Raw genomic sequence first — 130,677 nt, forward strand, 5'->3', positions numbered from 1 at the left:
TTGAAATTGCACAATCATTAAACCAATTTGAAGATGTATTAATATCTGACTAGCTTTCCTCCACAGAACTGTAACATACCGAGAGTTGCATTTCATGATGTGCCTACTGAGCATGGTTATTATTTATTACTAGCAAAATACCCACCAGTGGCAGGGAGATATAGGAAAATGCAGCCATAAAGGTAGACCATTTAACCAAGTAGGTAGGTGATAGTTAGCCTTAGCCACTGTATTCCACCAACTGTCTCCTAGTCCAAGAAGGCTGTGCGGGCTTTCCTTTCTCGCAGCCCCTTGATTCTATCCCACTACCTGTCTGTGTTCCAACAACTATTGTGTTTTCCCCCACTGCAGTTCCTAAGGGAGAAGGCACACTTAGGGAAAAGGAGGCTGCCCCCCAAGTGAAAGGCCCCAGGTTTCCCAAATGCAATGTATTGGTTTCCCCTTTCTCTTGGCTTTCTGACATCTTCTTCCTCCAGTGTTAATGATGCACCATGAGACAAAGTAAACAGACTCCTTTGCAGGTATGGGGAACATTGCTATAGAGTGGGATCTGCAACAAAATGTTGAAATGTGCATGCACATGTACACACGCTTCTGGATGCTAGCCATGCCCTCCTCCGTTACTGGTTACGAAAAGGTCTTAATCCCTTCTTCCCTCAATCTGTTTTTCTTTTCCAATTGACAAAGTATTCCATGGCTCTAACAGGCCAATACCAACATACTTGTTGGCCTGTTTCAGTGGTGGGGGCTGTCCCCCTTGGGGTTTTAAAAAATGTTTTATACTTCTGCATATACTGGGATTCACCTGAATGTGCTGAAACCTACCTCTTGTTTCTCAGTGATCCTGTTGGCACTTGGCTACCCGAGTTTGCTATTAGCAGTGCATAGGCACTAGTAAAGTGGGATATAAATCTCTATATGAATAAAATAAACATATACATGATCATACTGGGGACAGTGCTGTAACATAGGATGTGTACTAAATGCAGGCAATAAAACCAAATGTCACATTCTACATTTAATGGGGTTTTTTTTGTTAATGATTGTAATGTTTGTAATTTGATTTTAGCTTATGCAGTTTTTAGATTGTGAAATTTGATTTTAGATTGTGATGTTTTTGTACTATATTGTATTTTATTGTATTTATGTTCACCGCCCAGAGAGCTATTGCTAGTCGGGCGGTATATAAGGTTTAAAAATAAAAAATAAAATAAATAAATAAATTATTTTTTTATCTTCTAAAGAACAGACACAGAAGTAGTCCCTCATTCTGACATCTTGGCTATAGGATGCCTTCATGCCCAGGCTATATCCAAAGCAGATGCATCATCCCAGGTACACACACAGAGAGAAATCAAAACTCTATCCCACCTCAAAACCAGTGCATACAAACAGTACAAATAATTTTCTTGTTCAGACTTGGAAAAGAAAGAACCCAATCCTGGAACAAGAAAATAATTTAACTTTGTAAAAGACAATGTTTAAGATGCCACTTTAAGCTTGTCTGGGGGTTGTTAACACACTCTCCTGCCTGTGGGGAAAATTGGTTTAAGTAAGGGAAAAACACAAAGAGGTAAATGTACTCTATGGACCTTGGTGAGATCAGCTTCTCAGAAAATGGTCTCCACTTAGCTTCTGATAGGGAGGTTTTCTGTTTGCTTTTAATAACGTGTTCTGTGAGAGTTGTATGTTTCCAGCACAGCAAGAAAAAAGTAACCCTGACCATGTGTTAAGCCAAGGGCAGGTGGCCAATTGCGGACATGCTGAGGCTGGCAGGAGGACAGCTGAAATCAGTGACTTTCACATTGGCTAAACCAGAGATGAATAAAGCTCCTTAAGAAGAAGGAAAAGGCTTTTAAAATAAAGGACAAGATTCCTATTAAACCAAACAGAACATTGTTCTGGTTCATACTGTAATGTCTTGAATAAGAGTCCCATATGCCAATAGTACAAGAATAGTCCTAGCACAAGGTGGATTTTGCCAGCCTGGTATAGTAGGCATCCATGAGGATCTCGGTATTATGCATAATTAGGACACATCTGCCCTCTCCAAGAGAGCATGTTGGGTGAATTACAGATGTTAGTCGATAATTAAGACAGCAGATGCCTGATTTGGTTGGTGGGGCCAAAAAACTCAGCAAGATTCTAAATGCACCTTAAAACCACACTTTAATGAAGAAGGCACAGAAAAAGTTCACCTGTGCGAAAACTGCTTTTGGACCAGATAACTCTGAAAAGCAGAAGGAAGTACCTAAAGGTTTATCATCAAACTATACAAGAGATCCAGCACAGTGAACTTCCTACAGGATTGTGCCCTAACTTTCAAAAAACAACTTGTTCATTCCCCAGCTCCCCCCAAAGAAAGCATCCTTCAAAAAATGTTTGTGTTTATTTTCATCAGTATCAAACTGCACATAACAAGGCTGTCTACAGGGAACAGCTAATGGGATAACACTCTTCACGCATCGTGGCGCACAGAGAAAAATCTCAGGATCCAAGTGAACAATGCCTTCCTTAATACAAGAATGTTTACGAAACATTCTTCAGCTCCTACTATGAGCCAACAAGTTTCCTCTGCAGGAAAAATGAAGCTGAATCTCTCTGTGCTCAGACACTGAAAACTTTTTTTCTTGGAGACCCTGAGATGCTGTGAAAGGATCAGGTCAATTTATGATGGAGTTCCAGTCACAGAGATAAATGCTGTAACAGGCAGATTCAATCTATTGTGTGGTAAGGTTCTGGCAAGGCAAAGCTTTCTTCCAGCACCGTGGAAAACTAAGAGCTGGTTCAGACATTATCATTTATATAGTGCCATCAATGTGGATTATGGCACTATATAAATGATACACAAACTAATGAAGACAGGTCCTTGGCCTGAAAAGCTTTCAATCTACAGCTGTAACGGGAGGCAACAAAGGCAGGAGAAGATGGGGAAGATCTGAATCGGGAAGAATATGGGCTCCTTTCTCTAGGTATTCCTGGCTGTGGAGGAGAGATAGATGGCTACTGAGGAAAGGGCCTTTTCAGTGGTGACACCTCTCCTTTGGAACAACCATGCTGATTTATAGGCACCAGTTAAAAACTCTTAACTGAAGACCAGGGGGTTGGACTCGATGGCCTACAAGGCCCCTTCCAACTCTATGATTCTATGATTCATCAGCTGGCTCTTGGTTTTCTGTTTTGTAATTTTAAGGATTTTAAGGTTTGATGCTTTCCAATGATTTTTTGCCATTATTTTGTTATACTGTTTGTTTTTATTATATTTTATGTATGTCACTTTTGATGCTTTGTTAGAAAGGTAACTAGTAAGTTCTTTCAATAAAAACAATTAGTTACAGATACTTAGATTTAATTATTTACCAGCTCATTTGAACAAAACAATTGAGCAGAGGTGTGTACTCCTGTGATACGCCATATATCTGTTGAATGAAATAACTACAACTGTCAAATCCCTCAAATACAATGGGGCAATTTAATACATCCCACTGCCAGTCATCAAGGGGTGTACATACACCCATGAGTCTGCCCGCATAGCTACAGACGTTACAGCAACTGGTTCTATAAGCTGGGATTTCTGTGTCCTTGGCACACCCCATTCACAGGAGCTTCTACTGTGACTTTCCAGGTATGCTTATCTGACATTCATGTGAGCAGGCCACTCACGCAAGCATTATTTGCAGAAAGGAAGTGGCAAGTGGGATGTCTGAACTGACTCTTTATTTCCCTGTGGTAGATCTGATGGTTTTGACCATGACTTCAAGTTTTGGAGACTACATTTTAGAGATAGACAGCAAGGGAGGCCAAACAAAGGAGAGAAGTTATTGCTGGTTTTGTAATGGCTGCACCGAGTCTGTGGCAATGGGGATATTCTCTTCCTTGCTGACAAGCACACACAGATATGCTTCTGACATATTCTCCTTCACCTAATGAGAAGCAACGTTTCTTTAGAAAGAAGGCAGCCTTTTTTATCCATAGCTTCCAGCTGTGAGCCATATTCTTTCGAACATTTACTTCATAGATACACAGCACACCACCCTTGCCTCCTCACAAGGCTTAACCTTATTGCATAAGCAACCTTGAGCATATTTATATTGAAGGACAGCACACAAATAAAAAAACACAATAAATTAAAAAGCAAACATTTTAGTCCCTGATGCACTGAGCCTGTACCTTGTCCCCTCATCCATCTTCTACAACAGCAACACATTCTCTCTTCCCTCACTGACAATTTCAAAATACATCCCAATATGGGTACTCAATATGCCCACCTACTTCAAAGGAGGAGGTGGGGGAAGATAGAGAACCTGCTGTCATTGATCTAGCAGTGTGAACACTTCACTGACTCTGGCTTTGGTAGCCTTTGCATCTTGCTGAAGGGGCACACCCATTCCCAGCTGCCTAAACATTTTCCAGGAGGCTAGAAACTATTCCCTTTGTCATGTTGGGGGGGGCACATCTGCAGACCTACAATTGCTCCCCAGCACACATTTGCTTTGGCTCCCTTTTGCAAATCCCTGAGTTATTACAAGGTGTTCTATGGTCTTATCCAGACAATCTGTCCAGGCAGTGTTCCTATTACATTTAAGCATTTTGCAGGTTATCCCTGCATGTCCCAAGCCCACGGGTAATGGATTTATGAGAAGGGAAAGTGCTTCCCTAGGCTAATAAAAAAACTAAAATCAAGTATGAGAGGAAACCTGCAAAGAGAAGACTTCCAGCATAGAGCAAAATGTGGAGAAGAAGCCTCCCACCCGTTCAGGTCTTAAGTGCATTTAGCTACAATTGCCAAGTAGAGCTCAGCAAACTGAAGACTGGCCACAGGGTGTGTGAATCTGTGTGTAACGGACAAGTAGCTCTTCTACAGCCAGTGTCAGCTTCCTCTTTGCAAGCTTATGTTCAAAAGATGGCTGCTGATCAGTGATGTCACAAGCCCCAGCCAACAGATAATCATAAGACATGTCCAACCACATTCCAGGCAGCACTCCAAACTTCTATAGCCCCACCAGCTGGGGAAAGAATAACTTTCCAGCAACTATATATTACTGAGTGATGGATAAAAGGCAGCATCACCAAAACATCCCCATGTGTAATACAACTGTTGTCCTGAGGTTCATTGGAAAAATGAAGCAAGCACTAGAAGTAGGCTGTCTAGCAGAGAGTGCCGTGGGAGACCCTCATTTACAACCCACTACGAACATACCACAACAGCCTGGAGCTCCTTGAGTTCTCTCTCTCTCTTTCCTTTTTCATTGGTCAAATCAACACAAGCAAGGCCCCACCTCACCGACCGAGTAAGGATTTAAAAACACCTTGCAAATGACAGTGGAACAGAAATTGTTAATGAAACAGTAATAATGGTACAAGGCAGTGTGGAGGGATTGGGTTAGGAGTGGTCTTGTGGCTGGGATTCAGAATCTTCCCCCATCACTGGCAGATCCAACAGCCTCATGTTGATTGTGGTATGCTGCCTGGAATGTGCCATGGCAGCCCTATTAAGGGTGAGCAGGGGCAAATGGTTATTCCAGGGTATTAAGCCTGGCTTTTGAAGCCTACTGTGGTGACTCAGTGATGGCTCTCACAGCAGGAGCTGCCTCTGGAACAGTTGGAGGAGAGCCATAGAAAGACGTTGTATGGTTTCTCTGCTGTTCTCGAAGGTAAGGAGGGATGGAGGAGCTTTTGATGTGCAAGATTCTGGTGTCCATCACTTCACAGTCTATCTGCATCATAACTTCATAGTCTTGGCCATTAATTATTTTCTCTGCAAAAGAGAAAAGAAAGAGTCATCATGGTGAAAACATTTCCAGAGAATGGGGGGGGGGGAATATATATTTTACACACACAAATACAACATGGCTGCTATGTAGAAAACTTGTCCCTACTCCATAGCAACATTTTGTATGAACTAAGTACTTTATAGAAAGCCATTTTATTTATTTAAAATAGTTGTAGTTTTCCCATAAACTCAAAGCAGATAATAAACACTTAGAACAAACAAGAGCAACTAAAGATAAACCAAGCTCTAAAAGGAAAGCCAAAGAACATCAAATAATAATAATAATAATATAATAAACTTTATTTCTACCCCGCCCTTTTTCCAATAGGACTCAGAACAGCTTACATTGTTGTAAAAACAACACCATTAAAACATACAGAAGTATACTTTTAAAAAAGAATTAAACTATGAGAAAAATTAAAACCATAAAACATACGTTAAAAACAGCGGACAATTTAAAATAATAAAATCATATAATGTAGTCACCAAACCTATGACACTTAATCCTGGTCGTTCTCTATCCCAAATGCCCATTGAAATAAAACAGTCTTTACTTGTCGCCGGAAAGACGGCAAGGAGGGAGCTGATCGCACCTCACTCGGAAGGGAGTTCCACAGTCTAGGGGTGGCCACCGAAAAGGCCCTATCTCGTGTCCGCGTCGTATGTGCTTGCGAAGGTGTGGGGAGCACAAGAAGGGCATCCAATGCATCAAAAGCATCCAAATGCCCATTGAAAAAATGTTTTACACCTGTTGTTAAACCCAAGCAACGACACGTATTTCCAAACATTTTCAGACAGAGTTTCAAAGCTTAAGAGCAACTCATCCTAAAGGCCCTGCTCCTGGCTGCCACAGGCCACACTTACTATGAGGATGGAATTGTGAGCAGTGCCTGCTGGCCTCATCTCAAATGGCAGATATGATTCTCCTAGAGGCCGTCCAGATGTTGCTGGACTACAACTGCCATCATCCCCTCTGTGAGCACTAAGGACACTAAGAGGTCCCCTGGATGGATGGCCTCCAAGATGGAGCAAAGCATTTCCGTCTTGAACTTTCTGGGCTGCATGAACTTGTTTAGGTACTGCCGGTCCAAAATGGTGCAAAAATCATTATTGTGTTTCATGACAATAAAAAAGATTGAGAAGATTTCAGAAGAACGCTGTATAGCTGGTACTGGTTCCACAGCCCCTATATCAATAAGGTGAGCGATGGTGTCCAGGAATTCCACTGGAGGGCATGATGGAGGAGCAAAGTGCCCCTTGCCCCTTGGAATGGAGTGAAATCTAAGAGCATAACCCAGCTGTTTGTGGTGGGGGCAGCCCATGTGCCTGTGAAGTGTTGAAGCCTGCCTTTCACCAGAAATTTCCTGGTGTCATGTCTGGGGTTGCTTGGAACTGCATTTTGGGAGCTGGGACTTCTTGCTGAAGTTGCTGCCCATGGGATTGGAACAGCTCTGCTGTGTGGAGTTCCAGGAGGATTGCCAGGGGCTGTGAAACTGACAGGTGGTTCTGTAGGTGGAAGGGATGAAAGGACCGAGATGTCATCTTGCACAACTTGCACTCCTCCTTGTTGGGTGTGGAAGCAAGCCTTTTTCTTTTTGGTTTCTACTAGCGGCTTGTCCAGGGACTTTCTGAAAAGAAGCGCACTTGAGAAAGGAGGTACATATAGACTGGCCTTAGGATTATGGTTTACCTCCCATTGTTTGAGCCACAGGTTACATCTAGCTACCACTGTATAACCCAGTGCTCAAGCCGAGTACTGAAGGGTGTCCACAGAGTAGTCAGCAAGTAGTTCTGCAGTTCTGGCTAGCTTGTTGAGCCCCTCCTTGGCATGCTTGGCTTTATGTGAGATTTCTGCAGTCAGTGCCCTAGCCCACTTAATTGTAGCTGTGGACATGAAGGAATTGGTTGCAGCCACCCTTAGAGCCAAGGCTGAGGATTCATGGACACAACAGTGTGCTGCATCACTGCCCCTATCTCCCTGATCTGTTAACATGCTACCCCTTCCCTGGGAATTACCGTTTTGTCTCCTAGGGCAGAAAAGGGCTCGTCTACGGAAGGAACTTGGAGGCTGTCCACAATTGAAGGAGGCAGAGAATAAAGCATCTTAGAAAGAGGAGCTTGTGGTTTAGCCAGATGTCCCCATCCTTCTTGACAACATTCTTGAAGAACTTGGGGAATGAAATGGTTACGTGCTGCAGCCCTGATCTGGGGAATACATCTGAAAGCCTCCTGTTCTTCTTTCCCCTGATGAACCGGTTGAGGGGTGAACTCTTTGGAGAGCACATGCTGTTGGAAACCAGGAGGGGAAAGGAGTCTGACCAGTAGAGGGGTTTCAGAGTGGGGATTGTCTCCAGAAAGCCCCCCCCAACTCTGATGACTCAGAAAGGGAAGCTAGGATCTGGGCTCAGAGACACATGACTGGAGGTACTAGGAGCTCTGGTTGCCAAGGGGAAAAGGTGGCACTTAACCTCTTTTTTGCTCCTTTTTATTGATCCTGTGTTTGAACCAGGGCATGAGTTCTGTGCACCTTCTCTTCTCCTTCTCTCTAGCTGGACTGTCCCTAGAAGAGGGAAGGGATGAGAATGAAGGGGAACAGGCTTTCCTGCATCTGGGATGTCTCTTTTTGTGAGTGTGGGACCAGTGCTTGGCTAGGGAAGCTGCCATCTCCTTAGTGAGCCATGAGAACATAGCTGCAGGCAGGGCTTCAGCTTGCTTCTTGCCTCTCCCTCTGGAAGTGGCTTATCCCCCTACTGAGTAGAAGGGAGTTGTGAAAGTGAAACTGCTCCTATCAGGGATTCCAGAATGGCAGTGGCTAAAAGAGTTCCCACATCTGAACTGGCTGACTCCTCTCCACTAAGGGATAAATCCCTCTTGCCAGAGGCCATGCCTCCTCGAGTGCTGGCTCCAGGAAGAAGGCACGTCTCCTCTGACACACACCAAAGAAGAAAGTGGTACCTGAGGAGTGGCACAGCTAAGCTGCTTAAGCAAAGGTGTCCTGCTGTTGTCAACTGTGGATATCAGGAGGCAAGGGACTCTATTTCCTATGAGCCCAAGTAGGGCTAGAAGGGGCCTGGGACTGACCTCTGCTGCTTTTGCCCTAACAAACATTGCTCGGCAGAGCAGCTTCTCCCCTCTCCTGCTAGTCTCAGCCGGTGAGAGAGTGAAAAGAAAAGGAAGAAAAGAGGTCTTTGTCTTCAAAGAAAACATTAGGCCCCTGTGCCCCCAGGGTGGAGATAAAGGAGCCAGGTGCAGACTCTGTTAACTCACTGGCATCAGAGTCAGAACTGAAGGTTGGTGGAAGGTTCTCCTCCCCGTTCTGGCTGGCCACTGAAAGTCCCCCCTCCAAGTGCCTTTTGACTCTGCTCCAGGAGAAGTTAACCCTTGTCTCTATGCTCCACTCCTTCATTGACCAAGAACTTGCTTACTGGCTGCATTCAAATGTAACGGTAAGTCAAACTGCGTGGTTTGTTTTAACTATTATGTGCATGCAGCTTGAGGACTGTTGAGCTTGAGTTAAGCAGGAAAACAAACCACAGAGTGGCTAGCTTAGCATTACGTCTGAACCAATGCTTGTGATTTGTTTGTTTTCAAACCAGCCATGATCTGAAGCCAAGGTTTATTTTTAGCTTTCTGATTATAGGTTGGTTTGAAGCTCTGGCTCCAATGATAAGGCTATGCCAGCCACTCCATGGTTATTTCCCCCCTCAACTAAGGGAGAAGCAAAGCAGGATTGGCTTAGCTGCTAGTGTAGCCATTCTAAATTTATTCTGGAACTTCTATTCAGGTAGGTAGATCAATATCATTTTTTTATATATAAGCTATACACTGAAGCTGCTAAGCGATTATAGACAAGCAATCAGCTTTTCCAGCACTGCTGCCCAAGATAATCTTACCCACTGTAAAGAGGTTTTGACCATGTTAATAGACAAAAAAACCTTGCGGTTTAAGAATGTACCTATAGCCAACAGATATTTCTATCAAACTTTAAAAAGCAGGGAAATTGGGCAGCTGCAGTGAATGCACCAGGGGAGCAGGAGACCTGAACTCCTCTCTGAGATATTGGACTGCCCTACAAATTTGTCAAAATGCAAACACAATTTGGGTTGGTCTTTCACAGTCCAATCCACTTCCTGTGTACCTTGGAAGAATTTGGTAACATGTGCCTCTGAGCATATGGTGAGTGGTGGCAACACCAGCCATCTCCAAAGATGGAGAATTACATTTTTTGTATGTTTGTTGGTGTTCTTCTTACTTTGCTTCTTTCCTGTGTTACTATTATTTCTATAGAGAAACTAACCTAAAAATGTTATTTCTCTCATTATTCATCCTAGAAATCTGTTCATCCTGTTTATTATTCATCTTAAAAATAAATTTATTTTCATTAATTTCAAAACCTTTTTACTAGTCAGTGTCATATGATGGTGAAGACAGACTTTTGTGTTTCAAATTGGAGGTTTTGCTCTATTTCTATTTTGGGTGCATTAATAGTTGAATCTCATGTCCACTGGAGACTATTGTGCAGAATAGTCAGTGCCATTATTCCACAATTGTTTTTGGAGTTTTTTTAGTGCAAATTATGCAAAATGTTGCTGTATTTCACATATTCACAGAAACAGAAGCAAAAGAAAATGATTTACTATAGGAAACCTCTGTTATTTGGGCTGAAATAATAGTAACACAGGAAAGAAGCAAAGTAAGAAGAACACCAATAGACATACAAAAATGTAATTCTCCATCTTTGGAGATGGCAGGTGTTGCCACCACTCACCATATGCTCAGAGGCACATGCTACCAAATTCTCCCAAGCTACACAGGAAGGGATTGGACTGACCAACCCAAATGTGTTTTTTTGTCTGTTAGTGAATTTCTCTGCTTTTTAATCTGGGAGGTAAGAAATGGGATCCTGTGCAAGTTTACTGAGAATGGATTGATCATTTGCATGCTTATTGAGTTCAACAGGATTTCCTCCACTGCAATCATGCTTAGGATAGGTGAAACTAACCATTGGGGAGGGGGAGGGGAGATGGCAGGAAAGCAGGGGGGATGGAACTTGGAGGGAGGGGGAGTGGAGAAGGAAGGTAGGTTTGATCATTTGCATGCTTATTGAGTTCAGTGGGATTTACTTTCCTGCAATCATGCTTAGGATAGGTGAAACTGACCACACAGGAGGGAGGGAGGGAGGGCTAGAGTGGGCAGGGGAGAAGGAAGAGGTGAGGAAGAGGGGTAAGGAAGGAGGGGAGGGGAAGGAGAGACAAGGAGGGGGAAAGCAGGTCTGATCATATGCATGTTTATTGAGTTCAGTGGGATTTACTCCCGTGCAATCATGATTAGTAAAACTGACCATGGGGGAGGGGTAAAAGGGGGAGGGGAGAGGAGAGGAAAAGAGGGGGAAGGGAAGGGGCAATGGTGGGAGAGGTGAAGGAAGGGGCAACAGGAAGGGGATAGGAGGGAGGAGGAGGGGAGGGCAGGTTTGATCATTTGCTTGCTTTTTGAGTTCAATGGGATTTACTCCTTTACAATCATGCTTAGAAAAGGTGAAACTGACCTGGGGGAGGGGCAGGGAGGGGGGAGGGGAGGGAAGAAGGAGAAGGGAGGAAGTTGGGTGGGGGGCACTGGGCGGAGGGAAAGCCCCTTTCCCTTCCAAAAGGAAAACCTTGTGAACAGTATTGTTGTTTTTCAGGGTTTCCCCACCTTTTTATTTGATAGCAGGCACATGAAGTCTCCCACCCAAATTTAAACCAAAGCTGTCCCTGGCCACATCCACACCAGACTTCCCCCCCCCACTTTAGACAGCCATGACTTCCCCCAAAGAATCCTGGGAAATGTAGCTTGTGAAGATTGACGACAGCTGCTAGGAAACTCACTATTCCCCTCACAGACCTGCAATCCCAGAAGATGGGCTTACTGTTACCACTCTGGCCACTGGAGCTCTGTCAGGCAAGTAGGAGTCTCCTGACAACTCTTAGAACCCTTCACAAACTGCACTTCCCAGGATTCTTTGGGGGAGCCATGACTATCTAAGGTGAAATAAAGGTCTGGTGTGGGTGTGGCCCCCTGATTAGCCAAGCCAAGCTGCTGAGAGTCTGGCTTTTAGAACACTGACAGTTGGTTCTTACTGAGTATGCCAGCACTTATCATTGACTTAAATGTTAAATATCTTAATTAAAAATCAGCCATGCATTTTTTAACTTTTAAACTGCAGAAGATGAAGGTCAGAGTATGGGGTAAGGTCAGTAAAAGGATTACAGGTACTCTGTGAACATGGCTGATTTTTAATTAATTTCAGCAGATTTTAAGACCACTGACAGAAAAAGTCCACCAGGGGTCTGGATTTTCTTTCCTCTTGTTTTACATTTTGAACTCTCTATTCTCTCTGACTATTTTGCATATCACCATGAAAATTTAGAGAGCTGTTAAGCAAGCGTTTCTGAGTTCAGGATTATAAGTTTGGTAAGATTTGCTTTTAAAATGAGCTTATGGGAAGCACCAGAATGGCATGGGTGGTATTTTCAATGTAACATTGCGGAATGCAAATAATCATTATAACACACACAGTCTCACCCCCACCCCCATCCACAATAGGGTTTCTTTTGTATTGGGCACGAAATTGCCCTGAAGCTTGCCCCATCTCAGCACCTCTCAGTGGGTGGTCAGTCAGTTTCCCACACTCATTAAAGGCCGAGAGGTGAGACCACCTTGCTCCTGAGATTTCCGTGTGTGGCTATTAACAGGGCTCTTTGGGCCTTGCTTCCTGCTCTTTGTCATGCAAAGTCCAGGTGGCTGAACCAGCTAAATGCCTGTTGTGGAACAGTTGCTTTGGAGTTCCTGCAGGCTTGGCTTTTTTATTTCATTTCTTGACAATTCAATACCACCTTAAGGAGTTTTTTTAAAAAAATAAACAAAATGGGAACACATCCCACTTCAACATCAGGGTTGGGGAAAGAGTAAACCATCCCAGATGGGACTGTGCCTGTTCCTAACTCTTATTCTACATGACCACCCAGTAAAGAATCATCCATAGCACAGAGCTGTGAGCACATGAGCTACCTCTTAATAACCAGACTACTATAGGTGGGCTGGTGTTCTCTGATTTGACCGAGGACACTCTCTCATAATGTGTGCAGTTTCTTTTCTTCCAGGCTCCCAAAGACAGGTAACCAACCTTATCAGAGTCAGGTAAACCCTCAAGAGAATGAGGACTTTTTTTTTTTTTGCATTGCCCAAATCTGCAGGATAATATCATAATAACTTGTATAATAAAAGATCACATATCAAATGTCTTCACACTATATTGGTGCATCTTAGCTACAGGAGGAGTGCAAATGCTCTCAGCATGGTGCCATCTGGGGGCCACCCCTACGTTGGTGGACAGGCAGCCCTTCCTCTCCACATGTGGGAGCAGACAGGCAGGCCTTCTGGAGAACTCCAGGGCAACAACACGTCTCTGATGAATGTGGGCCACCACTGTAGCCTGCAATGTCACAGAGTGATGTGACTTTGCTCCAGGGCACTGTGGGCAATTACCAGTGGTTGCTGTCCAGAACTGTTTAGAGTACCAGAAAGGGGTACCAAAGGAACAGCATCAGTAACTGCCCAAGGCTGCTGATGCTGGGTCCAGTTCCTCTATGGTGGAGTTATCAATGTATTAACATCATTTACTCAGCCAAATCCTGGTTCAGTGTTGTTCTCTGACTGGCCAGCTCTTTCTGTGGTCTTTCCTTGATCTGTTACCAGAGGTCCTTTTAAAATGGAAGGTGGGACCTTCTGCTTGCAAAACATGTGCTCAAACAGTGAACTGCAGCCCATCCCACATAAGTGCCTACATCGGTGGGACACGGGTTGAGCTTTTCCCTCTCATCCAACTTCTTTCCTCCCAACGATCAAGCCCCTAAAATAAATAGAAACATCTTTGCTTGGGACTGCATCCATTATTGCCTCTTGACATGTGTGAACTGCATGACTCCCCCTTGGTAGGCCCTCTGAGAAACTGAACTCTGAGGGTGAGGGGCCTCTCTAAAAGGAGCAAATAATCTACACACTGTGGCTGCAATCAAGGATCTTACCCTGTGCAATGAAATCTGGAATAAACAAACACAGTACTAGAGCATTATTATGTCCTATTGCTGTTTAAGAACCCTGAGGACTGCAGAGCTGCAAAACATTCAAAACAACTGACTGGCCAAAACAAGAAACTAAAGAGATGTTCACACATAGAATCATAGAATAGTAGAGTTGGAAGGGGCCTATAAGGCCATCGAGTCCAACCCCCTGCTCAATGCAGGAATCCAAATCAAAGCATTCCCGACAGATGGCTGTCCAGCTACCTCTTGAATGCCTCCAGTGTCGGACAGCCCACTATCTCTGTAGGTAATTGGTTCCATTGTCATATGGCTCTACAGTTAGGAAGTTTTTCCTGATGTTCAGTTGAAATTTGGCTTCCTGCAACTTGAGCCCATTATTCCATGTCCTGCACTCTGAGATGATTGAGAAGAAATCTCGGCCCTCCTCTATGTGATAACCTTTCATGTACTTGAAGAGTGCTATCATATCTCCCCTCAGTCTTGTCTTCTCCAGGCTAAACATGCCCAGTTCTTTCAGTCTCTCCTCATAGGGCTTTGTTTCCAGTCCCCTGATCATCCTTGTTGCCCTCCTCTGAACCCGTTCCAGTTTGTCTGCATCCTTCTTTGAAGTGTGGAGACCAGAACTGGATGCAGTATTCAAGATGAGGCCTAACCAGTGCTGAATAGAGGGGAACTAATATTTCATGCGATTTGGAAACTATACTTCTGTGAATGCAGCCTAATATAGCATTTGCCTTTTTTGCAGCCACATCACACTGTTGGCTCATATTCAGCTTGTGAACAACAACAATTCCAAGATCCTTCTCACATGTCGCACTGCTGAGCCAAGTATCCCCATCTTATAACTGTGCATTTGGTTTCTTTTTCCTAAGTGTAGAACTTTGCATTTATCCCTGTTGAATTTCATTCTGTTGTTTTCAGCCCAATGCTCCAGTCTATCAAGGTCCCTTTGAATTTTGTTTCTGTCTTCCACGGTATTAGCTATGCCTCCCAACGTTGTATCATCTGCAAATTTGATAATGATGCTTTGTACCTCCTCATCCAAGTAGTTAATAAAAATGTTGAAGAGCACTGGGCCCAGGACTGAGCCCTGTAGTACCCCACTCGTTACTTCTGCCCAGTTTGAGAAGGAACCATTGATAAGCACTCTTTGAGTACGATTCTGGATCCAACTGTGGATCCATCTGATAGTTGTTTCATCCAGCCCACATTTAGCTAGCTTGATAATCGGAATATCGTGGGGCACTTTGTCAAAAGCTTTGCTGAAGTCAAGATATATTATGTCCACAGCATTCCCACAGTCTACAAGGGAGGTTACCCGATCAAAAAATGAGATGAGATTAGTTTGGCAGGATGTGTTCTTCATAAATCCATGTTGGCTCCTAGTAATCACTGCATTGCTTTCAAGGTGCTTACAGATTGACTGCTTTATAATCTGCTCCAGAGTTTTTCCAGGGATTGATGTTAGGCTGACTGGTCTGTAGTTCCCCGGTTCCTCCTTCTTGCCCTTTTTGAAGACAGGGACAACATTAGCTCTCCTCCAGTTGTCCGGCACTTCACCAGTCCTCCATGTTCATTACTAGTTCATTACTACGTAATGCATGTTCATTACTAGTTAAACACAGACTTAAGTTCATGAGGCTTTAACTCGTATCACTCATATGACATATCACCCCTGAATAGTCCAAAGGCAGATGACCCAAGTCTTCTGCGAAGGCTAATCAGGCATGGGCCCATAAGCTGCTTGGATAAACGGCCACTTGAGAACTACAAGCAAGTCACTCTGAGTTCACTGAAAGACAGCAGGGTAGTAGAATGAATATGTGAATGAGCCACAGGTTTGAACATGTTGAACAGATTGGAACAGGTTCGGTCATTGGCTGTTCTAGTCCTACTGTTATCACTGCAGCTGCCAGGCAGAACCCTGCTAAACAATGTCCTTCTAACCGAAGATGTCAGGGTTCAAAGCTGGGACCTGCATGTGCTCTGTAACTCGTCCACAACATTGCCCCTAAATTATACGATCTTATCATTGATCTTATCATTGAACTATCACCCTTTGCTTCATCTCAAGTACCATACACAAGAATGGAGACACTTCATGCATTCAGCTGGAAGTCATAAAATCAATTTAGGAACAAGCCTATAATTTCATTTGTTCTGTATCTGGTCTCTCTAGATTTTTAAAATTATTTAAATATACCACTTAATATTGCAAAAATGTCTTACGTGGTTATCCATAACAATGATACCCCACATTTAAACGACATCCAAGATGCCTGCCAGTATCCTTATATACATTTTGCCTGAGAAAAACAAAGCAAACTTGGATTCTAAGTGGCAGCTGACCAACAATCTTCTTTCTGCCAGTGTCTGTACAATGTGTTTTCTAAGTCTACAGAACGGAAAGACGTCTAATGGAAACACGAATCACAAGATATGGGATATATATTAAACCTCATTTACCGCTTCCCTGGATAAACTTGGACTCTAGTGGACAGTTCACAATTACAGACTGCACCATCCCATAGCCAAAGTCACCTGTACAAATCATCAGAGCCCACATGTATACCTGGGGCAGTAACAAAAAGCAGAACAATCTCAGGCGCCAAAGGCCTGTGAGAAAAGAAGAGCCCTTGCCATCTACAGAAATGAAGCCAGGAGGAGCATATTCCTCTTAGGCACTGAGGGAAGCATATGGCAAGGCAAGGCACAGCATTATTACTCCATGGAAGAATTAAAATGCTGCCTGCGTGTTGAGGTTTTTCCTGGAAGTCCTGCTCCTGGAGTCCCTGCTATCAGAGGCTAAAGGTGTAACAATCAAGGCCAGGTATGGAACCTAGCCTGAGGATTGCCTTCCCTATGTTCACTAAATCCATTTTTATCTCCTTTCAGCAACATCTCCACACAGTTCTAATTGCTCATGAATTTTTCGGACAAAGGTGTATAAATGGTTTAATTAGCAGCTGTTTTACCTGATGTTTTAGTCATCTGAAGATTGTACTTTTTATTGTTTTAAGCCAATTTCATTAGAAACCTTGGGATACTTTTGGTAGAAATGTAACATAATAAAATTTTAAAATAAAAAACAAACAAGTGGTCTCTTAATTATGGTCAGATATTGAAATGAAATGAAATATTGTAGAACAGGTAGCACGGAAGCTGTGGCCCTCCAAATGTTGTTCGACTTCAACTCCCATCAGCCCTAGCTGTAGGATATTCCAGATGTCATGCGACTGACTGGTCAGTGCTTTCACCCGTGCTTCCCTTTTGGGGTAACAAGTAAAGTGCTGCTTTATATGTAACTGTGGCACACATGAACATAAAGAACCCAAGCTATTCCCACCCTGTCTGGTTTGTCCCATGGAGTGTGTCAAAATGGTCGTCCTCCTCGTTTTTATTTTTTTTATTTTTTAAGAACCAGACATTTTGGCTCATGAGACATAAAATCAAAATCACAACCAATTCATCCACTCCTTCAAACTGACATAGAGCACAATCCCCTGGGACATTCTACTGTGCATGCCCCACTGAAATGAATAGGGCGGCAGAACAGCTATTGGTCTCCCACACTACTGCCCTTGGTGGCACCCACAATCCACCGCCTATACCGCTACCTCTCTTGGAGTTTCCTTTTCGCAGCCATTGTATTCCTTGTCTCATCCTATGCACAATGAAGCAACAGTACTCTGGACCAAACTCCCCCCAAGCACAGCTTTGCAAGTCAGCTCTTCAGATCTAGCTCCCCTGCTGTTCATCCTTCCTTTCCATCACTTTTAAGCAAGAGGAGAACAGCACGGTGATACTACAATACACATTCCTGGTGTCAGAAGGAGAGGAACACACCATTCTGGTCGCCTGCCCTAAATAGAAAGGGCCCAGAGAAGCAGCCTTGCATGCCAGGAATCCTTCAAGATCAGGGAATGGCACCATTGTGGCTGCACAGATGCGTTATCTCACCTTCAACTTTATTGGTTTATGCTATTTGTATTTTGCCGCCACAATATGCTCTGTCGCTGTAGGTACTTTTCTCTCTCCAGCCCCATTTGCTTCCAATAAGGATGTCAAGGCTAGCAAGGAAACTGCTGGGACTGACTGACAGCAGGGAGTCAAGGCAGGGGAGGGCTCAGCGCTCCTCACCCACACACCTAATTTAATGTTAAAAATACAGTTCCTATCCCACATGCTTTATGCTTGAATGGGGCAAGCACATGACCCAGGCTGGCCATTGTCACGGTATGTACTTTGGCCCTAATCTATCGCTATTGTGTCTACTATCCAGAGATTAACCTCAACTTTCCTCTCCTGCCTCTATCCTGGTTACTCTGAAACTGCTTCGCCTGAAACTTCAGTCTTGCATGGCGTTACCAGGCTCCTATGAACTTGGCTGTTGTTCAGTTACATAATGTTCAGCTATAGCCTGGCCATAATCGTGCAAATGTTTTTTAAAAAATGTTTTACTACTGTTACCTACAACACAATATATTACATAAGTGGAGGCAACTTCCCCCTCCCCAGATGTCTGGATATATAAATAGATCAACTGTTGCCTTTTGCACTCTGAAGCATGCAGCAAATACGAATTATTATTATTATTATTATTATTATTATAAAAATGCCTTCCAACAGTAGTATAACATTTCTATGCTGAAATTTCCATTTTAGAGTGGCAAGTGGGGCCTGCAACAAAAAGAAAAATTTGAACCAACTATAAATTACAGTTCTCAGGGGTTTCAGGGTGAGGTAGTCTTTAATTGAGGGGTGGGGAACTTTTTTGGTCAGATGGGACAGATCTTTGTGTCCTCCACACTGTGTGGGCCAACTTAAACAGATGGGCGTTCCCTTCCACCTCTGAAAGTTGACCGGGGGGGGGGGAGCTCACTTCACCCCCACGCTCTCCACAGGAAATGCGCTGGCAAAGCAGCACCCAGCAAGGCTGAACACTTCGCTCAGCAGCTGATGAGCAGAGAGCTCGGTCCTGCTCTCTGCAGTTCCCAGCAAGGACACTGGTAGGTACAGCCAAACTGAACAGGATTTAAACCCTGCTCCTCAGCTGATGATCGAGGGTTGAATCCTACTGCTTTGGCTGTGTGACAGTTCCTGTAAGGTACTGGCAGTGCAGAGAACGGAGAACTGAACCCCTCTGCCCATCAGCTGATGTCACCCAGTGATGTCAGATGATGGACAGCTGGATGTGGTTTGGGGAAATGGCCTCATGGGCCAAACTGGACCGCCCGGCGATCTAGACTGGCCTGCAGGTCAGAGGCTCCCCAGCCCTACTTTAATTTATTTATTGCATTTGTTTTCTATCTTCTCCTCCAAGGAGCTCAAGGCAGTTCTCTCTCTCCCATTTACCCTCATAACAACCCTGTGAAGTTGGCCGAGAAATAGCGATTGCTGCAAGGTCACCCAGCGAGATCCATGGCTGAGAGGGGATTTGAAACTCCATCTCCCCAATCCTAGTCTGATTCTCTAAGCACTGTGAGAGATAGGGCTTCCAGCAAGAATGACACCAGGGCAAGGTGCTTTCTCATGAAGGGAGATGAGCCACTACATTCTTATGGATAGTAAAGGAAACCTATGGACAGTCAATTTTGCAGTAATTTTACTGTATGTTTTTAACTGTCAGGGTTACAAATTGCCTGTGTGGTGTAGTGGTTAAGGTGTTGGACTATGACCTGGGAGACCAGGGTTTGAATCCCCACATAGCCATGAAGCTCACTGGGTGACCTTGGGCCAGTCACTGCCTCTCAGCCTCATGAAAACCCTCTTCATAGGGTTGCCATAAGTCGGAATCGACTTGAAGGCAGTACATTTTCATTTTCAGGGAATGAACCTCAGAAGACTTGGCAACCTTAGCAAGCAAGCAAATATATGAATAGGCACTCAGCTTGCATAGGCACTCGCAGTGTTCGTAAAAGGCAAGTTCAACCAGATTTGTTTGCATGTTAATGACGCAATATTTGTCTTGAACACTGAGATATCATTTTCAGACACAATTCTGTATTTTCAAGAATATCAGCTCAACCTTTGCCCTAAATTTTCAAGGGGGACAGGAAAGCTCTGAGCACACACTGTGACATTTTTTCTCACTCTAAGTTCTCACAACGAAATTCAGTTATGCATTTTTTCAGTGTAACCCTTCATTTGAACACCAACTTGATTCCCTGCACCCCTTTTCAAGGATAAAAGGAAACACACCACAACATATGCAGCCTTGCATTTACTCCTTAGGACTGGACAGGGAGAGGGAAGTGCGAAACTGAGGGTGGACTGTTTGCATGTGAGTGGCGCAGCTACAACTCATCCCATCGCTCAATTCCTGCAAATACTGTGACTCAGACTAAACTGAGCTGTTCTACCTCTGCCATCCAGCATGGTCTGGACAACATTTCCATCAAAAGAGTTGCTAAGTGTTACCAAATAAGACTATAAACACCAATGGGACTGTAACAGCAAAAGGCTAAAAATACACTCTGCTCCAAGCACATACCAGAACATTTTGACAGATCTTCCTTCAGCACTGTATTTGGCGACCTAACGCAAAAAGCATATTTTGCCTCTTGAACCTAGGGACTTCATTCCAATGCAAGAATCTATTTTAAAGTGATTTCCAGGCAACAAATAGACTACTAAAAGAGGTTCTGCAACACAATTTTTGGATCCCACCTATCGCTCTATGTGTGTTTTTCTACTTCTGTATGCCATGAAACACAGGACATCACTTGCTTATTCTCACATCCTAGTCCTACTTTTACTATGAAAGAACCACTCCAGGACTGTCAGTACAAGCGGAAGGAAAATAGCGATCTATGTACCTGTAAGAAAGTGGCTCAGTAAGTCTCCAATTTTGCTTCTTGCCTGGGACTGTAAGAGGGGTCTGCCATGCACCTGACAGACCACAATTAATATCTGGTGGGCTGTGTTGGCTTAGCACAGCGATGGGGAGCTCCCTAGAGGTAGTAAACCTGTGGGCCCTACAGATGTTGTTGGATTCCAACTCTCATCAGCGATTACAACCTAACAATAACTGGAGGGCCACAGGTTCCCCATCTTTGACTTAGAAGGTTACAAACATGGCTTGTGCACCCCACTATTCTGTGGTAGCACAGAAGGTGGTGCTGGACACAAAATGTGACTTTCCTGAGAATCTCAAGTGTCATTGAAAGAAGATGAAGTTTCCAGCTTGGTGAAGGTATGCTAGGAACTGTGCAAGCAATGCCTACAAGTAGGAGTTCACTCAGTGTCCAGGGAATGATCAATGCCTCACTGTGGGAATGAGTTTTGCCCATCGCTTTGAAAAAGGCAGTGAAAAGTCCTCCCTGGATCCAGAGGTTTTAGAAAACTTCATCCATCCAGTCTCTAATATTCCCTTCCTGGGCAAGATGATTAAGAGGGTGGCAGCTGACCAGCTGCAGATATGCCTACAGGAAGCAGACTAACTAGATCCCTTCCAGTCTGGTGTCAGGCCTGGTTTTGAAACTGAACCAGCCTTGGGATTTTCTGATAGATGACCTTGAGAGACACAGAGGGAGTGTGAATCTATTGGTTCTCCTTGACCTCTCAGCAACCTCTGACATTATGGACCATGATGTCCTTCTAGAGGGTTGGGAATTGGAGATATTGTATTACAGTGGTGGTCCCCAAATTATGGAATGATCTCCCTGACGAGGTGTGCCTGGCGCCAACACTGTTAGCTTTTCGGCGCCAGGTCAAGACTTTCCGCTTCTCCCAGGCATTTTAGCATGTGTTTTATACTGTTTAATTTTTAAATTGTGTTTTAAATTGTTTTTATAAGATCTGTTTTAAATTGTATTTGTTTTAATGTTTTTAGTTACTGTAAACCGCCCAGAGAGCTTCAGCTATGGGGCAGTATATAAGTAGAATAAAATAGATAAATAAATAAATAAGTCTAACTGCAGGGTTGTTACCAGAATGTAGCACTAGCAGACTGTTGCTTGGCCCCATGGCTTTTGAGTTGTGGAGTCCTCCAAAGGTCCATTCTGTCTCCTATGTTATTCAACATCTATATGAAATGGTTGGGACTGTCATCCTCAGGATGGATAAAAATCAGTGATTAAAAAATAAAATAAAATAAATCCTTTTTTTAAAAAAATCAGATTTTTAATTTATTTTTTTAATCATTAATGAAATAGTAAATTTCCTTCTCATTCAATTCTATCTTATTATAAACATGTTAAACGGACACTTACAGTCTCATTTAAATGAATTAATGGCTCTATCACACACATTGAGTTACCTCCCAATCAAATATGGACATTAATTTCAGTTTTTCATCTTATGAAAATGGCTCTGCCCAGCCAAACTACAAAGTCTTGGAAGTTTTGGACTTCCAGTTCCTGCCTCTCTAGCCAGAGAGAAAGACACATGTGCAAATACACAGGCTGGATGGGAATGGGACTACAGTTGTTCGGAGCTTATGTAGTGGTGGAGCTAGGCTACACGAGGCAAAGGAATTAGGACAGAGATGATATAGGAAAGGATAGTTGGAGGCAGAGTAGAAAGGAACAGTGGAGAGGGCTGGAAAGAAAAAAGGGTACGACGTTATAGTACAGACACAGCTTCCAGTTCTTATAATCCCCCACAGTTTTGCCACAGAAGATCTGTCATGGCTTCTGGGTGTAAGAGAGATCCTACTTGGGAATATTTTGAAGAAATTCCTTCCCTGGACAAAAAAAGGAAAAAGTGCAAACTGAGTTGCAGGGCCTACGGTGCAAGAATGATGAAACATCATAATGAAACCTGCTTATTGGGAGAAAATGATGTGGATAAAGATGTGGATATGTCTGAAGAATAGTGTGGATCAATTGGTTAGTAAATTGAGTAATTCACTTTTGTAATGCATTACAGGAATGCATCATTTGTCAAAACTCTCTATGCTGTTTGCATGCTGTTGGATGTTAATTAAAAAAAGCTTAGCTCCTTATGGCTTGTTTAATCAGTTCACTAGGTTTAGAATCTATAACTCAAGTTTACGGTACAGAAACAGACAGTTAAGAGTTGCCACTGGGTGTCATTTTCTTATTTTAAATTACGTAACATGCCCCTCATTTTGGAACATCATGGCCATAATGGTGATGCCATAAGTCTATTCCCTGTTTCACTTCAGCATAACTCAGCTTCCCTAGGGAACTCCATTCTATATTTGTTCTCTCAAAAAGCAAGCATCTGCAGCTTGACGCAGGCAACATTATGTACTATTTCCAAAATTAATGAAAATAAAGTTATTTAAACAATTACACAAAGTGTACCCTCCTTGTAAAATGCTACATTGAGTTGTAAATTAACTTGTTTTAGTAATCAGATTTGCACCACTGTTTAAGAAATATGTGAAGAACTATAAGTGACAAATGTGATTTAAATCAAGAGTTTCTTTGGTGATTTAAATCAATCCACCCTGATCATCCAGGGATTTGGAGCATCATGCCATCAATATGCTGATGACATGGAGTTCTACATCTTCATTCTATCGAAACCAGGAGAGGCTGTGAACATGTTGGACTGGTGTCTGAAAGCAGTGATGGGCTGGCGGTGCCATGGGTGGGTGATCCCCATGTCCAGGAATTAGTTGTACAATCTGTTCTCGGAGGGATTGCATTCCTCCTGGATTCCAACTTGTCACTGGAGTCTCAGGCAGCTTTTGTGGCTAGCAGTAGTTATTGCCAAACTTAGGTTGGTTTGCCAGCTACAGCCATTCCTGGATCAGATCAGAGATGCATGATCTTGTGACCTCCCACCTGGACTACTGTAATGTGTTTTATGTGGGGATGGCTCTGAAGACACTCCAGAGGCTGCAGCTAGTGTAGAACGAGAGGCTGCTAGGTAGGAGATGTTTAAAAACATTCCTAATTACCCAGGCATTTGATGTCTGAAAGATCTGTCCCTGGCCACCCTGAAATAATTAGTTTTGAGAGTAGGTGATTCCTTTTAGGAGTTTCTAACTGTTTTTAGGAAGTTGCTTATACAGGTTTTAATTGTATTCTTTTAATACTGATATGTTTACCACCCTGGGCTCCTTTAGAGGAAGGGCAGGATATAAATTTAATAAACAAATCTAAATACTGAAATCTCAGATGCCAGAGGGTTGGCTAAAGGTTTCCAGAGTTTGGGAGCTGGGCTTCAGCGCTCTGCATACCTCCTTGCCCAACTCAAACCTAGTAAAATAATATTCTAGTAGAATAAATTACACAAAACAGAGTCATGAAAATTTGCTTGATATGTATAATTTACATATCATATTCTGCACAGGTTGCAGAATTCACCGTTTCACAAGGCTTAGAGGTGTGAGAGCAGATGAAGGAAATAGTCCCTTCCCCAGAGTGCATCGGCCACTTTCCCTGTGATGCAGCAAGACAGCTCTATCATGGAGAACCTCTTTCAGAGCTGATGTTACAACAACCTTGATCTCCCCTTTCTTACTACCCAAAAACAATATGCAAGGAAAAAATATTTTTAAAAGATGGACAGGAAGGCAAAGCTACTTATGGGTGGAGAATGGAGAGGCAAGACTAGACAGATTGATTTCATAGCCCAAGAACAACCCTGACTCATCTCTAGCACGCTGTTTTATTCTCATGCTTCTGCAGAACGGAATGCGATGGGAGAAGAGCAGAAAGCTCAGTCCCAGAGACTGCTAGTCATGAGCTGCAAGACAATAAAAGGAAGGAGGTGGGAAGAAAACTCTTTATCAGGGATATCATCTTCCCTTCAGATTAAGCAAGCTGCAATTCAAGGAGTAACCAGAGACAGAGAGAGGGAGGGAGGGAAGGTAACACAAATGAATAGGAAGAGAGTGCCACAAGGGGTGCAAATTAGGCACTGATCCTGGCTGGTGCTCCCCTTCATTACATTTTAGATTACAACAGCCTTCAACCTTTTCAGATGTGCAATTGACCTTTATGCATTATTTTTTGCCATTAATGATAGTGAGAGCCCCTTCAGTCCTTGTATCACAGGGCCATCACTATTTGACATGATTACAAAAGCTGAGCTCACAGCATCACTTTCTAAGACCTCGGGGGATAGGGTATAACACTTGGAACTGGTCTCTATGTACTGCCATTCTGCCCTGACTAGGTTATCAAAGAACTCAGCAACCGCCTGGATCCAGAAGGTTATTTGCCTGCCACTCTTTCCCTCTCCCTTGGTTCCTCCCAAAATTCTTGATTATTTTGGTCAGGAGTTAGAGGAAAGGTTCTGGGGACCTCCACTGGGTCTTCTAACTAAACAGGTGAAAAATGACTCATCAGTGGGTTCAGAAATCCAATGTTTGAATACTAGAGCTGGAAGGGACCTTTGAGGAGGGAACAATAGTACTGAGTTTCTCCTGAATACTGATCATTTGCAGGCGATCCTGTGTACTGGGAGCATCTGATGGAGTAGAGAAGATAAGAGGCATGTGGTGGTAAGGTTCTATGTTCCCAATTCTCTCCTGTTTGCTTGAGTGGCTTTTAGAGCAGCTGTGGCTGGACTCTCCTTGGGTTTATTCCCTTTCTCATAGCAAGATCTGGACATCTCCTTGTGTGCAAGTCTTTCCTTCCAATTTAGAAAATTCAGAAGTTACAGTATTACCAAGAGGTTCTGTTCAGATGGAGCTCTGCACATGCCCTGGAACTATGTGACTACTTTGGCTTTGCTCTGTGTTCAATGTGATACCATTGCAAAGGAACAGCAAACACTGGGTTAAATTGTCTGACCTCTCTAAGCAGCAGGAGCATCATGAACATTCAGGAGCCTAATTAGTTTCCTGAAACTCTGCCATATCTAATGTACATATATGTCTCTATTCAGCTATTAATTAACTCAAGAGAGAAATAAAGAATATTCTTCCAAGTAGCATCTTCCACCTGGAATTGGATTTTTGTATTCTCTGGGAAAGTACCATGTAGGATAGTTTGGTCATCTGAAGAAGTGTTCTAATTGGCTAAAGAATATTTTGTGACCACTTTTGTTTCCTGAGCAGGAAACATATTGTTTTATATGCCTAGTGACAATTAACAGTATATTTTGTCATTTAAGGCCCCTACTGTCCAGCTTTATTTCCAACAAAATTGTCCTTTGGGTGACAGCTAATACCCATCAGGAAACTTCTGTTCTATAACTGGCTCCAACTTGTTCAATCTTTCTTCCACAAGTCTGATCCAAGGTTCAACTATTTAGATAACTCCTGAAGGTTGTTACATGCTTCTCCCTTCTTCAAGTCGGCTCAACTGCATGGGGTCCCTCTTCTCCTTGCTTGCTCGCATCATCTTCTTGCCTCTTAGCCGTGTTTGTTATTTTCTTCAGGTTCATCAAGAATTCTTAAAGGAACACCAGTGCGGGGCTCTCCCTTATGAGAAGGTTTTTCTATTTTTGGAATGCATTAAGATGGTGAGTGGGCTTAGATCAAGGACAACCTATGAAGATTTGCCTACCTTTGGCCACCTCCCATCACTGCTCAGGCCTTTGTGTAGCTTGTAAGCTGTCTCTCTGTCTCAGAGCGGACCAGCCACCAAAAAACTTTGCACCTGGCCTCTGCTGGAGACCCAGTATGACCTCACACCCAGAGGTCAAAGTAAAACTTGAGAACCATCTCCTTCTCTCCCTTTCTTGTGATAGGAAACTATTGGTATTTTAGTCCTTTCTCCAGTTTCTACTGCTTGTATTTTCTAAATCTAATTGTCTAAATTCCAATAATTTCCATCCAAGTATTCCTTTGGTCTGTCTGCTGCAGCTTCCGCTGGATCCCAAGCACCCTCTTTCTATATGGCAACTCTCTGTTGACCCATTAGGCCTGGTTGTTTTCCATCAAGTCTGAAAGTCTTGAAATCTGTAGCTAGGAGGAGTTATGTCTTTGCTGGCCTGGGAGCAGACAATCCAAGGCCAGCCGTTGCCATGGTAATGGGAGATAACGGCTGGGAAAGTTGTAACAGCCTGCTGTTAGTTCTTCCTTCCTTCTTCTGTGTCTTGTCTCTGAACTGAGAGCTTCTCCTTGAAAGGGGGGGGGAAACTCTACATGTAATCTACCTTTAAGCTTTAAGCCATAATGTCTAAAAAAGACTCTTAACCTGATCTACTGCCTCTGTGAAGCTTCTTGCTCAACTTAACTCCAACGTAACGTATGCTGTTCACGCAACAACGCTCACACATCAACACTCTCTACCCTCCATCTATGTCATCTCAGCAACAATAAGTTAAGCTACAGATCTAGGCAACGTGGGTTTGGGTAGCTTATTTTTTATCCATTAACTGTTTTCTTATTCTGTATCATTGCAACTGGTGCTTCCAACTGCAAAGGTATTTTACTTGCTATCCTTCATTTTGTATAAATATTTTATCTGCATTTATCTTGAAATGTATTAAGGTTTTCTTTTGTCCAAACGTGACTCACTTTTACATTTGCCTACATTTAAATCACATTTGCTATTTTACTGCCGATTCACCCAGTTTGCAGAGATCCTTTTGGAACTCCTCTTTTTGGTTCAGATGACCTTGAACAACTTAGCATCATCACCAAACTTGGCTGCTTCTCAGTACACCTCTAACTCTAGATCATTTATAAACAAGGAAAAAACCACAGATCCCAATAACAATCACTGAGGGATTCTACTTTCTACATCCCTTCACTGGGAGAACTGTCCATTTATTCCTGCTCTCTGTTTTCTGTTTCGTAGCCAGTTCCTGATCCACATGAGGACCTCTCCTCTTATTCCATGACTGCTAAGCTTACTCAGGAGTCTTTGATGAGGTACTTTATCAAAAGCTTTTTGAAAGTCTAAGAGCAAAATATCAACTGGATCACCCCTTTCTATATTTGTTGACACTCTCAAAGAACTCTAACATGTCAGTGAGATAGAATTTATCCTTGCAGAAGTCATTCTGGTTCTCTTTCAGCAAGACTTGATCTTCCATATGTTTTACTATTCTGTCTTCAACAATTCTTTGCACTGGTTTTCCTGGAACAGGAAAACTAACCAGCCTATAATTTCCCAGATCCTGACTGGTTCCCCTCTTAAAAATTGGTTTTACTCAATTGGCTATTTTCCAGTTCCCATTCCAGTCCTCAGGTATGGGGACAAGTTACATATTTTTGTTAAGGCAATCAGGAATTTCACATTTGATTTCTTAATAACTCTCGGGTGGATGCTACTTGAACCAGATGATTTGTCAGTTTCTGTCAGTAAGGCCTACAACTTCATCACTTGTTACTATTATTTGCTTCGGTTCCTCAGATTCCCTTCGTGTGAAAGTTAGTTCGAGCACAGAGATCAGACCCGTATCATCTGCTGCAAACACAGATGCAAATAATTCATTTAACAATATTTTCCTCCTTTAGCACATGTTTGACTCCCTTGTCACCCAAAGGTCCAACCACCTCCCTAGCCAGTTTCCTGCACCTAATGTATTTCAATATTTTTGTTGTTGGTCTTCATGTTTTTAATGATATGCTCAATTTTTTTTCATCCCTCGTTGTCTGCCTGTATTTCTTTAGCCAAAATTTGTGTCTCTTTTTCTTCTCTTCATTTGGACAACTTTCATTTTTTGAAGAAGGCTTGCCTCTAATACCTTCCCCGACTCTGCTCATTAACCACACTGGCATCCTCTTGGCCTAGTGGTATCTTTTCTGATGGACGGTATACCTTCTAGCTGAGCTTTCATTATTGTGGTTTTGAACAACTCCCAAGCATTCTGGAGAGATTTGACCCTCTTCATTTTCCCTTTCAACTTCCTTATTTTGGGGAGTCTCCACTTTTAAAGTCAAATGTGATTGTGTTGGATTTTTCTTTTTTCTGTTGGCAATTGTTCATTTATATATATATTGAATTGGATAACACTGTTCCCAATTGGTTCAACAACACTTGCATGTCACACCAGATCCTCGGCATTGTTTAATCTTAACCTTAGAGTCACTGCCCCTCTGGTTGGTTCAAAGGCCAAGAATTCTAAAGCACAGTCATTCAGGGGACAAGATCCACGGAATGTTTAGTAAATTATGTGTTAAGTAAATATTCCTGCCTGGCCTCATATAAATGAACAAAAATTATTTCGAACACCCAACCTCCTCCTAAGTTGCTGAGAGTAGTGTGTCTTCCAACCAGGGAATGGCCAAGCCCAGACATGATTAGCTTCAGAGATGGAATTAGATTGAATGCCTTCTAATCACTCTTGCCTTTTCTTACATAAAATCATGCTCTTTCTTTAGCCTAAACATCTCAAAAAGTAGTAAGAGAAAATAATCAAGCCAGTAAACCCCGTTTTCATCACTATAATAAATGAAATTATTCACATTTTGGATGATGAAAACCCCTAGTGGATCTGCAAACAAGAAACCTTACTAAAACCAACCAGTTCCTACCATCAGGGCTGCTGCCTGATCATGTGCAGTCAAAATGCCTTTACGGCAATGAGCAGCATCCAAGGATTACATATATTTTCCACCTCTTTTAACTTGGTTCCATAAAAATGATGTAATTTATTTGCATACTACAATTGGTATTTTCTTGTAAAAAGACTATTTTAACCACAGTCTGTCCTGTGTGAACTAGTGGCACCAAGCATGCCCTGTTCCCATACGTCTAAAAACATAGCCTGTCAACTCTTGCTCTGCAACAGCACAGAAAAGGCTGTGAAAAGATACCATCTGTAGATGGACCAGCTGAAGAAAAATGTTTATACTTCCATTGTAAGGTACAACTTAAGGAAGAAATGCAGTTCAAGAGGAATGTAAAGTTCTTGCAAGCAGTCAGTGTATTATAGCAAGGATGGACAGCTATGATCAATCTAAAAACAGTATAGATTTAAAATGGAGTCGTAGCACATGCTCCTTTTGGAATCAAGACATTGTATGGTCCCACGAAGATGCTAAATATGTTTTCCTGGTTACAGAAAGATCCTGGTTGTTCTTTAATGGCATGTACTTGTGTTATCATCCAAGTCAGCCTTGTATATAAATCCACAGAAGCTGCTAGCACATGAAAATTTTTACCAGTCTGACTGCTCACAATAGTTATGTTAGTCATTTGACAATACGCTTTGATCATCTGCAAACAGCTGCAGATTATATGAACCACCACCATGACCAAAGAAGTTAGCAGACTTAAACATTAACAAAAACTATCCAAGAGGGACAGAAAGTTGAAGCAGTATTTGATTAGAACAGACTAAATTGCAACCATAATTTATGTTCTGCTTAAATAGAAATGAACCAAAATAAATATGGTTATAAACAAATTTTAAAATAAAAATGGTGCGATCGCCTGGGCAGAATCAGACGTACAGGGAAAATATTTAGTTTTGCTTACATAGTGTCTAACATACAACTGATAGGCAATCACATATCCAGGTTGTGCTGAGGACTAGATCCGCTTTGCTTTAGCAACAGAACTGTATATCACATGGCTAAACCACACTCTCACCAGTCAGAAATAAAATTCTATGGGCTATACTTTAGCCTGATGAGTACTAGAACCCACATGTGTAATACAGCTGTTAATACTAAACATGAAAAGTCTTAATTTGCTGCTAAGGAAAACCACAATCATTGTTCAAAGAACTATGCAAATCAGTAAGATTTGTGCAGATTTGCTTATGGTTCATAAAGTTGCACAATTTGGACATTTTATTCTCAATTTCAGATGCTTTTTGAGGGGAGCAGGCAAAGGAATTGGTTGTGCATGTGTCTTTACATGAAGTCTGTGCTGTGGGTTTTATATGTGGGTTTTATATAGCATTACAAACAGGCAAAACATTTTCCCATTCCAGCCAGCTTCTATTATCCGCAGTCTCGGGGTCATTCTTGACTCCCAGCTGTCCATGGAGGCTCAGATTACAGCAGTGAGCCGGGCAGCTTGGTATCAATTACATCTGATACAGAGACTGCGACCCTACCTTCCTGTTCATCTGCTCCCACGAGTGATACATGCCCTGGTCTCCTCTCGCTTAGACTACTGCAATGCGCTCTACGTGGGGTTACCCTTGAAAACGGTCCGGAAACTACAGCTGGTACAGAATGCGGCGGCACGCTTGATTAAGCATAGCCGCCGCTGGGATCACATCACCCCAGTGTTATTAGATCTTCACTGGCTACCAGTTGTTTACCGGGCCCAATTCAAGGTGTTGGTGTTGACCTTTAAAACCCTTTACGGTTTCGGCCCAGTATATCTGAAGGAACGCCTCCAGAGTCACCGATTGTGCCGCCTGACGAGATCAGCCTCGCAAGACCTTCTCTCGGTCCCACCGGTGAAAACAGCTAGGCTGGTGCGGACCAGAGAGACGGCATTCTCAGTTGTGGCCCCCACCCTCTGGAACTCTCTCCCTCTTGATCTCCGACATGCTCCCTCCTTGTCAAGCTTTCGCCGAGCCTTAAAGACCTGGCTATTTAGGCAGGCATACAAGATTGGGATAGATTAATTCTACGCTATATGAACTGAAGGATGGTTTTTTAGCTTAATTTGATTGTTGTTGATATATATATATGCACTGTTTTATTTTGTTGTATGTCGCCTAGAGTGTCCCTAACCCGGACAGATAGGCGACTGAAAAATAAAATTTATTATTATTATTATCTGTAAAAGAGGATTTCTGTTGCTTTAATATATTCACTAATAGGCAAAAAACCTTGCGGTTTAAGAATGTACCTATAGCCAACAGATATTTCTATCAAACTTTAAAAAGCAGGGAAATTGGGCAGCTATAGTGAATGTACCAGGGGAGCAGGAGACCTGAACTCCTCTCTGAGATATTGGAATGCCCTACAAATTTGTCAAAATGCAAACCCAATTTGGATTGGTCTTTCACAGTCCAATCCATTTCTTGTGTAGCTTGGAAGAATTTAGTAACATGTGCCTCTGAGCATATGGTGAGTGGTGGAAACACCTGCCATCTCCAAAGATGGAGAATGACATATTTGTATGTTTGTTGGTGTTCTTACTTTGCTTCATTCCTGTGTTACTATTGTTTCTACAGAGAATCTAATCTACAAAACTTTATTTCTCTCATTATTTATCCTAGAAACCTGTGTCAAATTTATTTTTATTAATTTCAAAGCCTTTTTATTGGTCAGTGTCATATGATGGTGAAGACAGCCTTTTGTGTTTCAAATTGGAGGTTATGTTCTATTTCTATTTTGGGTGCATTAACAGTTGAATCTGCTACTTTAGCAATGACTCTAGCTGTTGGAAACAACAAACTTAGCCTGCCCCAAGATGCATGTTTTCAGCTTGCTATGTTTAAACCACTTCATTTAAGGCAAGGTGGGCACGGTCAATTAAAAACATAGAGCACAACTAGAATTTTGCTAGAATATATTTCACCTCCCACTGTTTTATATTGTGCAAACTGAGATACTCCTGATGTCCACTGGAGACTATTCTACAGAATAGTCAGTACCATTATTCCACAATTATATTTGGAGGTTTTTCAGTGTAAATTTTGCAAAGTGTTGCTGTACTTCACATATTCACAGAAATAGAAACAAAAGAAAATGATTTCCTATAGGAAACTTCACTAAAATTGCAAAGTAAATCAAACATATTTAAAGTGACTATCTGAACTATGTCAACTGTCTTAATAATGTTGCTTCCTCCCTGCTAAAATAAGATCAGCACAGCACATGTCTTCTTTCTATTATGTGGGCTGATTGCAAGTGATGCCACCACTCACCATATGTTCAGAAGCACGTTACCAAATTCTTCCAAGCTACATGAAAAGGGGATTGGACTGTGAAAGGCCAACCCAAATTGTGTTTGCATTTTGATAAATTTGTAGGGCAGTCCAATATGTCAGAAAGGAGGTCAAGTCTCCTGCTCCCCTGGTGCATTCGCTATATCTGCCCAATATTCCAGCTTTTAAAAGTTTGACAGAAATATCTGTTGGCTATAGTTATGTTCTTAAACCGCAAGGATTTTTGCCTATTAGTGAATTTCTCTGCTTTTTAATCCGGGAGGTAAGAAATGGGATCCTGTGCAAATTTGCTGAGAATGAACTGATCATTTGCAAGCTTATTGAGTTCAGTGGGATTTACTCCTATGAAATCATGCTTAGGATAGGTAAAACTGACCGGGGGGGGGAGGGAGGGATGGCTGAAGTGGGCAGAGAAGGAGGAAGAAGGAAGAGGGGAGGGAGGAGGAAGGAGGATGAGAGGGAAAGGAGGGAAAAGCCAGGTCTGATCATTTGCATGCTTATTGACTTCAATGAGATTTACTCCTATATAATCGTGGTTAGGCTAGGTAAAACTGACCGTGGGGGAGGAGCAGGGGGAGGGGAGAGGAGAGGGAAGGAGAAAGGGAGGGGAGTGGAAGGAGAAAGGGAGGGGAGAGGGGAGTGGAAGGAGGGAGAGGGAGAAGGAGAGGATTGGAGGGGGAGGGACATAGGAAGGGGGAGGGCAGGTTTGATCATTTGCATGCTTATAGAGTTCAATGGCATTTAGTCCTGTGCAATCATGCTTAAGATAGGTAAAACTGGCCACGGGGAGGGGCGAAGAATGAGAGTGGAGGGGAAGGGGAGGGAAGGGACAAGAGGGAGGAGCAGGGGGAGGGGAGAGGGGAGGGAAGGAGAAAGGGAGGGGAGAGGGGAGTGGAAGGAGGGGGGGAGGGGATTGGAGGGGGAGGGGCATAGGGAGAGGGCAGGTTTGATCATTTGCATGCTTATAGAGTTCAATGGTATTTACTCCCATGCAACCATGCTTAAGATAGGTAAAACTGATCATGGGCAGGAGGTGGGGGAGGGGAGGAGGGATTGGAAGGGGGAGGGAAGGGGCAAGAGGGAGGGAATAGGGGGGAGGAGAAGGGAGGGTCGGTTTGATCATTTGCATACCTTTTGAGTTGAATGGGATTTATTTCTGACCAATCATGTTTGAAAATGGAAATGGACTGCCTTCAAGTCAATCCCGACTTATGGCAACCCTATGAATAGGGTTTTCAGGGTAAGCAGTATTCAGAGGTGGTTTTACCATTGCCTTCCTCTGAGGCTGAGAGGCAGTGACTGTCCCAAGGTCACCCAGTGAGCTTCATGGCTGTGTGGGGATTCGAACCCTGGTCTCCCACATCATAGTCCAACACTGACCCGGGGGAGGGGCAGGGAGGGTATGAGAAGGGAGAGGAGAGGAAATTGGGTGGGTGAGTACTGAGCAGAGGGGGAGCCCCTTTCCTTTCTGATTTCCCTACATAGTTTTACGCCTGCATTAGTGTTGACTGCATTGTATTTTATTCTGTAATTATATTGTATTTTATTGAATTTTAATATGTACGTCGCCTAGAGTGGCTTCGGCCAGATAGGCGACACAAAAATTAAATTTATTATTATTATTATTATTATTATTATTATTATTATTATTATTATTATTATTATTATAGCCTCCCACCCAAATTTAAACCAAATCTGTCCCTGGGCACATCCACACCAGGCCTTTATTTCACTTTGAACAGTTATGGCTTCTCTCAAAGAAACCTGGGAAGTGTAGTTAGTGAAGAGTGCTGAAAGTTGCTAGGAGACACTGTTCCCCTCACATAGCTTCAATCAGAGTGGCTGACTGTCAAACCAGTCTGACCACTGAAGCTCTGTCAGTGGAATAGCAGTCTCCTCTCAGCACACTTCACAAACTACACTTCCCAGGATTCTTTGGGGGAAGCCAGGACTGTTTCACGTGAAATCAAAGTCTGGTGTGGGTGTGGCCCCCTGATTAGGCAAGCCCAGCAACTGTGAGTCTGGCTTTTAGAACACTGACAGTTGGTTCTTACTGAGCATGCCCAACATTATCATTCAGTTCAATGCTAAATTTCTTAAATTAATTAAAAATCAGCCAGGCCTTATTTAACTTTTAAACTGCAGACGATGTATGGGGCAAGGTCAGTAATAGGATTACAGGTACTCTGTGAACATGGCTGATTTTTAATTAATTTCAACAGATTACGAGAACTCTGACAGAAAAAAGTCCAAAAGGGGTTTGGGTCCCCCCCCCTCTTTTTAGACTTTGTACTCTCAATTCTTTCTAACTGTTTTGTTTATCGCCATGATAATTTAGAGGTTTGTTAAGCAAGTGTTTCTGAGTTCAGAAGTATACGTTTTGTAAGGTTTTGTTTTGAACTGAGCTTGTGGGAAGGATCAGAATGGCATGGAGAATATTTTCAATTTAACATTATTAAACATTGCAGAATGCGAAAAATCCACACTGGCTATAGTATACAGCCACTCTCGTGGCAGTATAATAAGGCAGCAAGTTAGAAAAACAAGGAAGGATGTAAACTCCCTGAAGAATTTGCTTCCATGTTTAATTTCTCCAGTGTTTCCTGTCCAAGTGACTATACACATATGAACTCTCAAGCGGCACCAGTTCAGTAACCTTTGTATATAAAAAGACTCGGACCACTTTTTCTGATTAAGGGTTGTCCTCTGTTGTAGAAGTGAAGATACCTTTTGTTCACATATGCAAATACATTTTAAATGTAGGCACTTTTTTAGTAGACCATAAGCACTAGCACGAACTTTAATAAATCGAGAATCACCCAGCCAAACCCACCCTCTCCCAATTTATTAGCATTCAAACATCCTAGATCTTTTCTTAGATTAGTACAAAGTCCAGCTGTACTTGCTTCTTCCACTTCCCCAAAGCATCTGCACCTCTGGCCAAGCTTAGCCTTCCTCAATAACATTCTCAAGTCTATCCTTCACTGCAGTCCCAGAGTGACTGACAACCAACAGTGAATGGCAAGATCCCAGACTCTATCTACTTCCTCTCCAAATCATGTTAAATAACATTCAACTAACACTCACTGGACACTGAAAAAAGAGAGATGTGACAGCAAACTTGCTGAAGCAAGGAAAGGAATGTATTTATCAGGGTAGGCAGAAAGAAGATCAGGATCTACTGGTAGATATCTGGATAATTTTCAGTAGATCAACAAGGATTTCTGACTCCCAATTGTTAATAATGAAAGAACTCCCTCTCTGCAATTATACCTGGTATTAAAAACAAATTTGTTGGCTCAGAATTCTTTAATCCCTGGCTCTGCCTGGTGGATCTTGGGTCTTTAATAAGAAAATCAAAGTAGATCCTGCAATCCTGAAGTCTGCTCACTCCTGGTCTATATGCACTCCAAATATAATGTATCACTGCATCCCAATACCAACTTCAAAGAGAAGAGTATTGCAAAGGGCCCAATCATTTAAAAAATCAAGACAAGCCCTCTCTTTCCATCTTCTTGTGTAAAGAGATCACATTACATTTTTGGAGTAGATACCCACATTTTAAAAAGTAGATACCCAACACTTTAAAAATGTAGTGTGTGAATGCAACACAGTTATTTGAGAATGTGCATATCATAATCAAAGCACTCAGAAAGCTTGCTGCAGCTCCTTACACCTGCTGCAGAATTTCCTAAATTTTGACTGGCCTCGGTAGTCATTGCAAATCTGCGCTTGTTGCTGACTTTGCTCCTCCCACTCTACAGTTTTGATTGTGATGTCACACTGCACGTTGGGGGTGTTTCCAGTGCGTTCAAGGCCCAGTGTCACTGCAAGGAGAAGCCCTTTGCCTTTTCTGAGCTGGAGTGGGTGGGAAGGGATAATCCATTTTACATTGAGTCTGCAAGCATCTTGGAAAATAGCAAGACATCTCACTGCTTTCCAAGCCTCTCTTAGGTCACCGGGCAAGGTCTAAGAGGCTCCCCTGCTCTTCTTCAGGCTCAGGGAATCTTAGCAGAATGGCAGTGGCAAGCGCCTCTATGGACCCAACTTGGTGGCATCCCCAGGCTTGTGGCTATGTGCAATAATCTTCAGCAGCTGACCCTGGCTGGATGATTGCAACCAAGATGGCTTTTCATTTATTTGCAAGTGACAGAATAATGTAAAAGGAGATATGTGGAGAACTGAGTAAGGGACAGAGAAATAACCCCATCCCAGACCTCAGCAGTACTTGGGTCAAAAAGTGCTACTTGGACGCAGTCAGAGGAGTCAGACTTTAAAAACCAAGAACAATGATTTCGAAGTGTTTGCAGAATGGTTGCTTTTATTCTTTATTACTCTCTTTCAGAATTTGTTTTAAATTCAAATAAGATGAGAGCCTCTTCCTTGCACTGCTCACTTCCAAGTCTCCCATGGCCTCCAAGTCCCCCTGCATGCTTCCTGTTTATATGTGTCTTTCAGTCTACTGTTACATTTGCTGATGTTTTTTGACTCAGTAGCTTATTCTACTAACTTATTCCACATGCTAAACATTGGACTGATCTGCGAAAGCCACTCCAGCACAAACCATTTGCCATTATATAACTTCCTACATCTTGGAAAGCCACTTCCTTCCCTTTTAATGTAGGCATGGCCCCCATTTGTACTGAGTCCTCTGGAAATGTTACCACCCATTGCAGGAGCCTGGTGTTCCATCTGCTGAAAGCTTATTTTAACATTTTGCTTTCTGATGTAAAATTACCTTTAATGACAAACAGTGCAAAATAGTGAAGGTGTTGTGATCAAGGCGTTCCATCTCTCCTTTCGGACTCTCTAATAGAACAATGCCTTTAAAGATCCTCCATATGTACATTTTAAAGACTGAAAGCACATTCCTGTTCTTTCTAAGTGTTGTGGCTTGATATTTCTAGTACAAAGAGACATCTGGATTTAATTTTTTTGCGGTAACAGAGACCTCCACCAAAGCCTTGTGACCCTCCAGATGTTGCTGGACAACAGCTCCTAACCTCCCAAACCAGTGACCATGCCAGTTAGGGCTGATGGGACTAAGTGTCAGACAACACCTGGAGGGCCAGAGGTTCTCTGCTTTAGATCATTGCTTCCCAAACTTTCAACAGCTGAAGCAACAATGTTGGGAGGGATGATGTGCTTACACCCAATAAGGTTTGAGAGGAGCCTACCCTTGTGTTTCTGCACAAGTCCCTGTTCAGAGTGTATCCTGGAACTGTGACTCAGGCAAGGATGCAACAGGCACCCTTCTTTACAGTCTGACTGTTATAAGCACCCTTCTTTACAGTCTCTTCGTTGAAAGGGACACAATCACACCCTGTATAGAGGATATAACAGAATTAGTTGAGTCTGGTAGAAGCTGGGTTGGTAGGATGCTGAAATCTAGGGCCTCCAAGGTAGCATTCCTGAAAACACTACCTTTTCCATGCACAAGAACAATGGGACAGCCAGAGCTGAGAGGTCTTTAAGTAAGGATAGTGCCAGTGGGAAGTGTTCAGATTTGTTAGGCATTGAGGAACATTTTGAGACACACCAAACCTATACAGTATGGTTCAACTTCACTTGAATTCCAGTGGAACAAGACCTTTGGTGCTTATTACCAAAAAGGTTGTAAATAAGCTTTTCAAAATTAACTTCTGAAGGGAAGTTTTAATCTTTTTAGTTAACAGCTGTTTTAAAATTGTTTTAATTCTTAATTTTAATGTTTTTTGTAAACCCGTTTAGAGGTCTTTACATTCAAGCGGTATATAAATTTTGTTAAATAAAACTAAATACATAGAGTTGACAGAACTCCAGACTGGAAAAGATACAAAAAAGTCTGAGAGGATGTTGGCATGATTAACAGGCAGAGTCAAAGGTGGTATAAACGGCAAGATTTCCATCAAAAAACAGAACAACATTACTTCACACAATGGCTTGCTTTAAAATGGGATCAGGCAAATGTATGGGTGCTAAATGGAACCTCCAGTTTTAGAGGAAATGTATTTCTTAAAGACAACTGCTGTCTTCCTGCTGTGTTTGTGGGCTTCCCAGAAGTATTTGGCTGGGCACTGGTGGAAACAGGATTCTGAATGACATGGATCCTTGGTCTGACCCAAAAGAGTTATACTTATGTTCTGCACAGAAAGAGACAAGGACAGAAAATCATATGGAGATGCAGAGGGCAACCTCCTCTCTGGGTGGGTACTTTAGGCTCATAGCTTAATGGTTTCATTTATTTCTCATGGTGCATCATTTGCAGTTACCGCACTAGATGCTGCTACACTATGCCTGACAATAGATCAATGGGAAAACTCACTGTGGCTTCAAAAGTATTTCAAGAAGCAGCTACATCCTTCCTGTGCTACAGAAAGCCTCTAAATACATAGACCCTGCTCCTCTCCTTTTAAAACCACTACCCAAAATATTTAACAGCATAATCCAGCCAACTCTATTTTTACAGTAGTGAGTTGCTAGAGACCAAAACCAGCAGCTGGATAAAGCTACATGATGTGGGACAGAAGCACTGACAGAAACATAACATCTGCAACAGCACAAACAGTTGTCAGACTAACTGGGACAACTCTTGTTGTTCCTCAGCACAGAGAAAAAATGCTCAGGTTTGACCCCCCCCCCCCGCAAAGTAAAGAAGTATTACTTCTCTGCCTGTTCACTCTCACGGTACAGAAATATTGCAGAGTACAGGCTTGGTTCAGAAAATTTAGCTTGTCCAGCATGGAAAAGGCTATCTGTGTATGTAAAATTTCCAGAGCACGTCAGGAGTGGCTGGAATGGGCTAGAGAATTATGACACAGGAGTGTCTTCTGCTGTTATAGAACTTAAAGGAGGAAGGAGCATGGGTTGCAGACTATGGGTAAGCATGGGACATCTAGCCAGGCCCTACTATCCACTTCTGTGATCAAAATAACTGGTCCAAGTTTCTACTAATATAGGTATCAGCAGCTGGAACCTCTAGACCCAAATCTGGATGCCTGAGGTAAATCACCTGCTTCCCCACCCCCAACTGCCAACCCAAAGGCTATTTAAAGGAAAAAAAACTTTTAAGAGGGATATTTTGCAAGGGTTGTGGTTGTTATCGCAACAACATTTGCTAGCAACAGGGAAGGAGGAGGCTGGCCCACCAGCCTCTCGCATCCTCACTGTAGCTCTTCATTAAAAAAAGCCCACACCAACAACCACTAATTGCTGACCAGGGCACAAGGACCTGCAGGGAGAAAGAAACAAAAAAGGAGAGTCCCTCCAAGAGAGACCCCTTTGCCCAAAAGTGACAGAAGCCCCCTTTATCCTGACACTAAGAGATATCCCTGTTTCATAACTGGAATGAAGCAGAGAGGCATGTAAAGTTGGCGGTTTTTGAACCCCCTGCATTCTCTCTAACTAGTGGTTTCTTGCTTTCTTAAATAAAAGGCCAATTCTCACCCTTCTGCCCTGATGTGTTTTGTGATCTCAGTGCTTGAACTCCCCACTTCTTTCTGTTTCCCAAGCTTGTCAGTGAATACACATGAAGACTTTAAAAATGAGGCAACTGAAAATAGTTTTACATATCTTCACAGTCCACCATATTATAATCCCAGCCCCATCTCCTTTGCTTCTTACAGGTTACAACAGCATCATTCTGTTCACGTTCTTTGGAAGTGCTCTTTGCTCCCCTTTGCAATCAAAGGTAGTTTTCCAAAGAAAATGCAAGAGTTTCCATATCAGCCTGCAAGTAATAAACCACACGCATGCAAGTGTGAAAACCAGAGCTCTGTCAAGAAATGGCTCCCACTGCATAGACATTAAGATCATTTTTTTCATGCGAACAAATACCAAAATTAAATCATTATCCATTTTATTACTGTTTCCCCTTCTACCATGTGGTTACACTGTTGCCTTCATTTTGCCATATCGATTCCAGAAAATATAACTGTTAAGCAGCAGCCTTGTTTGGTCAAAACATTACCTGGTCAGAAAACAATTTTGGTCAGCTTAAAGAAATATTTAGGCTCTGTCCATTATTTATTTTTTAAAAATACCTTACTCATTGGGTTTCTGAAATAAAAATAGCCAGGGTGATGTCCAAGAACAATTAAACAAAAACAGAACAGAACAGAACAGAAAAACTGTAGCATGCAATAGACTAGCACTGCTGAGAAACCAAAACTGTTCCTGCCGATTGGCCATATATATATATATATATATATTATATATATATATATATATATATATATATATATAACACACACACACTTACGTTTTCTTACAGACATTTTTACAGTTTACATTATGTTAATACATACTGTAAAAATATTAGTACCAAAAAAATACATAGACATTCAACAGAATCAAGCGGTAAATCGTTTCCTAAGACTGCGTCACTTCAAAGCTGTAAGGGGAGAGGGGCTGCATGTTTCAATACTCACCACCTGCACACCCCTTAGGTCTCCCTGCACACACAAGGAAGGTTAAGCAGAAGGCTTCCCTGCCCCTTTTGACGTGCTAGATTTGGAAGTACCGAGTTGGGTTTGGTCTTCTAAAAACATTTTAACATTCAGTTCTTCACATCTTGAAGTGGTACAGTTCAGGAAACGCATTTAATTCTGTTGAATGTATAAATGAAGAATACAAAAGAATACAAAAGTTATGATCACACCATTGTTACTAATAAATACTTCAAGCTAGGTTCATCAGAAGAGAATGTATATTAAAACTAATTGACACAACTTATATTTCTATAAGCAAGATGCACAATTTGACTTTTGTAAAATACTTAACATGTTGGAGAAGTTAACACTCACCACTGATGTTTATTGCTGGCAATACTATTGACATCTTTGGTCGCCTGGTCTTATTATGGGTAGTAGCAGGCAACAACAGGTGATCCTGAAAACCAATGAAATGTGTTAAGTATGCAGAATGATTACTATTTTGTTTTCTTACCCACAATTCAACCTAACATCTCAGGGCGGATTATATAAAATTCAGTGTTAAAAACAGTTTAAAACAAATTACAATCACAGGGATAAGGTGGGTTCTGAAAACTTATATCTCAGGTGTCAAAGGCAAGTGCAAAGAGGTGCCTCTTCAGCACACAACGGAAACTATATAATGAAGGTGCCAGATACATCTATGTGGGGAGGGAATTACACAACTTAGAGCCACAGAGGCCACCATCACCACCCCAACTTCTGAGGGCAGTGAAACTATCAAGAGGGCCCCTCTGCTGATTTTAACACACAAACAAGTGTGTAGAGGAGGAGGTAACCTTCAGATATTTGGGATCTAAGTAGTTTAAGGCTTTAAATACTACCATGAGCATCTTAAATTGGGCCTGGAAACTAGCAGCTGTTTTAAAAATGTGGTTACATGACATCTTAAGGGAACCCTAGCCAGTAATCTGGCTGCTACATTTTGGACCAGTTGAAGTTTTCAAGTCATCGTCAAGGGCAGCCCCATGCAGAGTGTACTGCAACAATCCAATTTGGAAGTTATGAGAGCATGGAGTACCATAGCCAAGTAATCTCTGCCTAAAAGGCTGGTGAACCAGCCAGATCTGGAAATAGAAACTCACAGCCACTGAGGTCACCTGAGCCTCCAATGACAATGCTGGATACAGGAATACCCCCAAGTTTCAAACCTGCTCCTTCCAGGGGAGTGCAACCCCATCCAGAACAGGCCGTATCCCCACCTCCTGGACTCAAGAACTTGAAACACACAACACTTCTATCTTTTCAGGATTATATTTCAATTTGTTGGTCCATATCAGCCCATCATTGCCTCCAAGCACCAGTCTAGCATCTCAGCTACCACTCCAGATTCAGATGGAACAAAGAGACAGAGCTGGATGTCACTGGTATATTGATGACACTTCACTCCAAATCTCTTGATAGCAGCTCTCAATGGCTTCAGATAGATTTTAAATAGTGTAGGGGACAAGGTGGAACCCTGTGGGACACTACAGGAAAGCTCTGAACAGTCTCCCCCCCATAACTACTTTCTGAAAAAAGTTCTGGAGATAGGAACAGAACCACTGAAGCACAGCGCCCGCAACTCTAACCTCCTCCAGGTGCTCCAGGAGGATACTGTGATCAATGGTATCAAAAGCTGCCAAGACAACGAGCAGGAATGTACTCCTCCCATCTCTCTCCCAACAGATGTCATCAACCAGGGCAACTAGGGCAGTTCCAGTGCCATGGTCGGGCCTGAAGCCAGACTGACATGGATCAAGATACTCAAGTTTCTTTCAAGCATGTCTGAAGCTGGACTGTCTCCACTCTCTCAAGCACTTTACACCGAAAGGTGATATTCACCACTGGGCAATAGTTGTTTAACACTTCTGGGTGCAGGAAGATCCTAAGGAGGGGACATGCCTCCACTTCCTTCAGGACAGATGGTACTTCGCCCTCCTCCAGTGAAGCATTTATCATTCCCTGGACCCACCCAGTCAATCCCCTACAACTAGTTCTAAGAAGCCAATGGGTCAAGGAGGCAAATGGTCAGTTGAAGTTCTTCAACAGCTTATCTATATCCCCAGGCTGCAATAACTGACACTGATCCAGTACAGATGGAACAGACAGTGCACTGGATGCCTCCACTGTACTTGCTCTAACTATGGCATCCAACTCTGAATGAATTTGAGTGATTTTTCTCCTAGGGTGAGCTTTGCAAAATTGTTACAGCAGACTGCCGAGGTTGTCAGAGCAACACTCCTTTGACCAGATGACAAAAGCCCATTCACCACTCAGAAAAGCTTTGCAAGACAGCTATTTGCAGACACAATGGAGGCAGAGAAATAAGCTTCTTTCATCACCGCCACATGGTAGGTGCAGTAATGTGGCCTTACCTGTGTTCGGTCAGGCTCAGACTGAGATTTACACTGCTCACACTCTATTTATTATTATTATTTATTTAATTTATTAGTCGCCCATCTGTCTGGTTGTCCAGCCACTCTGGGCAACGTACAAGATAAAACAATACATTAAAACATTAAAATTTAAAACCATAACAGTAAAAAACCTAACCCACCCCAAAAGCCTGCCTGAAGAGCCAGGTCTTCAAGGCCCGGCGGAAGCTTATCATAGAAGGGGCATGGCGGAGATCATTTGGGAGAGAGTTCCACAGGGTGGGGGCCGCTGTTGAAAAAGCCCTCTCTCTAGTCCTCACCAGTCTAGCTGTTTTAACCGGTGGGATCGAGAGAAGGTCTTCTGAGGCTGATCTTGTTGAGCAGCATCCCTGACGATGCTGGAGGCGCTCCTTCAGATAGACTGGGCTAAAACCGTATAGGGTTTTAAAGGTCAAAACCAACACCTTGAATTGGGCCCGGTAAACAACCGGTAGCCAGTGCAACTCCTTCAGCACTGGAGTGATGTGATCTTGCTGGCGTCTGCCTTTAATCAGACGAGCCGCCGCATTCTGTACCAGTTGCAGCTTCCGGACCGTTTTCAAGGGTAACCCCACGTAGAGCACATTACAGTAGTCTAGGCGAGAGGTGACCAGGGCATGTACCACCGGTGGGAGCAGATGGTTGGGAAGGTAGGGGCGCAGCCTCCGTATCAGACACAATTGATACAGCGCCGCCCTGCTCACAGCCAAGACTTGAGCCTCCATGGTCAGCTGGGAGTCAAGAATGACCCCCAGGCTGCGGACCTGGTCTTTCAGGGGCAAACGTACCCCATTGAGCACCAGGTCCACATCCCCCAGCCTTCCCTTGTCTCCCACAAACAGTACCTCGGTTTTGTCAGGGTTCAGCTTCAGCTTATTCCTTCCCATCCAGCCACTCACCGATTCCAGGCACTTGGACAGGGTTTCTACAGCCAACCTCAGTGAAGATTTAAATGAGAGATAGAGCTGCGTGTCATCCGCATACTGATGACATTGCAGCCCAAATCTCCTGATGATTGCCCCCAGCGGCTTTATATAGATGTTGAACAGCATCGGGGAGAGGATGGAACCCTGTGGCAACCCACAAGTGAGAGGCCAAGGATCCGAAACCTCATCCCCCAATGCCACTCTCTGGTACCTACCAGAGAGGAAGGAATGGAACCACTGCAATACAGTGCCCCCCATGCCTAACCTCTTCAGGCAGTCCAGGAGGATAACGTGGTCAAGTTGACCCTAGCTGTTGACCCTCCTGTTTCATTGCCCACAGGTCACTAGAGTACTAAGGTGACTATGTGTTCTATGTTAACAGCCCGCAGGAACGATTGTGTTGATAGCTCTACACATTTCACCATTCCATGGTGTGACAAGAATCTCAATAAGGAGCACCAGCCATATCAGCTAGAAAATCCCTCAGACCTTCAAGAATCCATCAGATTCCTTAAGCCTTCAAGAGCAAATCATCTCAATGGGTCCCCCACCCCTGCAGCGTGAAGTACTGTGGTCAGTCTAAATCTCAATAGGGAATGATCTGTCCATGACAATGGACTCAAAAAGAGCCCCCCCCCCCCATCACTGGAGTATTTCCAGGGTATGTCTGGCCACATGTGTCAGACCAGTGATGTACTGAGACAATCCCATGGTCGACTCAAGTGTTGTGATTTGACTTGCATCTCAAGTGTTGTGATTTATGCTGTCTATACCTGACATACCTGTCACATGAAAAGAGCAGATGGTGGGTTTTTAAGGGTCATATTTCAATTTTTATTACTTGTGTTATTACTAGTAACACATTTTGGTTATTTATATCTCAAGTGTTAACATTACTAATGAATGGTTTGAGGGGCTTTGTTTGGCTTAGTGAAAAGTGTCACTTCGACGTGGTACCTGAGTCTCGCTGAATATGGTCAATGTTCCTGCAAGTGTAAAACGTAATACATGTGCTGCCTGTAATCCTCTCTTTCTCTACCCAGACAGGAGCACCAGAGAAACATGCAACTCTTTCAGGACTATCCATTAGGGATGGCGACACATATCATAGATATAGGAAGAATGCTAACATGCAACTACTGCACCCACAGTTTGAAGTGGTAGAGTGCAGAAATCTGTTACTGTACTTCGGTAGTAAAGTCTTGCCATAAACAGTGCATGCATAAGCATAGGAGGAGGAAGGAAAAGAGAGTCCTAAGACTGGTAGAGAGAAGGGGTGGGGGTAGGTAGCACACAACAGAGACAAATGGGTAGCTGCAGAGAGGACAGGAAGAAAGCATGGCTGAGAGGTGGGAAGCAGGAAAATGTGGCATGACACAAACATATGGTTTTGTAGTGTGCATCAGTGTGGAACGTGTGAAGTAACATGGCAGATAGTGCATTTCTTCTTCTCCCTAGCATGTTATCACCCCCCCACCTCCCACCATGTCTTGCTAAGAGGCTTTTAAGTTAGGGGAAACATCAGCACCTCTCATCTCAATATATTAGGTCCTGGCTGGAAATTCTATTCTGGCTATCCATCTTGTTCTGAAACTAGGAGTTAACATATTGTTAGATCAGGTGGATTGGAATAGGGAATTATGTCTAGAAGGAATGGAGGGGGGTAGAGATGGCACCTACTGGTAAGGAAAGAGAGCTTGGCTGTGCCTGGTCCTTCAAGTGTGGAATCCAACGGGACATGGAAGCAGAGCAAAAGCTCTCCTCAACCAAACAGAAAATAATCTCCCCCCCATTCTGCCACTCATTCTGCGATCTTACAGCTTCCCCTAGAGACTCTGACAACCCCAATACTTCAGACTAAACTGCGAGATCTGTGCAGAAGTAATAATTTAGGTATCTCATTAAATTATGAAAACCTCCTCTCCTTGAAGTACAAGATGGAATGCTCAATACAGGTCAAAGAATCATCTTCTGCTTTCTTCTGCACTGCTTGATGAAGTAGTCATTGAACTGCTCCTGCCCAACTGTCATTTACTGAAACTCAATGGCCACAAGCATCTTTCTAGATCATAATTTTCTTTAAAACTCAAGCATGCTCCACTTAATTGTATTTGTACTAAAAGAAAAAATCCCACTATCTTAAGCATTTACTTGTATGGAGGCAGTTCCTATCCTATTCTCATTTTATTCAGCCTCTACTCTAGTTTATTAAGTTCTATTATATTGCTTTTGAGATGGGGCAACCAAAATGACAGCTGGAATTCAGGTTCCCTGATTTCACAGCTACCATTACTAATAATCCCTAATTACAGCTACCATCACTAATAATGATAAAAGCCACCCTTCATTCACACACTCCTTTTAGAATCCCCCATGACTAAAAAACTGAGTGAAAGGAAGAATGCTGAGGGTCTTGTCTCCACTGAACAAGGCATATTTATAACCCAGCCAAATTTAGTACCCCTCTTTGTAAACGAAACACACAGCATCATCTACCATCTGCTGATCCAATTCTACATTTATCTCTTCCTAGCAGTTCACTTTGGGAAGGAATACATGGTTCTGTAGTTTTACTTTTCTGTTTTTTCCCTTTAATCTCAATTTTCTTCTTGGCTGTGGACATTTTTTTCACTCCCTGTTGTCTCCAAGTAATACCACTGCACAGTGTCTAGATGCCACAGCTGTGGCCAATCATCCTCTGCTATCATCTCATGGGCTTTTCTTTTATAATTGATGCACAACTCCCCTTTTCATCCTTGGGTAACCATCCAAAATACAATCACACATGTACATAGCACTTTGGGAAAAGCACAATGTTTATCTGAAGATGTCAGAAATAGAAGGCTCCATCAAGTCTTCTACTAGAAACAAGACCAAATGTTTTCTGGAAACAAACACCATCTGTGGCCAACTAGAGGGTTAGGCTTGCTTTCATCATCACAAATGTCATACTCTTTGAAGTTTTCAGATTAATTCCAGCTGCTTTCAGAGATGTGAAGGCTTTTTCTAGGTGCTGGTCAACTAAATGTGTCACTACCGGTGAAAAGAGACAACCCACCTCTCTCTGAGGTCATTACAGAATCAGCTTATAACGGGTATGAGATGCACCTTAATGTAGGGTAGGAAAAAATCATTGTGGGTCTGCTTCGCTTTAGGCTCATCAGTTATTAAGAATAAACTGCAAGGAACATGTAGATGTTTTTACGTTTGTTCAGGAAGTGGCTGCATAATTTTACTATTGATGTATTTGTGTGATAACGGCACCAATATGAAGGCAAAATCATTTCAAGGAGGGGGTTGGCTTCATTTGTAAAAACACATACATCCACAGATGTTGCTCAGAAGATATCATTATGACCATCTGTTCTGGGTTTCTCGCCAGGTAATCCCATAATTCCTTTTAAGCACAGATCAGGAAATTTTCTTCAGATCTGTTCTTGGGTGAGTATGTGGTGTTGGGGAGATTCATCTTAGCCACACTGCAACACAACCACCACACCGTGTGAAATGATTTAAATTTTTATTTTTTAATGAAAGCTGCTGGCAGTTGTGGTTATTAATGAAGTTGAAAATACAGTGGCAAAAAAGGCAGAAAAATAAAAATGGATATATTTGCTATTCTGTACAATGCAAATATTCATATTTGTTATAACAAACTGGTAGAATATAAGATTTCAGCTACAGCCTGATTATCAACAGGCTCACAGTCACACAAGAAGTTCAGACCAAATAGTTCCAGCTCTTAGAAAGAGCTCACTCCAGAGAAGGGAGCCTGCCAAGTGAACTAAAATGGATGGGAATGGAACATTTTCAATCAGGAAACTACAAAATATTTTATGCAGGAAATGAGAAATTAAGAAGAAACGGGGATGCTTTAATAGTGAGAAGTGATGTAGCAAGAGCAATTAAGAGCAATGCAAGGTCTGAGCGAGTGATATCAATGAGATTAAACATAACCATCGTCCAAGTCTATGCTCCAACGGCAAACGCAGAAGAAGAAGAATTGGAGAGATTTTATGCAGAAGTACAGGAAGAAATTGATCACACAACAAAACAAGATAATCATGGGGGACTGGAATGCAAAAGTAGGAAACAGAGAAGAACTAGGAATTGTGGGGAAATGGGGCTTAGGAAACAGAAATGAAGCAGGAGAAAGACTTACTGAATTCAGTGAAGCCAATAATTTGTTTCTCGCAAACATGTTTTTTGAACAACCGAAAAGACGACTGTATATGTGGACATCATCAAATGGTCAATAAAGGAATCAAATTGATTATATAACTGGTAGCAGAAGATGGAGAAGTAAACCGCCCAGAGAGCTTTGGCTATGGGGCGGTATATAAATGTAATAAATAAATAAATAAAACAAGACCAGGAGCAGACTGCGGTACAGATCATGAACTGGTCATATCGAAAATCAGAGTAAAGCTAAAGAAGAACAAAGCAATCATAATGCCAAAATACAATTTAAATAACATCCCAGAAGAATATAAAGATCAAATAAGGAACAGGTTTGAGGCTTTAAACTTAGTTGACAGAGAACCAGAAGAACTATGGACTGAAGTCAGAGACATTATTAGGGAAGAATGCAAAAAGACAATAACTCTCGTTAAAAAGAAAGACCTCAATGGGTGACTGAAGAAACTCTTCAATTGGTTAAAGACAGAAGGAAAGCAAAAGCAAAAGGAGATAGAAACATAGTCAGAACACTAAATGCAACAATACAGTGACCAGTATGTAGGGACAATTACAATGGTTATTGTATAGAAATAGAAGAGGACAACAAAAAGGGTAGAACAAGGGCCCTGTTCCAAAAGATTAGAGAAATGAAAGGGAAGTTTAAACCAAGGGTAGGGATGTTGAATAATCAACAGGGGAACACACTGACTGACTATGATGAAATAAAAGGAAAATGGAAGCAATACACTGAAGAACTCTATAAAAGAGATGCAAAGATGACAGATTCATTCACGGAGGAACTGTATGATGAAGAACCAGAAATTTTAGAATGTGACGTGATAGCTGCTCTTAAAATACTTGGAAGAAACAAATCACCAGGAACAGATGGCATACCAATAGAGTTGCTACAAGCTACTGAGATGGAATCTGTGCAAATTCTGACAAAAATGTGTCACAATGCTTGGAAAAGTTACTTTTTTTAACTGCAACTCCCATCAGCCCAATCCAGTGGCCATGCTGGCTGGGGCTGATGGGAGTTGTAGTTCAAAAAAGTAACTTTTCCAAGCTCTGGCATATATGGAAAACTAAACAATGGCCCACAGACTGGAAGCGTTCCATACACTTCCCAATTCCAAAGAAAGGGGATCCCAGGGAATGCAGTAATTATCCAACGCCAGACATCCAAGCTGGATTTAGAAAGGGAAGAGGTACCAGAGATCATATGGCAAACAAACATTGGATAATGGAACAGATCAAGGAATTTCACAAGGAAATCACCCTGTGCTTTATAGATTACAGCAAAGCCTTTGATTGTGTAGATCATGAAAAACTATTTAATGCTTTAAAAGAAATAGGGGGTGCCACAGCTTCTGATCGTCCTGATGCACAACCTACACTCTACTGTAAGGACAGAATATGGAGAAACCGATTGGTTCCCAATAGGAAAGGGTGTGAGACAGGGGTAGGGTTGCCATATTGCCCGGTTAGCTGGGTTTTACCCGGATTCTTTGCATGCCACCCAGCACCCGGCTAGCCCCTTAGGTGGCCCGGATTCTCACCTTTAATTTTTTTAAAAAATTAAGTTTCTAGGTGGTCCGGTTCTCGAGATATACATAAAAACCTCAGCCGCCCCCCCGACTATTAAATCTTTCTTTAAACAGTACTGTATACAGTATTTAGGTAATCCCTAAGTACCTAGGTACTTAGGTAATCCCTAAATTGCTCTCTCATTCAGATACCCTGGATAGCCGTGGTGACTATTCCCCCGGGTTGAAAATGCTGCTCGTGAACGCCAGGTCAGTGAATGGTAAATCTAGTGCTATCCAGGAATTGATTCTGGATGAGTGCGCTGACCTGGCGTGTATTACAGAGACCTGGTTGGATGAGGCTGGGGGAGTTAATCTCTCTCAGCTTTGTCCCCCTGGTTTCTCTGTACACCAGCAGGCTAGACCTGGGGGACGGGGAGGTGGAGTCGCAGTGATCTTTCGAAATACCATCTACCTGACCAGGTACCCTCTTCCACAGTCCTCAGGGTTCGAATGCGTTTTTTTGAAGCTGGGTGCTCGGGACAAAATAGGGATTCTGTTGGTGTACCGCCCACCCCGCTGCCCAACTGTCTCCCTTCCTGAGCTAACTGAGGTAATCTCGGGGTTGATACTGGAGTCTACCAGGCTTGTGGTACTGGGCGACTTCAATGTCCACGCCGATGTTGCCCTTTCTGGAGTGGCTCAGGAGTTCATGGCCTCCATGACAACCATGGGTTTGTCCCAAATAATATCTGGCCCCACTCACGCTGCTGGTCATACTTTGGACCTTGTCTTCTGTGCTAGACGAGATGTTTGTGATCTTGGTGTGGAGGAACTTTCATTAGTTCCGTTGTCATGGACAGATCACTACCTGGTTAGTTTTCGACTCACTGCGACTCAGAACCTCCGCAGGGGTGGGGGACCAATTAGAATGGTCCGCCCCAGGAGACTGATGGATCCGGATGGTTTTCTGATGGCCCTTGGGGATTTTCCGGTCACCTTGGCAGGTGATTCTGTCGAAGCCTTGGTCGACCTTTGGAATGAAGAAATGACCAGGGCGGTGGACACAATCGCCCCTAAGCGCCTCCTTTCGCGGATTGGAACCAAATTGGCTCCTTGGTTTACTGGAGAACTGGTGATGATGAAACGCGAAAGACGGAGACTAGAGCGACGTTGGCGGAAAACTCTGAACGAATCTGATCGAACACGGGCTAGAACCTACTTAAAAACCTATTCCATAGCAGTGAGGACCCAGAAGAAACTCTTCTTCTCCACCTCTATTGCATCCGCTGAATCTCGCCCGGCGGAATTGTTTCGAGTTGTCAAGGGTCTTTTAAATTCTGACCCTCATGAATATGTTGACCACTCTATAACCCGTTGTCATGAGTTTGCATGTTATTTTGCAAACAAAATCGCTCAGATTCGTTCTGACTTAGACGCCAAGATTAATACAGTCTCTATGGATGTAACTTCGGCTCCTGCTTGCTTAATTAGAATGGATTCTTTTCAGCTTGTTCAACCCGAGGATGTGGACAGAATCCTTGGAGAAGTACGTCCCACCACGTGCATGTTAGATCCTTGCCCTTCCTGGCTTATAAAAACTGCCAGAGAAGGACTGGTTAAGTGGGTCATGGAAGTGATTAATGCCTCTTTGGGACAGGGCAGCATACCGTCCTGTCTAAAGGAGGCAGTAATAAGATCTTTACTGAAAAAACCTTCCTTGGACCCCCTATTATTAGGTAATTACCGCCCAGTATCTAATATTCCTTTTCTTGGCAAGATAATAGAGCGGGTGGTGACTGCTCAGCTCCAGGGATTTTTGGATGAGACGGACTATCTAGATCCAGCTCAGTCTGGTTTCAGGCCAGGTTGTGGAACTGAGACGGCCTTGGTCGCCTTGGTGGATGACCTTCGCAGAGAGCTGGACAGGGAGAGTGTGTCCCTGTTGGTTTTACTGGATCTCTCAGCTGCTTTCGATACCATCGACCATGGTATCCTTCTGGGCCGCCTTGCTGGGATGGGACTTGGAGGCACAGTAATACGGTGGCTCCGGTCCTTCCTGGAGGAACAAACCCAGAAGGTGGTTATGGGGGACTCCTGTTCGACCACCTGGCCATTGACCTATGGGGTCCCACAGGGTTCAGTTTTGTCCCCCATGTTATTTAATATCTACATGAAACCGCTGGGAGAGGTTATCCGGAGTTTTGGGGTTCGGTGTCACCAATATGCAGATGACACCCAACTCTATCTCTCCTTTCCACCTGATGAAACCAACGAAGCCGTCCAGGTTCTCAACCGATGCCTGGTATCAGTGATGGACTGGATGGGAGCGAACAAGCTGAAATTAAATCCTGACAAGACAGAGGTGCTCCTCGTCAGTCGGAAGGCGGAGCAGGGAATAGGGATTCAACTTGTGCTGGATGGGGTTACACTCCCCCTGAAATCACAGGTTCGCAGTTTGGGAGTGCTCCTGGACTCGGCTCTGACTCTGGAGGCACAGGTCTCGGCTGTGGCTAGGAGTGCTTTCGCTCAATTAAGATTGGTGCGCCAACTGCGCCCGTTCCTTGACCAGTCAGACTTGACCACGGTGACACATGCCTTAGTTACATCCCGATTAGACTACTGTAATGCGCTCTACGTGGGGCTGCCCCTGAAGACTGCTCGGAAACTGAAATTGGTACAAAGAGCTGCAGCCAGGATGTTAACTGGGGCGGGATATAGAGAACATACAACCCCGCTGTTGTATCAGCTCCACTGGTTGCCCATTTGTTTCCGGGCACAATTCAAGGTGCTGGTTTTGACCTATAAAGCCTTATACGGCTTAGGTCCAGGCTATCTGTCAGAGCGCCTCTCCCTCTATGAACCTGCTCGGACTTTAAGATCCTCCAGCGAGATTCTACTTATTACCCCTTCCTTCCTGCAAGTTCATCTTGCAGAGACACAGAATAGGGCTTTTTCGGTGGCCGCCCCTAGACTGTGGAACTCTCTCCCTATTGAGGTCCGGTTGGCTTCCCCATTATCAAATTTTCGTGCACAGGTGAAGACTGTTCTATTTAGATGGGCTTTTAACCAATGTAGTTAGTTTTAACCTATGTTTATTTAATTCCATTTTAAATTGCTTAAACTGAATATCATGTTTATTAATTATTGCTGTTTTAATGTAAGCCGCCCTGAGTTCCTCGGAAAAAGGGTGGGGTATAAATATTTTAAATAAATAAATAATACTATAGCACTTCATAGCTTTAACCCCGCCCATTCAGCATTGCAGCCAATCAGTGAAGCCAGAATTGTTTCAGTTTCATTGACCTGAGGCAGTGACTAGAAAACAAAATGGTGGTCCCCCCCCTCGTTTATCTGAAAATCTCATAAATTGGGTAAGTATATACATTTCAGTTTCTTTTCCTCTTGTGTGCAGGAGTCAGATCTTGGGCAGTGTTTTGAAAACCTTCCCAATACTTGCTTTTTGTAAAAGCAATGCTAATCCCATATGTTGCTTATCACTTGAGGTTGCATTTCTGTCCCTGTTTGAGTAGGCCCCACTGAATACACGGGGACTTGCTTCTGAATAAATAAACCTAGGATTCCACTATAAATATCTTTACAGTTTGTGTAAATAATAAATATATTTGATAGTCATGCTTATATAAATATTTCTTCATTTATCATATTTTTGGTTTTTGGTTAGGAATCTTGACTGGTTGTGAGATGCTTAGTTTTCTGCCTTACTCATAGGAATCTTGTTGTGGTTGGTATGGTATTACATTTAGGAAAGTGATACTGCCTTTTGTGTTGTTTTTTTCCTATTTGCATTTCACTTATCTTTAACCTCACTCCGTTACAGCCATAGAAGCAACAGCAGCATATGCAAGATCATTAACTCCCATTAGTGATAAGAGCAAGAATTTATAATTATTATTTCAATTAAAACAAGAGGCTTATCAATACTTTGAAGAGGACCAGATATTTATTTTCTTTCTGAACCCAGGACTGGGTCTTTCATGATGCCTGGGGGGGGGGGGGAGCAGGAGAGTAGTCGATAAGACAGACATCCTGGCATTGGTAATCTAATTAGCAAGGTATGTGTGGGGTTGTTGCACACTTCCAGGCCCAGTTTCATTTTGAGTAGGGAGGTGGAACCTGTGTAGATGTGGTTGATCAAAGGGAGAAGAAATTTTGAGTTAAGCAAAGCTCTGCTTTTATAAAACCTAAGAAACATACAGATACTTTGAATGTCTGAGTGCCTGCACCAGTGGAATACTGGAGGAACTTGTAAAACTTGCTGCAACAGTATTTAGAACTGAGCATGTGGTGTGAAAGACTCCTTTTCCTGACATTTTGGCTTCTTGTTTTCCTCCACCCACCACATCTCTGAAATATATCGTATATGTAATGGTTAACCGTACTGTTGCCCTGACTTACTTTATGTTTGTTGCTATTTTGTGTTTTTATTATGTTTTTATATTGATTGTGTATTTTTATTGTTTTTATTATATTTGTAAGCTGTGCTGAGCTCTGTTTTTAACAGCAGAAGGGCAGGATATAAATCCTCTTAATCAATCAATAAATACTCCATAGTGTTGGAAACTAGAGTCTAGGCATTTAAGGCTGAAAATGTTGTTTTTTAAAAAAAGATTTCTCACATCTTTCCCCAGTTTTTGTGGTAATTCCTAGGCACAAAAACAAAACAACTGGACAATTCAAATATTAATATGCAAATAATACGCATAATATGCAAATAATTTACATAATATGCAAATTAGCCTGCCCGGATTTGTGGAACTGGAATATGGCAACCCTAGACAGGGGTGTATTTTATCACCCTTCTTGTTTAATCTATATGCAGAACATATCATACAGAAAGAGGGACTGGACCAAGATGAAGGAGGTGTGAAAATTGGAGGGAAAATATCATTAATTTAAGATATGCAGACGATACCATAATCTTAGCAGAAGCCAGTAACGATTTGAAACAAATGCTGATGAAAGTTGAAGGGGAAAGCACAAAAGCAGGACTACAGCTGAACGTCAAAAAGACTAAAGTAATGACAACAGAAGATTTATGTAACTTTAAAGTTGACAATGAGGGCACTGAACTTGTCAAGGATTATCAATACCTTGGCATAGTCATTAACCAAAATGGAGACAATAATCAAGAAATCAAAAGAAGACTAGGACTGGAGAGGGCAGCTATGAGAGAACTAGAAAAGGTCCTCAAATGCAAAGATGTATCACTGAACACTCAAGTCAGGATCATTCAGACCATGGTATTCCTGATCTCTATGTATGGATGTGAAAGCTGGACAGTGAAAAAAACGGACAAGAGAAAAATCAACACATTTGAAATGTGATGTTGGAGGAGAGCTTTGTGCATACCATGACTGCGAAAAAGACAAATAATTGGGTGTTAGAACAAACCAAACTATTATAAGCTAAAATGACGAAACTGAAGTTATCATAGTTTGGACACATAATGGGAAGACATGGGCCCTGTTCACACGTTACAGTCAACGAGTGTACAGTCTGTGTACCCGGGTACACAAGTAGTTGGACTACAGTCATTCACATGTAACATTCAACGGGTGTACAGTCTGTTATATACACATTTGCTGCCAGGGAAAGAAAATGGCTTCAATGACACTTATTAAATGCGCCATTGAAGCAATTCCCTTTTACTGGCAACAAGGCAAGGCATGCTGGGTTGTTATACTTCCTGAAACTGTTTCTTGTCAAGGGGTGCATTCAACAGAAAGAGTGTTGGCAGAAACAAGAATGTAGTTTTACTCTTTTCATTTTTCCTGCAGATTCTTAAGTTTTTAAAATCAAAACACCAACTTTTAAAAAGAAAATACTCACCTGTAACTATCATAATTCTAGTTATTAAAACATTGCATTTTTCATTGCCTGTTATTAGAGTATGCATGGGTTTTGATGTAGGCTTTCATGGAACAATCCTATACATGTCTATACAGTCCTATAGAGATCAATAGGACTTACTCATAGATAAATGTGTGAAAGTGCAGACCTAAATATATTGAATATTTATGTATGAAAATATTTTGAGGCGGCTGCAACAAAAACAAGCTGCTTAAAAGATTATGAACTGAACCTATTCTTCCAACATGGTACACCTGATTCTTTCTTGAGGATATTATGCGTTTTAATACACAAAACTACACTCAAAATATAAATGTGGGGGAAATTATTTATCAGTTGGGCTTTCCAGCTGACTGCTCCCACTGCAACATACTCTGTCCCCTGTGACCTCCTCCCTCCAGGACGGCAGCTTGGCTGCCAGGAAGGAAGGGGGAAAGCAGCCTTTCCTTGCAGCCTTGCTTCTTTTAGCTTCACAAAAAGCCCTCTCGTTCTGAGTTAGGACGTCATCAGCAGTGGTAGTGTGAGGAGATGGCAGTCAGTGGTAGTAATTCCCTCTTCTTTCTGGTAGCTGCACCTCAGCCTCCTTTGGTGTCTGCCCTGTATTTTAGAGGCAGATGCCTGCCTTTGGTGCACCTGAAAGATGCTCTAGCACTTGAGCAAAAGTCCTCCCTTCTCATTTGGAGCAAGGAGGAGGTGTCATCTGCAGCGGCAGTGGGGAGCAGACAGTGTCCAGGGAGTGAAGACTTTTTAATAATAATAATAATTAATTTCTTTACTGTTTGCAGCCCTTCCGGATTACTTCACACACCCCAGGTTGGGAACCACTGATCTATGTCCTAATGTTTAGCTTTTGGATAGCACTTTAAATGCAGGGTGGGCAGAATGTAGATCAAAATGTATTGGTGTATCTCAGGATGACTCACAGAAGATCAGTGAGGATTTCAGACTCCTGTTTTATAATGAAAACAAGAAAATGACCACCCCACCATTATACTGCTGAAATGAAGAAAGTGGGGGGTAATCTGAGTGGATTTTTGTGTGGAAATACTGTGAGCTCAGTTAAATTTTGGAACTCCAAACAAATTCCTGGGCTAAGAATTATTTAACTCTCAAGTGCATGTATTTTGTGGCTTGCTCTGGTTGGTGGATCTTGGGTTTTTGTAATAATAATAAAATCAATACCAAAAACCTGAAGTGCAACCATCCTGATCTAGAGTATTAGATCCTGATCTAGTCTAAGCATGAAGTCTAACCATCCTAACCATAGAGTATTTGCCACCCTGGGCTCCTGCTGGGAGGAAGGGCAGGATATAAATCAAATAATAAATAAATAAATAAACAAAACATCACAACCCTACAAGGCAGGTTTGTGTTACCATAAAACCATGTGATGCAGCTACGCCTGACAGCAGTTCCTAATGGAGGCAGCCATTAACATGTGTTTGACCATCAGGTGTGTCTAATTTTGATGCACAACACTTGACATAGAAAAGAGCTGCAGAGAGATGAGCAAATCCACAATTTTTTTCTTCTCAATTTCTGGATACACAGTAGAAAGGTGACATTGCTTTTTTTGAGAATGCCTTCTTTGGCAATGTTTTGAAGAGTCTTACCTCTGCTATTGTAGCTTCATTCTTGCAAGCACTCCTTTGAACCATGCTACAACAACCCTGCAAGGTAGGTCTGTGCCCACACAAATGATTTAGTGCAGGGATGGCCAGAAGATAGACTGTAATCTATTGGTACATCCCTGGGAGATTTGTAGTTAATTGGCAAGCGCTTCTGGCTTCCAGTTTAACAATAGCCACAAAAGGACACACATCCGTTTGGAAATTTGACAACTGAAATTAAGAATACTTGTGGAAAGTAGGAATAGATCTATGTGTGGAAAGACTGTGAGCTCATCTCAGTTCTGATAACCCTGTGCTCAGCAGCTTCTCAGATACCATATTCTTTCATACTAGACGTATGTCTTTGGCAGCTGGCTGCAGTTGGTGGTTCTTGAGGTTCTAGTAAAACGCAGGGTGGATCCCAGACTCTGCAATAGCAGTGCTCTCTCAGTAATGGCAACATTGCCACCACTTGAATGAAACAAGGTGCCTGCAAGTTCAGGGCTGGTGGCACCACCATCCTGCAGCACGTGGGCACACACCTGCAAGCTTGTGCTGCATCCCACCAAAGTACCCCCAACCTTGCCATCTCTGTGCCACTGCCATTCTCCCACACACCCCATGTATCACTGCTGACCTATGTCATCAAATTATTGGAAGAGTCTTGGCCATATTTCTCTTTCTTGACCTTTAGGAGGAAATGGAAAGCACACAACAGAACTTACCTTACCATTGATTTCAATAGGTTTTGAAAGACCAAGGAAGAGAAGTATAGTGGGTAATTTATATTGGATTTATAGAGGTACTGTAGTGTACAAGTTCTGCAAAAGCCAGTGTGGTGTAGTGATAAGAGTACTGGGCTAGGGCCTGGGAGACCTGGATTCAAACCCTCATTCAGCCATGAAACGCACTGGGTGACTTCTGGGCTAGTCACCTTCTCAGCCTAAACTACCTCATAGGGCTATTCTGAGGATGTATTTGAGAGGTGCAGGACTACGTATGCCACACGGAACTCTTTGCAAGAAAGTTGAGATGTAAAGGAAATAAGGCATTAAATAAGATTAAGGCTACAATCCTTTGCACAATTACTTGAGAGTAAGCTCCATTGAACGGTGAAAGTTACTTTCGATAAATCTGCTTGGGATTATGTTGTTAAGATACAAGGGATAGCTATTACCCAAAATTTCTATTATCCATTGATAACTATCATTCCTGAGCAATGTGTTACCTAGCCATTAATTTATTTTATTATTGCAGTTGTGATAGCAGCTATTATTCATTACCTGCACAGGGGGGTTGGAGCAAGTTTTCGAATCTATTTGTGGCACTATCCTGAAAAGTAGGTGTACTACTTGTAACAAGCAACAATAAGAGTCACGTGATGACACACTGAACATTTAACAGACATAAATTTTATAATATTTATTGATAAATCACCTAGTATTTAAAGGAAAGGATTGAATTTAGAAGTTAAAGACTGTAATTCTATATTCACATTCACTTCAGGAGTAAGCCCCATTAAACTCAGTGGAACTTACTTCTGGGTAAACATGGCTAGGACTGGACTGTGAGCAGACATGGAGGCAAACTCCCCTCCCTTTCTCTGCCCCCCCAACTGTTTCTTTTAAGGGGCTGGAATCCTAATGCTTCTTACCTGGGAGTAAGTCCCACCAAACTGAATGGAATTTACTTTAGAGTAGGCATGGGGTTAGGATTGTACTTTAACCATGTAAACAGTCCTTGCCTAGCTCTAGCTTCTCTGACAGAACACTTGCTTTTTTTAGGCAATCCTAAATCCACTTACCTGTGAGTAAGCCCCATTGAACTAAGTGAGACTTACTTCTGAGTAGACATTTTTAGAATGTGTGAGCCCTCAGAATCTCTCCCCCTTCTTCTCTCTCTTCACTCGCTTTGATTGCTCCTTCCTTCTGCCCTTCTCTCAAAATAGCCGTTTCCACTTGTCTGAGCCCACAAGAGGCTTAAACTCCATTTAAGTTTGTAAAACAAACTTATTTTGTAAACCTAGCTCTAGCTTCCTGACAAGTCTCTCTCACATTTTTAGTCACTCCATTTACCTGGGAGTAAGCCCCACTGAACTCAGTGGGATTTACTTCTGAGTAGACATTTTTAAAATACAAATGTGAATCCTGCAAAGCTCTCTCCATTTTTTCCCTCTGTCCTTTCCTCAAACTCACTCATTGCCAGCACACAGAAGCACTGCACTCCATGGGACTTACTTCTGAGTAGACTTTTTAAAAATTGCAGTGAGTCTTTCAAAGTTCTTCCCCCCCCCCTGTTTTTTGCCTCTTTCCTTCCCTCAAGCTCATTCGTTGCTTCAGGGTGGTCTCCCTTCCCTTCCCTTGCCTTAACTTTATTCTTCTTTCCCGCTGCTCCATGGCTCCAGCAACTGACGTTTCCTTGAGCCCATTTCTGATTGGCGGCTGCTGCTGCTAGAACGAAGGCTCAGTCTGTCCCCAGGGAGAAAAACTAATTGCTCAAGATCAGCTCCATATGGACAGCATGCAGGGAGAATCACCACGTGAGCAGAAGATGGCTTTTTTCAGGATGCCTGTACACATGATTTTTGAAATCACCACATGTAGACACTTTCTCAAGAGCAGCTGTACCCAGGTACAGGGGGCTTCTACTTGGGTACAGAGTAACATGTGAATACCCCTATGATTCACTAGAAAAGACAATAATGCTGGGAAAAACAGAAGGGAGTAGAAAAAGAGGAAGGCCAAACAAGAGATGGATGGATTCCATAAAGGAAGCCACAGACCTGAACTTACAAGATCTGAACAGGGTAGTTCACAACATATGCTATTGGAGGTCTCTGATTCATAGGGTCGCCATAAGTCGTAATCGACTTGAAGGCACATAACATCTAAAGCATTTCACAACAGGCAGTTCATTCAGCCTTTTAAGTAGTTAAGCATCTGCTCCCAGTCAAAGAACCAAGGGGATCTTTATTTAAAGAGGAGAGCCTATAAGAAAGGTATGAGACAGTTATGATTATAGAAAAATTTACTGGGTTATCCTGCCCAGCAGTGCCATTCATGTTGTCTTCAGTCATTATGTGCATCTTTGTCATAACAAAATACAGCAGATTAAAACAGGATAAGGACCTTAGCACTCCTTGCCAAAAAAGTTCTTTACATTCTAGACATAGTAGTTTATTATCAGCAAATTTAGAACACCACATACAGTTTCTATAAAAAGTATCAAGTGGCTTCAAAATAGAGCAAAACTAATCAATTTGCTTAATTTATTTTTCAGATACTACTTTCTACAGTGTTGACGATGGTCCAGTTTCTCATCTAACTTATCTGATCTGTTTTTATAGCCTTGGCTCCTACAAGAATAAAAAAACAGCAAGATGGGCTTCTAATTTAAGCACTCTACCAGTTAATAAAACAGTGTCACATTTCAGATTACTCTTTTCTGACAGTCCCAGACAGGCTTTTATAAGCAATGGTTACCCACTAGAATTTGGAGCAGTCCCTAAATGCTTTGCATTGTTTCAGACTGACCAATCTGGCTCTGGAATTAGGGTTGCCAGGTCTCCTGAGGTTCAGACCAAAGATTAAGCATGGGATCTTGATACCCAGCAGATATACAACTGCCTAGTGGTAGAAGACGGAGAAAGGCAGCTGGCCAGCCAGTGGAAGCAAACATGTGTGCTGGATGACTCAGGGATGGAGCTTAACTGAAGGAGAGCAAATCACAACACTTTTCAAGGAAGGGGTGGAAATAACCTTCACCAGAGATTTTACTTCTTCCCCTTGGAGATACTGAAAGGCAGCCAAAGATTCTGGAGTTTGTGTTAAATCCTGACTACCCTCCAGCATATTAAAAACTGTCCAGCCACACTGCCCTAAGGGTAAGCAGGTACAGGTGAATCACAAGTCCTAACTGACAGATAAAAAGATTAAAAAAACTTGGATGAATGGATAATAAAGATCTGGGATATTATTTATATGATAAAACTTATAAACTCTATAAGGGTCAGAGAAGGTAGACAACAAGAATAACAGGTTTATTTAGAGATGGAGTTTTTTTGTTATATTCACTAATAGGCAAAAACCCTTGCAGTTTAAGAACGTACCTATAGCCAAGAGATATTTCTATCAATCTTTAAAAAGCAGGGAAATTGGGCTGCTATAGTGAATGCACCAGGGGAGCAGGACACCTGACCTCCTCTCTGAGATATTGGACTGCCCTACAAATTTGTCAAAATGCAAACACAATTTGGGTTGGTCTTTCACAGTCCAATCCTCTTCATGTGTAGCTTGGAAGAATTTGATAACGTGCCTCTGATATGGTGAGTGGTGGCAAATATTTAATAAATTTAATAATATATACATATCTTACATTTTTTCTATATAAACAAAAAGTTAATTTAAAAAGTATAGACTTGCTGGATGCAGTTTTTCTTCACCATCTGGGGCACAGAGTGAGGCAAAAGAACTATGTCCTCCTACTTTCAGACACTACAGTCAATTGGCTCTCCAGAGTATGCTGCTATGCCAAATGTATTTATAACACCTCACAACACAGTCACCTGAAGGGCAAAGGTAGATAACATGAAACTGAGCCAGGTATAAGCAGTTTCCCACCTTTCCCACTATACACCTTTAAACCTTTACAGGCAGGGTGCTAGCACCTCAGCACAGGCATAGGGAACCTGTGGCCCTCCAGATGTTGGATTCCAACTCCCATCATTCCTGACCACTGGCCATGCTGGCTAAGGCTGATAGGAGCTGGAGTCTCAACAGCTGGAGGACTACAGGGTACCCACTCCCGTCTTAGCATTAAACACCAGTGTAATCCCAGCCTTAAGAGATTCAAACTTTCAGTTTACATAGATGGGAGGGGGGGAAATCTATTCTAGTGTGCTTAATTTTGTTGTACATCTGGTGTATGATTGTGGAAGGAAGACAATATTGACATCTGTCCAAACTCATTCTAGTTCATATAGGATTGTGTTCCTGGGGCTATATATTCCACTGTGTCCAAGAAACAATGGTGCCTTTTAACATGTTTCCAGACTATTTCTTTCTAACAAGTATGCCATGATATAATAATAGACTGCCTTCAAGTTGATCCCGACTTATGACAACCCTATGAATAGGGTTTTCATGGTAAGCAGTATTCAGAGGGGGTTTACCATTGCCTTCCTCTGAGGCTGCTGAGAGGCAGTGACTGGCCCAAGGTCACCCAGTGAGCTTCATGGCTGTGTGGGGATTTGAACCCTGGTCTCCCAGGTCGTAGTGCGACACCTTAACCACTTTGCCACACTGGCATGATAGATGTATATTATTATTAAATCCATAGTTTATGAGATTGCCCATCATTTGTTGTTGTTATGTGCCTCCAAGTCGACTATGACTTATGGTGACCCTATGAATCAGCGACCTCCATGAACCACCCTGTTCAGATCTTGTAAGTTCAGGTCTGTGGCTTCCTTTATGGAATCAATCCATCTCTTGTTTGGCCTTCCTCTTTTGTTCTACTCCCTTCTGTTTTTCCCAGCATTATTGTCTTTTCTAGTGAATCATGTCTTCTCATTGTGTGTCCAAAGTATGATAACCTCAGTTTCATCATTTTAGCTTCTAGTGATAGTTCTGGTTTAATTTGTTCTAACACCCAATTATAAGTACTGATAATATATATAAGTATATATAAATATAAGATACATATAAGTACCCATGATCAGTCTGTGTATATAACTAATAAAGCAGAATGCATTTTTTAAAAAGATTAAAAATTGATGATTCTTTTTTAGTGATGTTCATGTGGAAAGTAGTTTCCAAAAACTTAATTCAGGACAGACACATTCGAATCTAGATTAGTTTTGTCCAGTTAGGACTTTTGGACTCCTCGTCTGACGAGGAATTTTTTTGTTTTGCTGCTTCTCCTCCTGCTCAGCCTTTTTGCTAATACTCATAAAATTGGGTTGCAAAAAAAAAAAATTTATAAGACCAGGTCTACACATGGAGCAGAATGGAATGCACCACTTCAGACTGCAGGTAGAAAACATCTTTTCTGAATGGTTCCTCATGGAAGGAAACCCTACCACACCAGGGAGAAAGGTTCTAGCCCAGCTCACTCTTGAACTAGTTTTCTGCCTGCAAAGGAGAATTAAAAATGTGGCTCCCTCATTCTACCAATTAAGGTCAAATAAGCCTCAGGTCCACAAGTTCTAGGCTCTGGTAAAGAGATCTCTGAAACAGTGAAGAATGCAGCTGAAAAATAACATGAGAAACAGCCCTTTTATAGTTTTAGAAAACTGGTGAAATCTGTACAGCTTCAACGGGACTTGTGGTATAATCGTACACGCATCAAGGTTATTGTTGGTTGTCTTCTGTCTTTATTTTATGCTGCTCAAATGTTATTGTTGAGTACGTTTTAAAAATGAATTTTTATCTTGTAATTATTGCATGCCAGTTTGTAGGCTTGCTTGGACAAAAAAGCAGCTTATACATTTTAATTTGAGACTGAAGGCTGTGAGAACCTGGACAGCTATTCAGCTTTAGGGTAAGGCTCAGGCTAGTGCAGAAAGGGACATGCAGTTGCCTCTTATTCACTGGGGACATTTTTGCAAAACTCGTTAATTTGCTTTCCATTTGTATGTTTGACAAGTGGAGCTGGAATTCACTCTGCTTTCCCACCAATCCCAAAGGTAAAAGTGGAATGAAAACAAACAGGGTGGCCCGCAACAATAGCAGCTCCTCCTAATCAGTCAAGCAAGACCAAGCCAACTCTCCACAGTGACTTCAGCTCCGAGTTGGGTGGGTCACCCCATATATCCTGGCAAGAAGCCTTGTGTCTGGACAGTGGTTTAGCAGGGCAAGCTGCAACCCACACTCAAAATCCCACTGGCCTCAAATCTTTTTTCATTAAAGAGCTGAACGCATCAACTTTTAGTGTCAAAGCAAACTTAGCATGACATGATTGCTTGTTTTACATTCGTCAAACAGAAGGAATACAGAGGTGGTTCACGCTAAAGACACCATTTTCAACTTAAGCATATCATAAAAAGTGTTCAGTTCACAAACACTTCAGTGCATGTACTGTTAAGTATGCCCACACATCAAGCATGGCGCAGATCGTATTGAGCATGAAACAGATCACAGTCTCTGCTCCAGAGGGTAGTGGTGCAGGAATCAGAGTTATCTTTTGCATCAACTACTTATCTGTTTAAAGCCCTCTATCCTTGACTAATTAAGGTGGAGTCACAAGCATGAGATAATAAATGATGACAGATAACAAGGCAACAGTGCCCTAGAAAGGGGATTTGAGAGAAGGGGGCAGGGGAAGTGCAGGTGGCTCGAAAGGCAGGCATATAGAAGCTTTCCTAGGCCTGGGGGGGGGGGCTGGCAGGTGGGAGAAAAGGGAACAGTATAACAGAAGGCCTGTAAAAAGGACAAAGACAAGAAAAGTTTGCAGAGCACAGAGGGAGGAAGCAGAGGGAGCAGTGGGGAAAAACATACATGGGCAAGAAAGCAACTCCTTTGTTAGGGCCGAAATTCACAATACAAGTACGCAAACTTTCAAGTTACCTGAAACTCTAGCAAAGAAATATTCAAACATTTTTGTTTTAAAAGCACAACACCCCCCCAAAAAAAGCTCTGTAAAGTGAGCATTGTATTAAGTCCTACCTAGATTGTTTCAGTCTTTTTTATGCTGGGAGTAAAGCACCAACACATATTACAAGTAACCTGAACCAGGCGTGATGGAAGGGACTCACTAGACAAAGGCAATCTATTCTTCCTCTGCTGATTCCTCCTTTGAAAGGGACACTTGTCTGTTTACGCAACCTTTGCTACTCCTCTTCCTGCCTTTTCTTCCTGTCCAGTCAATCAGAGATAGTGCCTATGAGTATGAGCCTCATGCTCCACAATGGCTACAACAGCATGAATGAGTTTATTTCTCTGTAGTAATATACCTTAAGTTTCTTTATTCTTTCAACTACCAGTGTTGAATGGGGCCTGAATATGTCTTCTCTCATCTGCTAAATTCCAGATTCAAAGTGTGTGTGTGGTGAGGAACTCCCCATCACCACCAAACAGAAGTACAATAAATTGGTTTGGTCTTTCCATTCAATGCATTGATTTTTTTAAAAAAAGAAAGACATGAAACAAAACAAAAGCCCTTCCTGTTTTCATTTTAAAAAGAGGCAGCTGATCAAGACCTCATAGCTGTTTTGACTCCAAGATCTCCAACCATATCCCAGTACTGGATCAGCCCTGAAGTTGAGCTCAATGTGTCAGGAAGGAAGCACAGCACCTGTACGGACATTTTTGCTCCATCCCCTTTCATCCATCCCCTGCCACATGCACTTAAGTCAAAAGGAAGCAGCATTGCTGTTAGAAACATTCTTTGGGATTGGTTACGCCACAGCCAGCTGCCGACTAAGAACAAGCAAAAGTATCTCAGGCACCCCCAGCACCAAAGCACTCAGGTGACCCACTGGCTTCCTACAAAGCAACCCCAAACAACTCAACCACTACAACTCAACCACTTGAGAGGAAAAGATAAGTCCAGCTCTTGAACCCATTCACATGATGCCGACTACTTTATTTATGTATTCATTTATTTATTTATATACCGCCCCATAGCTGAAGCTCTCTGGGCGGTTTACAGTAACTAAAAACATTAAAAACAAATATACAAATTTAAAACACATCTTTTAAAAACAATTTAAAAGAGTTGCACTGGTTACCAGTTGCTTACCGGGCCCAATTCAAGGTGTTGGTTTTGACCTTTAAATCCCTATACAGTTTTGGCCCAGTTTATCTAAAGGAGCGCCTTCAGCATCATCAGCTATGCCCCCCAACAAGATCAGCCTCAAAAGACCTTCTCTCCATCCCATCAGTCAAAACAGCCAAACTGGTGAGGACTAGAGAGAGGGCTTTCTCAATTGTGGCCCCACCCTGTGGAACTCCCTCCCAAATGATCTCCGCCATGCCCCCTCTATAATGAGTTTCCACCAGGCCGTGAAGAACCTGAACTAACATTTGCAGGAAGGGATTCTGAGGAACTGAGACAAATAGTGGTAACGAGAGAGGAAGTTCTAAGCTTAATGGACAATATAAAAACTGACAAATCACCGGGCCCGGATGGCATCCACCCGAGAGTTCTCAAAGAACTCAAAGGTGAAATTGCTGATCTGCTAACTAAAATATGTAACTTGTCCCTTGGGTCCTCCTCCGTGCCTGAGGACTGGAAAGTGGCAAATGTAACGCCAATCTTCAAAAAGGGATCCAGAGGGGATCCCGGAAATTACAGGCCAGTTAGCTTAACTTCTGTCCCTGGAAAACTGGTAGAAAGTATGATTAAAGCTAGATTAACTAAATACATAGAAGAACAAGCCTTGCTGAAGCAGAGCCAGCATGGCTTCTGCAAGGGAAAGTCCTGTCTCAGTAACCTATTAGAATTCTTTGAGAGTGTCAACAAGCATATAGATAGAGGTGATCCAGTGGACATAGTGTACTTAGACTTTCAAAAAGCGTTTGACAAGGTACCTCACCAAAGGCTTCTGAGGAAGCTTAGCAGTCATGGAATAAGAGGAGAGGTCCTCTTGTGGATAAGAAATTGGTTAAGAAGCAGAAAGCAGAGAGTAGGAATAAACGGACAGTTCTCCCAATGGAGGGCTGTAGAAAGTGGAGTCCCTCAAGGATCGGTATTGGGACCTGTACTTTTCAACTTGTTCATTAATGATCTAGAATTAGGAGTGAGCAGTGAAGTGGCCAAGTTTGCTGATGACACTAAATTGTTCAGGGTTGTTAAAACAAAAAGGGATTGCGAAGAGCTCCAAAAAGACCTCTCCAAACTGAGTGAATGGGCAGAAAAATGGCAAATGCAATTCAATATAAACAAGTGTAAAATTATGCATATTGGAGCAAAAAATCTGAATTTCACATATACGCTCATGGGGTCTGAACTGGCGGTGACCGACCAGGAGAGAGACCTCGGGGTTGTAGTGGACAGCACGATGAAAATGTCGACCCAGTGTGCGGCAGCTGTGAAAAAGGCAAATTCCATGCTAGCGATAATTAGGAAAGGTATTGAAAATAAAACAGCCGATATCATAATGCCGTTGTATAAATCTATGGTGCGGCCACATTTGGAATACTGTGTACAGTTCTGGTCGCCTCATCTCAAAAAGGATATTCTAGAGTTGGAAAAGGTTCAGAAGAGGGCAACCAGAATGATCAAGGGGATGGAGCGACTCCCTTACGAGGAAAGGTTGCAGCATTTGGGGCTTTCTTGTTTAGAGAAAAGGCGGGTCAGAGGAGACATGATAGAAGTGTATAAAATTATGCATGGCATTGAGAAAGTGGACAGAGAAAAGTTCTTCTCCCTCTCTCATAATACTAGAACTCGTGGACATTCAAAGAAGCTGAATGTTGGAAGATTCAGGACAGACAAAAGGAAGTACTTCTTTACTCAGCGCATAGTTAAACTATGGAATTTGCTCCCACAAGATGCAGTAATGGCCACCAGCTTGGATGGCTTTAAAAGAAGATTAGACAAATTCATGGAGGACAGGGCTATCAATGGCTACTAGCCATGATGGTTGTGCTCTGCCACCCTAGTCAGAGGCAGCATGCTTCTGAAAACCAGTTGCCGGAAGCCTCAGGAGGGGAGAGTGTTCTTGCACTCGGGTCCTGCTTGCGGGCTTCCCCCAGGCACCTGGTTGGCCACTGTGAGAACAGGATGCTGGACTAGATGGGCCACTGGCCTGATCCAGCAGGCTCTTCTTATGTTCTTATGTTCTAAGACCTGGCTCTTCAGGCAGGCGTTTGGGGTGGGCTAGATTTTATCGTTATTGTTTTCAGATTTTTAATGTCTATTATATTTGTATACCTATTTTGTACGTCGCCTATTCAATAAATAAATAAATAAATTTAAACCAATTTGGATGTTTTGGAGGTGAATCTAAGGGCAAATATTGGAATGCACATTACACAGAGTTGCTTTTCAGTGCTGCAGCTGGTACAGAGAGGGGGAATGCAACAGAAGTGGTCCTGGGCCTTCCTTAGCTAGCTTTCCTGGCATCATTCCAACTGCCAACTTTCAGCACATTGTTTAAAATTTTAGTACTATTTTATATATGGTTTTTCATCTTGTCATTTTTTGTGGTCTCAAAGTCTTGCCGTGGGCAGCCTATAATGTATGCCTTTATTGGGGTGGGAAGCAGAAAGTATGCATAAACTGGTATGGGCTATGGGCTATGGGCTGGAGGCCACATTTTGAGAAAGGGTGACACATGAACAAAACCACCCAATTTTTTGAAACTACTCTGTGCTCCTTGTACTGGACAGTAAGTCCCAAAGAGTATGAAAAACTAATGGGTAATATTTTGTTGGGTTTAACATGCAAGTTTTCATATCACACAGAATTCTATCTGAAACTGAAGATAGTGCCTCTGTATTTTTTGGTCAAACTGTCACACATCAGTTAAAAGGCAGTATGAGGCATACCTACTACAGCTAGTTCTACTTATTTACATAGCATATTCTTTTTAAAAAGTATCTGTACCTGTCCATAGTAAAAGATGACACCTGCCCTCGGATTTAAATTCCCAACTCTCAGTCCTGCCTGGATTACATAGCTTTCTACAGAAATGAATACACTTTGGGGCATATCTACATTTAAGCACAACAAAAAGTTTCCAAACTCATTTCAACACAGATTGCATGCATGTGAAAAACTATATAATTAGCCGGTCTAGACTCTTGACCAGCAGGAGGTGCTATGATCTACTGGCATTGGCAGACCTCCAGCTGCCGCACCTGATTTTTTCCGATGTTGACTGTTGTGTAACTGTAGATTTGGCAAAACACATGGTTCCATATTGAGGGAAGGGATGGCTCCATCTGTATGCAATTACTTTAAAAGCGGTTTTTGTTACATACAGCTGATAACATTTCAGTACTACATCTTGTCCAGTGCTAAGGGTGTCTAACTCCCATACAAAGATCCTCTTAGTGAGATCAATACTTCAAATTGTGCACAAGGGAGCTAGAGAAAATGCAGCTGGAAATGGTCAAAAACAAAATTGTGGATTAATGCAGTCAAAGCATAAAGTCATTTAAGGACACTGATGTGTTCCTGACAAATGACTGGGATGGGGGCATTGCTGGAGAAGCAGCCCAAATGTGAAACTTTTTCTCTTTCTGTGTAGATCCACCAAAAAAAGTTCCTGAACATACTGTACTAATTCCATTTTTTTTTTTTTGGTAAATGGATATTATTTGAAAACTTCAGGAGCTTGCTTGGAAAACAGAGAAAAAACATTTCTATTTAATCCCATTCAAATACTTCAATATTGTTAATCCTACACAGAGCCAGAATTAAGGAGTTACCAGACAGTCGCTGGGGAGTGAGGGAGAACAAGGTAAAAACCCCATCCAGCTTTCGCTGTGCAGAAGTTCCACTCAGGTTACCAAAAGTTAGTAGATTCTGGGATAGCTATTTGGAGTTGCAGACCTCCATACCGGTCTTAGGAAGTGCCAAAACCTACCAGAAGATTTTGATAAATCTTGGACTATTCCAGAGCATATTCAATCCTAACTAGAATAGGTTCATCAGGTACAAATGTGGTGACATCCTTGATTTATAATTTTCCCAGCTGTCTCTGCAGGTTTCATCAAAATGCCTTGGATATCACCCACACTAATGCGCATTAAATAGAACTGAATGATTATATCAATTACTGCCATTAGATATACTCACAGGCAAAAAACCCCCTGCAGTTTAACAATGTACCTATAGCCAACAGATATTTCTAACACACTTTAAAAAGCAGGGAAATTGGACAGTTATAGGAATGCACCAGGGGAGCAGGAGACCTGACCTCCTTTCTGAGATATTGTACTGCCATACATATTTGTAAAAATACAAACACAATTTGGGTTGGTCTTTCACACTCCAATCCATTTCCTTTGTAGCTTGGAAGAATTTGGTAGTGTGCATTTCTGTTATTTGGGCTGATTCCAGGTGTTGCCACCACTCACCATATGCTTAGAAGTACATGTTACCAAATTCTTCCAAGTTACACAGGAAGTGGATTGGACTGTGAAAGATCGATCCAAATTGTGTTTACATAATTGTAGTTTCTGAAGAGTGCTGAGAGGTGCTGGAGATTACCTATTCCCCTCACACAGCTACAATCATCAGTTTTCTATGGGAAGAGGGGCTGACTGTTAAACCACTCTGGTCACTACAGCGCTGTCAGGGGAATAAGAGTCTAACAACTCTCAGCACCCTTTAAAAACTACAATCTCCAGGATTCTTTGGGGAAGCCTTGACTGTTTAAAGTGGAATAAAAATGTCTGGCGTGGGTGTGGCCCGATTAGCCAAGCTTTGCACCTGGCTTTGAGAACACTGTCAGTTGGTTCTTACTGGGCATGCCTGGGTTATCATAGACTCTAATGTTAATTTTCTTAAATTAATTAAAAATCAGTGTGGCTGTATAATCTGCAAGTTCTCTCTAGGTTTAATCCAGCCCCAACTCCCACTCTGCTAGAGATTCTTTAAGCTACTCTATTTCCTAATATTTCTGCATCACTGTAAAAGCAAAGAATTTAGAATTTGAGGGCTGATAATTCATGGCACTTTGAGAAAGGATGGCCACTATGTTAACTGGAGTAGATGATCTTTAAGAAATCATTTCCCTTTTTGACGAAACCAATCTCTGGTTTTGTACTTTTAAAAATATATCTCACAGACATATTGAACAACTTGGAAAACAGATTTCTGGAACAAATTCCCAACCATCTAAGAACAACTGCTATATAACTTTAGAATGAATGGCCAACAGAGTGCAAGTTATATAATTAGATCTCCTACTTGAATAGATTCAACTCACACAAACCAATGTTTCATAAAACTGAAAAGCACAAACAAACATTGGCTAGAGTATTACACATTTGCCTCTTAAGAACAGCATACATATATTCATACATTTCAGAGCAAGATAAAATTATTAACATAAAAATAGTTATGCACAATAGCTAGTTTTACAAATGCATGTAATTTCTCATCATTTGATGACTCTTACCCCAAAATCACTCAGTAAACTTTGTGGCTGAGTGGGGATTATAACCCAGGTCTCCTGGTCCAAATCCAACACTCCACATCACACGGACTTTACAAGTTCTACCTGGGGCAATTACTCTTTGATGGCTCATTTATAAATCCAAGTAATCACTTAGCTTCATACTCAACCCAAGGCAGATTAAAATCCCAAATAACTTTACCTACCTTCCTTTCCTCCCATGATTTCTGGAGTGCAGCTACAAAAATACCACCTTTGCCTGATGCTGGGAACCAAAGGGCTAAGTTAAGTGCAAGCAGAGGCTAATGAAAAGGCCAGAGCGATTTTACCTTTTCCCCTTAAAACAGCCCTCAGTACATCACAATTTGCTTTTGGGAGTCCTCTCAATTTCAAGAGGTTTGCTGCACACAATTCTGTTGGATCCCAGCCTGAAAGTCTATAATGCTTCTGGTATATAGGCTTGAATCACCAAGGAAAAGAATTCTGGAACAGCTATAAGAAAACAACACTTGTCTGTGTCCCAAATAAATCCAAAGCAATCTTCAGAGACTGCAAGGCCACCCTTGCCATGTAGCAGGGTGAAGCAACTTGCCTCAAGTGGCACTGGGGAGGGGGGGAGAGAGAATGATGGAATAAATTGGTGTCTGAATGGTACATCAAGACTTTATAAAAGTTTTTATCTTAATGGGGGGAGTGCAACTTGGGCTTCCCTTTACGTGGTAAGATGCCTTGAGCTGACAGTGAAAGACTGCAAATGAATATTGTTTAATTATACCCACCCAAGTAGAATGCTCCAAACCACAGTGCAGTTCACAAAAGGAATGTGGGTTCTTCCACACTGGGCATTTATTCTGGAAGTGCCACTACTTCTATATTTCTTTAAAGGGTGTTTACACAACATCAAGATTTTATTATAGTTTTCCTCAGAAAATCTCATTTTTTAAAAAAAGAACAGCACCATCTCAGCAGGTGAAAATCTTATTTTTCCCCTGAGCAGCATCATTAAGCAGCATGCTTATTATACAGTCACGAGAGTGGCATGTTACCAAATTCTTCCAAGCTACACAGGAAGTGGATTGGACTGTGAAAGACCAACCCAAATTGGGTCTGCATTTTTACACATTTGTAGGGCAGTACAATATTTCAGAGAGGAGGTCAGGTCTCCTGCTCCCCTGGTGCATTCACTATAGCTGCCCAATTTCCCTGCTTTTTAAAGTTTGATAGAAATATCTGTGGGCTATAGGTACGTTCTTAAACCACAAGGGCTTTTGCCTATTAGTGAATATAACTAATCAGTATTTTAATTCAAGCTAAAACCTTTTCCTTTTATTTTTTCAAATATATTGAAAACATTCACATGATAGCATTTAAATAAAAAACATGCTGCTAAAATGAGGTGCTTTAAGTGAGTTATTCCCTTCATGTCTATTCCACACTCACTAGTATGAATGGAACATAGAGGGATGTACACACACAAGATGCACTAAATTACTCCAAAACATGAAATGGCCAATTGCAGTTTCACATATAGCTTAGAGAGGAAGAGCAATTATTAGGTAGCACTAGAAAGTATCAGTCTGGAAGCACTCCAAGTACCACCCCACCTACAGATTTACCCAGTCACAGACATTGGCAAACATTATCCTTACCTGGAAAACATTATTTCTAAAACTAGATCTCCAGCAGGCCTTTTACCAAATATTTTATGGTGGCGGATCTAAAGTTCCATTGGGATGGAGGCAGCGATCGCATTTGCAAAGCAGAAAAAGTCTAAATACAGATGTTTGTATACATTTGAAAATGCATTTTAGTCAATAGATTTAATAACATAAAATTTGTGTTAAAGGCAAATCATCCTAGTGCCTTTGCACATCAGCCAGAACCAAGGCAGAAGCAGATTTACTTCTTGCAAAGAACTGGGTACGATACGCTTCTGTGCTTGTTTCTTGTATTTCCATAAACTTGCTTTCCCTTTTTAAAAAAAGCTGCCTAGAATATTCCTAGGGAAGCAGGACTTATGACAGCATCCCCCAGTGACTACGGCCCTGCTTGTGTTGCTTCTAGGACAGTCTGTCTGTCTGGACAAATAATTCATATGAATATGGTCTGAGAAAATTATTTCACCAGCTTGAGTTTATGTCAACAGAGCAAAAATGCATACTACATAGCCTTGGAGCTGCTTGCTTTTCATCGGCAAAACAAAAACAAAAAACCCCAAAACCAGTCCCAACTGCTTTGGGAATAAGAGAGAGACTATGGACTGGACAGGAAGAAACACACTTGTTTAGCTCTGCTTAATGACAGCTACTTTTTGTAATACATAATACACTAGGACAGTGTTTCCCAAACTTTCAACATGTGCGTACCCCTTTTGAGACGTTGATTTTACCGGCGTACCCAACTTTCACAAAAATAATTGGGAGAGGGGTAAGGTATTATAACACATTCGTAATTCCTATAATTTTATATGAAATGTTTGTAAAAAAATAAATACAAAGTAAGTAATAAACATTTTAATAATAGAATATTTATATAACAAAAATATATATTCAAAAATATAGAAATAATTCATATACTAATAATTAAAATAACTATTATTCAAACAAAAAAACCATTCTGGAAATAAAGAGTAATACTTGGGGAGATTCCCCAAGAGGGAAGTGGCTGGCGAGATGGCCACTGCAGGGCTGAAGACAGAGAAAAAACCCCACTTCCCCGCTTCCTGGTGTGAACATTTTTGTAGTCGAGCATACGCATAAATATCTTTGTGGCGCCATCTGTCTGTTTGTAGAAGCATTTTTTGGTGGCCAAAGTCATTGCGAGGGAGTCCGAGTCTTATGAGAAACTGGAGGGGTGCACGAAAAGACAAGGAATGCATTGAGAGCGAAAGAAACTACGCGTTGAATAACATCGGGATAAACCACTGTTATTATATTGATCTTCCCTCACATGATTGTGTGAGAAACTGGAGAAATCACAAGAACTGTATTTTCTCTTAAAAGAACACACGCCCACGTTTTTTGCCACTAAAACCCAACGATAAAGTACAAAAAAAACATTCAGCCGCGTACCCCTTGAAGCCCTTTTGCGTACCACACTTTGGGAAACACTGCACTAGAACATATGATAATACTTCTTCACCATTATTTGCCAATGACAGAATGCCATAAACCAACCGTACCAGACCATTCAAGTTTGACAGTATCCAAGGATTTTTAAAAAAAACAAAGGGCCAATTCTTACTATGACATTGCAAAGGAGTCTAAGAATTTTTTTTATTAAATACAAGGGTTTTTGTCAAGCAATTTCAAATATAGGAAATGCCAAATCTCTTAATAACATTTTCTGCCTTGCAAACCCAAAGTTCACAATTCCCATTCCTTTCCTCTTAGTCTTAAAATTCAATTAAACACCACTTTAACCGCCCAATTCTATGTTTACTTAGAAATAAAAAACACATTCTTCCCAAGAGCAGAGGGGTGTAGCACTAGATGGGATAGACTGCTGGAAGGGGCAGATATACCAGAAGGTAAAGAACATATGGGTGGACTGGATTCCACTATTGAACAGATCGTTTTCTCTGGGATCAAGGTAAACTTTCTCCCTTAGCAAAAAAGAAACTGCAGTAACTTCTTGTGTTTTTTTTGAGGAAGCAAACCAGGAGCCTGAGTTCAGCCGACATGACAAGCTGGGTTCTGGTTTGTTTTTTCTACAGTGAAGCAGTAGGAGTGCCAGAGGAGTGCATGGATTAGCATAGTTGTTTGTTCACATTGAACCACAGTTTGCTTTAAACGATGGTTTAATGTGACATGCAGACCTTAGTAATGCTACATAAATGTATAGAGCTGCTACCACACAAGACTGCATAGAGATTATGGTGGTGTGCTAGGTATGCTTCTTTAATATGGTGATGGACATCTCCAAGCCAGAGGTTGTCTCCAATGTTCCACAATAATCTAAATCAGGGATGGGGAACCTGTGACTCTCAGATGATTATGGACACCATCAATGCCAGCCAGCATAGCCAATGGTTAGGGATTATAGGAATTATAGTCCAGCAACATCTAGAGGACAGGCTCCCTATCTCTGCTCTAACCCATAACAACTGCTATTAAGAAAGAATTGCCTTATTTGCATAAAAACACATTCATTTAATCTTTCTGCAAGCACTGCATTATCACTAAACAGTGAGTGCTTAGGCAAAGGCCAGATGGAGAGCACCTTAGATTAAGACATGATAAACCAGGGTTCAAATGTCACCCCAAACCTATCCCCATTCACCCCCTAAACCAGTAAACAATTGCCTGGTGATGTGCAAGTACCACCCAGAGTGCTGGTGGATTGAATCAGAGAATGGACTTCATCCTAATGTTCACCAGTTAAGGAACTGTACATTTGTGGCAATGTTGACTGATTTCCAGGATCTTCAGCAGAGACGGCCAATTAGTGGCTCATATCTGAGCCCCGGCAGCACTACCAAATTTTTAAATCAAGATGTGAGAGAAGGTTTGTCCCAGTTTCATTCTTAAGAAAAAAAATGTTTACAAGTTCTAAGAGATAAAGAAAGATATTTCATATTTTAACATTGCATATACAATGTTACATGTTCCGTAACAGGGAATGCCATACTGCTTGGTGGTGGCCCCAAGTTACCTAGAGATGAAACGCAGCAACTACCCCTTGGCACAACATCCTAGTCTACAAAGGGAGTAAAACTGGGCTGTACTACTCAGACTGAAAGTGGAGACTCACATGCCTGAATGTTCCTCCATTAAAAAAAAACACCCAAGACATAGAAGACTGGCCATCAGGGGAAAAGACTGTAGCCTAGCCTCTTCATTGACTTGCCAGATTTTTGATGGACTGGGAGGGGGGAAGGATTGGTTCTCTTGTTTTTGATGGAAAGGAGCACTTACACCCTGTCAGCCTCCACCTGAGGACCGATGTGGTTTGTCACCTCTCCAAGAACTAGGCCTAAGTATACACAAGCTGCAAAAGTCCCAATATCTGCAGTTCTAAGCACAGTCCATTCTGTTCACTAAACAGAATCAGCTCATGTAAAAAAAAAGACTCTTAAGTTGTGAAGCATCTAACAAATGGTAGAGTGTCTGGGGAGTTGAACTCCTGACTTTAGATTGACTTGTATAACATTTTGGGCAACACTGGAAAGTCCAGATTAGTATCTATAACTCTGAACGAAACAATCTGTTTAGCTATAAGACCATACTGACAACAGTTTTGCCTGGATTGTTTTTATTTGAGAGATTTCAGTGAAGGGGATTTTCTGAAATTCCTGAAAGCAGATAATATCAACAGAGGGATACATTACTTCACACTCTGACACTTGTTTTCCTTCTGTCCCCTTAGATCCAATATTCTCTAGTCTGTTCCATGTGCATTCTGCTACCTCAATCCTATTCCCTGCCTACTACTCATCTTAGCACAACTGTATGTTCTTATTCTATCCACATGTCACAGTGTTCATTTAATAATGTTGTCAGACACAGGTGAAGTTTGACCAGGGTGAGCCCAGATTAATGTCCTCAACAAAGAGGGAGAGAGTACACATGTACACACACCTGCCTAGGAAAGCATGCTCCAGTGTGCTCTTGAAGAAAGATGGATGTTCCTTTAATTAAAACATCCCTTAAAACCATGGTTTTCAGACTGTCATCTGGGGAAATGAGGGATATTTTTGAGCTTATCTGGGTAGGTAAGTAATTTAGGGGATTACTGTGCAGTGGCAAGAATCCAACTAAGTTGCCAACATGCATCACAACCACTGTCTCCTCCCAGTCCTACTACCAGGTTATCTAAGCAACTAGTGACATCTGCAACCTTCAGACCAGGCAGGCAATTAAACCTAGGGTGTGCACAGTGAAGAAGGTCAAATCAGAATGCTTGGGAGTTGCTTAAAATCACAATATTAGAAGCTCGCCTGAAGTGTAAACCACAGATCAGGAAAGGTACCACCAGGGCCACGAGTATGCTACCATGGTTAATTAGCAGAATCAACGAAGCTATTAGAGGCAAGAAGGCTTCCTTTAGAAAATGGAAGTCTTGTTCAAATGAGGAGAACAAAAAGGAACACAAACGTTGGCAAAAGAAATGCAGGCAACCAATAAGGGATACTAAAAAAAGAATTTGAGAAGCACATTGCTAAAAACCAGCAACAACAAAAATCTTTAAATACATTAGTAATGTTCATAAATGATCTAGAATTAGGGGTGAGTAGTGAGATAGCCAAGTTTGTTGATGACACTAAATTGTTCATGTTGGTTAAAACAAAAAGGGACTGTAAAGAGCTCCGAAAGATATTTTCAAACTGAGTGAATGGGCACAAAACGGCAAAAAGCAATTCAAATAAACAAATGTAAAGGGATGCATGTCAGGGCAAAAAGATATTAGTTTCATGTGGGGTCTGAACTGGCAGTGACTGACCAGGAACAAGCCCTTGGGGTTGTGATGGATAGCTCGATGTCAGCCTGAAGATGTCAACCTAGTGCATGGTAGCCATGAAAAAGGCAAATGCCATGCTAGGGATCATTAGGAAATGAAATGAAAATAAACCAGGCAATATCATAATGTCCTTACACAAATCTGTGCACCAAAATGATCAAGGGGATAGAGCAACTGGCTTGTGAGGAAAGGCTACAACATTTGGGGGGTTTTAATTTTGAAAAAAGGTGAGTAAGAGCAGAGATAGAGGTGTATAAAATTATGCATAGTGTGGAGAAAGTGGATAAACGTTTTTCTGTGCCTCATAACACTAGAACTCAGGGACATTCAATGAAGCGCATAGTTAAACTATAGAATTCACTCCCACAAGAAGCTGTGATGACCAGCAATCTGGAAAGCTTTAAAAGAGGGTTAGACAAATTCATGGAGGATACCAATGGCTACTAGCCAAGATGGCTATGCTCTGCTTTCACGGTCAAAGACAGTATGCTTCCGATTATCTGTTGCTGGAAACCACAGGAGGGGAGAGTACTCTTGCACTCAGGTCCTGATTGTGGGCTTCCCACAAGCATCTGGTTGGCCACAGCGAGAACAGGATGGTGGACTAGATGGGCCATTGGCCTGATCCAGCAGGCTCTTGTCATGTTCTTATGAGAGACAGTTGACCTCTTGTCCCTTAGTATAATTGTTAACTGTGAACGGGTCCTTAGGGAAGGGAAATAATCTCTCTCTTCCATCTTAGCTAAAGTACACACTTGTCCAAACAAGCCTATAAAACAGTTTCATCATCATGGCAAACAAAATAAATGGATCCCTGCTTCTTCTTTCTGCTAAAGAACCACAGGAATTAGAGTTTTGCGAAGAGGCTAGTAGAATATTGAGTATCCTCAAAAAATAATCATCAAGATATCTTGGAGAGGGCTGTTGTATGTTCCAACCCTGCAATGGATCCCTTTCTATATTCAGCAACGGACTACTTACCCTACGGAATGATACCACATAGAAAGTATCTCCCCTTCTGTGAATTGCTTCAAAGAAATCTTGGTAATTCCGAGGTGAAGCATAATAAACTTGTAGCTCACTCCCCAAGTTTCTGCTGAAACACATGAAAAGACAACGCTAGAATGACGAAGAACACCAGACTTAACACCAGACACCAGATTTAAGAAAGTGAATACAGCAACCAGCAGCTCACAACTGTTTCTGCAAAATGTATCAGGCCAGAGTGTTCCACTGTATCTGTGTCATTTATGAAAATTTGTCTCTGTTTTGAACCCAATGTCACAGTACTACTACCTGAAACATACATGGTTAGTTTATAAAATTCACACCTGCAAAACCATAGTGAAAGACACTTAAAGGACCATAAAAAGGAGTTAGACAAATCTGAGGACAGATCAACCAACAGCTATTAATCTGGATAACCAAATGGAGCTTCTCCGTTCAGAGGCAGCATACCTCTGACTGCCAGATGCAGGAGGCACACAACAGGGGAAGGCTGTTGCCCTGCTTGAGCACTTCCCAGAAGTATCTATGTGGTCGCTGTTGGAAAGAGATTGCTCTCAATTAGAAAAACCCTGAGTTAGTCTTAGAAGACAACAGATGAAAGCCAAGTTGGACTACAATCCAATAAACACTTACCTGGGAGTAGGTCCCACTGAACCCAAAGGAATTTACTTTTGAGTAGGCAGGTACTGGATTGCACTGTTAGAAAGGAACTGCTAATCTAGCTAGCCAGGCCTCCTTCAATGAAACAACTAAGTGATACCATCTCAAGATTAGAGGTCCTTTACATGAAAGGTTTAGGTTACTTATTTTATTATTACATTCCTCCAAGGAGCTCCAAGTGGCATACGTGGCTCTCCTCCTCTCCATTGTATCCTCACAACAAGCTGTGAGGTAGGTTAGGCTGAGTAACTGGCCCAAGGTCACCTAGTGAGCTTCATGGCTGAGTAGGGATTCGAACGCTGGTCTCCCATAGCCCAACACCCTAACCATTGCACCACACTATAATAATATAGTTGTCTCTAAACCTACTGTGTAAAAGACCTCTAAACTTCTATTCTACTTCATCATCTCCATCACCTTCACCTCCTCATTCCCATTATTCTAGCTATGCTGGGGTAGGAGAGACCAAGAAATTTCCTTCTCTCAAGATACTGTTAGGACTTGCATCCAATGGAAGAGTAATACCATCAAAATGTTACATTGATCAAAGGTCTCATCTTCACTCACCCAACACTTTTGTCTGTATAGGGAAGGGCCATCAGCTCAGAATTTGCTTTCTCTCCTGAAGGGCTCTTGAGAGAGGAGAAAAAGTGTGATCACACAAAGAAAAATTACTCATCATTGAACCTAACATGGTCTTATTGAGGTATGCACATGCACACACAGACACAGTGGGTCAGAGCTATCAAAAATTCTTCTCTGGAGGTTGTATACATGGGCAGGGAATCCCAGTAAATTTTCTGGCTATTTAAATATAAATATATATATATAATTATCTTCAATAATAAGGTACATAGATGTAAGAATTATCGGGGTGATGTCCAACTAAGAGAAAATCTGAAGAAATCAATGGTCTTAGGTTCATTGATTTCAATAGGCCTACTCTGAGTACAATCAACATTGGTTACCTTCCATGATTTTGTCTGAGGTACAGTGAAGGTGGAATGTTTTACACACACAGAGTTTCACAAAAATGTACTCTATTTTGATGTTTTACACAACCAATCTATACAAAGAGTGAATGATCAAACTGATTTTTTTTACATCCAATTATTTGGGCTACAGAACTGGCAGGGGAACCAGACATCTAAGCAATCCATATGATGCCAAACTTCAGGCATCATCATTGCATCCCATTACAGGAGTGACAACTGCACCATAAAAATAAGGTATAAATCAAGCCTAAAACTTTTTAATATAGGCTGATGTTTGTATGGGAGAGGAAAGGCAACTGGAAGCAAAATTCACTCCTTGGGAGCTTCCATTCTGCTCCTCAGTCTAGTTCCAGGTCCTAAGAATTCCTCCCCATCTACCATCCCATTAGTCATCTCAGTCACTTTCCTGCACAAGGCAACAAACAGCAGCATAAACATACCTGGATGGTCTGAGCTTTTTGCTGCTGACTATTTGACACCCTCCTTGATCTTGTCCTTTCTGCTTCATGTCTGTGAACCCAGCCTCGCAGCTCATGACTTAACCTGAAAAATGCAATACTGCAATTCTCTTTTTCTTGAAAAACAGAAGTATGCTTGTGGGGGTGGGAGAAAGCCATTAAAACACAGCCCTCTCTACAACCAATATAAGAACATAAGAAGAGCCTGCTGGATCAGGCCAGTGGCCCATCTAGTCCAGCATCCTGTTCTCACAGTGGCAAACCAGGTGCCTGGGGGAAGCCCACAAGCAGGACCCGAGTGCAAGAACACTCTCCCCTCCTGAGGCTTCCGGCAACTGGTTTTCAGAAGCATGCTGCCTCTGACTAGGGTGGCACAGCACAGCCATCACGGCTAGCAGCCATTGATAGCCCTGTCCTCCATGAATTTGTCTAATCTTCTTTTAAAGCCGTCCAAGCTGGTGGCCATTACTGCATCTTGTGGGAGCAAATTCCATTTCAACTGGCAGGCAGGATATGATCCCAGCAATAGTTACATCTGAACAACACTGATGGAACAAGAGTGGCTACTAACGTCGGAGATTCTGGTGCAAATACTAGCTGTCTGTCAGTGCAGCTAGGGACCCCAAAAGAAGCAGCTACCACAAGGGGTGTAGAAGAAATGCAGCAAAGGAAGCCACGGGGGAGATTTCCAAAGCAGAATGCGTGGAAGGGTGGAGAGTAGGAAGTCAGTCTGGCATTTCTTAATAAGAGAGAAGTTGTTGAAGACAGAAAAGCAGGCACTGGGGTAAAGGCTTTACAGGGCCAAGTAGAATTGCATTCACTATCTGGAACTCCTAGCCAGGTGTCAAGTCAGTTAGTTGGGGTTGCAATGCTGCCAAAGTGACACCTCTCAGTGACACAGTTGAGCCTGCAAATTCTTCAGCAGACATACGGCCTAAGTATTGCAGAAAGGAAGGTGCTGGAGTCTTGTCACCAGAAGTCCCTGGTGCCTAACACTATCAACAGAATCATAGAATCACAGAACAGTAGAGTTGGAAGGGCCATCAAGTCCTGCGCAAGGCAGGAATCCAAATCAAAGCATTCCCGACAGATGGCTGTCCAGCTGCCTCTTGAAGGCCTCCAGTGTCGGAGAGCCCACTACCTCTCTAGGCCATTGGCTCCATTGTCGTATGGCTCTACCAGTTAGGAAGTTTTTCCTGATGTTCAGTCGAAATCTGGCTTCCTGCAACTTGAACCCATTATTCCATGTCCTGCACTCTGGGATGATCAAGAAGAGATCCTGGCCCTCCTCTATGTGACCACCTTTCATGTACTTGAAGAGTGCTATCATATCTCCCCTCAGTCTTCTCTTCTCCAGGCTAAACATGCCCAGTTCTTTCAGTCTCTCCTCATAGGGCTTTGTTTCCAGTCCCCTGATCATCCTTGTTGCCCTCCTCTGAACCTGTTCATTTGTCTGCATCCTTCATAAAGTGCTGTGTCCAGAACTGGACGCAGTACTCAAGATGAGGCCTAACCAGTGCTGAATAGAGGGGAACTAGTACTTCACGCAATTTGGAAACTATACTTCTGTGAATGCAGCCTAATATAGCATTTGCCTTTTTTGCAGCCACATCACACTGTTGACTCATATTCAGCTTGTGATCAACAACAATTGCTTCATCCTCTTATTTCCATAAAGGACACAACATCATCATTTATGAGGTAAGTTAAAAACTATTTGTTCATTTAGACTTAACTCTTTGAGTTATACCTTTCTTATTGCTTTTTAATTTAAAAAAATAATTTCTCTTCCTGAATTTTCAGAATATTTATACTGGGGCCTTCTTTTGTTATTCTTCTTTTAGTCTTTTATATGCATTTTGAACCTTAAAAAGTTTATAAACATTTTATAACGGGCTCCTGCTGGGAGGAAGGGCAGGATATAAATCAAATAAGAAATAAATAAAATAATAAATATAGATCTAAACAAAAATCTTTGGGAGGTGGGCATCTGGAAAAACTTTGCACAGCCACTAGCCCCAATTCCCTGGGCTGATCAGGCACTAAACACCTCTATCCTGGTTGAGCAGGCTGCTTACCTGAGTGACTCCGTGCGATTGATCAGTGGTTGGCAAGGTGTGGGAGAAATATATATAATTGGTTCCTCCGTAACTACCATCAACGCTTTATTATCCGAAACAGAATGCCTGTATCTGGAAAGGAAAAGAATACAAGGCCCTTTAACAATACAAGGCTGCTACAATCGTCTGTGGAAATAAAATATGCCTTAGCTCCATGTGACGTGATTTACTGAGAGCCTAGAAGAGTTTATGAACACAATGGGCAGTAGCGGACAGCAGGGCTGCCTCGCTCTCCTAGCTTCTGAACACTGCATGTCACTGTCACCAAAAGGGAAAGAGGTAGGGACAAGGCAGCGAGAAGCTTGACGTGGTATGGAACAGCCTCAGACTGGCTCCCCCACTGTGGCACACCATGCCAAGCTCCCCGGTGCCTCTCCCTCCTGGTAACCGGCAGCATTGGGTGATGTTCAGAGTGAGGCAGCCCCAATCAGCACTCCTGACAACAGGCACTCAATGTCATTCATTCCAACCACCACTCCTATATCAGCACACAAAAATGTCCTGGGAGAAAAGCAAATAAGTGCAGTTATGCTGTCACTGCAACAAGGGGATGGACTGCTAATATCCTGAACTAGAGCAAGCAAACTACCACCAAAAAAAAAAAATCATGTCAGCCAACATTTGTATAAATAGCCCAGATTGTGTTATAAAAATAAAGGCATGCATAATATGAACCTATATTAATTGTTTTTACATATGAAAGTGTTTTTAATTGTTATAATTGTTTTCATATATGAAATGGTCTCATGACTTGGAAGGAACAGAAAATCTCCTCGATGGGAAGAATCTCAGCAATTAAAATGATGATTTTGCACACAAAAAAAGTTGTTTGTTTTTCTTAATATACCATTACAAGTTTCATCAAGAGTGATAGGCAACTGGCAAGATATTATTTTGAAATTTCCCTGAGAGAGGAAAACACTAAGGGTTACTACAAATACTTTCATTCAATCAATAACAGATGAGGGACTATCTTTCCCCTCCATAAAAACATATTATGAAGCCACAGTGCTTACACACTTATCTTGGTTCCAACTTCACAAAGCGATACTTATGGAACAGAATTACATTTCAACAAGTTCAAGAAATGTATTGTGGTATAGTACAAGACCTGATAAGAGACCTAATAAAATCAAACCCTTGTACGAAGAAATCTGGTCCAGGTGAAAGAGAAAGTAAAATCCTGGGTCATTCCTCTTAATAGCTATAACATATAATGAGAAGACAGAAGATGAAACTCTTTTGGGAAATCTTTGTTTATGGAAAAATCATGGGCTGATTGAGCTGGATAAGCTTTTTTTCAATGGGATTTTTTTCAAAACATGAAATAAAGGAATTAATGCTGCAATCTCAACCCTCTGCTTACAATATCTCCAATTAAAGCATATTGCTTTTGAAGGTTTTATACTTACATGGACAACTCAGGTGAAGGACTCCTTTTGAGGAACTTATCACTCAAAATAAAAAACTGTTAAGTAATTTGGGATACTTCCATCAACAGTTATCAGTCTAAATGGGAATTGGAATGAGGACAGCATATGTCCTCTAATGCTTGGAGCTGGAGCAGGCAGAATGTCTCCCAACTGATGCTAAGTGTTAAGACAATTTTTATAAGTTCATTTATCGCTGATATTTATCTTCAGCCAGACAGCCTCAAATTTATACTGATGCTGACAACTTTTGTTGGAGATGTAAAAGTACAGATGCAGATATGAAACATGTCTTTTGGGAATTCTGGACTGATATAATTACTGAGATTGAAACCATTACCGGCTATAGACTCCTCTAGATCCGCTTACAATAATTATCTGGTCACATTAAAGATTTGGTACTTCTTCCTGATGACAAAGAAATGCTCATACATCTTTTGACAGCAGCCAGAATGGTTATATCATCCAACTGGAAATAAAATGAGACCACCTACATTGGATGAATGGATAAAAAAAACCCTGAGATACTATTTATATGAAAAAACTATATAAAGGTCAGAGAAGGCAGACAACAAGAATAGCAGGTTTATTTAGAGATGGAGATTTTCATTATATACTAGAATAAGCTCACTGGGTGACCTTGGGCCAGACACTGTCTCTCAGCCTCAGAGGAAGGCAATGGTAAACCACCTCTGAATACAGTTACCATGAAAACCCTATTCATAGGGTCGCCATAAGTTGGAATCGACTTGAAGGCAGTCCATTTCCAGTTTTCAATAGACTCCAAGGCTATATACACAACTGGACACCGCAATGGGTATAAATTATGAGTATGAGAGAGAAATGTAAATTAATGTAATTGTAAGTATTACTCCAAATGAATATGAATAAACTTTAAACACCTTAACGTTAAACATTTTTGGTATAAATCTTAGTGTTATACTTAATGTTGTTATTTCTATTTTGTATCTTATTTTTATTCTGCACTTTTTGAAATTTATAATTTTGTATCTCCCAAAAGACATATATTGTGTATTTCTTAAGACTTGTTTTTGTTTAAAGTATTAATTTTATACATTTAATAATGCATACATATCTTATCTGCTGTATAAATAAAAAGTTAATTAAAATTGCTTAGAGATACTTTATAGGAAACAATTCATAAATGAAATTAAATAAATAAGAAAGTTTGGTTTGGATAAATTTTGTTCAAAGAATCTGGAACATTTCGCTGAAAGAAACAAAAAGAAGGTGTGGCAAATAAAACTGAGGGAGAGGGAGGAGGACTGGATGCCCTGGCTAGATTAATCTCTGGCTACTGAGGGTCTGCATTTCCAGACAAAGTATTTTCTGTGCCAGAGATATATAGGGATAACTCAGGTACAGAGCATGAACCAGGTGCAGTGTATTAACCAGAGGAAACTGCTTTTTCACAGCTCTCAGAAACTACAACAATGTGAGATCGCCTCCCTTGATAACCTTGCATCTTCCACTCTTTCTGTACCTCTCCATTTGCAAAATGTAGATTGCAAGCAAGGACCTGCCCTTGCTATTTAAAGTGCTATATATATTGATGGTGGTATGCAATAAAACAAAAATAAAGTGAAATGCTCAGTATCAAATCAAATCAACTTTATTGCATGTAGCCATAGGCCTTTGCAAAATACGAAAGGGTTTACATAAATAGACAAATGGACTCCATAGAGGATAACAAGAGTACAGCTTACAGCGGACACATGACTGATAGGGTCTTGATGTAACTCGCCTTCAGCTTCCTAGCAGCTTGGGCAAAGCTGGCCACTGAAACTGTTACTTGCTTATAGTTGTCAGCTAAAAGATCTACTATCAGTTCCCGGGGGCATTTCCCCCAATATGAGTGGATATAGTGGGCCAAAAATTTCCTTCTGGGGTCCTCGTGTAAGGGGCAGTATAAAAGATGATGAACAATATCCTCTGTCTGGTTACACCCAAAGACGCATCTCCGCTCCTTGACCGGGATTCCCAGGTATCTCCCGTCAAGATAGGCCGAGGGCATCATTTGGAACCTAAGTTCCGTGAATGCCCTGCGTAGATGGGCATGCGTCAACACCTCAAAATATTGTGATTTAGCATGGTTGACCTTAAATAGGTGGAACCAGGAGGAAAAAGGGGCTACTGCAATTGTTGCCCGGTCTTGGTTCGCGTCATGGTCAAAGACCCAGTTCCGGAGTTCCTGTTGGTTGAGGCTTAGATACTTTCCCAAGGTAAGATCATAAGTCTTTAATTTTTCTTGACACAGTTGGGCCCACCCCCTGAACTTATGTTGCTCATTCCAGCAAAGTTTGGGGAGAGAACTGTCATCCATGTTGAGTAACCTCCGCAAGTATCAAAGATATGCTAAGTTGATTCTTCCTGAAAGAGATGGAAGGCCAAGTTCCGCTCTTAAATGGGCCGACGGAACCCCATGGGGAAGCCCCAGAATCTGCCTCATGAACATATTTTGGAGGGCGTCTAAGGTGTGCTTGGTCGGGCCCCCTCCCCCCCACAGCTCTACCCCATAGAAAATTTGGGCTAAGATTTTGGCCACAAAGACTTTAAGCATCGGGTTAATTAATTGTCCCCCTCGGGTATAAAAAAACCTTCTGGTTTGGCCCGTTGTTCTGGCACATGAAAGTTTGGATGCCTTTAAATGATGTTTCCACGAGAGATTGTAACTGAAACACAGACCCAAGTATTTGAATGAGTGCACCTGTTCCAATTGATGCCCATTAAGGACCCAATTGGATTTGGGCCTTTTTTTGCCAAAAATCATGATCTTAGTTTTAGAGTGATTTACGGTCAAGTGCTGCTTATTACAAAATTATCCCAGGTGAGCTAGCATCCTTTTGAGGCCGATTTTATTCAAGGAGAGTAGAACCAGGTCATCAGCATAAAGCAGAGATGAAATCTTTCGATTCCTGGCCGAAGGTGGGAAGAAAGAGGGGGAGGCCATCTCGGGGATGATTTCATTGATGTAAAAATTAAATTAAAAAGGTGCCAGAATACAGCCTTGCTTGACCTCTCTCGACCTGAATAGCTCGGGAGTGGGTGCCATGCACGCCCAGTCGAACCTGCAACATACTGGCTTGGTGGAGAGACTGAATTAGCCAAAGCAACCTTTTATTGATGTTTGTCTGGCCCAACTTGTGCCATAACAGATCCCTATCAATTAAATCAAAGGCCGAGGTGAAGTCTATGAATGCTGCGTAGAGGGTCTTAATTGGCCCTTAGTGGTTTTATATATTAAGTGCTGAAGGACGAAAGTGTGGTCAACAGTGCTCCTACCCTTCCTGAACCTGGCTTGTTCCTCATGGAGAATGGAGTGGTTGGATTCCCATAGCAGGAGTTTATTCAGGAGATAACGCCCGTACAGCTTTGATGTGACATCCAGGAGGCTAATAGTTGCGAGGATCCAGTGGATCTCCTTTCTTAAAAACGGGCACCACAATACTAGAACGCCAACCAGGTGGGATATCACCGGTGGAGTTAATGTGTGTAAATAAAATAGCTAGGAAAGGGGCCCACCAGTTAACGTCAAAAAGGAAGACCTCGAGGGGAATCATATCTTCTCCTGGGGTCTTGCCGGGACAGAGGGTCAAAATTAAATCCCCTATGTCCGCGCTAGTGACGGGGGGCCAAGGTGGAATGGAAGAGATGTCGCCGGGAGGAGTTGGAAGTGGGGGTGACATGCTTCCGCAAATGGAGTGGAAATGTGAAACCCAGGATTCCGGGAGGATAGGGGGGACTGACACAAAATAATTCTGAGCAAGGCCCCCCTGAATCAGCTTCCAGAATTCCGGGTCTTCCCCTTCAATTAGGGCCAAACCCAAGGCCCTCCAATTGTTGGCAAAGGCCTTTTTTTTCTCCTTAAGTAAAGCCTTATACTTTCTCCCATATATTTGCAGTCAATGAATAGCCTCCTCTGAGCTGGCGAGCCTTGTGGTTCTGATTAGGTTACGCAGCTCTTTTTTCTTTGCTTTACAATCTCTGTCGAACCACGACCTGGAGCCGATTGGAATTTTATCAACCACGGTCGTGGACACTAAGGGTCTAAGTGCACTAATTATATCCTGATATATCCGGGGTATAGCCTCCGGGCTTTCTATGGCCATCTGCCGAAGCTCCAGGAGGGTGTCCAAATCTAACATCCGACCTACATCAGCACTAATTTCCAGTGACCATTTAAGTCGCTTCACTCCCTGCAGACAACATGGCATCGCAGAGTTTACCATTACATTAGGATGAAGGGAGAGACTAAGCGGAAGATGGTCACTTTCCGGTCTATCTTCTACTGTCAGTTCTTTGACGAAGGGGACAATGGAGAGCGTCCCTAGTATATATTCTATAACACTGGCTCCCTTCTCTGAAAAGTAGGTGTAGTATCCCTTGGAAGCGTCGAGATAAGTCCCATTTAAACACACCAGTTGAAGTTTAAAATTTAAATGGAAAAGGGCTTTCCCGTAGTTATTGTTTTATCCTGCAACGACCGAGGAAGAGCAGTAGCTTCTCCAAAGTCAGACCAGAGCTCTTTTTCCCACCAGGGATAGCTACTTCCCATCCTGGCGTTAAAATCACCGCAAATAAGAAGTGGGAAGGATAGTCACACAGAAGGCTGTCTATGAAACTCTCCAAGTCATTCCACACGGGCGATGCTAGTCTAGAAGTTTGAGGTGGAAGATAGACATTGACTTCCGGTTGGAGATGGCGGCACGTAATGTAGCTCGCTTTTAACCTCTCTCTGTTTGTTGATTGTTTTATGCAGTTTTAATTAGTTTAAATACCTTTTACTAGTTATCTTTTATCAGTTTGGACCTCATAAATGAGGCTCCTAAAATATTTATGACATTAGAGGAGCCGCCAGTTTTAACCCTTTTTTTATGCCCTTATCTTCTGGGAGCCTGTTGGTAGAAACTTACTCCTGCTGCCGTGTGGATATTTACACTTAAGTGATAATTGCCAAGGAAACCGGAGAAATGGCAACTTAGTCGTTTAGCAAAAGCAAGATAAGACAAAAGCAAGACAAAGGACTAGCAATTTGCTGACTCTCTTGAGTGCTTCGGTCAGGCCAGGCCAGAGCCAGAGGTCTGCTGACTCACAAGCCCTTTTCCGTTTTTTCCCTTGGAATTTTCCCTTTTTTCTTTTCTTTTATCTTATTTTTCTCCTGTATTGGTGTCTCTCTTAACATCATGGTGCTTACAAGAAAGGGATACAAGAACTTAGGCATTGTGCCTGTTACAGAAGAGTCCCCTTTAAACAAACGAGAGCAGCAAACAAAAACTAGCCAATTCTTTCCTCTGAAGGAGGAAGAACACAAGTCTAAAGAAGCACTTTTGAACTCATCTCCCCCTGTTAATACTGTGTTGGACTGGACCCTGGACTACAAAGGCAATATCCATGGGCTAAGGGAAGACCCAGCCCTTGTGGACCTAGCAACGGAGCTGGCGGCTGCTGAGAAACTAACTTTCCTGCAACCCAGGGCTGACAATCAACCAAAGGGCTTGAATCCAACAATACCCACAGCGCCAGAAGACAGCTTGAATGAAGTGGAGTCTAAAGAACTCCTTAACACCACCGCCCTACCCACTTCATTGTCAGGTGCCAAAGTTCCAGTAGAAGGCTGGATCCTCCTGATTTTAGAGGATCTTGAGCTTGTCAAATCTTTCCTTTCAGAGTGCAACAGCCTCTTAAGCACCTTGGTGGACATCTCTAGGAAGACGACAGGTTAATGGCAGTGAGCCACCAACTTCAAGTCTAAAAGACGAGGGCCAGCAAACACCTAAGCCCGCCTCACATTCTAGGGTGGAGAGCAGGCACTCCTCGAAAAATAAAAACCCCAGTGGCCCGCTGAAGGGTATCCTAAAGAAAAATAAGAACATCAAAAACCCTAAACCTCAATGATACAGGAAATGCTCAGTAAAGGCTACTTTCATGTTTGGATGTAGGATTCATGTAGGATTGCAACTGCAAGAATGCAATGGGCACATAATGGTTAATGCCCACAAGGAGGAACATACCTACAAACCTCTCTCCCTCCCCACCAATGCCTGCACTATCTGGAAAGTTTATTTCCATTTAAGTTAATATGCTACTTGCATGCTAAATCAAATGCGCTACCCCTGCACATTCCAAGGAAAACCCCTAAGGAATAGTTGTCCAACCACTCCCTGGCACTAGAGCAGACACCAACCATTTTGGATGCCATTTGTTTTTAAGAGCTAGGCGCATGAAACAGATAGAGTGGGGAAGAGAATGATGGAAAAGTAGATGTGGAAGTTATCCTAAAGCTGGATGCCCTGGCTAGACCAAACTCTAGCTTCTCTGGTGCTTGAAAAAAAGAGGGAAAGCGGGGGGGGGGGAGTAAGAGCTCAAAGACAAGCCCTGAGGCATGTGAATTGGAAGGAAGGAGGAGAGGCGAGATGCAGGAGAACTAGAAGGACTGCAGTGACACAAAAGCTCAGGGGCGAGAGCGGTGAGGAAGGTATGATGCCTGATTGCAGATTAGAACTGAGAAGCGGGTGTTACCTGTAGCCAGAAAACAGTTCTTGGAAGAGCAGACTCAGTGGAATGGAATGTGGAAAAGCCAGACTGGAGCGGGGGGGGGGAGAAGAGAAGAGAACTGGAGGCCACAAGTATAAATGAAACACAATCATGCCAGGCCAACAAATTCGCAGAGAGGCAAGACAGATGACGAGGCAACAACAAGAAGGACGGGATAACAAGGAGGGGAAGGGCCAGGCATGAGTAAAGGCCAAATAAGACACAAAGTGGAAACCCACACCACCTTCATCATGACCCTCCTTATCAGCAAGCAAAGGTGCAGGCAACGCAGCAGATACAGACCCAATCAGGTCCCCAAGGTATAACAGATCCAGCCCCCACACGCAGCAGCATTACACACAGGAAGAAAGCAAAATAGGAAATTTGGCAGTGCCCTAACTTCACTTCTTCAACTCCCTCCTCTCCAAACGGAGCTCCAGCAGACAACACTACTAGCACTCCTTCAAGTGCTCATGCCTGCTCAGAATTTATGAACCTTTGTTGCAAAGACATTACAAAGCCTCTTGTCTTGCTGCCTGCTTTCCAAAACATTCTCAGCTATTCATGCTTTCGGCACATCTGTGGCTGGCTATTAAAAAATACTGGAAAGGAAAGGCTCCAACAATATGGAACAACCCATTAGCTGAAAGAGCCAAAACCTCAATCTGGAGATAATTAAGTGTACATTTTACCCACTGCCTAAAGTAAACTCCTTCAACAGGCCAGCAAGAGCACTAGCAGAGAACAGGAACACTTTTTAGACAATCCACGGACTAGACAGAAGCTACAGGCTCCCTTAGGGCATCAGGAACAAATGCACATACACAGGCACAACCTAGGAAGGCATGTGGCCATATCTTGCAATGCTCACACAGCCAGACACAGGAAGGAATCTTGTCTTGAATTGCTTGGGGTGGGGAGAAACGCTGTTGACATAATTTTATGAAGAACTACGTCATCTGGAAGAGCGCTGTTAGTTGTCCCCTGTGTCACAGAGGCTCGACTAGCCTCAACCAGAAGTCAGGCACTTTGTGTCGCCGGTCCCATGGAACCCTCTTCCAGCAGAGATTTGGGAGACATCCTTGCTTTTGACTTTCAGGCATCTTTTTAAGACTTCTTTGTGCTGACAGGCCTATGCAGTTGTTTAAAATTTTCTTGAGTAGCCAGTCACTTTAATGATTGTTCTGTGCTGCTGTTAAAGTTTTTTCATGTTGCTGAACCCTGATGTCTTGTGAGGGCGGTACAGGAATCCTTTTATAAATAAATATTCTGACAATCATCAGCCTTTAATGTTTCTAAAAGATTTTTCCTTAAAAGTTGTTCTCGCCAGGCCCAACTAACTGGATATTAGCTGCAAGAAAGGTAACTTGAGAGAACTACATATATACAATTGGTGCATTTTAAAAGAAAGTATAAGCGTGTGGGTATGTTGTTACATACCTGTGTGAGTCTGCCAACTAGTTTCTGGGTGTATCCACTGGCTGCTTAAAATAGGCAATGTATCCACAATTCCCCATCTTAATGAATCTTTTAAGGATTTTAGTTGTTTGAATGTTAAGATGGAGCCAAATACACCCAAACATGCCACCAATCTCAACATCAGGGACCTAGCCCCCGGAGCTTCTGGGACTGTGTGCACTTAGGCTCCAGAGTCCTCCTCTGGCACAGAAGGGGAAAATGTGGTGCAGCATCAGCCCCAAAGACTTGAAAGTATAAAGCCTCTGGATTGGACAGGCCTGGTATAAAATACAAGGTGCTTGGCCTTCGGCCATTGCCTGGTCAGAGCAGTCCCTGCAGTACCTATTGCTCTTCAGGGTCCACCTCAAGCCCTCCACTCTGCTCCTAGCAACAGAGAGTGGGAATTCTAGGGTGGGGGTGGGAATTCCCATTCCAGATTGCCCACAACCCTAGGCTTGCCCTGACATAGCAAGTTCTTCTCAAACGATGCCTTGAGAACTAAATTGTGAATTGCTTTTTACTACCACTGTCCCAGCCAGAGCTATAAAGAGTACCAGTCTGTTCCAATATAAAAGGGCAACTAACCTGCCCAGAAATGCATTTCCAACATCACTCCTAGCAGTTATTGTGATGTTTGGAGCAGATGTTTTCCAGGTGGAGGCTACAGCTGAAGGAAATATATTTGGGGCAGGGGGTATTGGTCCTGAATGAGATGAACAGAAGGTCTTTTTTGGAATTGTTTTTCTGAACAAAAAGTATGTTAATCCAATACTCCAGAAGAGCACAACTGGAATGGACGCAGCTGGTAGTCCCAGATGGTCCAAGAGGTTTTCAGTAATGTAGAGATTCATGCTGGAAAAACATCAAGTTGCGTGACAACGAGCTGGAACAATGTGTATACCCTGGAAGGTTGTAGGCTGAAGGCAGAAGCCAGGATACAATGTGCTTCAGGAAAGCACGTATGACCTAAACACTAGGAAAGGGGCCTCTACTGGCATCTATGTACCCTTCTAAGCAGTGAAGCATCTCTTACACTGAAGCTGAACGTGGAATGATGAGCAGCGTCCTTTCTGCAAACAGCATAGCTCTCAGGCCCCAGTCAAGATGATGTTAGGCTGTTCCCCCCCCCCCCGGAAAAGGAGCAAAATGCCTCCTTCTGTTGCTGCTACAAGCACAACCACTATTGAACTTTTACTAAGCCAAATACTGAACCCTATTACAAACACAGAAAGCTGGTTTGTGCTGATTTAACATGAAAAGGCAAACGCATTTTTGTCCAGTCAGGATGCAGATCTGCCCGATCCTGAGGCCCACCACATTCACCACGACTGATTATACCTTAAGTAAGCCTCATGCTGTGGCATCCCACACCACTCTAAATTTTCATGAGATGTACAGAAAGCAAAGCAATGGTGGCTCAGCAGATGTTTCTGGATTGCCAGATCTCCTGTAGATGATGGCCTAACTGAGCAACAAAAACCCGGGCTTGCAGAGCAGTCTTCATGCTTCCTCCAACTCCAATGAAGAATCATGCAAGCTGAGGATCACATACTACTCCAAAGACTTCACACTTAGACTGCAGGGAAGGGCATATTTGGAGAAGGAACCATGCAATTGGCTCTACCCCTAGGGTTCTATATTCTAGCAATCTGCTGAGAGAGAGTGAACTTCGCCTGATCATTAACACAAAGCACAAATTACTAGCAAGCGCTAGATGAAGTCAGGAGGAGGAGGAATTGGGGGCAGGGGAGAGGAAAGTGAGCATCCATGGGAAAAGATACATTAAAAATCTATTTTCAAAGCTATGAACCATATCTAGACCAAAGTTTAAGTTGCATCACAGGAACTAGATTTTTGTGAGACTGAGAGCAGAAATGCACTACATTAACCTGAGTGAGATGTCAGGTGCCCTCTGACATACACGCATAGATGCTGATGTGTTTTATTTTATTTTTTATCTGTGGCTGTCTTTTTAAATTTATTTTTAAAATGTTTTTAATTACTTGTTTTTAACTCTTATCCAAAACTGCTTAGAAATGGGGTATTTTTTACAATCAAGCTGTATATAAATTTTAATTAAAAAATATACTCAAGATTGCCCAGATTTGGTTACATGTACCACCGCAACATGCACACATTCTGAAGAGTTAGCACCGAGCTGACTTGAGCCACAGTTTTCTTCTCATGGATTTTTTACACTCCTGTTTCAGCCGAAAGAACTCAGCAAGTAGTAACTTGCCATCCATACAGATACCTGCTTGCTCACCCCTAAAATAAAGTAGAATCATAGAATAGTAGAGTTGGAAGGGGCCTACAAGGCCATCGAGTCCAACCCCCTGCTCAATGCAGGAATCCAAATCAAACCATTCCCAACAGATGGCTGTCCAGCTGCCTCTTGAATGTCTCCAGTGTCGGAGAGCCCACTACTTCTCTAGGTAAATGGTTCCATTGTCATATGGCTCTAACAGTTAGGAAGGTTTTCCTGATGTCCAGTCAAAATCTGGCTTCCTGCAACTTGAGCCCATTATTCCGTGTCCTGCACTCTGGGACGATCGAGAAGAGACCCCGGCCCTCCTCTGTGACAACCTTTCATGTACTTGAAGAGTGCTATCATATCTCCCCTCAGTCTTCTCTTCTCCAGGCTAAACATGCCCAGTTCTTTCAGTCTCTCCTCACAGGGCTTGGTTTCTAGTCCCCTGATCATCTTTGTTGCCTTCCTCTGAACCTGTTCCAGTTTGTCTGCATCCTTCTTGAAGTGCGGAGACCAGACCTGGACGCAGTATTCAAGATGAGGCCTAACCAGTGCTGAACAGAGGCGAACTACTACTTCACGCGATTTGGAAACTATACTTCTGTTAATGCAGCCTAATATAGCATTTGCCTTTTTTGCAGCCACATTACACTGTTGGCTCATATTCAGCGTGTGATCAACGACAATTCCAAGATCCTTCTCACATGTCGTACTGCTGAGCCAAGTATCCCCCATCTTATAACTGTGCATTTGGTTTCTTTTTCCTAAGTGTAGAACTTTGCATTTATCCCTGTTGAATTTCATTCTGTTATTTTCAGCCCAATGCTCCAGCCTATCAAGGTCCCTTTGAATAACAGACAGCAGTTCTGAGAGTTCTTCAGTCAGTTCCTTCAATACTCTAGGATGCAGTTTATCGGGCCCTGCAGATTCGAACTCATTCAAAGTGATTAGGTATTCCTTGACCATTTGTCTATCAATTTCAAGCTCCAATCCTGCCCCTTCTACTTCATGTTTCCCGGGAGGGTCATAGGCTCTTTTTTGGGAGAAGCCTGAGCCAAAGTAGGAATTGAGCACTTCTGCCTTTTGTTTGTCATCTGTTATCATGTTGCCATCCTCATTGAGTGGCTGTGCAACCATTTTTTTCCTCTGTCTTTTACTATGAACATACCTGAAGAAAGCTTTTTGTTGCTTTTAGCATCCCTCGTTAGCCTCAGCTCATTCTCAGCTTTGGCCTTCCTGACACCATCCCGGCAATTCCATGATACCTGCCTATACTCTTCCTTTGTGGCCTGGCCTTCTTAACACTTCCTGTATGTGTCCTTTTTTGTTTTCAGGTCATCTCTAAGCTTTCTGTGAAGCCACATTGGCTTCTTCTGTTGTTTCCCCCCTTTTTTCCTTGTTGGAATTGCTTGCCATTGTGCTTTTAGAATTTCCTTTTTTAGAAACTCCCACCCATCTTGGACTCCTTTGCTCATTAGGGTCGCTTGCCATGGAACCGTACTTACAATTGTTCTGAGTTTATTAAAATCAGCTTTCCTGAAGTCCATGATGAGCGTATGGCTACTCTTAGCTTTTGCTTCTGTTAAAATCAAGGATTCAAGTATGGTGTGGTCACTTTCCCCTAGAGTTCCCGTAACTGCCACTTCATCCACCAAATCATCTCTATTGGTTAGAATCAAGTCCAGGATAGCTGATCCTCTGGGTTGCTTCCTCCACTTTCTGTAGGAGAAAGTTATCTCCAACACAAGACAGAAATTTCTTGGAGGAGCTGTGTTTGGCAGAATTTGTCTCCCAACAGATATCGGGATAATTGAAATCCCCCATTAGTACTACATTATGCCTCCTCGAAACATTGGCAATTTGCTTTTCAAAAGTTACATTCTCATCTTCTCCATGATTGGATGGTCGGTAGTAGACTCCAAGCACCACATTCCTTTTATTACTTGCCCCATTAATTTTAATCCAGGCAATTTTAATTGTCTTCAATATATTAGCTCTACAGTCTGCACTGTACTGTGGTCTGCTATGAAGTATCCAACATGCCAAATACCTGCCCTGATATTCCTAGGACCGCTTCAGCCCACATACACTCAGTCAAGAGCTCTGACTGGCCATGTGCCCCCCATCCCCATCAATTGAACAGTGGCTTAAGCCCTGCACACCTTTTCATGAGGTCAGGATTTTTGTCTTGTTTCTGTCCCCTTCACGCTTGCTTCCCCAATTCATGCACATGCTTTGCTAAATCCACCTGTCTCCACACTTCTTTCAACACCAATTCTCTCCTCTGCACTTCTCCTGCACGGCTGCCCAATTTGCTCTATCCCAGACCACCATCACCTATAATCTGTAGTTGGTTTATCAGCTTTGATCTTTCTGCTTGGTCCCTGGTAGTGACATATTCAGATGCACCCTGAACTGAGTTGCTGAAATGCATTTATACTCACCCATCATTATTTGTGCCATCTGTTTCCTGAGATACACTTGCAGAGAATTCAAGAAGATGCCTGCTCTGGTGAGCAGAGCTAGCATAAAGTTCAGCAGAGCTGGGGCCCCATTCAAGCATACTGTAAACAAAAGATTAAAGTTTCAGGAGTGAACCAAGGACTAAACCAAGGACAATTTTCCCCATGCATTTACCCAAAGTATAGCTAAGCTGAACCTTGGCCTGGAACATTTATTTTTTAAATCTATATCCCACCCTTCCTCGTAAAAGGAGCCCACATGGCAGACAAAACACTAAAAACATCCTAAAGTATCTCAAAAACAAACTTTAAAATATATTAACATAAAAATCTTTAAAATCATAAAAAGAAATTCCAACACAGATGCAGACTGGGATAAGGCTTGTTGAAAAAGGAGTATTTTCAGTAAGTGCCAAAAAGATAATAGAGATGGCGCCTGTCTAATATTTAAGAGGAGGAAATTCCAAAGGGTAGGTGCCACTAAAGGTCCATTTCCTATGTTGTGCGGAACAAGATGGTATCTGCAGGAGGCCCTCACCTGCAGAGCACAGTGATCGACTGTGTATATAAGGGATAAGACGGTCTTTCAGGTATCCTGGTCCCAAGCGTATAGGGCTTTGTACACCAAAACCAGAACCTTGAACTTGGCCCGGTAGGTAATGGGCAGCCAGTGCAATTCTTTTAGCAGTGGGGTGATGCGTTGGTGATGCCTTGCCCCAGTGAGCAGTCTCGCCGCCGCATTTTGCACCAGCTGCAGCTTCTGGACCAACCTCAAGGGCAGCCCCACACAGAGCACATTACAGTAATCTAGCCTGGAGGTTTATTTATTTATTTATTATACTTGTATACCGCCCCATAGCCAAAGCTCTCTGGGCGGTTACCAGTGCAGGGACAATAGCGGTCAGGGTATTTGAGTTGGTTCACTATTCAGATTTGGCAACTCCTAATTAGCCATGGCTGATGTTAACTTTATTATTTACAAGACTTCTTACCCATTCTTCACCATAAAGTCCCAGAGTGGGTTACACCAAGAGAATATACAATTATAAAAAAAGAAGCATTATAATGATAAAACTGTTCCCAATTGAACAGAACAGTACTTTAGAGAGCCGATGCAGCACAGGAGGTAGAACTGCAAAGGCCCTGGCCAAATTTCACCTCAGGAATGTGAGCAAGCTATTTCTTCTCCTAGCCTTGGCACTTTCCCACTTGCATCCTCCATCAGCAATATGGGGACAACACTGGCCTACCTTACACGGTTATAAGGAACACAGAGATAATATGGAAACTGCATTGAAAGGTACTATACACACCGGCAGTGAGGAACCGGTGGCCTTCCAGATGCTGTTGGTCTCTAATTCCCATCAGCCCCAGCCAGCATGGCCAATGGTCAAGGATGATGGGAGGTTATGCTATCATTATTATTATTATTAAATTTGTATCCTGCCCTTCCTCCCAAAGGGCCCCAGGGTACCAAACATCAAAATGTTAAAACAACACAATTTAAAATATAACATAATCAAAATAATTAAAGTCATCTTTCTTGTTGTTGTTATGTGCCTCCAAGTCGACTACGACTTACGGCGACCCTATGAATCAGCAACCTCCAAGTCATCGAAAATCATTTTAAAACAATCGCATATCCTCAGTTACTAATTTCAAGGTTGCCAGGGCCAATATCTGAGTAAATAGAAGTCTTTAAATTTCACCTGAGTCAGCACTCCAACAATATCTGGAGGGCCACAGGGTCCCAACCCTGAAATAAATGCTTATTATTGTTGATAGTGGACTCTCGCCACTGGAATTCCTTTGCCCAGGAAAAGTCATCTGGTGATTGCATTGTCTTCTTTAAGGAGACTAGTAAAAACTACATTTTTAAAGGAGGGCCTAAAGTAGTAAATGGTGCTTTGCGAGGCTGATTTTCATATGGTGTTCTGAGTTTTGTTATTTGGGTTTTTTAGCATTTTGATATACTGATGGGATCTTATGTATTTTGTATTGTGATTTCAGCTTCACGAGATGTTTCAAGGGCATTGATGGGATGTGAAGAGAAAAAACAGATTTGTCATAATCATACTCTGATTGGGCCCTGTACTCATTTCTGGGTCAAGCCTTCCCAATCTACGAAGAGACCACTGCAACAAGACCATATGGAACTCACCCACCCATCGGTCAGTCTTGTCTATTTGGGGCTATTTGCATGAGGCAGCATAGTTTTTTAAAAAGATGAAAGCTCCATGATTAAAGCTCCACGATTAAAAAATGTGCTTTCAGCAAAGTAATGGAAGTTACTGAACAAATTCCCCCCTGCCCTGCCTACCTCTACACCCAAGGAGTTCAGGAAGATTAGTTTTAGCTCCTGGAACTAAATTTCCTCCTCCACTGTGGCACAGAAGATACAGCAGCTCAAGAGGGCCATCATCTATTTCTCCTATCTTGAACTTATTCCTGCTTTTACATGTTCCATTTTTCATAGGGCTAAAGACTATGGAAACCCCCATACATGACAATGATTTGGCTCTGAATACCAGTTGTTGGGCATCACAAGTGGGAGAGTGCTACTGCACTCAGGTTTTGCTTGTGGACTTCCAAGAGGCATCTTGAGAAGAGAATACTTGACTAGATGGGCCTTGGTCAGATACAGCAGGGTTCTTATGCTGCTGATTCAGGAGTCAACTTCCTTTTAGCTTAATTTTGTTCAGGGTGTAACATTGAGTGGGAAGGAGAAGGGGAGACAACATGCCAGTTTTCACCATCGCCCACTAGCAGGGGATGAATCATTAGGTAGTTGGGATCTGAAGAATCATCAAACTGATTCCAGGAGGCCAGGGGGACTGTACCCGCTCTTTCCTGGAACAGTGCCCCTTTCTCACTCCTCCCATGCCACTGAAGAGTTTCAAAAGCAGTTTGTGATATGGCATGGGGATCATCTGTCTTTTCAAACAAAAATAGTCAGACTGCACCAGATAGTGCAAACCACTCCCCATGAGCATGCATAGGTCTTTGAATGCCTAGTCAATGACTTCATTTACCACATGGTAGACTTCCCAACACAAATTGTGGTCTCATCAGAAAGAAGTGTTCTATAAATTCCATAAATTACACTGGACATGGAATTATACAGACCCTTGGCCAAACTCCCAGGAAGAACATACACTTAAAGTTTCCACAGATACTGCAAGAAACTGAAGATAGATTGCTCAGCTGTACTGCTGCTCATAACACTGACACATTGTAGACACAACACTAGGTTTCTGAAAGCTATGCTGTGCAAATCAGGAGCTAGACTCATGGAACATGTTCTCCCTCTCTTCTCCAGTGCTCCCCGCTCCTTCCCCTCCTAGCATTAACCATGGTTTGCATTACACATGTCAAAACAACTATTGTTTCTTCATGAAGTAGACCGAAACTATGGTGTGAAAAATATTTTCACACCAAGATTACAGAGGATCGTGGTTTGCATTAACTATGGTTTAAACTGACTGAGGGGGGAAACCCGACAGGAGCTGAGGAAGGTTCAGTTCGGAATAAACCTCCCCCCTGGGATAAAGACCAAAGAAATGATGAAATTTTAAAAGGGGTAGGCCTAGAAGTAGGCATTGTGAGAGCAGGGGCACAGCATATAAATTCAGAAGGGCAAAATTGCCTCAGGCCAAACCACAAATGCCAAAGACACTCGAAGAGAGACACTGCTTACAAGTGCCTGTACGCTAATGCTAGGAGCCTCCGAACCAAAATGGGAGAACTGGAGTGCTTGGTCTTAGAGGAGAGCATTGATATAGTGAGCATAACGGAGACCTGGTGGAATGGAGAAAACCAGTGGGATACGGTTATCCCTGGATATAAACTATATCGGAAGGACAGGGAAGGACGTATTGGTGGCGGAGTTGCTCTATACGTGAAAGAAGGCACTGAATCCAGCAAGCTCGAAACCCCAAAAGAGGCAGACTCCTCCACAGAATCGTTGTGGGTGGTGATACCATGCCCCAGGAGGGATTTAATACTGGGAACGATCTATCGTCCCCCTGATCAAAATGCTCAGGGAGACCTGGAGATGAGATATGAAATTGAGGAAGCATCCAAACTAGGAAATGTGGTAGTAATGGGTGACTTCAACTACCCAGACATAGACTGGCCGCATATGTGTTCCAGTCATGACAAAGAAGCAAAATTTCTAGATATTCTAAATGACTATTCCCTAGACCAGCTGGTCATGGAACCGACCAGAGGGACGGCAATCCTGGACTTAATCCTCAGTGGGGACCAGGACCTGGTGCAAGATGTAAGTGTTGTTGAACCGATTGGGAGCAGTGACCATAGTGCTATTAAATTAAACATACATGTAAATGGCCAATTGCCAAGAAAATCCAACACAGTCACATTTGACTTCAAAAGAGGAAACTTCACAAAAATGAGGGGATTGGTAAAAAGAAAGCTGAAAAACAAAGTCCAGAGGGTCACATCACTCAAAAATGCTTGGAAGTTGTTTAAAAACACTGTATTAGAAGCTCAACTGGAGAGCATACCGCAGATCAGAAAAGGTACTGCCAGGGCCACGAAGGCATCCAGGAGGACAGGGCTATCAATGGCTACTAGCTATGATGGCTGTGCTCTGCCACCCTAGTCAGAGGCAGCATGCTTCTGAAAACCAGTTGCCGGAAGCCTCAGGAGGGCAGAGTGTCCTTGCACTCGGGTCCTGCTTGCGGGCTTCCCCCAGGCACCTGGTTGGCCACTGTGAGAACAGGATGCTGGACTAGATGGCCCACTGGCCTGATCCAGCAGGCTCTTCTTATGTTCTTAAGATGCCAGCATGGTTAACGAGCAAAGTCAAGGAAGCTCTTAGAGGCAAAAAGTCTTCCTTCAGAAAATGGAAGTCTTGTCCGAATGAAGAAAATAAAAAAGAACACAAACTCTGGCAAAAGAAATGCAAGAAGACAATAAGGGATGCTAAAAAGAATTTGAGGAGCACATTGCTAAGAACATAAAAACCAACAACAAAAAATTCTATAAATACATTCAAAGCAGGAGACCATCTAGGGAGGCGATTGGACCCTTGGATGATAAGGGAGTCAAAGGTGTACTAAAGAACAATAAGGAGACTGCAGAGAAGCTAAATGAATTCTTTGCATCTCTCTTCACAGTGGAAGATATAGGGCAGATCCCTGAACCTGAACTAACATTTGCAGGAAGGGATTCTGAGGAACTGAGACAAATAGTGGTAACGAGAGAGGAAGTTCTAGGCTTAATGGGCAATATAAAAACTGACAAATCACCAGACCCGGATGGCATCCACCCAAGAGTTCTCAAAGAACTCAACTGTGAAATTGCTGATCTGCTAACTAAAATATGTAACTTGTCCCTCGGGTCCTCCTCCGTGCCTGAGGACTGGAAAGTGGCAAATGTAACGCCAATCTTCAAAAAGGGATCCAGAGGGGATCCCAGAAATTACAGGCCACTTAGCTTAACTTCTGTCCCTGGAAAACTGGTAGAAAGTATTATTAAAGCTAGATTAACTAAGCACATAGAAGAACAAGTCTTGTTGAAGCAGAGCCAGCATGGCTTCTGCAAGGGAAAGTCCTGTCTCAGTAACCTATTAGAATTCTTTGAGAGTGTCAACAAGCATATAGATAGAGGTGATCCAGTGGACATAGTATACTTAGACTTTCAAAAAGCGTTTGACAAGGTACCTACCAAAGACTTCTGAGGAAGCTTAGCAGTCATGGAATAAGAGGAGAGGTCCTCTTGTGGATAAGGAATTGGTTAAGAAGCAGAAAGCAGAGAGTAGGAATAAACGGACAGTCCTCCCAATGGAGGGCTGTAGAAAGTGGAGTCCCTCAAGGATCAGTATTGGGACCTGTACTTTTCAACTTGTTCACTAATGACCTAGAATTAGGAGTGAGCAGTGAAGTGGCCAAGTTTGCTGTCGACACTAAATTGTTCAGGGTTGTTAAAACAAAAAGGGATTGCGAAGAGCTCCAAAAAGACCTCTCCAAACTGAGGGAATGGGCGGAAAAATGGCAAATGCAATTCAATATAAACAAGTGTAAAATTATGCATATTGGAGCAAAAAATCTGAATTTCACATATACGCTCATGGGGTCTGAACTGGCGGTGACCGACCAGGAGAGAGACCTCGGGGTTGTAGTGGACAGCACGATGAAAATGTCGACCCAGTGTGCAGCAGCTGTGAAAAAGGCAAATTCCATGCTAGGGATAATTAGGAAAGGTATTGAAAATAAAACAGCAGATATCATAATGCCGTTGTATAAATCTATGGTGCGGCCGCATTTGGAATACTGTGTACAGTTCTGGTCGCCTCATCTCAAAAAGGATATTATAGAGTTGGAAAAGGTTCAGAAGAGGGCAAATTCATGGAGGACAGGGCTATCAATGGCTACTAGCCATGATGGCTGTGCTCTGCCACCCTAGTCAGAGGCAGCATGCTTCTGAAAACCAGTTGCCAGAAGCCTCAGGAGGGGAGAGTGTTCTTGCACTCGGGTCCTGCTCAGAGCTTGGAAAAGTTACTTTTTTGAACTACAACTCCCATCAGCCCCAGTCAGCATGGCCACTGGATTGGGCTGATGGGAGTTGAAGTTCAAAAAAGTAACTTTTCCAAGCTCTGGTCCTGCTTGCGGGCTTCCCCCAGGCACCTGGTTGGCCACTGTGAGAACAGGATGCTGGACTAGATGGGCCACTGGCCTGATCCAGCAGGCTCTTCTTATATTCTTATGTCAATGCACAAATAAGAAAGCTACGGTAAGCAGCAAGAAAGGAAGATGGGGTGGGCAATTGCTGCCCTGGTCTCTTTTGTGTAAAATATAAATATAATAAATAAAAATAAAATTGACCATAAAACAGATTGTAATGGCAGGGAAGGGGAAGAGAGAATATTCCACTTTCTCCCCTGTTGCCTTCCTCTTCTTATATTGCCTGACTGGAGAAGAGGAGAAGGTGGCAGGGTCCTTGAAGCACCATCACTGTAGACTACAGCCCTGGTCGAACTTCCTTAATAGAGTAGAACAGGCCTACAATAGAAGGTCTCCACTTCTTCCCCATAAACTGTCCCCAGACTGGAGCTTCCCACTTTCACTCTAGGCCGGTTGCCTCTTTCAACCTAACCTACCATGCAGGGCTGAGAGGATAAACTGGGGGTGGGGTGGAAGATGAGACCATGTGCATCCCTTGAGCTCCCTGGAAGAAAGGAGGGCTAAAATTTAATTATTCCCTGTCCGTATTACCAGAGTTGGTGAAATTCAAGAGACAGAAGGGGAACCACCCACACTGTGATGGAGGGTAAGAGCATGAGCACCGCAAAGAGCCTGCCTCCCACCATCTTCCTTCATCAGTAAAACATGTGTTTGCTCAACAACACTTTCCCTGGGCCAAATGTCAGACTGATAAATTGGAAATCCATCTATGCCAGCAAGCTTAACTTGATTTGATTTGTAAATCTGGCCCAAAAGCAAACCCTGCACAATTAAAATGTCAGATATTTTTTAAAATCTAAGCTGTACAGTAACTGCTGTGCTGCAGCCAACAGTGATATCATTCAAAACTCATGCCTGGTTGTAAAAGTTTTCTGAGGACAGAATAATCCTTGAATTAGAATTGGGAAGCTTCCAGCAGCATAAATGAAAAACTGACAAGCACTGGCAAATGCCAGGAGCAGATATTACTCCCCCTCCAGACAGATCGTCCAAAACATTAGCTCCAGCCAGCCCTTTCTTGCACATTAACGTGGTAAAAGCACCATCTACTGGGCCACTTTGGGAACAGTTGAATCTACACCCCAAAGCTTCAAACAGCTAAATTTGTATTATCATGAACTATACCCTGTGCATCATATAAATTATCTGCTAATGTAAATGACTCTTTTCTGTTCTGACCTGTACAAGGGAACTGTGTGTTCTAATTAGTGCTAGAGGCAGAAAACTGCTGGCTTCACACTACTCAGTGGGGATATGAAATGGTTCTATCTCCTTCCTCAAGTTGAACAAAAGACTCTCGACATTTAAGACTTCTTTGTTCAAATGTCCCCTTTGATTTGCGTGAGAAACAGAGATCCCACAAGTAATATTTTCTTTGATTTGACTTTTAACAAGGCCATCCCTGCACAGTTGTGTCTGACACAAAGTGGCCCATTTCAGTGAGTGGGTTTGGCTATTCCCTATTAGAGGACAAAAATTCAGAGTGGTTCCTTTGGCTAGAGCTACTTCACTTATATATTAAACTCAAAGTAACATTTCCCATAACACCTTGTCTCACTTTCCATGTGAGGGCACCAACATGGATGGCAAAGGCACTAAGGAGAGAGCTACATTTCAGAAGAATAATCTATCCAGCTACCAAGGAATGCAGAACTGGTGCATCCCATGTGAAAAAAACCATCATCTACAGTATTTTAATGTGTTGGCTCCATGGCAAGGCTCAAAGTTATTGATGGATCTTCCAAAAGTTACCAAGAATAAGAGTACAACCTGCTCCTAGTCTAACACTACCTTCAAACTTTCTGTCATCAGGGAGACCCTTCCACAGTGATTCGGAACGGCAAAGAAACTTTATGTATCTGCCATGCAATCACTATACATTGCAGTAGATTTTGTGGCAGGTTCTAGGGTGAACAATTGGTTCACCTGAAGTGCTGGCCAGGTCTACTGGGAAACACTCTCCTGTGGATGTACACTGCAGTGGAGTATCAGCAATTAGGAGGTGCAAAACAAGAGGACTTTCCCTGCTGTCACCACTGACATGCGAGAATAAAAATCCAGGATGTACCTCTGTTTTGAAACTACTTCTGGGCATACTGCTGCCTGATGACCCAGGCTCTCTGAGAGCATGTAAAAGGAGCCTCACCTGAGTCTGTCATAGTTCAGCATGATGAAGGCTAGCAGAACCATCACACATAGTGCTCTTCTCTTTGGAGGGGAACCTTTAAGATTCTGGTTCTGGACAAGAAGAGAAACATCAGAGAAAATAGGAACAAATATGGACAGTGTTGTTCCATTCATTCCAGTATTAAGGGTGCCATTATTATTTGTGCCACAAGATGGCAGCTGCATTAATTATAGTTTATAGCCTCTTAATATTGTTCATATTCCTTACATACGCACCCAAAAAAACGAAAACAACTAGGATTATTGTTGTCAGTTACACATGCTGGACACTCAGAACGAGCTGCAAACTAACCATTTTTTATGCAAGGGCAATATGTAATATTCATGTGAATTAGATATATTTTATAACTGTCATATTCTTTTTTGTCTTGTATATGATTCACTTTGTTTTCATTTTATGTACATTGTTTAGAGATTTATTGCTCAATTATGTTACTTAAAATGTGGACTATTGTTCTTATGATTAGCAACTGTATTGAATGTAGAATTTATACTGATTTTTGTTGAAATGCAAACCACTTTGAGATTTTTTGAAATATAAAGTGGTATACAAATTAAATACATATATACAAAATACATACAAATGCTGCATTCAACATCAATTGTGATCTTGATTAACAACCAACAGGGGAAACAGCATCCTAGTAGATCTTTCAATGGCATCCTGATAAATATCCTCAAGACTGCTTAAGTGAGCCCACATCTTTGGCAGAGAGTGCCCTCATGAATATTTATCAATGCTCAAGGCTGCTAACTGTCTACCCTCCAATTCAGTCAGCATAAAAGATTTTTGGAGAAGATACCAGAAAGAGATGGAGGGAGATGCTGCTGATGCTCAGCTCTTCTTCCCTCAACTGATCTAGGTCTCACAACCTTGGTTCTTAAGCTATGTGTGGGCAAGTGAGCAAGAAAATGCAGGCTGACTAACCACATCTTAATTCATACAAAGCATGATGGGCAGATAATGACTGGCTGATTCTGCAGCCTAGAGATGCTTATTAATCCAGGTTCCCTTGCCAGCACATGCTGCCACAGAAAACAAACTACTCCAGCATGCATTTCTCACATCACCCCACCTACCTCCACCTCTAGTTCATCCAGCTGCCTCTTCAGTGTGCCATTCTCTCTTTTAAGATGATCGTTTTCCAATAAGGCTGCCTTCAACCTTGCCTCCAAGCTCAGCATATATTCCTTTTTCTTCCTACGTGATTGACAGGCTGATTCACGGTTTTTTATCATGCGTTGCTGCCTTTTCAGAACATTCATCTATGGATGAGAGACAGGGAAATCTGTTTAAGCTAGAATGCTCTCACACTCGCAAAGGACAAGGCATTTTGCTACACAAGCCATTGGCAATGTCAGATTTGAGAGGTGCGGAGGGAAAGGGGAATTCAACCAACAATATTGCTATATTACAATCCAGAATATTTTCACAATGGTTCTTGTTGCTTTAATGCAGAGTTCCAATTTCAATTCAACCTTTTCTAAATTTGATGATGATATATTCCCCATATAAGCAATGGCACATTTAACAGCACTGTATTATTTTCAGAAAGCACAACTTCATTTAATATTCTTCTTTGTAATTCACAATCCAAGCTCTTCTGCAATGTTGCCAGTATTTACAAGGCTCTTATTTCAGCCTCGGCTAATTTAGCATTTAGATTCTCTACAAATTAAATAAATAAATAATCTTGCAACTGGCCGCTTCTTATTTCCATGGGACCCTGCTGGATAGCACCCAATATAGATAAAATGGTATCTATTACTGGACTATTTTTAAATTAGACAAAAACTATGGGAAACAACTATACCACATTATTATTATTATTATTATTATTATTAATAATAATAATAATAATAATAATAATAATAATAATAATAATAATAAATTTAATTTCTTCGTCGCCTATCTGGCCAATGGCCACTCTAGGCGACTTACAAAATTGTTAAAATACATTTGATAAAATACAGTAATACAATATAAAAAACAACACATCTGCAGCAACAATATTAAAACTGGGCAGGAGGCATTTCAGTTATAACAATTAACCCTCCCCGGATACCCCGAAGGCCTGCTGAAAGAGCCAGGTCTTTAAGGCTTTCCGAAATACATTTAAAGAAGAGGCGTGCCGGAGATCTTGTGGGAGGGAGTTCCAAAGAGTGGGGGCCGCCACTGAGAATGCCCTCTCTCTTGTACCCGCCAATCTGGCTGTTTTTGTTGGCATTAATCAGTCCCAAATTATACAAACTGCTCTCCTACCTACAGAATGCAGATTGTTTTTTGGGTCAGGTCTGCTGCTCTGGGGAGTGGAGCACGATACTTGCGTACAAAGCCAGGCATCTCTGGACCTTGCTCAGGTCAACAAATGGGATGCAGATGCCTGTTTTTTTGTAGCCCCTCACCTCCACAGCACAACTGAGGGCACCCACTCCATCACTTGACATTGCAGTATTTGAACAACTGTTTGTGGCTGAGCAGGAATGGTTTGGCTTGTGTTCAAGAATTAGCCAAGGGAAAAGGAGATTTTTTTTTCAAGTCTCAACATACCTGGATTGTTGTGGGTTATTTCTCATCTAACACAGAGTCACTCTGGCTGGTTATGTTTACAATCTGGTGAAAAGTGGCGGGAACAAAGCCAATTTGGAGAGGGAGGGACACAAGACACACCAATAAGTATTCTGAATCAAGTCAAATTTCCAGGGCTAACTGGCTTGAAGGGACCTGAGACTGGAAGCACTGTTGGGCCTCGATGACCCCCAGGTTAGCCTTGATGACTCCCAGGTGAATGGCACCAGCCCCTCCTTGGCATACAATGAAGGCAGTGGGCAGTGAAGAGCAAACCAGGCAGAGGGTCAGCCAACTAAGCAAATCAACAGCCAACAGTGGCTTAGTTCTTACTGAAGTGGTACATTTGCATCTGTGCTGCACGACTTCTGACCACATGCTCCTCCAAAAATAAAGAAAAATCCACCCACACAGAATACTAGGATAACAAGATGACAAGTTCTGATGTAGTTTAATCTCATCTCTGACATTTCTTTAATATGCAGGCATTTCATCCCCATGGAGGAGCATTCAATCATGTGAACTCCCACCTTCAGCTTGAAGTGGTTGTTGTTGGACTACAATTCCCAACATCACTAACCATTGGCCATGCTGCTGGGGGCCGATGGAATCTGGAGTCCAACAACATCTGGAGGGCCAAAGCCCTGAGGTTGCTATATGTTATCTCCACCCCACTTCCAGCAATCTCAGTATACTGTTCAAACCCACTTTCCAGCTGCCTAAATCAGTGTCTAGAAGTTTTATGAGAGATCTGCAGCAAATCAACACTCTAGGAGAAAGGACCAGCTGCAAACAGATATTAGACAGAACTTACATCCATGCTAGTATTTTGGGAAGTGGCAAGAAGAACAGGCTTAGCTTCTGCTAGATTTCCAGTAGCCAAACTCTTTCCTGCAGTTTGTGGCAATACATTGACAGCATGGCCTGGTAGTGGTGTGACCCCACCAGTGACAGCAATGGCTGGGTTGGTGGCAGGAAGGATTCCAGGTGTCTGAAGATGCACCACAGCAGGTTGAGAAAGCATCACTGGCTGGCCTAAAATAGAGACAAACAGCATTACAGCACAGATTTAGCACTTAAAGAAATAGATTTCTATGCATGTTACATCTTGTCCCTTGGTAGCTGTATTGAGAAGAAATCATTTATCTCCCAACTTAACACTGATGCCAGGCCTAGAAAAAGTATTTCAGACCTTAGGCACTTTGTCACCTAGGATGACATCCAAGGAATTGCTTTAGTAACAGCCAAGGACTTACATCAGCCCTGTGAGATCCCCCATCCCTTTAAACAGAGCCATACATGCTCCTTTTGAAACTTCCTTCAGTTTCAAAAAAAGCTGCCAGGTGACATAGAAGCTGCTTAACATCCTCTATCAAATCAGACCAAGAACCCATCTAGCCCAGCACAAGGTTTCCGGCAACGGCCAACCAAATGCCACAGAAAGCTCAAAAGCACAAAAAAGCTGGAGAGAGATACATTCCTTATTGCTTACTACTCAACAACTGGTAATCACGAGTTATACTGCCTCCAAACACAGAGATTCCATTTAGCCATCATTGTAATGTGAGTAGGAACTCAAGTGAATTAGAAGTAATTGTATGGGGGAATCAGTTGGGGGTGGGACCAGTAGGAAAACGAAAGTAGAGCTCTTGGTTATGCTGCAACACACAGTAAAGTTTGCTCCTTCTAACGAGTATTTGTGATTCATTTCAACTCTTGCAAATATTACATGGTATCAAAAGACTACCTAAAAACATAAGGCAGTGAAAAATGGACGAGCTGAAGCCTCCAGGAACATTGGTGCTTGAAGGAAATGCAGCAGAGAACTGGAGAAGATGGAAGCAAGGGTTTGAATTGTACTGCATTGCAAGTGGAGCAGATAAGAAAGATGAGAGACTCTGGTCAGCATTATTTCTGCATGTGGCAGGTGAAGAAGCAAGAGAGGTATTTAATACTTTCCAGTTTGATGATGATGCAGATAAAAATAAAACTCAAGTTTTGATGAATAAATCTGAAGCATATTGTGTGCCCAGAAGAAATGTTACTTATGAAAGGCACAGGTTCTTCACTAGAATACAAAGTGAAGGAGAAAGGATAGACCAATATGTGACTGATTTGAAGCTTTTGGCTCAGACCTGTGAATTTGGGGAGCTGTGCGATTCTCTTATTAAGGATCGCATAGTCTGTGGCATTCAGAAAGACAGAGAGCCAAGTTACTGAGAGAGAGTGATTTAACCCTTGAGTGTGCAGTGAATATATGCAGGGCAGAAGAAGTGACTGCAAAACAGATGAAAGATTTTGGGGCAACAGAAAAACAAATTGATGCCTTAGAGGGCAAAAGGACCTTTGAGAAGCCAAAAGTAAGCCAGCCTCAGAGCAAATGGAGCCCTGGCACTACTACCAGTCCCCAAGAAAAGGAAATGCCACAGAGGCCTGTAGAAGCAGCAAAGGTCTGCTACAAGTGTGGTATCAGTCATCATGACATAAATGTTTGTCCTGCATATGGGAAAGAATGCAGAAGATGTGGCAAACTTAATCATTTTGCTAAAATGTGTAAAACTAGAGATAAAAAACTTCAAGGCAGACAAATGTTCTCAGTAGCAGATACAACTAAAAATGCTCATGATTTCTTCATTGGCACATTGAATTCTACAGCTCTGGAAGATGAATGGTGTGTGGATTTCTCATAAATGATCACAAGTATGTGACCTTTAAGATTGACACAGGAGCACAGGCTAATGCAATGTCTTTAAAAACATACAAAGCCTTGCAAGCTGAACCACTTCAGCATTCAAATGCCAGATTAATAACCTACTCTGGAGAAAGACTACATGTGTCTGGTAAATGTAACCTGGATTGCAAATATAAAGATCAAAGAGCTGAGTTGGAATTTCACATAGTAGTCTTTGATGCACAAGCTGTACTCGGTCTCCGGGCTGTGACTAATTTAAATTTGGTGCAAAGAGTTAATTTAATGAAAAGAGCTCCAGTAGATCAATGGGATGTTGCAGTTGAATACAAAGATGTATTTGAAGGCTTAGGTTGCTTACCAGAGAAATACGCCATCAAAATCAACCCACACGTTCCACCTGTAATTCATGCACCTCGGAAGGTTCCAGTGGCACTAAGGGATAAAGTCCAAAAGGAACTGACTCGTATGGAGCAATTAAAAGTACACAAGAGTCATCTGGGTGTTGAATTATGTAAAAAGCAGGCACGAGAAGCTGTATATTGGCCAGGTATGTGTGCTCAAATTGAAGAATTGGTACCGTCATGTACCACATGTCACACCTTCAGAAATAAAAACCAAAAAGAACCAATGTTACCTCATGAAATTCCAAGAAGACCTTGGCAGAAGCTAGGAATGGACTTGTTTGAATTTCAAAGAAAGGACTATCTACTTTTGGTTGATTATTATTCAAAATATGTGGAAATATGTTTGCTTGAAGACACTACAAGTAGATCAGTAATTTTACACTGCAAATCTATATTTGCAAGACATGGTATACCTGAAGAGGTTGTCAGTGATAATGGCCCTCAGTTTTGCTCTAGAGACTTTAAAACGTTTGCCAAAGATTGGGACTTTGTTCTCACAACATCCAGTCCACTATTTCCTCAATCAAATGGAATGGCAGAAAGAGCGATCCAAACAGTAAAGAGGATTCTTAAGAAATCTAGTCTGAATAACACAGATCCTTATCTTAGTTTATTGGATTACAGAAATACGCCTACAGTAGATACAGCCTCACCTGCACAACTTTCAATGGGGAGACATTTAAGAACCAGGTTGCCTACCTCAGCACCGTTATTATTACCTCAGCAGGTAAAAGGTGACATACAGACACATCTGAAGAGAAGACAAGAAAAACAGAAGCTTTACTTTGACAAAGGTTCAAAGTCTTTACCACCTTTGCAGGTTGGTGATTCTGTTAATGTTCGGCAAGATGGAGTGTGGAAACCAGCGAGAGTGACTGGCCAAAACATGACTCCAAGATCATATTCGGTTCAGACTGATGATTTAGCTGTCTACCGAAGGAACAGAAGAGATCTTCAGAGCACTCCAAATTGTGAACCAAAAATGGATGAGACTACTGAGACTGCAACTGCACCTCCATCAGAGGTAGACCTATCAGAGTCTCAAGACAACAAAAGTGGAACAGTTGTAGCACAAAGTGCCAGTGATATACCAGAGAAGATTCTGGACTCTGAGTTACCTGTTACTACATCAAGAGGCAGAGTGATCAGAAAACCAATTCAATATTGACAGTAGTTTCTTTTTCTTAAAAATAAAAAGGGAGATGTAATGTGAGTAGGAACTCAAGTGAATTATAAGTAATTGTATGGGGGAATCAGTTGGGGGTGGGACAAGTAGGAAAATAAAAGTAGAGCTCTTGGTTATGCTGCAACACACAGTAAAGTTTGTTCCTTCTAACCATCATTTGTGGTTCATTTCTAATCTTGCAAATATTACAATCATGATTAAGACATTCCACTGCAGGTGGCTCCTTGAGTTAGTAGAACCCCAGAGGAGGGTGTGGTCTTCCAGGAATGTTTACCAGCCAGACATTCCACCCAATGGTGCTGAAGAGTACTACGGTTCATTATTATAAAGAAGAAAATATACGCTTATTACTTCACATTACCTTGAGGGTTTTTTTAAAAGTTGAAAAACAACTAATAAATGTTTGAAGTATGTATCCTTCATTAATTTGGCTGATGCTGTTTAAAGTTGTATATGCCTGGGCACTTATATTGCATCCTGGCCTATTGTAGAAAGCTCCTATAAAAGTAGTTGAGCAGTTTACCACTAGGTGGCGATACTGAATGCATCATGACCCCAAGGATTGAAGCTACTTAAATTGTAAATTGCATACATTACAAATACTTTTACGTCAAAGAAATAATAGGCAATCCGCTTTGGGAAAGAGTAGACTATGCCGATCCAACTTGCTCCTCAAGTATTAGAAATGAGCTTTCCACCCCCACTGCCTGTTTACATACCTTTTGCAGGTGCTGGCTGGATAGCAACAACTGGTTGTTGCTTTGGCAGTGTCAGGAGAGTTGGGACAGCTGGAATGACAATGGCTTTTGTCTGCACACTAAGGCTGCTCTGAGTCTCCCGAAAGGCAGGTAACAAAAGTTTGGGCTGAATCAAAGGTTTGGAGGCTTGCTGACTACATCGACCTGGGGTCATTGAAGATCCATTTCCTGGAGGACAAAAAGAAACTAGACTGGAATTGAAGTGTTATCCCCAAACTATTACAATTACCAGTTGCTTTCAATCCTGGACATTTATTAGCATGATGATGGGCAGTCATGCAGCCCAACTGAGATGACAGCATGGGCAGGACAGCAGGAAAGAACATAGGAAGGTGCTTTCTGCGGAGTCAGACCTTTGGTCAAGCTTGCTCATAATTGTCTACCTTGAGTGGCAGCAGCTCTGCAGGGTTTCAGGCAGGAGTCTCCCCCAGTTCTATCTGTAGATGCCATGGATTGAACTTGGGGCCTGCTGCATGCAAAGCAAATGCTCTACTACTGAGCTATGATCCTTTATCAAATAGAAATTGCATCAGAAGAAGGGAGCCATTCAAGATAGCTTGAGCACAAAATGTGCCTTGAAAGGTCAACAAAACCTGGAGGTTTTACTTATGATTAAAACCATTTAAAACACCCACATTTCACAAAATAGATCTATATATTTTGAAAATGAATAAGCAACCATCCCTTACTTCTAAATGTTTATGTGCACATTATGTTTTTACCCCTGGATGGCACAGAGATCGCTGCAAGCCCCTCTCTAAGAATCAGAAAGGAAGCTAGATGAAAATGGGGACCTAGTAACTAACGCCAACAGCAGTAATTTATAAAGCATATTTCAAAGGTTCAAAATGCAATTATAATAGGGGTGAACATTTAGTTGATTAAATCTAAGGTTTTGAAAAATGACAATTGGGCAGCATATTTTTAAAAAATTGAATTTTTTTTAATACAATTATTTACGAAAATTGCAGGCAATAGGCATCAACCCTTCATTGACACAGGAGAATGTCTCTTCTAACATGATGCTTCTTCTGGTATGTGCATGCATCACTTAAAAACAAAGAACTACTTTTGATACATACACAAATTTATGCAGGTCTAATAGACTGATAAATTAAAAGTCATACCATTCATTGTCTAAGCTGTTTATAACTAAGTGACATCCCTAATTCTCAGTTACGCTTATAACTTTCAAAAGAGGCCAGGTTTATTAATCCTATATTCCAGATGGACAGGACAAGCACATCAATGATACCTGAGCGGTTTGTGGGTTTGAGTGGAGGTTTCTTCTCCTTTCGTTCTACAGGGAAGGAGGGACTTTGGGAGCCCTTGTCATACAAAGAAACAGGAGATGGGTGGGAACCGGAGCCCAACTCTACACCTTCCTGAGAAAGTTTTTAAAAATGAAAAATGAGATCCTTCTGTTGCAATGAGAAGACAAACACACACTAGTAAAAAGCCTGTTTTTCAGTTTGCAGTCTGTCCACAGTCCTAGCCAGTTTGTTCATATTATGCTAGATCTTCAAGATCCAAATTCAGATCACTAACTCCTTTCTGTTGTAAACCATCTCCACCCTTTATCTTGGAACATATGCAATTACCACAGCAGCTGGAATGCTGGATGAAAGCAGAGGGGATGGGAGAGAATGGTCACCAGCCCAAAACTGCATGTCAGTAAAAAACAAAACAAACCCACACAAAATAGAATAGATGAGGATCTGGAGGTATGGAAAATTTGCAGGCAGATACGAGATTAGCCACAGACTTACTCAGTGACCCTGAGCAAGTCACCCACATTTAACCTCAGTTCCCTTAAGAAGAGAATACAGTCACTTATTCCTTGCATCTTTCCTACTGCATCAGAGCCTTAATTCTGGTTGATTCCCAGGTATTTTCTAGGAAGACACTGGTAGAAGAATGTAAGAGCTATATGCAAAATGCAATTGCTTCTATGCATCTTAAAGGCCAACTACAGATTGTTTTGGATTTGAACTTGGTTAAATGCTACCTCATTGCATCTGACTAACACAAAATGTTTACTGGCTTACAGGTACATGCTGTACTGGAGAATCCACAAATAAAGGAGAAGGAACTGAATCTGTTGAAGTGGCTGGTGAGAGGGGCTCTGCTTTCCAGTCTGCATCTGCAAAATGAGAAAGTAAACTGGTGTCCTACACAAGAAACCTCTTAAAAGGGATTTTGCCAAAACCTTTCTTCTGTACAAAGCACATTCTTTGCACACTTGGTATGGAAACTGTTTCCATGCTCCAAGGGACAACGTGTTTAACATCTAGAACAGCCTTTCCCAACCAGTGTGCCTCCAGATGTTGTTGGACCACAACTCCCATCAGCCTCAGCCAGCATTGTCAATGGTCAGGAAGATGGGAGTTGTGGTCCAACAACATCTGGAGGCACACTGGTTGGGAAAGGCTGAGAACCTGATCTGATTAAGGCACCCAACTGGATTTGAGGCCTCCTGCACAGACATACCATCTGTTTTATATCATTATGAATTGCTTTCTATAAAATATCTCAAACTGATTTAACCTCAACAAGAAAATATACCAAATACAATTTCATATATATAATAATTTCAAATCCAGTACAGCAGGTTTGTGGAACCTTTGGCCCTCCAGATGTTGCTAAACTACAACTCCCATCATCCCTGGCCATGCTTGCTGGGGTTGATGGAAGTTGTAGTTCTGCAACAACTGGAAGGTCAACACCTGCAGTACACATACAAACTGGCATACTGGGATAAAAATCTCCACTTAAAAAATGATTGCTGAAAAAGGAAGGTCTTCAGTAGGAGACAACAGAGACAGTGTCAGTCTGATGTTTACTAGGAGGGAGTTCCAAAGGGTAGGTGCCACCATGCAAAAGGCCCAATTCCTACATCATACAGAACAGGCCCTCTCCTGCAGAGTGCAGTGATTAGTTGTGTATATGAGGGTGAGCCGACTTTTTATATATCCTGGTCTCTAGCTGTGTATGGTTTGGCACATCAGTACCAGCACCCTCAATGTAGTCCAGTAGCCAACTCTGATTTAGGGTTCTGGAGCCACTGAACAGGAGCAAGTAAAGTAATTCTTGTTAAAGGCATATGCAGTCTTGCCCAATCTGCTTTACTTAAATGGATGGTGCCAAATTTGCAGGTGTTGCAAACCTTCCAGAGGAAGCTGATAACGGATGAACCCCAAGATGCAGACACTATAAGCAAAAGCCTGGATCTCATTAAGCTCAGCATATGCACGGATTAGACCTCCACAAGTATTTTTGTTTTGTCTATTCTGAACAGCAGTACACTCTACGGTCTCCAGCACCAACAACCAGAGATTTAACTGGAGATGCCTCGAATCTTTTGCATGCAGAGCATGTCCTCTACAACTGAGCTATCATCCTTTTCATCTGTCTCTCTTGCTTTCCCCACACAAACAGTTGAGGTGACAAATTCTCTGCTGTGACATAGCTGAGGTGCAGAAGATATGCTATGGGCATTTCCTAGTCTCATGTGCTTAGAACAGCATGGAGGGCCTTTCTGAAGTGGCCCCAGAGATAAGAGACATGCCAGACAGCCCCTAGTGTGAGCTGGTTTGTTTCTGAAGTGTGTCCCAAATGTACAAGAAGACTCTGACTTCCCCTTCGCAATGAGGCACAGTGGACACAATCTTTATTTCTCCCACAGAATATTTTTACTGCATTTGTGTATTTTACCTTGGCTGCCTTGGGCACTTAGATATGTAGAAAGGTGGGTTATAAATATGAACACAAAATAAATTTAATGGGTTAACTCCCTGTTTTGTATGGGTGTTTGTGCTTCCTAGTGTCCCTTCTTCAGGGAGATGAAAGCATATCCCAAATGTATGAACCTGACCCATCATTCCCCTGGGATTAGACTGCTTCCCCTCACCTCTAGTTATATCTGGATATGTTCAAAGCATAGTTTCTTTGATTTAGAGAGAATCTATTATACTTTTGTGGTCAGCACAGGAGAGTGCTGTTGTGCTCATATCCTGCTTGTGAGCTTCCCATTGGCATAGTAAGAACAGAATGCTGGACTAAATGGCCTTTGATCTGATCCAACAGGGCTCTTCTTATGCTATCTTGTACAAAAGAGGTCTCGTTACTACTGTGCCAAGCCCTTAAGCTGAGTGAAAAAGGACATATTTCAAAAGGAGTACCTAATCTTATATTTGCCATCTGTGATGGGCAACTCAGCCTGAAATTACCTGCTGGGGTCTGTTTTGAAACATCCCAGGGGTCCGAATCCCAAGACATCAGATCCAAATCAAAGTCAAGGTCACAAAGATTGTTTTCCTACAAATTATAGTAAGCAAAGTTAGAGAGAGAGAAAAGCAACCTAAATAAGCAGAAAATTCAAGAAATACTACTTTGTTTGCTTTTCCTAACAAGCACCTATCAAGCAGGCTGAAGTTTAATGAGGTCCTTCATCTGAAGATGCTCAGGCATTGGTGGGAGCCATCAGTTTTAACATGTCCTCACCTTCCATTTCTTCCCCTTGCAACTCTTGTCTAGATTCATGCACATCACCAGGCCTTTTCAGATGTGGCTGGGCAGCTACAGAATACAATGCCAAGATATACCTATTTGAACCTGCAATTTTTTGCTGGACATTTTTTTCTATGTTCATTAGCACTGCATGACCTACTTTGAGATTGAAACTTTTGGCTGTTCCTATATTAATAATACAGTATTGTGTTTTTAATTGATTATTCCAAGATAGTATCATCTACCCAGATTGCATACACTTTGGATATCAATTGTTGAAATAAATGTTTAAATAGAATCAGATAAACAACATACTGGATCTGAAAAGCTAGAAGTTGGTTAAAATTGTTTCTATGAAAAGCTTGTTACAAACAAATGGGAGGGGCAGAGTTCATACATAAATATGCTTTTTGTACATATATAATAAAAAAAATAAAAATATATTTATATGATATTGAAGAGGAAGACCTTTGTATCAACTGAGGACATTGTGAAATAATTTTATGCCTTCACAATGGCTTAAATGTTAAAAGTATGTTTTACTTTTCTCAAGCTCTAGAACAAGCTGCCAACATTCCAGGGACTGTCTGCAAACATACTTGTCCTTTTAAATAGAAATGAGTATCAATAACAGCACCTGCTGTCACTAAGGCTGAAACTGGAGATAAGCAAGGAGTATGTTGAACACCAAGTTCATGCAGAAGGGGTTCACAGAAAATATTAAAAATACAAAGCTGTACATTGGTTCTCTTGTGCACTTGAAACAAACACACTGTTGAAAGTACAAGTTAAAATACAATTATATTACTGTTTAGTATATTCAATGCCAAGCATGTACTAAGTAAAAAGATATACAATCTCAAGGGTTTCCCCATTTGTGCCAGTGAAGGGGGGAAATCATATTGTACCAGGTAAAGAACTAAGCTGTGCACTTGTTGATTAAATATACTGTTGGGCCATGCAACAATTGCAACCGCCACTACTTACATAAGCTTCATTCTCGACACCTAGCTGCAATTCATCTTCTATCAGATCACTAATTTCACTGAAGAGAAGAGACCCTGCTGGATGAAAAAACCCATAAGGCATGCAAGCCAAAGTGCTAATACTCAGTTTCCCCATTACTCAGAGATCATTAATTCTCTACCCTGCAAGTTCTGCAGCAGGCAGCCATGATCAAAACAAATAAACATGCTGGTATTTTCTTATTAAGATTAATTTACTCTGCTTCCAAGGCTCAGAATTTTAAATATGTAAATGCACTTTTCCAGGAAGAAACTGCCTAATAAGAAGTTAAAGTACACAACTGCCCTTATCTCCTTTGGGAGTAAGAAGAGAACATAAATTTAACTGATAAAGTAATAAAATAAACAACATATCTAGGGTGTGTTGCACCATGTACTGCATTATTTTTCAAGTAGCAGTACCTGGCTCAAGCTATGAGATAACAAGTGATCTGTGTTTGAATGGGGACAAACATAAACATAACACTTCCCCCCAATCCACCCCAAAACTGCTATTTATCATGGGATGACAGAAAGAGATATATAGGCAAAATAAGGTACATTTGTATACCAGTAAGACATTCACAAGAATTTTAAGAGAACCCTTAGGACGCTTGTATATATTCAGTAAGAATAAGATAATTCTTACATATTAAGTTTACTTAAAACAAGCTCCACTGATTTAAGAAACATTTACTTTCAAGTATGTTTAGGATTGTAATCTTAATTTCCTCCAAGGGCCAATGTACTGTACTGACTAAGGCTGCAATCCAATACATATCTACGCAGAAGTGAGTTCCATTGGGTTCAATGGGATTCTCAGTAAATGTGCATTAGATTGCAACCTAAAAAAGGAAATCCCAGGGTCAAAGTAAGTCTCATGAATTCATTGGAGGCCTTAGGCAACCCATTTTCAATCAGACTCTCCCTCCCCATCCACACACACAATCCGTCTAGACACCACACTATCTAACTACACGAGAGAGATTTAAAAAATACTCACCTACCTCACAGGATTACAACGAGGCAACTCACACGAAGGGATATAAGCACTACACTAACGTTAAGTATAATGATGGTATAGGCTAGTACAGGGGAAAGAGTGCCGGATGTGGACCAGCAAGACCTGGGTTCGACCAAAAGCTCCATGGGGTGATCTTATGCCAGTCACTCTGCCTAGCCTGCACCTCACGATATTGCCTCCATGATGAAATGTATATACGGGGGGGGGGAGAGAGACCGTGTACGTTAGGATAAAAAAAGAAAATGTTGCAAACAAATAAACGTTGGAACGGAGATTTTTAAAGATAAATAAGCAAACCAACCCCACTGAACCCCGAGACCCACACTGGGCCGCTTCCTCCAGAGGCAAGAGTGAACCCCACAGAAACCAGCGGACCTAGGGTTGCCAGGCTCAGGGCCTGAGACTGATCCTGTATCTTTAGGAAAAGAGAAAGTCAGCCAAGTGCCGGTGTTCTTGCAATTCTCCCTTCCCCCTGCACATCTTTTAAAGATACAGAAGACCTCTTGGTTGCCAGGCCGGGCCTCCAAGAGGTCGTTTGTATATTTAAAAGTAGTGCAGGGGAGAGGGAGAATCCCACCTTGTGGTTTTTCCCATTACAGTGTTGAAAGAATACCTGCACTTGGCTGACTTCCTGTTCTCAGGATCAGTCTCAGGCCCTGAACCTGGCAACCCTAAACTGACCCGAAGGCACCCGGAAATGGCCTTGCACCGCTCGGCTCTCCAAAAGCCTCAAGGGCTACGAGAAGGCAACGTCCCGTGCCCTGCCTTACCCCACTCGATGCCCGATTCCCCTTGGGCCCACCCGACAACGGGCTCCGTCGTCGCTGCTGCCATCTCGTTTTTTCTCCCCTTCCGGGATTACACAGAGTTCGTGGGATTACATAAACACACGTGTACTTCCTCACGAACTTCCCGCCCCCCGACTACAAGGGCCGGGAAGGTTCAAGAACCGTCCAGGGCGCGCTTTTTTTTAAAAAAAAAAAATGCTTGCCCGCCGCGTAGATTCTGCTGTAATTGAGGGCCCTTCTGGTCAATCCTCCAAATCTTTGTAAACAGACAGTTGTCCTTCGCTGCCGGAAAATGGTACCAGAGGAGGGATATATGTTTCTTTAAAGGAAAAGTCTCAGGGACGGAGTTGTTTCAAAGAGGGAATTTCTGCTGAACTCTTATCTTTTCCTGTTTTGCATTTGGCCACCCCTAAGTAGCAGAGTACTATTTGTTTGAAAAAAAAATCCCACTAATAATTTAGTAAAGAAAATACAGGAACTTGATCCAAAGAGATTATACTAGAAACACACAAACACTAGAAATAAAGATAGAAAAAAGTTAAAAGTGTATTTTTAAAAATGATGTATTATTTCTTTATCTTTACAATTTTGCCAAAGATCATCAATTGTACCAAAAAGAATTACACAGAACATGATTAAAACAAATCAACACAATGTTGCAACACCCAACATGCCACACTACAACAGTAATAACAAACTACATTACAAAAGAGGTGAAATCCTACCATTTATAATTTAACTCAATGCTTTAACACAAAGTTAGCAATATATAACATTTCTGGGTAGAACAAAACTATGGGAGGCAAAGGTGTCCACAGAACTATTTCTAGGGGGAGGAGCAAGATCTATGAATTGTTGTTGTTATGTGCCTTCAAGTCGATTACGACTTATGGCAACCCTATGAATCAGTGACCTCCAAGAGCATCTGTCATGAACCACCCTGTTCAGATCTTGTACGTTCAGGTCTGTGGCTTCCTTTATGGAATCAATCTATCTCTTGTTTGGCTTTCTTCTTTTTCTGCTCCCTTCAGTTTTTCCCAGCATTATTGTCTTTTCTAGTGAATCATGTCTTCTCATTGTGTGTCCAAAGTAGGATAACCTCAGTTTCATCATTTTAGCTTCTAGTGACAGTTCTGGTTTAATCTGTTCTGACACCCACTTATTTGTCTTTTTCGCAGTCCATGGTATGTGCAAAGCTCTCCTCCAACACCACATTTCAAATAGTTGATTTTTCTCTTTTCCAATTTTTTCACTGTCCAACTTACACATCCATACATAGGGATCGGGAATACCATGATCTGAATCATCCTGACTTTAATGTTCAGTGATATATCTTTGCATTTGAAGACCTTTTCTAGTTCTCTCACAGCGGCCCTACCCAGTCCTAGCCTTCTTCTGATTTCTTGACTATTGCCTCCATTTTGGTTAATGACTATGCCGAGGTATTGATAATCCTTGACAAGTTCAATGACCTCGTTGTCAACTTTAAAGTTATATAAATCTTCTGTTGTCATTATTTTAGTCTTTTTGACGTTCAGCTGTAGTCCTGCTTTTCTACTTTCCTCTTTAACTTTATCAGCATTCGTTTCAAATAGTTAGCGGTTTCTGCTAGTAGTATGATGTCATCTGCATATCTTAAATTATTGATATTTCTCCCTCCAATTTTCGCACCTCCTTCATCTTGGTCCAATCCCACTTTCCGTATGATATGTTCTGCATATAGATTAAACAAGTAGGGTGATAAAATACACCCCTGTCTCACACCCTTTCCGATGGGGAACCAATCAGTTTCTCCATTTCTGTCCTTACAGTAGCCTCTCATCCAGAGTATAGGTTGTGCATCAGGACAATCAGATGCTGTGGCACCCCCATTTCTTTTAAAGCATTCCATAGTCTTTCCTGATCTACACAGTCAAAGGCTTTGCTGTAATCTATAAAGCACAGGGTGATTTTCTTCTGAAATTCCTTGGTCCATGCCATTATCCAGTGCACATTTACAATATGATCTCTGGTACCTCTTCCCTTTCTAAATCCAGCTTGGATATCTGGCATTTCTTGCTCCATATATGGTAAGGGCCTTTGTTGTAGAACCTTGAGCATTACTTTACTTGCATGGGATATTAAGGCAAAAGTTTGATAATTACTGCATTCCCTGGGATCCTCTTTCTTTGGAATTGGGATGTATATTGGGCCATTGTTTAGTTTTCCATATTTCTTGACAGATTTTTGTCAAGATTTGGCCAGATTCCATCTCAGTAGATTGTAGCAACTCTACTGGTATGCCATCTATTCCTGGTGATTTGTTTCTTCCAAGTATTTTAACAGCAGCTTTCACCGAACATTCTAAAATTTCTGGTTCTTCATCATACGGTTCCTCCATGAATGAATCTGTCATCTTTGCATCTCTTTTATAGAGTTCTTCAGTGTATTGCTTCCATCTTCCTTTTATTTCATCTCGGTCAGTCAGTGTGTTCCCCTGTTGATTATTCAACACCCTTACTCTTGGTTTAAATTTCCCTTTAATTTCTCTAATCTTATGGAATAGGGCTCTTGTTCTTCCCTTTTTTTGTCCTCTTCTATTTCTAGACAATAACTATTGTAATAGTTCTCTTTTCCCTACGTACTAGTCGCTGTATTGTTGCATTTAGTGTTCTGACTGTCTTTTTATCTCCTTTTGCTTTTGCTTTCCTTCTCTCTTTAACCATTTTAAGAGTTTCTTCAGACATCCATTGAGGTCTTTATCTCTTTTTAACTAGAGGTATTGTCTTTTGCATTCTTCCCTGATAATGTCTCTGACTTCGCTCCATAGTTCTTCTGGTTCTCTGTCAACTAAGTTTAAAGCCTCAAACCGGTTCCTTATTTGATCTTTATATTCTTCTGGGATGTTACTTAAATTGTATTTTGGCATTATGATTGCTTTGTTCTTCTTTAGCTTTAGCTTTACTCTGATTTTCAATACGACCAGTTCATGATGTGTATCGCAGTCTGCTCCTGGTCTTGTTTTCGCAGAAATTATGGAACTTCTCCCATGATTATCAGCACACGTTTTGGTCGGTAATCAATTTCTTCCTGTACTTCTGCATAAAATCTCTCCAAGTCCTCTTCTTCTGTGTTTGCCATTGGAGCAAGGACTTGGATGATGGTTATGTTAATAGGTTTCCTGTTTAATCTCATTGATATCACTCGCTCAGACCTTGCATTGTAGCTCCTAATTGCTTTTGCTACATCACTTCTCACTATTAAAGCAACCCCATTTCTACTTAATTTCTCATTTCCTGAATAAAATATTTTGTAGTTGCCTGATTGAAAATGTCCCATTCCCATCCATTTTAATTCACTCACGCCAAGTATTGTAACATTGATACATTCCATTTCTTGCTTGACAATTTTGAACTTTCCCTGATTCATGCTTCTCACATTCCATGTGTGCATCGTACAACTCCAGACTCTCCTGTCGCATCTGTGCACATCAGCCTTCCTTTTGGCTTTGACCCAGCTGCGTCATTAGTCACAGCGCTACTCGTACTTGTGCTTTGTTCTTCCCCAGTAGCTGGGTGAGTGCCTTCTGACCTGGGGGTCTCATCAGCCAGCACTATCTCGTGTTGCATTTTGGATACTCTGTTCATAGGGTTTTTGTGGTAAGAGATATTCAGAGGTGGTTTACCATTGCCTTCCTCTGAGTTTGGATGCATCTTAGTCTGGTGTCTCAGCTTTGACCATTCCACCTTGGGTGCCCCTGCTAGGAGTCTAGCCTCTTGGTCTAGGCTCCTGACGGCATTGCTCTCAGCTTCTTCAACACTCTCAAACCCCCTCACCACGTTAAGGTGTGCATCCTAGAGGGAGATGAATTGTTACAGCAGAACATTGGCAACAACCATCCTCCACTACATGATGCTGAAGAGAAGAATAAGAAATAATACTGGGCTGTGTCTTTTGGTGATTTATTGTATTGTGTGGGATTATTTCACAACTAACTTCTAACAAATTGTTTTATTTGTCCATTTAATAATAACAGAGCTAAACCAGATTAAAACCCCTGAAGGTTTTAAGGGTCATATCTTTTACACAGAATCTGCCATGGCTGTGATGTGGAATTTCAAGCTTAAGGTCTGAAATCAGTCCGACTGTTTTTGTTAGTGCTTGTCTGTCCACAACAGAATATATAATTTAAAATTAATCATTTTTCAAACAAAAGCTGGAGTCTTTGAGGGTCTTAGCCAAAAGGATCAATACCTTCTTTTTAAATTTCTCCTTGGGAGAGGTTTTCAACTTTTCTCAGTGGATACTCAACAAACACAAGCCAGACCTTTACTCACTGTTACACATAACCATGTCTTCATCCTATGCAAAATGCTAAAGGGCCATTCAGTTGTACATGTAATTTGGGGGAGGTGGGGGGAGAAGTGCTGTAAGGATGGCTATTTTAATAGCAGGGAAGAGTCCAGTAAGGCTCATGTTGCATATATCACACAATGATGGGTGTTTTTCTTTGTTCAAAAGCTGAGAACCTTATAGAAGCATTATCCTTCACAACAGTGTACTTGCAGATGTGTACTTGGCATTATCTGCCCTAGTTTCCTTTTAAAAATATATTTTATCTCCTGCCCCAACACAAAATTCTAAAAAGTCTACCAAATTACCTTTGGTTCTAATCTTACCACGAAGAGCAAGGTCATGTGACCCACAATACACAACAGCTGATATTCTGGAGTACAGCTTTTGCCTATTTTCCTCTATAGCAGTGTTTCCCAAAGTGTGGTACGCGTACCCTTGGTGGTACACGAAAAGGTTTCAAGGGGTACGTGGCCAAATTTTTTTTTTTGTACTTTAGCATTGGGTTTTAGTGGCAAAAAAATTATTTATTTATTTATTTATTTATAGAATTTATTAGTCGCCCATCTGGCTGGCTGTCCAGCCACTCTGGGCGACTTACAACAGATAGGCATATAATACCTAGACATTGAAAATCTAAAAGCAATGAAAATAAAATCTAGCCCACCCCAAAAGCCTGCCTGAAGAGCCAGGTCTTCAAGGCCCGGCGAAAACTCATCATAGAAGGGGCATGGCGGAGATCATTTGGGAGGGAGTTCCACAGGGTGGGGGCCACAATTGAAAAAGCCCTCTCTCTAGTCCTCACCAGTTTGGCTGTTTTGACTGATGGGATGGAGAGAAGGTCTTTTGAGGCTGATCTTGTTGGGCCCCATAGCTGATGATGCTGGAGGCGCTCCTTTACATAGACTGGGCCGAAACCGTATAGGGTTTTAAAGGTCAAAACCAACACCTTGAATTGGGCCCGGTAAGCAACTGGTAACCAGTGCAGCTCTTTTAGCACTGGAGTGATATGATCTCGCCGGCGGCTGCCTTTAATCAGGCGCACCGCCGCGTTCTGTACCAGTTGCAGCTTCCGGACCGTTTTCAAGGGTAGCCCCACGTAGAGCGCATTACAGTAGTCTAGGCGAGAGGAGACCAGGGCATGTACCACCGATGGGAGCAGATGATTGGGAAGGTAGGGGCATAGCCTCCGTATCAGATGGAGTTGATACAGCGCTGCCCGGCTCACAGCCGAAACTTGAGCTTCCATGAACAGTTGGGAGTCAAGAATGACCCCAAGGCTACAGACCTGGTCTTTTCGGGGCATTTGTACCCCATTGAGCACCAGGTCCAAATCCCCTAACCTTCCCTTGTCTCCCACGAACAGTACCTTGGTTTTGTCAGGGTTCAGCTTCAGCTTATTCCTTCCCATCCAGCCACTCACCGATTCCAGGCACTTGGATAGGGTTTCTCGGTGAAGATTTAAATGAGAGATAAAGCTGCGTGTCATCCGCATATTGGTGACACTGCAACCCAAATCTCCTGATGATAGTCCCCAGTGGCTTTATATAGATGTTAAATAGCATCGGGGAGAGGATGGAGCCCTGTGGCACCCCACAAGTGAGGGGCCAAGGGTCCGAAACCTCATCCCCCAATGCTACTCTTTGGTGCCTATCAGAGAGGAAGGAATGGAACCACTGCAATACAGTGCCCCCTATGCCTAACTCCTCCAGGCGATCCAGAAGGATACTGTGGTCAATGGTATCAAAAGCTGCTGAGAGGTCCAGGAGGATGAGGAAGGTGCACTCACCCCATCCAACGCTCTCCTCATATCATCCACCAAGGCGACCAAGGCTGTTTCAGTCCCATATCCAGGCCTGAAGCCCGACTGAAATGGATCCAGATAATCCATGTGTGTGTGTGTTCTTTTAAGAGAAAATACAGTTCTTGTGATTTCTCCAGTTTCTCACACAATCATGTGAGGGAAGATCAATATAATAACAGTGGTTTATCCCGATGTTATTCAACGCGTAGTCTCTTTCGCTCTCAACACATCCCTTGTCTTTTCGTGCACCCCTCCAGTTTCTCATAAGACTCGGACTCCCTCGCAATGACTTTGGCCACCAAAAAACGCTTCTACAAACAGACAGATGGCGCCACAAAGATATTTATGCGTATGCTCGACTACAAAAATGTTCACACCGGGAAGCGGGGAAGTGGGGTTTTTTCTCTATCTTCAGCCCTGCAGCGGCCATCTCGCCAGCCAATTCCCTCTTGGGGAATCTCCTGCTCTTCGACTGCAGAGCGGTTTTTTCCCCCATCCTGCCTGGCCTGCCCGCTCATCAGCTGTGAATTTTAGGCGGGAGGTTTGAATCCCCTGCCTGCTCTTGGGCTGCGTGCCTGAGTGGCTTCCCAGGCAGGATGGGGGGAAAACCGCTCTGCAGCCAAAGAGCGGGAGATTCAAACCTCCAGCCCAGGCAAGCGCTGCCTCTGTAAACCGGCTGCATGATTTTCGGCTGGAGTTTCCGGTTTTGGGGGGTCCCCTCCGGGTCTTTATTTCCAGAATGGTTTTGTATGTTTGAATAATAGTTATTTTAATTATTAGTATATGAATTATTTCTATATTTTTGAATATATATATTTGTTATATAAATATTATTTCTATTATTAAAATGTTTATTACTTTGTATTTTTTTTTTAAACATTTCATATAAAATTATAGGAATTACAAATGTGCTATAATACCTTACCCCTCTCCCAATTATTTTTGTGAAAGTTGGGTATGCCGGTAAAATCAGTGTCTCAAAGGGGTACGCGCATGTTGAAGGTTTGGGAAACACTGCTCTATAGCTCTTGCATAAGGCTTATTAAGTTGTTGCTCAATTGACACCTTTTTCCTGTTCCTGATAGAAATGAAGTTAGAAGCATCTTCATGTGAAACACTATGCCATCCACTTTTTGAGTGTTCTCTGGCAGCTTCATTGAAGTCTTTGTACTTGGTACAAGTTTTGGTAATGAATGTGCCCTGTACACCTCGTACTACTGACTGGGGAAATAAAATACAATAATGACATAAAGTCCCTTTCAAAATAGCAGAGTATGCTAGCCATGGAGAATAGTTAGAAGCCACGCACGGTAGGGATGGGCTCCACATGTTGGTGCCTATTCTGTCAAACTGGCAGGCAGGTCCGTTTTTGGTTAGTTATTTTTCTGCTGTCCTTTTTTTTTATGGTTCCAATTTTTCCCTTCCCCAAAAATAACAATATTGTTATCAATGTTTTCCTTTCGGAAAGGAAAGGAAAGCACCTTTCCCTCTGCTCACTGCCCACACACACACACACGAATCATATTGGATCCTTCCCCCCAACCCCTGGGAGAAAGCAAGAGATTGCTTTAATGCAAAGAAAAGAAACAGGATGAACAATTTCACCTTAGCAAAGCAAAGACATGGGCTTATCAGTTTAAGGATAGCAAAAACAAAGACACAGGCTGGTCAGCTGCACTTTAGCTGCAAAGGACAGACACAGGCTGGTCAGTTTAGCCTTAGCAAAGCAAGTACACAGGCTAGTCAATTTCATAAACACAGGGGCTGCTTAGTTTAAGAGTAGCAAAGCAAATAAACAGGCTTATCAATTTCAGGTGTTTTTTGCATTTTGAAGTAGTTGCGGATAAACATAGCTCTGCTGCTTTGCTTTCTCTCTCTAGCAAACTTACATAGAAAACTCTTGTCCCTTTTTTTCAACTGTAAATCAATCAAAACTGTAGCACTAAGTTTCTGTTGCCCAAGAAAGGGATTTTCACTACACATTTTCTGAGAACCTTGTTGGCACTTTTGACTTCTAAAATTTCTACTCTGCTGAGTGGCTTTTGGTTTCTGTTCTGCTGCTTTGTCCTTTTGACCTTACAGCAAGCTCCAGTTGAGCCATTTTTAAAGCAAAACCCAAAATTCAAGAAAACCATGGCCATTCCTTCACACTTTCCTTGGAGAAGGGGGAAAGCCTACAGTCAGAGCAGGGAGGGACTTGGTAGGGTTCAAGTCAGGAGAAATAAACAGCAATTGCTTTATTTCACTAGGACTCGGTGTAGTGTAGATTACTGTTACTTTAAGGCCAACTCCCAGACCTTTTGCCATGCAACTGGAAACTGCAAAGGAGATCAGTGTATCCTTGTCCTTTCATTAGCTGCTGGAATAAAATGTTCAATACAGGCATACCCCGCTTTAACCTACGCAATGGGACCAGAGCGTGTATGTAAAGTGAAAATGTGCTTAAAGTGAAGCAATTATCTATGCATGTACTGCAGTGCAATCGCCACTAGATGGCAGCGGCGTCATGCCATTAAGTGTCCGTAATTGCGAAGCGCACGTACGTTAAGCGGGGGATGGTGGCGTATGGAGCATGTATGTTATAGCGAGGCGACGTTAAGTGAAGCGACGTTAAGCGGGGTATGCCTGTATAGTGGTTGTATTCTACAAGCTGTCTGAGGCTGTTTCCAGATTACAAAAAAGGGGTATATGCTAAAGCAAGAAAAGCCTGAAGGCTATTGAAAGAAGGTCCATTACCAAAAAAGCAACTTTTATTAAAATGTATATCCCTCTGGATTTATATTATCACTGAATTTCTAGAGTGTTGGAATTTGCAAAAGCATCATCATTCAGTCAGAACTAGCAGCATTCATCTTAGGTGCCTGCAGAACAATGCAGAGAGTCCAAGTTTAGCTGCTGGAATTTACTGTCTCTTAATAGGAGTGGTCTCATAGATCAGTCTAAACTTCCTGCAGATTAGCTAGGTGTGTGTGTGTCTATGAACATTAAAATAAATAAATACTTTTTGAATTCTAGTGGGAAAGTGCCCCTCCCCCCACAGACACCGGTGATGAGAGACTTTGTTTCTCCAGCTATTTACGTGGAGCTAGACTCCTCCCATGTCTCTCCTCCCTTTCTTGATCAATCTGCTTAAATAACTTCCTTGGCTCCGTCAATCAATTTCCTCACATAACTACAAATTACATAACATACTTTTGTCTTCCAATTCCTTATTGTAACATACAGCTAATAATCTGGAGCTCAATTTTCTTCTATATCTTTTCCAAGTA

The 130,677-nt window shown here is 42.2% G+C and overlaps 1 protein-coding gene and 1 long non-coding RNA gene across 6 annotated transcripts; one reads left to right on the forward strand and one right to left on the reverse strand.

Annotated features, from left to right (window-relative positions):
- Window positions 1–5,224: 5,224 nt before the first annotated feature.
- ATF6 (activating transcription factor 6) lies at window positions 5,225–121,431 on the reverse strand. 5 transcript variants are annotated; one of them, XM_061584196.1, is made up of 16 exons: window positions 121,255–121,430; window positions 119,444–119,520; window positions 118,177–118,264; window positions 115,996–116,090; window positions 115,203–115,332; window positions 113,909–114,115; window positions 109,722–109,942; window positions 107,419–107,604; window positions 106,298–106,389; window positions 97,427–97,546; window positions 83,247–83,360; window positions 81,151–81,253; window positions 80,283–80,347; window positions 79,029–79,140; window positions 41,319–41,403; window positions 5,225–5,758 (listed from the first exon to the last, which is right to left on the reverse strand). In XM_061584196.1, the coding sequence occupies exons 1-16, from the start codon at window positions 121,316–121,318 to the stop codon at window positions 5,550–5,552; spliced, it is 1,968 nt and encodes a 655-aa protein (XP_061440180.1). In that variant the 5' UTR covers window positions 121,319–121,430; the 3' UTR covers window positions 5,225–5,549. The 5 variants fall into 5 exon arrangements, with proteins under 5 accessions (XP_061440180.1, XP_061440170.1, XP_061440190.1 ...); XM_061584186.1 differs by having other exon boundaries at window positions 79,029–79,143; XM_061584206.1 differs by having other exon boundaries at window positions 79,029–79,143; window positions 119,444–119,517; window positions 121,255–121,429.
- Window positions 9,486–99,611, forward strand: LOC133364111 (uncharacterized). Its single transcript, XR_009757835.1, has 3 exons — window positions 9,486–9,557; window positions 82,775–82,869; window positions 99,455–99,611. It is a non-coding gene; the product is annotated as an uncharacterized LOC133364111 (long non-coding RNA).
- Window positions 121,432–130,677: the final 9,246 nt, after the last annotated feature.

This window comes from Rhineura floridana, chromosome 1, assembly GCF_030035675.1.
Source record: "Rhineura floridana isolate rRhiFlo1 chromosome 1, rRhiFlo1.hap2, whole genome shotgun sequence".
Classification (NCBI taxonomy): Eukaryota; Metazoa; Chordata; class Lepidosauria; order Squamata; family Rhineuridae; genus Rhineura; species Rhineura floridana.

What these genes read in the sequence shown, in the direction of transcription:
- ATF6 (XM_061584186.1), bottom strand. Translation starts at nt 121,318, where the DNA reads ATGGCAGCAGCGACGACGGAGCCCGTTGTCGGGTGGGCCCAAGGGGAA. An exon ending in GGAATCGGGCATCGAGTGGG is followed by an intron (nt 119,521 to 121,254) that starts GTAAGGCAGGGC and finishes TTTTTCATCCAG; the next exon opens with CAGGGTCTCTTCTCTTCAGT. An exon ending in CCAGCCAGCACCTGCAAAAG is followed by an intron (nt 109,943 to 113,908) that starts GTATGTAAACAG and finishes TCTCTATTTTAG; the next exon opens with GCCAGCCAGTGATGCTTTCT.